The sequence below is a fragment of the Zootoca vivipara genome, chromosome 12 (genome assembly GCF_963506605.1).
Source record: "Zootoca vivipara chromosome 12, rZooViv1.1, whole genome shotgun sequence".
Classification (NCBI taxonomy): Eukaryota; Metazoa; Chordata; class Lepidosauria; order Squamata; family Lacertidae; genus Zootoca; species Zootoca vivipara.
This window is the reverse complement of record NC_083287.1, coordinates 13,905,757-14,020,821: the sequence shown is the minus strand read 5'-3', so window position 1 is coordinate 14,020,821 and position 115,065 is coordinate 13,905,757. Positions and strand designations below refer to the sequence as shown.

At 43.4% G+C, this 115,065-nt stretch overlaps 1 protein-coding gene and 1 pseudogene across 2 annotated transcripts; one reads left to right on the top strand and one right to left on the bottom strand.

The window, feature by feature from the left end:
- Positions 1-19,411: 19,411 nt before the first annotated feature.
- ZNRF2 (zinc and ring finger 2) lies at positions 19,412-80,006 on the bottom strand. Of its 2 annotated transcripts, none has more exons than XM_035128889.2 (5): positions 79,066-80,006; positions 51,189-51,284; positions 29,828-29,933; positions 29,216-29,298; positions 19,412-26,945 (listed from the first exon to the last, which is right to left on the bottom strand). In XM_035128889.2, the coding sequence occupies exons 1-4, from the start codon at positions 79,523-79,525 to the stop codon at positions 29,241-29,243; spliced, it is 720 nt and encodes a 239-aa protein (XP_034984780.1). In that variant the 5' UTR covers positions 79,526-80,006; the 3' UTR covers positions 19,412-26,945; positions 29,216-29,240. The 2 variants fall into 2 exon arrangements, with proteins under 2 accessions (XP_034984780.1, XP_034984779.1); XM_035128888.2 differs by having other exon boundaries at positions 29,220-29,298; positions 79,066-80,005.
- A 23,410-nt stretch (positions 80,007-103,416) lies between these two features.
- On the top strand, positions 103,417-113,939 carry LOC118092357 (RELT-like protein 1; annotated as a pseudogene).
- Positions 113,940-115,065: the final 1,126 nt, after the last annotated feature.

The window sequence follows — 115,065 nt, the reverse complement described above, 5'->3', positions numbered from 1 at the left end:
CTTGGTCGTATTACAAGTGGTGCAGCCATCCCATTGGGGGCCAAGCAAAAGAGCAACAGAGTTTGTGCAGAGGTGTTGAGGACTGGGCAGAGGAGAAATGGTGGAGACCACCTCCTCATCCTGACCCAGGGAGGAGGAAGAAGAGTATAGATTTACAGCAGAGGTTTGAGGGAGGTAGCAGCTCATTCATCTCTGGTCGGGACTTATATCTTCTTTCCATCTCTGGGTCAGTAGTGTCCGTGCTGCTGTCGTCGCATACATATGCAATCGTTTTTGCTCTTTTGATCTCTCTGCATCTAAAATTCCTTTAAAAGGCTTCCGATTTTTTCACAAAAGTTATTTTTTTCAACCCATAAATCATTTCCCAGAACACTTTTGTTATCTTGCATGTCCACCACATGTTCTGTGCGCTTGATGATTTCAGCCAGAGCCCAGCTATGTCAAAACCTGGTCTAGAGAAGAGCTAAAATCGATCTGGGGTTAAAATAACTTTTTAAATAGGGGCACTAAACTCTCGCCGGTCACTGGGGAGTGGAGAGCTTGAGCGACCTATTTTAAAATTCTGTGGTCATTTCACCAGCTCCGTCTAAACTCTGCTTCTTAGAAAATACAGCTGGACCCCTTTAATCGTCTCAAAGAGCCTGGCATCTTGGCACAACAACACGGGGGTGAATAGACCTTTTCCAGTGAAGGGAGCTTGGCAGCCTACAATGGGACCTTGTTCGCCAGAATTCAGGTCTCTGGAAATAAAAATAGGTTTACGTTCCAAGTTGAAATAGACGGGTACGTCACAAGGATCGGTAATTTGCTCAAAAGCACTTTCCACGGAGGTCAGCGACTCTGTTAATAAATTCACCTTTAAGGGGAAGCTGACCGATTTTGCTTCGGTTTCTAGCCATGCCAGACAATGCGCCGGATCGAGCCCAAGCTTGATGGCGTCGTTCAAAGGAACTTGCTGGCGGGTTTAGCTGCTGCTGCTTCGTTCCAGATTGTGTGGGCTGAAGTGGGCAGCAAAGGCATGCCACCATAAGGCGGCATACCTGCCAAGTTGCTGTCGGAGAAATAAGGGACCGGGCGGAAGTAGCAGACCGGAAGTAGCGCTGTCGCCATTTTGGAACTGGGCGGAGCATGCTCAGAAGTGACTTTTGATGCTGCTTTGCCCAGTTCCAAAATGGCCGCCGCGCCAGAAGTCACACCGCAGCCATTTTGGAACTGGGCAGAGCAGCATCAAAAGTCGCTTCTGAGCATGCTCCGCCCAGTTCCAAAATAGCCACCGCACCAGAATAAACCGGGGAAAAACAAAAGAAATCCATTTTTTCCAGCTGGAAAAACTGGGATTTCCCGGGGAATACGGGAGACTTGGCAGCTATGTAAGGCGGCTCTCAAAATGCTTGTCCAAAGCAGCAGGGCTTTGAAGCAACATCATCAAAATGGGAGACTTCTTTGGAGTTTACCGCTCAACTAGGGATGGCGAGTAAGGAATCTGGACGCAAATCTTGTCATTACTAGCAGTTATGTTTCTATCTCACTCTTCGTCCCCAAATAGCCCAGGGAGGCAAGCAACAAAGAAGCAAAGCGCTACAATTAAAAACACAGTCATAGCTTGGAAGCCAAACCGAATCTGTTCCGGAAGTCCGTTTGACTTCCAAAACGTTTGGCAACTAAGGCGAGGCTTCCGATTGGCTGCAGGAGCTTCCTGCAGCCAATCAGATGCCGCGCCAGACGTTTGGCTTCCGAAGAATGTTTGCAAACTAGAACAGTCGCTTCCAGGTTTGCAGCGTTCGGGAGCCAAAACATTAGACTCCCGAGACGTTTGGCTTCCAAGGCAAAAGCATTCACCGCTAGGGCCAGCCAAAGTCATTTTGCCACCCGAGGCAGATCCCTAAATGGCTTTCCCCTCCCTGCCAGGTAAGAAGGGGTGAAAGAAAACCTACGTTGGGAACAAGCAGGGGAAGAAGGATCTACATTGGGATCTGCTGCCACAGTGGACTTTGCAGCCTGAGGCAGTTACCTCATATTGCCTCATAGGTGGGGCGGCCCTGTTCACCACATACGTACTCTGAAGAGTCAGAAATATCCATATTACTAGAACAGGCTTGGGGAAGCTCTAACTCATGGGCCAAATTTGGCCCAGGATAGGTCCCAGTTTGGCCCAAGCGGCGATTTCCCCGTACACCTGATGTGGTTTCTGATGTCAGGTGTCAGGCAGGTGGAGACTGTTAAAACCAGGAATGGGGGGGCACTTAAATGACTCCCCAAAAATCCCAAGTCCCCACCACAGCCTTTAACTAAGGCCAGGCACCATACATACACAACAGCAAAGAGGCTCAGAACAGCAGTCTATAAAATTGTAGCAATAAGTGGGTACCCTGCATCGTACTGTTTCCTCCGACTATCCAGTATAGAATCAAATAATCACAAAAATTCAACTGTTTGATCGGTTTCCTTGGTTCCAACGGCTAATGACTCCTCTGGAAGAGGGGAATCCAAGGCTCCGCCTGCCTCCAAAATCCCTTAAGCATAAGGTCACATACTCCTTGCCCCTCCACAAGGATCTTGGAGGATTCACCCAAAAGACAACACATACGCAGCCTCCTCTGGCAATATCCGCCCTCACCCCTCCCTTCAGGTGGGTGGGGTTTGCAACACCGCGTGGGGCTTACCTGGCTGGTGCCACCCACCTGAGCGTTTTGGCCTATGACCTGCCACCTGGCCAGGTAGGACGAAGGACACCTGGCCGGAGGGGGCGGGGTAGGGCCAAAGAAAGGAGCCAGAGCACATTGGAGAAGCCTCTTTGTTCTTTCTTCCTTCTGGAGGGAATTTCCACCTCCAACTGTGCCAGACAGCCGACTATCTTCTATACAATGGATTTTCCTCCCAAACTGGATTGACTCAGGATCTAATCAAAGAACAGTTATCAGCTTCATAATGACTGAAACTTCTCTTTGTCCTGTGGAATGTAACAGGGAGGGGGTGAGAAGAGGCCAGGAGCAGCTGGCCAGATACTCAAATTTCTACCTCTGGACCCCTCCTTTTTGTGATGTATCAATGACATGTCATAGGTAAAGGTAAAGGGACCCCTGACCATTAGGTCCATTATTGGCCGAGGGAGCCGGTGTATAGCTTCCAGGTCATGTGGCCAGCATGACAAAGCCGCTTCTGGCAAACCAGAGCAGCACATGGAAACACCGTTTACCTTCCCGCTGTGGCGGTTCCTATTTATCTACTTGCATTTTGACGTGCTTTCGAATTGCTAGGTTGGCAGGAGCTGGGACCAAGCAATGGGAACTCACCCCGTCACAGGGAGTTGAACCGCCAACCTTCTGATCAGCAAGCCCTAGGCTCAGTGGTTTAACCACAGCACCACCTGGGTCCCTCCATCAATGACATATTAGTGACATATTAGTGATGTATCTTTAGGGGTGTACCTTGGTGGTGGGATGCTAATAAAAGGGGAAGACCCCCTTTGTTCGGGGTCTCCATCTTGCTTCACCTTGTTGCAGGTGGGGTCCTATCGCGACAGTATTTTTCATTAATAAAGACCAAGCCTACTGGCTGCTGTTTTGCTCCGGTATTCTTGGCTGGAGTCTTGTTTTGTCCAAGGGAGCCCTCAGATTTTCCGTTAACAGTACGCTTCAGGTTAAGTACAGACTTCTGGAACCAACTGTGTACTTAAACCAAGGTACCACTGTACAGTCTTTTGAAGCTGCCCACCCTGTAGCCAGAGACCACCCCCAAAAACATCATACATACATCACAGAAGGAGGTGGGCTACAGCAGAAATACATCACAGAGGGTGGGCTACAGCACAAATCCTGTCTGGAGGGATAGTGATAATGGTCACTTGATTGCTTCCCCTGGCCATTCTTTTGTGATGGTAAATACTTTAATTCCTGAATCCAGTTCGCAGGCTCACCCGGCCTAAAGGTAAAGGTAAAGGGACCCCTGACCATTAGGTCCAGTCGTGACCGACTCTGGGGTTGCGCGCTCATCTCGCATTATTGGCCGAGGGAGCCGGCGTATAGCTTCCAGGTCATGTGGCCAGCATGACAAAGCCGCTTCTGGCAAACCAGAGCAGCACACGGAAACGCCGTTTACCTTCCCGCTGTAGCGGTTCCTATTTATCTACTTGCATTTTGATGTGCTTTCGAACTGCTAGGTTGGCAGGAGATGGGACCGAGCAACGGGAGCTCACCCCGTCACAGGGATTCGAACCGCTGACCTTCTGATCAGCAAGCCCTAGGCTCAGTGGTTTAACCACAGCGCCACCTGGGTCCACACAAAGATGCCCCAAAGACAGGTAAGCAAAAGGCAATGGAGTGGCTTTCCCATTTCCTTCCACCTTGCGGAGAAACATTTGAGGTCAATTTGGGAAAGTCAAAATGGCTTCAGGATTGCTCTCCTGTACTCTTTCAGACACATGGTTTATATACTTATGTATGTTTTTGCCTTGTGAATTGATGAACATTTAATTTATATATTTGAGACCCTAAATTCTTATAACACATAAAATCACAAAATCACAAAATAAAAAAATTCCTTCCAGCAGCACCTTAAAGACCAACTAAGTTTTTTATTTTGGTATGAGCTTTCGTGTACAAGCACACTTCTTCAGATACATAAAATCACAGAAGGAGGAGGTCTACAGCAGAAATCCTGTTTGCTAGGACACCTGATAATGGTCACTGACTGCATTACCTGGGCAGTCTGGACCGTTCTTTTGTGATGGTCCCTGAAGCCTGCTCACAGGCTCACCCTATTAATACACGAAGATGCCCTTAAGACAGGATTTGCAAGCAAAAAGGCAATGGGAAGGCTTTCCCCATTTGCCTCCCTTACTGCAGAGGAATATTTGAGGCCACTTCAGGATTGCTCTCCCATACCATGTCAGGCACATGGTTCATATATTTAGATATGTGTGCATTTATGAATATTATATATTTGAGACTGTTCTAAGCAAAAATCTGCTCTTATTCCCTTATGGGGTACACAAGAGCCTTATTGGGTTCTCCATCGGTCGGAGAATATATAACAGAGGCCAACCAGAGAGGTTTGAGAAGCAAAGCCTTTATTTGCTGTTGCAACAGGGTCCTTCCCCTCACGCAGGAGAACAAGGAAGGAACCCAGAACAAAAGAGAACCTCCACTTTTATCAGTTTCCCCATCACCAAGAAACGCCCCCAATACATCATTCCTACATCACAGCTATGTAATCAATACCTCACAAAAAAGGAGGGTTCAAGGTAGAAATCTGAGCACTTTTGACACCTCTCCTAGTCCTCCTATCACCCCTCCCAGGTGTGAATTCCTAAACACAAAGAGAAATTAACATTTTCATAAGAGTTGATCACTGTCTTTTGTTCAGAGGAGTCTTCCATTGTGAATGAGATACCATTGACAGCGAATTATGGCTCCCAAGTTGCTAGTCATGTGGAAATGTGCGCATATGCTGATCCTTAAGCCTTCCTTAAGGCAGGGTTGAGTCCAAGCGGGAGGGGTGCGGGTCTCTGGAGTGGAGCAGAGGCGAAGAAGGTGGTGTTGAGAGGGATTCTGGGTAACTGCAGCTGTCAGGTTCGGTCACCCCTCTCTGTTCATTAGTAATGGTGTCCTGCAACCCCCCCAAATATGATTTTATAACAAGACCTTGGAATTCTTATAACACAGATCACAGCTTCCTAAGAACATTTTGCAAGGGAGAAGGGGCTTTGTTACTCCCTGGGCATATATTTTGAGCAAGGATTTTCCTGAAGCTTTAACAGAGTTAAACCCCAGAGGGCTGTGTTTTGATCAAAGTTAATTGGCTCGCCAGCAACCATTTGCTGAATCAGAGATGGAAAAATAGAATGGGGCATGAAGGCAGCAGGGGTTAAGACAAATGGAAGATGACCCAAGGATTGCTAGTGAGTTAGTCTCTCTGACAGTCAGTAAAAGCTGAGGAGGAGGGGCTGTTTGGAGAGATTCCCCAAGCAAGACCCCCACCCCACCCCCCACGACCGCAAGTAGCATCCTTCCTTAGAAACAAAGACGGCGTGAGATGAATACGACTCTGAAAGAGGCATGCAGGGGATTTGAAGAAAAACTATCACATCCTGCAATGCGGCCGTGTTCTCTGCAAAGAAACACTGTGGTTGGGGTTTTAAACAAGGTGGACAATTTTGAAATCACGTCGTAATCAAAGAACTGTCTGTACTATAGTCATGTGAAGTTAATGGATTTGTTCCCAGTCCCATCAAGAAACTTCTTTAGTTGAATTGCAGCTCAGATCTAAATACCAACCCACCAGCGACACCATTAAAGAAAAACCACGAGTACAGCAGAGAATTAAATCTAAACAAGACACCGAAAAAAGCCCAGCATAAAATATTTATTCAGTGGAAGCATTTTTTTTTATAAAAAAATAACCCTGTTTCTTAACTGGAAAAAAATAAATCCAGAGCAGCTTACAAGACAAGTCCCTGCTTATATAGTCAGGGGTACTGTGTAAAAAAAAAAAACAGCTCAAAAGGAAAGAGGATTGTGGGGGGAGGAGGAAAGACATGAACTCAGGCAGTACCAGTAGTTCTTAATTACAGGGTGCTTGTAAAGATCTGCTGGAATGGAAAGAGTGAAAGGGGAGGAAGAGCTAAAAGTTGCTGGCCTCTCCACTGAGCTGATGAAAAGACTCAGCCATATTCCTTCCTTCCTTCCTTCCTTCCTTCCTTCCTTCCTTCCTTCCTTCCTTCCTTCCTCTTCTTTCTTTCTTTCTTTCTTTCTTTCTTTCTTTCTTTCTTTCTTTCTTTCTTTCTTTCTTTCTTTCTTTCTTTCTTTCTTTCTTTCTTTCTTTCTTTCTTTCTTTCCCTCTCTCCCCATCCTTCTGCTGATGGGATTGTTGATGCTTGATGACCATGTTCAAAATACGAAAAATGCAAAAGAAGCCTCACCGAAACAATAACTTCCAAAGGCCTGGGCAAATAAAAATAAGCGCTGGTGGGGCATCCCTTTAAAGCAACAGTGGGGAACCTGAAGCATTTCTGATGTAGTTGGCCTCAAACTCCCAGCAGCCTCAGCTAGCAGTGTTTTTGGGCAGGCATGATGGGGCTTTTGGTCCAACACTAACTATCTACGGTAGTGCAGTGTTTCTCAACCAGTGTGCCTCCAGATGTTTTGGGACTACAACTCCCATCATTCCTGACCACTGGTCTTGCTAGCTAGGGATGATGGCAGTTGTAGTCCCAAAACATCTGGAGGCACACTGGTTGAGAAACACTGATCTAGTGCTCCACATGCTCCCCACTCTTACAGAGCTTGGGACCCGGGTAACTGGAGAAGCACCTGCTTCCAACCTGTCGTTTTGTCATGGGTGGGAAACCACAGCTCAGGGGGCCACATACAGGCCTCGGTCTGGCCCTCAGGACTCTCCACAAACCAACGGCCTCACCAACCCTGCTTCGCGCCCTCCCCAAGTTTTTTTGGCCTGGTTGGAATGAGTCCTTGAAGCCAGAGAATGCCTCTTGCTTGGATGAAAGATAGCAAGGGGTGTGAGAAACTATCCTACAACACGAGAGCTTTCCAAACAGTGTGTCGCGACACGTTAGTGTGTCGGCTGCGGTGTGTAGGTGTGTTGCGAAATGATGCATGTCTAAAAAGTGTGTTAATGGCACAAAAAGTTTGCAAAGCTCTGTACTACACAAGCGGCAGGGATTGCTCTGCCCTCCTTTGCTTCTGATTCCGCCCTCAGAAGGGAATGTGGGCCAAAAAGGTTCTCTATCCATGTCTTTTCCCCATCTATAGAGGCCTTCCTCTGGCTCTCACACACACCACCGAGCCTCTTGGGCTTACCAATTGGAAGGTCAGTGGTTCGAATCCCTAAGAGGGTGGTGAGATTCCATTGCTCTGTCCCACCCAGCTCCTGCCAACCTAGCAGTTTGAAAGCACGCCAGTGCAAGTAGATAAATAGGTACCGCTGCGGCGGGAAAGTAAACAGCGTTTCCATGCACTCTAGTTTCCATCACAGTGTTCCGTTGAGCCATAAGCAGTCCAGTCATGACCTGGAAAGCTGTCTGTGGACAAATGCCTGCTCCCTCGGCCTGAAAGCGAGATGAGCTCCGCAACCCCATAGTCGCCTTTGACTGGACTTAACTGTCCAGGGGGTCCTTTACTCTTTACCTTCTGAGCTAAGAAAGATGGTGACTGGGGACAGGGCCTTCTTGGTGACGGGACCCTCCCTACCCACATAACGTTTTCTCCAGGAAGGCTTGCTTCTTTCTGGTGACTGGCAAAGACTGGGCTGCCTTAGGGAAGTCTTGAAAGCCTTGTTTGCAGAGCTCCCAGAGAATGAAAGTCACTCCTCCATGATGTGCTGGCTTGCCACTGACTGTGGAGTTTCCACACCACCAGCAGCATCGGCACTAGAGAGGAAGCTTTTTGTGCAACTCAGGAAGACCCATGTGGCAAATGGCATCAAACGTTACAGGTGGAGGACAGGAACACGGCATCCTCCGGGGATACGAAGGCGCTTCCCTGTTCCAAATGAAAGCTTTATCCTGTCTTCTTTCTCATATACCCGAATGCGTTTGGCTACCTGAATGCAATTTACACACAGTAAATAATTTAAGCCAGCAAAGAGCTACACACGCTTGATAGCTTAGGGCAAGTAAGAATTGCTTGTAAGCAAGGGAAGCCTTTTTTCCCAATGAGAAGAGAGCTGGTGATTTCATTTTCCTTGCCCACCAACGTGCTAGCAGTGCAGTTTGTGCCCTCGTTTGTACCAGGGCAAAGGAACGATCTGTATCTTCACAGGCAAAAAATGTATTCATGCCTCGACTCTGCAGCCTAGCACATCCAAGGTCTATTCATTAAATGCAACGTTCTGCTGTGCACCAGATTCCTCAAGCGTACCAGGAACTCATCTTGCAGCATCCCTGTAGAAAAAAAGGCCCATCTTCTCCTGCATTACTCATTTAAGAGGCAATGATGAAGTACTACTTTGAGAACCTATTGCTAGAGGGCTCCATCTACTAGCTGTCGGAGGATAGCTGCCTGCACGGGGAGATTTCTGTGCTTTGCCCTGACAATATTTACACTTGAGCTTCTTCCAGCCTTGAACCTGGCAGACGAAGCTGCAGGCTAGGTGACAAGTTCCGGACCTCGCTGATAGCTTGCCGCAAGGTCCTTAGACGCAGACAGCAAGATCTATTGAACCGTTGCTGTTTGAAGGTCCAACAGAAAGAAACACAAAGAAGTGATAAGGTGCGGCACAGAAGTCCAAATTGGTGGATTAGTCATTCGAAGCATGTCTGCAGCGCAGACTAAGCAAGAAAGCTGTGTGGTGAAAGGTTAAGGAATCCTGCCCAATGGGACGTGCCTTTTAAACTATTTGTCAGCCCTAAAAGGTAAAGGGACCCCTGACCATTAGGTCCAGTCGTGACCGACTCTGGGGTTGCAGTGCTCATCTCGCATTATTGGCCGAGGGAGCCAGCGTACAGCTTCCGGGTCATGTGGCCAGCATGACAAAGCCACTTCTGGTGAACCAGAGCAGCGCACGGAAACGCCGTTTACGCTGTAGCGGTACCTATTTATCTACTTGCACTTTGAGGTGCTTTCGAACTGCTAGGTTGGCAGGAGCTGGGACCCCATCGCAGGGATTCGAACCGCCGACCTTCTGATCGGCAAGCCCTAGGCTCTGTGATTTAACCCACAGTGCCACCTGCGGCCCATTTGTCAGCCTAGTCGGCAGTAAAGTATAATTCTTCTCAGCTTGGAACACACCGAGTTCAAAACACTTTCAGAGAAATCTCTAAAGATGGATATGTATTTGGTATTGTTATAACTCTGTATTTGTAAAATCAAATAAAAATTATTTCAAAAGAGAGAGAAAGGAGTAAACCCTAGGCAAATCCGGAGTGGAGTCCCTAAGATGGTTGGATGGTGCCTTGTACGCCTCCTTCCTGCAGCCAAACTAGGGCTAAACATCTTGGTCTATTTTCCTTTGGAAAGAACACAAAGGGGTGGAGGCTGGCCAGCTCAGGACCTCCATGCACACTGCCCAGGCTTGTGCCCAAGGAGGTCACTTCATTGCTGCTAATGTAGCAGTTTGACTTCACCCCCGCAGGTGCACTCCATTGTCTCTCAAGGCAGATGGATGTCAATAAACCGTATTGGACTTCCTCTCAATTGAGGGATGGGGAACCTGTGGTACTTCAGATATTCTTGGGACTCCCAACTCCCAGCCAGCCAGCATGGTCAATGCTGAGAAAAGTCAGGAGTTTGATCCCAACAACAGACGTGGGTTAACAGGTGTACTAAACCTTGGTTTAGTGTTACATGTAAACCTGGCCAGTGTGCTAGATCAGAAGGTCGGCGGTTCGAATCCCTGTGACAGGGTGAGCTCCCGTTGCTTGGTCCCAGCTCCTGCCAACCTAGCAGTTCGAAAGCACGTCAAAATGCAAGTAGATAAATAGGAACCGCTACAGCGGGAAGGTAAACAGCGTTTCCATGTGCTGCTCTGGTTTGCCAGAAGCGGCTTTGTCATGCTGGCCACATGACCTGGAAGCTGTACGCCGGCTCCCTCGGCCAATAATGCGAGATGAGCGCGCAACCCCAGAGTTGGTCACGACTGGACCTAATGGTCAGGGGTCCCTTTACCTTTACCTTACTACTACTACTACTAATAATAATAGCCCCCCCCCATTCCCTGGTTCCTCACAACAACCCTCTGTGACATAATAGGCCAGGGGTCTCCAAACTAAGGCCCAGGGGCCGGATGCGGCCCAATCACCTTCTAAATCAGGCCCGCGGATGGTCTGGGAATCAACATGTTTTTACGTGAGTAGAATGTGTCCTTTTATTTAAAATGCACCTCTGGGTTATTTGTGGGGCCTGCCTGGTGTTTTTACATGAGTAGAATGTGTGCTTTCATTAAAAATGCATCTCTGGGTTATTTGTGGGGCACAGGAATTCGTTCATTTTTATTTTTTTTCAAAATATAGTCTGGCCCCCCCACAAGGTCTGAGGGACAGTGGACAGGCCCCCTCCTGAAAAAGTTTGCTGACCCCTGTAATAGGCTGAGAAAGTATGACTGGGCCAAGGTCCCTCTGTGAACTTCATGTCTGAGATCAGGATTTGAACTTTGATCTCCTGGTCCTAGTCTAACATTAACTACTGCAACATGCTGACTGTGTACCATGTTTGGAGACCATGTCCAGGGAATCTAGCCAAATGCAAAACCTGAGCCTTAGAAACTCCCTGTATTTTACTGCTTGCCAACCTTGGGTCTCCGAATGTTGTTGGACTCCAACTCCCATCGTTCCCATCCAGCTTAGCCCAAAGGCCAGGGATGATGGGAGTTGTAGTTCAGCAACACCCGGGAACCCAAGGTTGAAGAACATTGTTTTGATGGCTTGTTTCAGTTCCTAGTTTTAGTTCCTAGTTAAAACGACAATGCATACATTTGGATGTCTGTAATACAGTCAAGAGCGATTTGCTTAATACATTCACTTGAAACAACAAACGCTAGTACAATTGTGGCAACTTCCCTCACCCAAACAGTATGAAAAAAGCAAGCAGACCAAAAATGGCACATGCCATTTCAGTTGATAGAAAACCCTTTAAAAAGCCAGCAAAATTTTTTTTTCTTCTTCAACCTGCAATAGTAGATATATAGATATAACAGAAGTGTAAATTTTAACAGGATTTTGGACGACCTACACTCTTAACACAGAAGACTGACAAGAGCACGTTCCCTTCTTCAGTTCTACTATTGATCTTCCAAGCCTGGCTTACACCTGAGTAAACTGTATCTAGGAGTAACCGGACATTTTACAGATATTTTTACTTGCTTGCTTTAAAAAAAGTATTAACACATTTTTAGATATTTATTTATTTCAGGTCCAGGATAGTTTACAAACTTGGTATCAAATCTCTCTGGATAAATATGTCATAAATTCTGGTTTAAACCCCTCCTTAAGCCCTCGGCAGGAGTCACAATTAGATTAAAGCAAGCACATGGGGGGGGGGGGGAGAGAGAGCACCAGGGATGAGCATGTTAGCTCCCGCCCCCTTGCCTGCCACCTTATGAATGGCAGAGATCTAAAGAGGGGAGCATTACTGGAGGTTCCCTGCGTGCTTTATTGCATTGATTTTTTACCCATTTCTAAAATGTGTGCATAGATGAGGGGAAGTGGAGAGTCTCCATGGTTTTTGCTGGCTCCCCACTTCAGACCTTCCACAGGAATTGTGATAGCTGAGCTGATGCACTCATTTTCACTGCCCTCGCCTCTTGTGTGTTTACTTTAACCCAATTTAATGCTTTAAAAGGACTTTAGCCTAATCACGATCACTCTGAAGGGGACACATTTGGCAGTATCTAGGGACCAGGCTGATGGTGCCAAAGCTTCCCGGCCTTTTGGCTAAGATCAAGTGTGCGTAAAGGGTCCTTTGCAAACTTAGTACGGCATGTTCCAAGTAACACTTTAAAAAAAATTAGATGTTTTTGCTTTTACAGTTGTACCTTGGATCTCGAACGCCTTGGCTTCCAAACAAATTGGCCCCCGGACGATCGAAACCCGGAAGTGAGTGTTCTGGTTTTCGAATGTTCTTTTGGAAGCTGAAAGTCTGACGGGGCTTCCACGGCTTCCGACTGGCTTCCTGCAGCCAATCAGAAGCCGCACTTTGGTTTTGGAACGTTCTGCATGTCTAATAGACTTCGGATTCCATTCGACTTCCAAGATACGACTGTACAATCAACGTGAAAAATGCACATAGCCAATAGGACACAATGGGGTTCGTCTGTAATTCAATTTCTGTGGACAGGTAGTGGGCATTCTCTGATAGATGCAGAACAAAGAGACATTTGGTCTTTCAATATGGAATTGCTCTCTGTGTCTCTTATTAAAACAAATATTCTGATGTCTGAAAAAGCATGCTTCTCGGTTCCTGTTTTCTTTATGCCAAATATTTAATTGATTAAATACTGACTGCCTATCCCTGGCGTTTAAAATAATAAAAGCAGCTTCACTTTAACCTTTATATATATATATAAAAAAGATCTTTCTGGGCCCAGCATCAATGCCTGGCTCAAGATAAAGGTTTGTATATTCACGTGCCAATGAAAAGACAACCCGGTTCCAGCAGGAGACTATTGCATGATTGCATTCTTTGCTCAGTTCTCTCTGAGATCATATTCCCTTGGCTCAGGATATTCTGGCCTTTTTGTTTATAGAGGCTGTCCTATATACAACAGGCTCGCTCTTTAAAAAAAAAAAAAGGTCATAATAATGCGCTCCACTGCAGTGCAGTTTGAGAACAGCTTTGCTGGGCAGATTAGGTATTCTCTCTCAAGGATGATACGTTATCTACCCTGTCTGCTGCTCTGCTTTGTGCCGAAGTCAAAATCCATTTGCAAAATACAACATCCTCTTCTTGGATTGCAGCCCACCGCTCATCTGCACACGGATCAATGTTTGGATCTTGGCCTGTTTCTTCTGAGGGAGCTAGGTTTTTTGTTCTTTTGGCCTGGCATATAATGGATCCAGGTGTGATAGCACAATTTATGAATCTGAATCAACGCAGAGTAGCCCGAGCGATTGTAGATGCCGAGGAAAAGTGGCACCAGGAGGAAAGAATATCCTTAAATGCTTCATATTGAACTTCAAATCCATCCATACCCGGTAAATCAGATTTTTCGCAGAATCCTACAGTGTGGTAAAAGGTAAAGGTAAAGGTAAAGTAGTAGTAGTAGTAGTAGTAGTAGTTTATATACCGCCCTACACCCAGAGGTTTCAGCGTGGTTCACTGAAAAAGATCACAACATATGTAACCCGAATAAAGAGAACAACCCAATAACCCCCCCCCCTGAAAAAGAGCCACATTTTAAAAGGGCATAGAATGTCAATCAGATCAACCAAAGGCCTGATTAAAAAGGAACGTTTTTGCCTTGCACCTGAAGGTATATAATGAAGGCACCAGGCCAACTTCCCTGGGGAGAGCATTCCACAGACAGGGAGCCACTGCAGAAAAGGCCCATTCTCGTGTTGCCACCTTCCAGACCTCTCATGGAGGCACACGAAGAAGGGCCTCAGAAGATGATCTCAGGGTCCGGGTAGGTTCATATGGAAAGAGGCGGTCCTTGAGGTATTGCGGTCCTGAGCCATTTAAGGCTTTATAGATCAAAATCACGCATGACACCTTGAGCTCCTTGGAGGAAAAGTATAAAAAATGCCCCACATTTCCTCTGATCTGATGCCCTCTCAATCTTTTTAAGAGCTTGCACTACTAGCTCCTCCTTCACCCCCAATCCAGTATGCCGAACAAGTCCATAGAGCAGTTTTCTGGAGAAAGCATTCAACAACAAAATAGAGCTACCAAGTTAATGCAGAGCTACCCAAGTCAGCAGATCCCATATTCCGTTTGCTGGTGAGGAGAGCCCTCTGCAAACCTCACCATCAAACCACAGGTAACATTGCCTGCTACAGATCCTCAAAGTGCTGATAGCTGTGTGATAGAGCTCCTATCACACAAGCAGTGAGGCGATGTGGCTTCTGAAATTCTGCCTTGGCAGGAAACGTCAAGACCCACATAACAATCATTTATCACACTTGTAAGTTGCGTGCTCTTGCTGGGAAACGGAGCAGTGGCGATAGTTGATGGAGGGAGGGAGAGGAGTCATTCTGAAACATCTGTTAAAGAAATTCAGCTAGCATAGCCTAAAACGGGAGCATTTTGCTCCAGGGTGGGCAGGAAGGCAGAGATACAACTGTAATTGGGATTGGCTAGGGGAGGGAGAAAAGGGCTTCAGAAAGAACCAGTCACATACAGTGGTACCTTGGTTCTCAAACTTAATCCGATCCGGAAGTCCGTTCCAAAACCAAAGCATTCCAAAACCAAGGCACACTTTCCCATAGAAAGCAATGCAAAATGGATTAATCCGTTCCAGACTTTTAAAGACAACCCCTAAAACAGCAATTTAACATGAATTTTACTATCTAGCGAGACCATTGTTCCATAGAATGGAAGCAATAAAGAATCTACTGCAGTCACACAATCAATAAATCAGTAGCTGAACTGGGTTCCACACGGTCACACAAACAAAAGAGCTGCAAAAACAAAAAAGCAAAACAAATAGCAAAAACAGACAGAAGCATGGCGCTCAAATCGGAAGTGTAACACTCAAAATGGAAGTGTGGCACCCAAATTGGAAGCATAACACTCAAAACGGAGCACGTTCGGCTTCCAAAAAAAAGTTTGCAAACCAGAACACTTGCGTCCGGGTTTGCAGTATTCGGGTTCCAAGTTGTTTTGAGTACCAAGACATTTGAGAACCAAGGTACCACTGTACACACACACACAGGTCACAGGAAGAAAGACCCTGTGCTTTGATCCAAAGTCTGAAATATCAAGGCATCTCTTGCAAATCAACAGTTCTAGCTAGTTTAAAGTTCCAGTCTCCTAGAGAGGCACAGGAGGTGGTGTGGCCAAGACAAAAGGCAGGGCACCCCTAAGACAAAAGGCAGGGCATAGCCTTGTGAAGGAAAGGGATCAAGCCACTTTGCTCCTCACTCAAAACTGAAACACAACTACACTTTTACCCATTATTTAGTAACCAACAAAGGGATTAGGACAGATTCAAAACCACTTGCTCAAAGCTAATCATTCTTCAACATGCTCCTCACCACCCAACCGTTGTAAGTAGCTGGGCAATTAAGGAGTTGCAGAACTGTGGGTTGCGTATAATCTCCCTATGGGGGCCAAGCGGTAAAAATCAGTCTAGCCCAGGTGGATTGTGAATACAAAGATTCTAAAGGGTCCTTACCAGTTTTAGTACATGAAAATGATATGTTTACACCTTGCCTTATAGGCAATGATCTCGCTTTTAGACAGCATTTAGCTCAGCAGCAAAAAGAGCTGTCACCTGACCCTGAAGGGTTAACCTTTTGGTGAACTGTCTAGCCAATGTGTTGAGGAGCCTGTCATTGGAAATGTAAATCAGTTTGATGAAGTTTGAGTCAGCAGAAACTTCCTTGGCAAAGTCTGGTGAGAATATCATGACTTCTTCATGGTAGAAATTCTACCTGGAGGGAGTTTGTTCCTGGAGATAAAGTGTTGATTCTGCGTGGAGTTAAACTGCACAACAGGTTGGTCAGGATAGTTAAGCTGCACAGCCAAAGCATGCACATGATACCCTTCAAACAATTCGCATGGTTCTTCTTTGGCGATCACTCGTAGCCAGATTGTCTTCCATAAACATGGTTTAAAAGTAAGTCCGGAAGTGACTGTGGAGGCCAATTCTGGATTCACAGGTCCTTCCACAGTGGGGACATAGGTTTCCGGGCGGGAGCTGATCATAGTGAAGGATTGCCAAGCGTGCCTTCCTCTCAGCATGTTTCTCCCTTGCGTCCTGAGTTTGAGTGTCTTCAAAGTCCAAAACACCTTTGGTAAAGGCTGTTCTCCAATTGGAGCGCTCGCAGGCCAGTGTTTCCCAGTTGTAAATGTTTATACTACATTTTTTTTTAGATTTGCCTTGAGAGAGTCTTTAAACCTCTTTTGTTGACCACCAGCATTACGCTTACCATGTTTAAGTTCGGAATAGAGTAGTTGCTTTGGAAGACGATCATCAGGCATCCGCACAACATGACCAGTCCAACGAAGTTGATGTTGAAGAATCATCGCTTCGACACTGGTGATCTTTGCTTCTTCCAGTACACCGGCATTAGTTCGCCTGTCTTCCCAGGTGATGTGTAAAGCGCCTGACCACCTCTCCAGGTCCCACCCAAATCACAAAAAGCAGGCAGGGCTATTCCGAGGGTGCAACCCAGGTTGATTCCCACTCCAAAGCACTGGGTACGGACAGCAAAGGGTAGAAAATCTTTGGGGATTTGACACATCTGTGTTTGTTCAGGAGTGCTTTCGCTTTTGCTGAACGGCAATTTGCAAGCTGTTTGAAGTTTTGGGTTTGCATGCCATAGTTTGCTTGAGGGCAGGCAGGAGGGGTGGGCAAGTTGCACTGAAAAAAAGGTATGATGTTGACACAAGATTCTCCCATACCCCATCAGGCCTAGAAGGATAGCTTGTTGATCTTCCCCCCCTCCTAGTGCTTGATAGAGAAGGCAGGAAAGTCTCCGGCTGACTGCACCCCGAGCGATCTCATTCATCTGTCCCTGGTTTCCCGTTCTATGCAGATTAAGTCCCGCCAACAGGCCACGTTCTATCCCTGGGATTAGGAATGTAATATCTAAGCAAGTCTACAGGCACGTACACTACATTAGCTCAAGACCAATGAAGCACAACCCTCGTAATTTGAAGGCAGAGCCAATACAGAGCGGGGAGAGAGATGGTGCGGAGCCCACAGTTGCTCATTTAAATTCCACACATGAACTTCGGCACCTACTAGACTGGAATAATTTCCTTTTGCAAAGTCGGAACGTGGCTACGCCTGACTACCAAGGGTGCCCACAGTTGATTTTCACTGCACTCATAGTCAACGGGGAACCACAGCCAATGGCAATATAAGACACCCCCTTAGGCCCTATACAAATTCGATCAACAAACAAACAAACAAACAAACAAACAAACAAACATACATACATACAATGTTGGCTGCCAGCGGAAGCTAGTAGTTTCAAAAGGTTTCACAGTAGTCATAGGCTAAGAAGTAACTTCTTCTTTTGAGGTTATAAGGCTGAATTCAATGCATGCAACATTAGAACTGTGGTAGTTAGAGCGTGGAGCCAATAATGCATTTTCCATCCTTGTGTGGGACAAATGCATCCCTTCCAACTCTACAATCTTATGATTCTATGTTGTTGCAATAGGTTCCTCCCCTGCTTCTGCATTGTCTAAAAACTGTGGTGAGGTTCTGGCATTTTTAGCAAGGAGGGGAATTTAAAGATCAGAAGTCAGCCGGTCGAGCAAACGAAAGGCTTTGTTTTATCTAAATGCAATTAAAAACTTTTTCTAATTATGCTAAGTGGCCTTGCTACAGTTTTCATTATTACCTTTCTTCAAGCGGTGCCGAGACTGAACATTTGCAGGCTTGCAATTTAACAAACGGACAAGGAGTGAATTTGAACGAGTTGGCCCTGTTCATACAGAACGCTCTTCAATGATTTTTTTTTTCTGCTAGGACTCTTGTTTGGACAGACAACAGGGGAGAGAGCAGAGGAACGGAGGAGGCAGATGAACTGGAGATTGTGTAAACATTCATCACTAATCCCCAGCCAGCTCCTAGCTCCACCCATCCAGCTCCAATCGGATTTGGTTCTTGTGTGATCACATTGCCTCCTTAACAACAGAGCCTGGTGCAGCAAGTTATGGTCAGGAAACTTCGAAGGTGTCTAGAAAAACTGCTGAGCAAGGTTTGCAGAGCCTTTAATTTATTAGAACAGATTCAAAATTTAGAACATAGAATTGAGAGTTCGAAGGGACCGTGAAGGTCTTCTGGTCCAAACTCCCTTCTACCAAGTTGGACCAGGTTGCTCAGCACCTGTTCTAACTGCTCTTCATGTTCTTTCCCAGCGGTTCATAAATTTCTCTCTCTCTCTCTCTCTCTCTCTCTCTCTCTCTCTCTCTCTCTCTCTCTCTCTCTCATATATTTAAATCAGACACTAGGAAGTGAATCTGAGGCCTTAATCCAGGATTAGGCTGCAATCTTAAAAACACAATGATGCCTACTGATTTAATAAACATGCATAGGATTACACTGCTAAAACATCTGCTCTACTACTGAGCTATGATGATGATGATAATGTTAATGACAGTACTGATATTATTTATACCCCGCCTATCGGGCTGGGTTTCCCCAGCCACTCTGAACACCTGGAACCCACAGCAGAAGTGGAGAATAGTTACAGGGAAACGAATCTCTCCATATGAACCTACCCGGATCCTGAGATCATCTTCTGAGGTCCTTTTGTGTGTTCCTCCTCCACAAGAGATCCCAAGGGTAGCAGCACCAGAATGGGCCTTTTCTACAGTGGCTCCGTTTGTGAAATGCTCTCCCCCGGGAGGTTTGTCTGCCACTTTCATTATACATCTCTAGGCGCCAGGCAAAAATGTTCCTCTTCAACATGGCCTTTGGCTGATGTGAGATCCAATGCCCTTTAAAAATGTTTTGGGCAGGGGAGGGATTAATTTTTATTATGCATTTTGTGTTTTTATATTGTGCTTTTATGTTGTGAGCTGCCCTGAGACCTGTCGGTATAGTGAGGTATACAAATTTAATAAATAATCATACAGTAATAGTAATTACAACTAAGCCATTGCCCCATAGCAGCTGGTGAATAGGGACGAGAATTAATTGGGGCGCAGCTGAAGATACACCCCACTTTTCCTTCATTACATGTTTTTCTAACAGCAAAAATCCAGAAACACAATAGAAAATCAGAGAGTTCAGTTTCCTGTTTTAAAAAGCCCAGAAGACACCCAGCCATAATGGAAAGTGTGCTTCAATTTTTTTTAATTAACTTTTTGTTTTACATTATTTTACACAAATGGAATGTTAAAACATACAACCTAGATCAGTTAAAAAGGGGGGGGGGGAATCAATGATCATTTAGTGGCAGACCAAGTACATGATGAACCTTTTAAAACATCCTCATTTCCCCAACCGTACAGCTCAATTAAAAAAGTTTGAAACGTGTTACATTAGACATCACTAATTGCATTCTGGTTTATTAGCAGGGTAAGGAAGGAAGACTTCTTGCCCACTGCCACTACCAAACGTTAAGATGTGTCCTGCTCACAGTTCCATCTACGTCTTGTGGAAATGAGTTAGTCCAAACAGCTGATTCATAGCGTGAATCTAATGGTTTGAAGAGCACTTCCGGTTCGTCGCGGCGGTGAGAAGGACGCAGGGACTTCGCGTGCCGAGGTCCCTGGCTTCTCGGAGGGGGGGGGAAGTCCGCAGAGCGAGCGGACTCCCCGTAAAAGCATCGGATCGAGAGTTCCGATGACTCAGGCGTCCAGCGGCTGCTCCGTTTGGCGGATCCCCCGCCGCCCGAGAGCTCAATAGAGCGATCGTGAGCCGGTGGGGTTGAACCGCGGGAGCCATTTTGGGCCACATCTTACCTCCGGAAAGCGAAGCTCCGAGTCCTGACCCGGCAAGCGGCGGATTCTTCCGATTAGATACTAAAGATTCCTAAAGAAGTAAGTGGAACTTTGATCGGGATCCTAAATTTGCTGATTGGAAAATAGGAGAGACTTAAAGAAACGGAAGCCGGTCTCTTCCTAATGGGAAACTGGGAGGCGTTTGGGAAAAAAAAAAAATCCAAAGCTGAAAAACGAAAGAATTTGAAACTGTGGTCCTGAGAGGGAAAAAAGACTTTTTGGAACCATCTCAGCCCCCGAGTCCGGCACCCCTTGAGGTACAGCGGCTTTAAGGGGAAGAGTGTTTTGACAGCTGTCAAAAGCTGTCAAACTGTCAAAAGACCGGGTGGATGGATTGCATTGCTGTGAACAGGAAAAATTGTTGGTAAAAGTGAAAGAACTATTTAAATTGGAAGTAAGAATGGATTTGGGACTGAGTTAAGAATCAAGAAAAAGAACAGCCAAAATGGAGTCGATCGTCTGAGAGAGGAATTTTCCAGTACCCATTGTTCCCTACCCCCTGTTTATCTGCGGTTACGAGAGGTATGAAAACAAAGCTGTCTCGAGCCTTCCAGGAGACTGTACTGAACTACTTGCTGTCATGGGAAGATTTCTACAAGGAATGGCATCATCCCAACTTACCACCAGTTGAGATTGAAGTCCAAGTCCAGGACTTAGAGGATAATTTAAATCTAAATTTGGAGACTGCTGATTCTGAAACTGTGTGTGAGGAGAAACAACTGGAAGAGGACTTGGACTGTGACAAATTTGTTTGGGATGAAGCAAAATATGACTTCCAAAAGGAAGAAAAACAACCAGAACAAGAAGATGAGAGACTAAGGGACTTAAAGTTTAATGGATTTGAAGCTCCTGGAGGGGTTAAAATGTGGAGTGGGGTGTTTGAGGGATGGGAAGGACAGGGGCAGGGGGGGGCAAAGGCCTGGAGATGGACTTGGGAAAGAATGGGTGTGGGGTAAAAACTTTAGTTAAAAGGTATTGTTTTGGTTTCTGAAAGACGGTCTTCGAAATCTTGGCATGACAATGGAAATGCTGAACCAATTGGGGGGAAAAGACTTAGGGAGAAGAGATGGAATGTAAAAAAGAAAGGGAAAAAAGTGTTATGTTTCCTTAAGGGAGTATAAGAATGGCTTGGAAAGAATTTTTAAGTTACTGTAAATTATTGCAGGTTAAGTGAGGTGTTTAGGCAGAAAGCTGCCTGCCCCCCTCTCCTTACTCTGAGGCACTCAGTGGCAGGGGGTGCCCAGAGGGGTGAGGAGGAAATGGAACCTTGGAAGTGCTGTATCCTGCAGGCACCTCTTGTGGCAGGAGGGGACCTGTGGGAGGGCAGCATGAAAAAGGAGGAGGATTGAGTTAATATTACAAGATTAAGATTTGAAGCTGAGTTGGAAAATTCGCCACAAGTAATTAGAATTTGCAAGGAAAACCATGAGGAAGACAACCGAGGGAGTCGCAATTAAGATGTCAAAATAATAAGAACTGGGAAGTTTGAACTCTTCCCAATTTTCTTTTTGTTTTTGTTTTGTTCTTTTTTCCTTTCTTTCTTTCTCTTTTTTCTTCTTCTAGGTTTATTAATATGATTATGAAAGAGTTGGGGGATGCAGATCCCCATAACTCCTTCCTACCTGTTCTCTCAGTGGCAGGGGGGGGATATGGAGGGAGGAGGGAGGGGGGAAGCAGAACTCAACTCACAATTGGACCCCTTTGTTTCCTAAAGCACACGGGCCCTACTGGTGGCAGAAGTGGACCGGTGGGTGGAGGGAAAATGAAGGGACAGTGTTATACTATATGTCTTGTTTGTGTATTTCTTGTTTGAAAAATTAATAAAAATCTCTTTAAAAAAAAAAAATGAAGAGCACACACTCTGGTCAGTACAGATAGTTCTGAATCGTTGCTTCCAACTTAGGTAAAGGTAAAGGGACCCCTGACCATTAGGTCCAGTCGTGACCGACTCTGGGGTTGCGCGCTCATCTCGCATTATTGGCTGAGGGAGCCGGCGTATAGCTTCCAGGTCATGTGGTCAGCATGACAAAGCCGCTTCTGGCAAACCAGAGCAGCACATGGAAACGCCGTTTACCTTCCCGCTGTAGCGGTTCCTATTTATCTACTTTCATTTTGACGTGCTTTCGAACTGCTAGGTTGGCAGGAGATGGGACCGAGCAACGGGAGCTCACCCCGTCACAGGGATTCGAACCGCCGACCTTCTGATCAGCGAGCCCTAGGCTCAGTGGTTTAACCACAGCGCCACCTGGGTCCCTGCTTCCAACTTAACTATGCTCAAATGTGCCTTCTAACTGCTTAGTTCCCCCCTCGCCATTCTTCAAATTATTCTTGCATCTTCTCAAAGCTGGGGAGATGGTGGGAGGTGCAATCTTGCTTCATACACCAAAATAAAATATTTTCAGTCCCTGTTTGATGAGTGCACCCCTTATCCTGGTGGTTTGCATGCTATGCTTCAGAAAATACTGGGAAGTCTGTTAGATGTTCTACAATGAGAAGATAAGGGCAGAGAAGTTTTCTGTTCAGACACTATTACCACCCACTATAAATCCTGGCCTACCATGAAGTTCTGGGTGTGTTAGAGGACATTCCCACAGTTTGTCAGAAGGTGTGGCGAGGCCTGATGAGACTGGCCAGTACCTCATGTGAACTGTCTTAGTACACTCTTCCAGAATTCTTTCCAAGGCACAGTGGCTCCTTGGTGGCAAAGGAGGGGGGAAGGGGGGGAGAAAACAGAAAAAGGATTCCCTGAAGGTTTTTGGTTTGAAACCACAGACCATATAATTTGTGAAGGAGCCAACTTTTGCAGCTTGCATGAACAATACTTTGCCACTGACAACACTTAAAAGAGAAAAAGTGCAAATGTTTTGCCTAACGAAAAGGATTCAATGAGGATTCATTCTGCATCTCTTTCAAATGCCGCCGTGTGTAGGAACAAGGGCAAGCAGTTTGCTAGTTGATTGATGCCTTCTGACTGATAAATCCAAAGAATCTGGATAAATGAAAAATTCAGTATTGGGTATCTTTTGAGATGTTTAAGGGAAGTGCAAAGTAACCAACTACTTCATTTAAAAAGCCTCGACTTATTAGAAGGCCATCTTTTTTAAAAAAATTCCCTTTCCCCCCTATCACACTCCAGAACCAAAAATAGCCTCAAAAATGAGCAACAGTACCCTTAACCCTCTGCACCTCTGCTAAACGCTTGTTCGAGTAGATCTAGCATTTACCTCCATCAATCAGTCAACTAATATTGTAGTCAACAAATCTGGCAATTCATGTTTGCAGGCTGGAATGCAAGGCAAAATCTTTGCTGAAGCAACATCTGAAACATTTAAACAAATGCCACATATATAAAGAACTAGACTGACAGCAAGCAAAGTCTGCACATCATTGATGCCACTTCTTTCAAACAGATAGGGAGTCTTGCCTATTGGCAACTCAGAGACTCAAAAAAGTAGTACCAAAAGCAAGACAATTTTCCAAATAAATCCTGGACACACGAGCAGCTTTGAGTCTTTAGCACTGCTTTGCATCACTTTTACAGTTTCCACCACTGTGGCACGAAACATACCAATGTACTCTAGAGAATGCCTTCCAGCAGCCCGAGAATTTTCCAACAGCAGCAACTTTACATTGTTCTGCTTCTGAACTGCAACCACAAATTTGGCCTCCTGACTGAGTTAATTTAGAACAATGCACTTCTGTCTTTTCAATATATCCAGCAGAACTCAGAGCAGACACCGTACTTAAGAAAAGAACCTGGCTGGCTGCACTTTGGAGCTTTTCAGTTTCATTGCACAGGGCTGGATCAGAAGCCAGAGCCATCTAAAGAAAGCTACTCCTACTGGACACAAGGAAGTGGTTGGGCCAAAATGATTGAAAAAGCTCCTCCTCTGGCGAGATCTGTATAATGGAGTGCTAATTGAGGTCAACAAAAGAGTTTGCTCAAATAAAAGAGGCAGGGCAGAATAAGGCTCAAGACTGCAGTGTGCAATGACTTAGAAGGAGGAAGTAAGGAGGAAAGAGATTTGAAGCTTAAAGTCTAAGACAAGGAAGTATAAATAGCAAGTTATGCTATCAAGAAGATCAGCACTGAGATTAGCTCATTGGCAATGCAGAGTGGGGACTTTCCATACCAGCATGTCTGCTTGACAAAGCAAAATCGTATCTGGAAAATCCCACTCTGGCTCAAAACCAGGCAAGGGAACAAATGACAGTAAAATACAGGTTTCTTCCTTTTCTTTTCTTTAGTGTACTGGAGTAAAACAAGCAATATAAACATATATTTCTGCAACCACCTGCTTTTTCTTTGTAAGGAATGGAATAAAAGCTTTTGAGGTCTCAAAGGAAAAAAGGTACTTCAATTAATAGACATGTGAAGAAACCCAATTGAAAAGTGCCCAGTCTGAAATATTCACATTCCAGGGCCATTTACAAATTACATGGAATCAAACTCCAGGTTGCTCAAGAGTCACAGCCAATCCTGGCTCCCTGATCTATGAATAGGTACAGTGGTACCTCGGGTTACAGACGCTTCAGGTTACAAATGCTTCAGGTTACAGACTCCGCTAACTCAGAAATAGTACCTTGGGTTAAGAACTTTGCTTGAAGATGAGAACAGAATTTGTGCTCTGGCGGAGCGGCGGCAGCAGGAGCCCCAATTAGCTAAAGTGGTATCTCAGGTTAAGAACAGTTTCAGGTTAAGAACGGACCTCCGGAACGAATTAAGTTCTTAACCAGAGGTTCCACTGTACATTGATTAACTCTTCCTCCTAAGAGCTCCTGTATACCAGTGTTACATGTACATTTAAAAATGTAAAGTACCAACAGGACACTGGGAAAGGTGGAGAATGAAAAGTTAGTGCAGAAAATCAGAAGTACATTTACATTTAAATTACTGCCTTGCTTATATTGTCCCAACCTCAGCATCTGGTACCAGCAGTGATGATCCCTGGAAAAAAATCATTGAATCCCAACAGCTGCAGCAGAAAAATCTGATTTAAGTTCAAAAGGAGGGAAAGTCCCTGAATGGTACAATACAGTGCTGTTACATGAGATGGATACATAATTTAGAGCCAATGAATGCAAGTCTTTACTGTCAGAAGGTAAAAAGAACTTGAGATACCAGAAAGGAGTAACAGGCTGCCTACAGGCTAATAAAACTCCATTCCACGCTCTTTTCTCTCTATCCAAAATCCTAAAGCTACAAGAAACCACCATATTGCTTCCTTTCATTTGACAGAAGTAGGTATTGGGTGGCAAGGACAGGTTGGCCTTGAAGGTGCAAAGTGGGGTGAGGGAGACATTTGCAGGGCAGACATAGAAGTGGGCTACTTAACCCTTCTCCATTTGCCACTTTTTTGGGGGGGGGGGTATTAACAGAAGCTTCATTTAATTCTTAAGAACGAAATAATGTGAAATACATCTTGTTTCTTGCTATATAAACATGTGAAAAGTGTCAATCACCTTTATTCAACGCTTTTGTTACAAACTTTACAAGGTACTATTAACAGCTTCCAAAATGGGTCCCTTTTTTGTGGAAACAGATATATTATTAACAGCTCACAATTTTACTTAGTGAGCTTCTTCCTTGCCCTATCCCATACCCCTCATTTTTCAATTTATGGTAAGCCACAGTAGTGTAAAGTTCTATTGGTTCAAGAAATAGAGGTGGTTCCTTCCAACCTATGCTCACAGTTATGTATGTTTAAACCCATTTATATCAATGGGATGAAGGATGAGCAACTGCGTACAGAATTATAGCTACTGTCAAAAGCCTGGCTAACAGCACTGAACATGAACTACTATGATCTGCCACTGAGACAACCTTGAATAATAATTAAAAAAACCACACAAAAGTCAATCCAGGTCCCATCCCCATGAAATGCCTCACTTTGTCTGCCTTTCTGACTACTCAGCTAGAGAGAAACAGGCTGGAGATTAAAGTAGTACAAGAAAATAACTACCTGAAACATGTTTAAAAAATACCCGTTAAATTACCTTAACTGGCAGCACTTGAGAGATGGTAATTCTTATTTCCCTATAATTTTTTAAAAAAATATTGCATAGCTGCTAAATTATGCTCTCTCTTTTCTTTTTTTTAGTTTTGCTGCTGCATTGATATCCACAAGCAGTAAAGGTGAATTTTAGTATAAATTAGAAATGAACACAGTACAGTATGCGGATTTCAATTAACTCTATAGCCTGATCAACGACGTCAATTAATGATCTCCCTTGATTACATTTTGCTCTTTGGGCTGCACACTGGCAAAGCTTTACTTAAAAAACAAAACAAAAACCTAAGTCAAGGAATGTTGCATTCTTTCACAGAAAAAATGTGAACAGCATAAAGGGTGCAAAATTTCATGAGGAAGTTCACACTGCTTAACTGTATGTACTTCATAGATTGTCTTTACCCCCAATCCCAAGCTCATGGTACACAGTGGGAGTGGGGCGGATTCCAACTCCAAAATGGCATTTTCCTTGTACAATGTCCCAGAGTCTTGATCCGGAGCACACAGCTTCCATTGAAGAAAGATTGTGAGAACAAACTGCTTCTGTAGACAGTTTTCTTTAAAAAAAATTAAAATTAAAATGAAAGTTAGCAACTTTGGCCTGTAGATACAAAATGTTGTCCATAAAGTCTGTGGGAAAAGGACTTTTCCAGGATGTGCAGCATTTTCAAGAATCCCTGTGTCTCCTTTAGGCTGAGTGTCTGTGCACTGAGCTTCCAGCTTCGCATCATTTGTCCCGTGTCATGTTCCATCTCCCTCTTAACTTTCTGGTACAAAGTAAACAGAAGTCTGGGCTCACATCGGCATCTGAAGATGGAACGCCAAATCCTTTACATGTGATGATCAGTGTGAGAGACTAGAAAGAAATTCACAGAGAAGGAAGTTAACTTTCTTGGAAGTGGAGTGTGTTCTATAAACAGCAGTTTTGGGGGGCGGGGGGAGAAAGTATGAGTCTCTCTGGACACCACTTAAAAATAAATTGCCCTTGTGCGTATAAATAGCCATAAGCACCAGCTGATACCGAGAAAACTATTCACTTGTATTTATCCTGTAACAGTGTTGTATTGGGGATTTTGAGAAGGAATCCTTTCCTCTTGGCATTTCCCATAATTTACCACCAAGATGTGGTACCCCCGTTCTACATACAGAGCAACAGGAAGCCAAACCCTTCTGCGTTTCACGTGATGGCGGGAGGAAGGAAAAATAAGAGGGAAGCAGCCATGCAAATTCTTCCCACTATTGCCCACGATTTTCTCAGAGCCCATATGATGTCTCTGGGCTTGGCCAAAAAGTAGTGAGCTCCATAACTCATTTGGGCATGAAAACTTCTTCTTTTGTTCTTGGACTACCTAAGCAGGAGAGGGCAGGAGAGAAACCTGCTCTGCAAGTAATGACCAAGCCGAATTCTGCCCAAATGAGTTGGTGCAAATTTAGCAAATTTGTCCCTCCGGCTGGTCCAGCAGCTGCCATGTTAGTGCTATATGTGAGCCCAGACTTGTAGTTTGTCTTGATCCAAGCAAACACAAGGTGTAACCAGTTAGCTCTCAGCTTACCGTTCATGGTTTGTTTGGACCAAGACCAACTACAAGCCTGGGCTTGCACATATAGCTAAGCCAAACCATGGTTCACCTTCTGGAAGTACAGCAGCAGCAGGACTGGCTGAAGAGCAAAGAGGCTGTGATTTTCTAAACATGCACCTGCATGCTTGCTTGTTCATGCCAAGCCATAGTTTGGCTTAGCATTATGTGTGAATTGAGCCACAATTGCCGCCGCCACCTTTTGTCACAATGCACTAGTACTTCAATACGGTATTAACTTGTTAACAACAGAAATGGCTTGAGGCACAGGGAGTATTTTTAAGTAGCGGTACCCATGATTCAGCGCCATAACTCCTCCCCTCTCCCAACACATCTGTATTGTGGTTTCTAAGATGACTGAAGAATGCAGAAATAGTAGATGAAACCTGGTAAATAGTATAAAAGGGGGGGGGGGAGAAAGGAAAAAGAAAGGGCCTTCTTTGATCAAGGCTTTGATGATTAACAATCAAGGAGTAACACTATGGGCACAGTGAGACTTTTCACTTTGCATTTCCATTAAACAGACATTCATTGTGGGACACACACAAAAAATTCTGAAAAATTAATCATGCTTCAAGAGCAATTTTTGATACAGCATGTGAGGGCTGCTGTTCAGGGTGCGTGTGGAGAGGAAAGCCTTCCTGGTACCTGCGAGTTATTTGTATTGTGCACCAACTCAAATAACTTGACACAAATGCCAGCAGGCATTTAAAAACAAGAAGTTTAGAAAGCATTGCTGCCCCTTCTACCCTGCTCTAACAGAGTTGTGGTTTTCATGTTTTTTTAAAAAATGCCTGAAATATGACACACAATATTTTTTCCTTGTCGGGAGAAAGTCATTAAAAAGATGTTACTGAATAGTAACATGTCTAGTTCCAGCAAGTCAGAACTGAAAATGCTAAGAGACAAATATTTAAAGAGCATCTCAAATGGCACCGATTGCTGGTCTACAAAGGGCATGCCATTGGTGAATGCCTAGTGAAAACAGCCTACCACTGTCAATACTAAGCATTAGGCACCAAGATGCTAAGTGCTACATCTGGGAACACACAGGGTAAGAACTGGTGTCTGAATGGTGCAGATAATGCCTTTATAAAGTGTTTGCCATAGCAGGGCCGCCTTTTATTTATATGCCACTTCAGGCAGCAAAATGTCTTGGGCCACCACTGCTGCCCAGAATGGTAAGATGGCTCAGGCAGAATTGGATAAAGTAGTAACAAAGGTGGTTTATCGAGTTGAGGCAGGAATTTCTTGACACAAAAATCCCCATGGCAAGAATAGGAAGCAGGTGGTTCAGGCTGCAAGGATTCAGCATTCATCCCCATCATCAGTGACAGGATCAGTGACAGTGGCATGTACAAGAATCAAATACATTTAACAACTGTGTCCAATCCCAGAAGTTATTGTGCCAATGTACCATTAGGAAAAGTAGCTGGAGCAAAAGGTTATTGGAGCACTAGAACTCACGTTGTGCTACAGCAAGATATTGAAAGCTACTCAGCTTTATATATTGGTCTTTGGGGACAGCAACCTATATGACAGTAGTTACCTACACAAAACAGGAAACTCTGACGTTAATCTGAGGGATGCTCAGGACAAGATCTGTTTACTTCAAACCATTCGTCTATGCATCTGTGAGAGAGAGCGAGAGAGAGAGAATTATTTTGCTTATTAGTCAGCTCCACGGAAACAGCAGAAATGGCTTTTCCATCAGTTAACACACTTGCAATTGATTAATCAATTAAAAAGCTATACAGTATACTGGAAAACCTCAATAAAGGCATCTTTTTGAGGGTCCTTGCATACTGTGAAGTAAGATTTCAAAAGAAAAACAATTAACAGGAGAAGTAAATATGCTGAGAGGATAAGCTCCAGAAATTCCACCTTGTCAAATCTCATTTTTAACAGTTTTTAAATGCAAACCTTTTAAAATAATTTCAGTGAATTAATGGTTAAGTGGAACAAATTCCCCTCGGAGGTTGTGGACTCTCCTTCCTTGGAGGTTTCTAAGCAGAGGTTGGATGGCCACCTGCCATGGATACTTTAGTTGAGTTTCTTGCATTGCAGGAGGTTGAACTAGATGACCCTTTGGGTCCCTGTCAACTCCACAATTCTATGATTCCAAGTCACAGCTGCTGAATTCTGTTTCGCATGTACTTACCCTTTATGATATATGCATAGACAAGGCAATCGTGCTATTGTATCCCCTTGCTGCAGCTCTTCCAGGCATATTGCACACTCCCCAGCATCTTTACTCAGCACATCCTCTACAGACACAGACAAAACACAACAGAGACAAAAAAAATCATTCCCAGTATTGACAATATCCTTTAAAGAAATGGCAAGAAAGATGAGATCTATCACATTTAACATTCAATGAAGTTAACATTCACAAAATCAAATCATACTGTGGTTTGATTTCGTCTAATGAAATACTGTTGTGAAACAAGCTATTGGAATATAGGGCTAACGATTACAATACCTCACATGTTTGTGCAGGTAGAAAACAACAAGAAAGACCTGCATCAAAGCTTTCCAGCCAGCCAGGGAGCCATGCCCTCTTCCAGTAAACTCCAATGCATCCCATGCCCTCCCAGTTTTCCACCCTCAAACAGTTAGACACTAGACCACTAAGCATGCTTGGTCCTCACAGGCTCTTTTGGGGTTTCCCACCTATTAGGGATTTCTTCCAAAGCTTTTGTGTGTGTGTGTGTGTGTGTGTGTTGCTTGGGGGTTTCTCCCCAAGCCTACCAACCTTCATGTTCTAAATTGATGGTACCCATTTGGCTACTAAGGATCCACACTTGGAAAATGAGGTATTTATGATGGTATAAAACAGGCATCCTCAAACTTCGGCCCTCCAGATGTTTTGGACTACAATTCCCATCATCCCTGACCACTGGTCCTGTTAGCTAGGGATCATGGGAGTTGTAGGCCAAAACATCTGGAGGGCTGCAGTTTGGGGGTGCCTGGTATAAAATATATTTGAACTCAGATATAGACAGAAAATAATATAAACACTCTCTCAGCCTTCCCCATAATTCAGATATCAATATTTATAGTATATACCTCCTTACAGAACAGAGACCTTTATCACCTGAAGCCTGAACATGGAAAAGATGCACCTCTGACATACTAGAGTCTATACATCCCTACTGCTGAAGTGGTGATCATAAAAGGCAATTAAACATTAACACAACACTAGATACACTCATTTGCTTCCAGATTGCAAGTTGTGCAATATGGTTTCCAGATGACATAGGGTTGGACAAAACCTGAGGCAGAATTTCTGCAAAATAAGCCCATGTGCTTGATTTCTGTAGCTTTACCTCACCAGATTTCGCTCAAACTGGCAGAGGTTTGCCAGAGCCAACCACTACTCCTGCACTGAACCTGGAAAGCAGTGTTCCACAGGCACCACCTGCCAGGCTTTCGAAGCAGCTGATGAATGTGAAAGAGGTTTAAATTCTGCACAGCATTGCCAATTTTGGATTAAGTTGTGCTGAGTGCCTATTCGGGTATGTTGCACCAAGAAACTGTCTCTTACAAGAAGTGGATTGGCCTTGCCTTCTGCCTTTGCAAGCTAGGGGTGGATAAATCTATGCCTGCTATATCAAAATAACAAGGATATTCCAGAACCAGTGTGACCCTCCCTTTCCCCTTGCGATCCATGTCCATTTCCACTTGATTAGAAGTTCAAAATCAGCTCCAGAATTTGGAGGCATCTCACTTTGTGGAGTGAAAATGAGTTCTGATGGTGTAAAAACAAAGGCATGTGACAACACACCATAATTTAATTTCAAAGTACTGTAGGTTATTGTCACGGGGGGGGGGGGGGTTTACTGGCTACTCCAGAGTAACGACACCTCAGACCTCCGTGTCTTTTGGATTTTTATTGTGCATATTATTTACAGTGCAGCAGAGCCTCATATCATCACGTCTAGCTACTGTCTCCAGATTCACCCAATGCCTGCTTCCGGGATCTTTGCCAGCATAACAGTCTTGGAGCTCCACCTCTCCTTTCCCTGCACTTGCGTGATGCAAACCTCCTGAGTTCTGGTAGGAACTTGAAGGGACGCCCCTTGGCTTGCCCTCCGCTGGAGTCGTCCTAACTCTCTTTCCCCTCCCTGCCTGCTGTCCTTGGCAGCAGGACTGACTCTCTGATGCTGTCAGAGCCCCGGCGCCCTCTGCTTCCCAGCTTCTCTCTGTCTTCTTCTATCTCAGTGGAGCCCCCCTCCTTCCAGACACCTTGCTGTAAGGGAGGTGGTCGGCTTCTGCCCGACCCCTCCGTTACAGTTATGAATGGTGGCGCACAGATACCTTAAATGGTTTTCTTCCCTGAAAGATTTTCACTGCTCCACTGAAGAAGCAGAAACTGGAAGTTTACAACTTCTCAACTAGTGGAAGAGTAAGTTTTTAAGATATTAACTGAATAACTTTTTGAGCATGCTCTCTATTTGCCCAGACAAAAACAGCCAAGAAGGGGATCCTCCCACCCAAACTGAGCATTTTCTCAGTAATTTACTACTAGTAGTGGATACAATGATCCCCCAAACGGGGATATTTTTGTAGGTGAGAAAGCTGTAATACCAATGTGACAACAATTCTGTGATGAATCCTTCGAATTAATGTCAACATTTACTATAAACTGATCTCTCAGTGTTGAGATACAACTCTAAAAGAAAAATCAGAATTGCTAAATCTCTCCACAGAACTAGGGCTTGAAACAAATTCTTATGTATTATACCATGCATAAAATTCCTGTGAAATCTTTATGAAATACTTTTCAGGCAATTTCAGTATGCTACATGAAAGGTAACAGATCTTTCTGTTTCCACAGTATGAAGTATTTGCAGAAGCTGGTCAAGTTAAAATGTCCTCAGTTTATAAGAAACAATTTCTACCTACACTGGCATGGTTTTATGAACCTTCTGTTTCTAGTCAATAATTAAAACATGGACTACATTCACATGTATTTACAATTTAGCACTATGTCAACATAGCTGAATGGGCCCAAACCAAGTACTGGGCTTACATGCTCCATTCTGTACTCCTCTTCCCAAATGGCTAAGAAAATGATTTTGGCAGCATTTCATTTTAGTTGGTAGGATCCTGGTTTAAACATACACTTTGGTAAGTTTTATAATATGCCAACTTGAAACCAAGTTAGCTTATTAGAATACAGTCGCACCTTGTTTTTTGAACAGCTTAGTACTCGACCGTTTTGGCTCCCGAACGTCGCAAACACTGAAGTGACTGTTCCGGTTTGCGAACTATTTTTGTAAGCCAAACGTTCGACGGTGCTTCCGTGGCTTCTGATTGGCTGCAGGAGCTTCCTGCAGTCAATCAGGAGCTGTGCTTTGGTTTCCAAATGTTTTGGAAGTTGAACGGACTTCCGGAACGGATTCCGTTCGACTTCCAAGGTACAACTGTAATTAGATTCTTTGTTTGAATACACAGTAAGGCTGGGCTTAATTAAAGCATAGCTATACTCTGCCAAAGTAACCCAGGCCCTATAGGAGAAGGAGCACACAACCCTGACAGTTCACTTGTGCTTGCCCGAGCTCATCTAACACTAAAGCAGGGGTAAGGAACCACCAGACAGCAGGCAAAATTTGGCCTACATCCCAAATTAGCCAACTAAGCTGTTTTCCTAAACCACGCCTATCATGCTCATGGGTACAGATGTGGCTGGAATGTCTGCGCAATCTAACTTCCCATGGGGAAACTTGATTGTGCAGCCGATACCTGCAGAAAGCAGCTTTTCTGGCCCTTTGCTCAACTCTTGGGAAACACAGCGCTTGCGATGTGCTTTGCACAGCATTTCCCAAGCACCCAACAGCCAGTTGTTTGGCTATTGGCCTGGCAAAGTTGGTCTGCGAGGATGGAGACATAAAAATCTGGTCCACCGGGTCAAAAAGGTTCCCCACCCCCTTAATCTAAAATTACTGCGATCCAGCCTGTTGGCAGGGCATGAACTCCAAGCTTTTGTGGGATACTTAAAAACCAAGGGAAACCTGATTGGCTTGGACAGCGAGGCCTAAGTGTCTTATGCCTACACTATGAAGAAGCTCACTTTGTTTTACCAATTGATTCACTTGGCACTTTAATGGCATCTTCTCTAAATATATTCTGTCCAATCCCCAATCACCTCTGAGCCTCACCCCTGGCAGGCTTTGAGCTTGCACAATCCACTGTTCTGAAGGCATAATTTTTAGAAGCAACTTTAAAATTCAAGTCTTGTTTCAGATCAAATTGATGTAAGCGCCTAATGCATTTACAGACTTTCCCACAAAGAGCCATTTCCACAAGTCTACTTTACTGTCTCCACGGCGGCCAGATAAGCTAAGACTCACATACCACAAGGCTCTCCTCAGTCCACTTCTGCATAGCAAATGTTGTCACCATAACGCTGACGTACAGAGAAACTATATCTGAAGCAACTGCTTGGAGTGAATCAATGCCAGGATTCTGAGCACAAACCCAACCATCCCTGGTTTATCACCAGTGTGGCATGATAAATGCAAAGAGAACATGACACACAGAGAGAACGAAGTCATACATGAACCTTGGAGCAAACCGATTTGTACTGCTGTGGAGGTTTCCGTAACTGCCATGATATCACTACCTGCTGCCACAAGGCAATCCAAACTGTGCAGACAGCACTTAGTCACACTCTTGCTTATAGCAAGATCTATGATAAAGAAATAGAAACCCCAGAGTTCTCTCCTACATCTGTCCTGGCCTTGCTCAAACCAACTTCAGGTTCAGCTGCTTACTGTGGAGGCTAGTTAGGCATAACTTATTATATGCTTTGATATTTAGTAGTTGGGTATGTAAAGATTTTATAGGAGATAGCTACTTAAAGGCCAATCAATTACCGGTAAATGCTGCTTGTGCGTCAGTGACATTGTAGACATTTATATCAAGTCTGGAATCAGTAGCTTTCATGCACCCAAAATGCAAAATAAAAAGCTCTTCTTAGTAAACGTCTATACTAATGTAGGTCAAGGCAGCATGAGTAAAGCAGACAGCAAAACAAAAGCCTGTTATCTGCAATACATATTGGTTTTAATGAAAGCATCCAACAGGATTCCATGCTCTGCTTCAGCTTCATAACAGAAATATTTGCCATTCAGATGAAGCATCCAAAACAATTCATCTGTTTCAGTGGAAATGGGGGTGGAAAGGGGGGAGGGAAGGAGACAGACAAGCACTACAACTTGACTGATGAAAGATCAGGCATGTTACCTGAATACTTTTTTGTTCTTGAACCCTCAATGATAGCAGACCATCACAAAAGCAGCACACAATGTGCACTCCCCTAGAAAAATCAAGAGTGATAATAGATTTTATTTTAGTAATAGTACAGAAGCTGCTGAGAATAAAATGCTATTCCTTGGCCAGTGACAGTTGCCTTAAGTTGTAGAGACACTTCTAATTTCCATAACATGTAGATTTTTTTAGTCCTTGACATTTTGATCCCCCCTCCAAACTTCATCTCCTTTGTGCTTATTTTACAAGCCAGGGCAAGTAGCAATGGACTCAAGTGCTTAAGTCCTCAAAGCAGAACTCTATTGCATGCAAAGAACAGAAAGACGCTTAATAAAGTGTGTTTAAAATTAGTGAGAAAGCTTGGCTTTTTTTTTTTTTGTTAATTACGTACTGCAGTCACTGATACTGGTAAATTAAGCAAAGATCTTATATGCCAAGTTGATTTCATACAAATATAATTTGACAATGATCAAACCAATCTTAAAATCTGATACATTAGTAAAATGTAAAACAATGCAGGTGGCCTAGCCTAATGAAAGTTATAACATACGGAAGAATATAATAAGAGCCTGCTGAAACAGGAAAATGGCCCTTCCAGTCCAGCAGCCTGTTCTCAGAGTGCCAAAGTGATACCTATCGGAAGCCGACAAGCAGGACCCAAACAAAAGAACGCTCTCTCCTCCTGAAATTTCCAACAACGGGAATTCAGCAGCATTCTGTCTCCAACCAAGCTATGGCAAGAAGCTCTGGATGTTTTGATTTTACTCCTAACGAAGGACAAGCTTCAGACCTGTCTGTAACTTTATTTTACACATTTAGCAAGACTTCAATATGGCTGTTAACAATGCATTTTCTTCCTGGTAAGTCACGGGATTGTGATGAGTTAATGCGATCATGCTTGCCTCAACCTCTCTTTGTTGGCATGTGTACCTGTAGAACCCTACCTCCCAAGTGAGTTATTTATTCTTGCCTTTCAATTGAATGACCCTAAGTTAGGATCTTATGTTTTCATTTGAGGGACCTCTATAAGCATCCAAGAAGACATTGGCAGCAAACACATGGAGAGCAGAGTAGGGTGGACTCCAGGAGATGGCCAATGCTTCATGTAACCATTTTTCTAAGGATGTTTACCCATTCTGAGTGCTTACATAGAGCAAGAAGCACGATGAAGACGGGAATACCAATATAAAAGACATATGACTGCCCTGAAAGTTTTAGACCTCAACAAATAAAGCACTAAATCACTTCACAAAAGAAAAATGGTTTGTGTACATGAAGACCAAAATTCAACCCTTAGCATCTCCAATTAAGGGTCCAGGCAGGTCTGAATAATGTATCTACCTTAGACCTTGGAGGGCCAGCCAGGTTAGACAGTACTGAGCTGCACACATCATTGGGCTGATTCAGGGCAAAATAGTTCTAGCACCTTATAGACAAACCAGGGTACTTGCAGAACAAGTTTTTGTAGTTTGAAATAACCCCTCTTCACTGTCATTTGGTAGGCAGATGTCCTCAGATGTCATAGCTGTCTTCACTGTGAGAGTTACACCAAAGTTTGGCTTAGTATGTCATCTGAGCCCAGGCTAGTGGTTTGTCATGAGCTGTAGCCAAGATTTGTTCTTGGTTTACAACTTGTGGCTTGCCTAGAGCAAGACAAATCACGTGCCTGGCTTCAGACAATGCACTAAACCAAACTGTGGCTTGGTTCAGAGCAGCGAGACCAGAGGAAGAGCAAAGCAGCTGCGAGCTACAATCTCCTCTCTGGGAGCCTGCACCAAGTCATGGTTTGATTTAGCGTTGCACGGAAACAGAGTCAATATACATCTGTGAGGGGAAGTAGCTACGAAGGCAGAGGCTAAGGCAGCACCCACATTCAGAGTCCTAACCACTAAGATACCGACACCGGGGTGTTCTGAATCTCCTAGAGAAAAGATTTTGGGGGTGTTTACAGGAAACCAAAAGCACTGAAAACATGCACAAGGGATCCATGCTAGCTAGTCCAGTTCTACCCCAATGTCCATGACATCCATGTCCCTCATAGCCACGTGTGGGGCTCCTTGATATAAGGGGGAATAATGAGCAACTGCAGTAGTGGAAGATAGTGGCATGTGTGTGTGATATTCAGTAGGTTTCCAACAAATGGGGGTACATGGGGGGGGGCTCTCCTGGGTCTGGACTTTGCTTCATCTGTTGCAGAATATGGGTGGCTTGTGGGGGCAAACTGCTGCCAGGACATAAAACCTGGGTTGTAGGATTTTCACCGACTGCCACTCTGCTAATGGATCAAATTCAAGGCATTGCCACTATAAGATCCTTTACAACTCAGGACCAGGTTACTTGAGAGACAACCTCATGCCATATATACTAAGTGGGTCGCTGCTGACTTCAGGAGAGCTTCTCCTTCAAGTTCCAAAGATATCAGAAGCCCACTCCACAGTAACCTGGAACAGGCTACACCAGGTTTGTAGAGCGGTATTCCTGTCGCATTATATGACAAACGCACACTGTACTTTCTGGAAGCTATTGAATATATTTTTGTTCAAGGAAGCTTTGCAGGAGGATGGAAAGCTCTCTGCCTGCTTAGGATTTGCTTATTGTATTTTGTATATCACCTTGAGGTATGTGTGAGGAAGGTGATTAAATAAAACGAAAGCAGTAGCACCAGAGTGCCCATTGAACTGGTCCAGGCTCACATTGACTAATGGAAAGGAGACACTTGTGAAATTCTACTAAGAATTCAACTTACCGTCATTGTGAGCCTGAACCAGTTTATCAGCATGTAATTTCCTAGACACTACCGTGGAAAAACATTATAGACATAAGCACCCTCTGTTGGAAACCTACTGACAACTATATATATCTACATGTTTTTGTGTAGAACTGCCTCTGTTCTGACTCACAAGTAAAGGATTTACACCAGGTGTTTCAGTCTACAATACCCATCCAGTGAAATAAAAGTTCCACAGAGTTGAAGCCAGAAATAAAGCTGCTACAGGGCAGACTTAGAAGAGGAAAAGGAATGCCACTTGTCACCCAAGTAAAATGCAAGGTGCCACAAAAAAGTTGTTAACAGTGGTACCTCGAGTTGCAAACACCTCAGGTTACAAACTCCGCTAACCTGGAAGAGTTACCTCGAGTTGAGAACTTTGCCCCAGGATGAGAACGGAAATCGTGTGCCGGCGGCGCAGCAGCCACAAGAGGCCCCATTAGTGAAAGCACGCCTCTAGTTAAGAACAGTTTCAGATTAAGAACGGACCTCTGGAATGAATTAAGTTCGTAACTAGAGGTACCACTGTAGTTTAAAAAATTCACAAAGGAGCCTCCCTTTGAAGTTGTTTTGTTGAAAATGGGTACCAATAGGAATAGCTGTAATCCTGCAAGTTCTGAGGTATTTGAATGTAGACTTGCTATGGTAAAAACCTGCATAGCCACCTCCATTAGGAGACCACTCCCGTTGAGTTGCATGTGTACACAACTGTTCAGGCACCTCTTCCATTGTTATTGTGGATGCTAGGTTCTATATTCCATTATATCTCTCAGCCTAACATTTTGTACATAATTCCTCAACAGGATGCAACCAGGGCCATTAGATAAGCATTTCAAAGGTAAGATTAACACATTAGCTTAAACCCCTGTAAGTAAGATGATACTGTTATGCAAATTATGGAAACACTGGGTGTTTCTAGTGTTCAAAATGTAAACCATCAACACTGTATGAAATAAGCTTCAATGTTAAACAATGTCACAATTTTGCGTCTTGGCGCAGCAAGCACTTTTCAATCAAAAATCCTTCTCAATAGTTCAGAAATTCCTACGTGAATTTTAACATAATCAAACCAGCAACACATACACACCACTTCCTGCAATAAAAATTTATTTAAAAAATAAAAACAAAAACAGGTATAATAACACTACTATATTTTCATCTGAAATAGAAAAGATCATTCCTGTATGTGTAACTCTGTTACAGAGTCGCAACCCTGGAAAAGACTGAGGCAGGCATAAATTGCAACCCTATCTGGTGTCTAAGCTGTTACAGAAAATGCTGAAGTCAAGAATTTCCTTCGCTACTGACTTATACCACATCACCTTTCAAACAAAATCTACATTGTGGGAGATCAATTACAGCTTTAGGATTTTTTTTTATTTTTATTTTTAAAAAACCAAAACACTTTAGTTAACAGTATACCAAAAACTCACAGATAGACCCTTTGAAAGCAACAGACTTAAACCTATTGCTTTCAATAGGTCTGCTCCAATTATGACTAATGCTGATTAAAGCTGTAATCTGATACACACTTAACTGGGAGTAAGCCCCATTAAGCAGATTTCTGAACAGACATACATAGGGCTGCAATGTAAGGTATAACAACTGCAAACCTACAAAATACAGTCATAAGGACAGAGAAACCCTGAAAAAGAAAAGTGCTTTTATTGATTCAAAGAGCTACATCAATAAAATAATTGTGGTCTCTTGTGAGATGCTTATATAGTCAATGAAATAAAATTACTCCATAAACATAGTGAAAGATAAGGCTTAGGGTTTGCCCTCAGGTACAGTTCCTAGCAGTCATAAGACTGCAGCAGTTGCAGACACAATTTATGACATCCTCGGAATGACCTTTAAAGTCAGAAAACTGGTTAAGTGTAGGACATTCCAGGTAGTTCTTATCCAGCAGAATCACGAGGTACAGAAAACAATCCTTGTGCATTTTCTCATAAGAAAATGTACCCATACTGTATTGTAAATCTACACGTGCAAAAGCTCTACACCCTTTCCCCTCAAGGGCTTATTATTTGCTTAATGTGTGGGATTCTATCTAGGGTTAGTAAACCAAAAGCTTTACTGGTACCAACCAAAACCACAATGTACTTGTGCAAGCTTGTGGTTTTCCAGTTAATTCTAATACAACTGTTTTACTATTCCTGCGTGGAATAGTCTTAACAGACCAGACCAGCTCCCCTGGCTTTTATTGTGTAGATGTAGAAACATCTCCAACGCAGATGGCTAAATATCCATTTCAGGCCAGAACAACAACAAATTTGTTAGATATTTTGCACCAGGAAAGCATTAGAAGATTATTACAACATTGCACAGAAATTATCCATAAATCACACAGATGGCATATGATTTATCCTATACAAGCTTCTTCGGTCTTGCAATGCTGTTTTACAGATTCGGGAAGTCAACACCAAGGCTAGCAATTTGGCCATCCTTGGTCTCATGCATTTAAAAAGATCCTTTGTATACCTATGAACAATCTAGAAATAAGAAGAATTATTTCTTAGAATAAAGTCAACAGATCAAATCCCATTTTGATTTTATTGCTTTACTCCCTGCATGTTGTCTCTTACAATTATCTTAAAATTTCACTTTGGAACAGTCCACAGAAGTTTACAAAGTGGGTGTCTTAAGTGTCCAAATGGCCCCCAGTGTATGCTGCATATTTTTTCCCTAAAAGGTAAAGGTACCCCTGACCGTTAGGGTCCAGTCGAGGATGACTCTGGGGTTAGGGTGCTCATCTCGCTCTATAGGCCGAGGGAGCTGGCGTTTGGGTCATGCTTCCGGGTCATGTGGCCAGCATGACTAAGCTGCTTCTGGTGAACCAGAGCAGCGCACAGAAAGGGATTCAAACTGCCAACCTTCTGATCGGCAAGCCCTAGGCTCTGTGGTTTAGACCACAGCTCCACCCGTGGCCCCCCTTTCCCCCCAAATTCCTCTCAAAAGAAAAGAAAGATGCCCCTTCAGTCTTTAGGTATCTAAAAATTGCTGGCAGTAATAGTAAACACACCTTCTCCTAAAAAATTTTTTTAATGCTGATATTTGTGCGAATACACAAATAACCAAAGTCAACTTTCAAGTCACCTATGCAGCTGCATTATTTGCCATAAACACTCATACCCTTGCTAATGAGAAGTCTTTTCCTGGGGGTTTTTCCATATTCCATTCCATATTGCATTCTGCTTATTCCTCTATTTTATCTTCAGATTCCTAGCACTTTTGCCTAAACTTAACTACACCAACCCCATTGCTTTTCAGATCTGTGTAACCTTTAGCTGCATTTGTCCCTACAATGGCTGGCACCTAGATAATGCTTTCCCAAATACTCCAGTGGTATTCAACTTTGAGTAGACCCAGTGAAATTAATGAACACAATGCCCATTAATTTCAGTGGGTTTACTCTGAATAAAACATACAGTGGTGCCTCGCCAGACGAACGCCCTGTAAGATGAATTTTTCGCTTAACAAACTGATTTTCGAGTGGATGTTGCCTCGCTAGACGAATTCGTTTTGTGAAAAATTCATCTAGCGAATCGTGGTTTCCCATAGGAATGCATTGAAATTCAATTAATGCATTCCTATGGGCAAAAAAGAAAAGAAAAGAAATTTCAATGCATTCCTATGGGATTCGCTAGATGAATTTTTCGTTATAAGAATTGACCCGTGGAATGAATTAAATTCGTCTAGCGAGGCACCACTGTAGTTGAATAAAGGTAAAGGTAAAGGGGCCCCTGACCACCAGGTCCAGTCCTGTCCGACTCTAGGGTTGTGGCACTCATCTCGCTCTATAGGCCGAGGGAGCCAGCATTTGTCCGCAGACAGCTTCCGGGTCATGTGGCCAGCATGACAAAGCTGCTTCTGGCGAACCAGAGCAGCACACAGAAACGCTGTTTACCTTCCCGCCGGAGCGGTCCCTATTTATCTACTTGCACTTTTGATGTGCTTTCGAACTGCTAGGTGGGCAGGAGCTGGGATATCACCCTATAAAGGTGCAATTTTAAAAACTGGTTACATGATTATGGTGAAACCAAATTTAAGAGTTATTACACTGCAAGACAGAAACTAGGGTTAGCAAACAGTGGAAGAAGCAAGTGTCATTGGAATGCAGGGCAGCAAGGTCAGGGGTCACTCACCCAAATAATAAATATGCAGTATTGCCCAATTACATATTTGTAATACTGTACTTTAGTCTGCATGATGGCTGAAGTCTGCCTTAGAGTCTAGAGATTAGATACAGTTATATGAAAACAGAAACACAAAAATCTCAAAGAATGGATCTTGTGAGAGGCAGAACTGCAAGAAGATAATCAACTGGAGAATGAGGAGAAAGGAAAACCAAACTAAACCTAATGGCTCTGATAAAAAACTCAAGTACAGTCAAAGCAGAAAATAATGGGTCAGAGTCTGCAGCCAACTTAAATCAGTTGCTTTTACCCATGTGACAGCTTTAGAAGGGATAGAAGTATCGACATTCACCTTGTTAAATTAATCTTGTATTTGGATCCACTTCTTTCTCTCAGCATATTTTAAGAGCATGTGGAATGCACGATTGCATGTGTACATTTTAGACCATTCTAACCTAAGGTTTGCATCTGGCATGAAAACAAAGCACCCCAAAGCTCCTAATTGCAGCAGAACCCCACCATGCTCCATCTTACAAAATATAAATTTATAAAATGCAAAATGCAGAGTTTCATTTGGGTTGTTTATAGCATGTGTAATACCTTTCCAAGGACTCAACTAGTTGCAAGACAGCAGATGCAGCACCCGAGGAAAACTCCTAGGCACCTAGTTGCTCAGATTCCTAGAAGTGTTGTGCTAGTGCCAATTAGTTCAGAATGTTTGTTCTGTCTTCAGAAAGCTTTGCCTCTAAATGTATATTGGCTCCAAAATATGGATGCTGCTGCCTAAGCATTTAAAACATTTCTCCAGCACCAAGGATCCAGAATTGCAACTGTTATTTTGCTTGATTTGTGTGTGCATGAGCTGCTGTTCATAATGAGCCCTGTTGTTCACAATGCCCATCAAAATAGGTTGTTATAAGAAATTAAGATCTCATATATATAAATTAAATGTACACGGCAAACACGTACATAAATATATACGCATGTCTGAAACAGTACAGGAAGACAGTCCTCAATCCATTTTGACTCTCTCAAACTGACCAAATGTTTCTCTGCGAGGAGGGAGGAAATGAAATAACCTCCCCATTGTCTCTGTGCTCACAAATCCTGCCTTAAGGGCACATTTAAGGTGTGAATGGGGTGAGCCTGTGACCTGGCTCGGGAATTAAGTATTTATCATTACAAAAGAATGGCCAGGCTGCCTGGTGACCATTGACAGGTTTTCTGCCAAACAAGATTTTGCTGGAGACCATGTCTTTCTGTGATGTGTTACAGGTAGGTAGCCATGTTGGCCTGACGTAGTCGAAACAAAATAAAAAAAATCCTTCCAGCAGCACCTTAAAGACCAACCAAGTTTTTACTTTGGTATGAGCTTTCGTGTGCATGCACACTTCTTCAGATACACTGATGTATGTATGATGTTTCTGGGGGTGGTCTTGAGTTTGAGGGTGGGCAATTTCAAAAGTCTATATAAGGGCTGGCACACCTTTGTTCTGGGTCCTCTTCTTCTCTCCTGCGTGTTGCACCCTGTTGCAACAGTTTTTTAATAAAGATCAGGCTTACTGGAGAATGAGGAGAAAGGAAAACCAAAGTAAACCTAATGGCTCTGATAAAAAACTGCTTTGATAAAACTGCTTTATCTCTGATAAACAAGCTGCTTTGCTTCTCAATATTCTCTGGTTGGCCTCTGTTATTTTCTCTTACCGATAGAGAACCCACTTAAGGACTCTATACAGGCTCTTGGATACCCCATAAGGGAAAAAGGGCAGATTTTGTTAACAACAGTTCCAAGAGTCAAAGGATAAAGTACAACATTTTGTGATTCCTGCACTGCCAACATTTGGTGTATGCACGTTTGTAGGAGTCCAAAGCACAGTGCTTAGGTTTTTATATCCTTGAATCCTTGCTTGTGAGTGAATTAACATTCCAAATGGAACAAGACAGCAAGCTGCCCTAGAGCATTCTCTTTTCAGTTTTGTGCTGTTTTCTGTCATGCTGTATAGATCATGCTCAAGAACATTTACTACACTAAGGCAAGAGACCACCACAACAGAGCTGCTTGAGATATGGCTTAGACAGAGACGGAAACAGCTTTCAGCAAGGCACAAAAAGGTAACTATCTGCTCCAGAGTTCAGAAGGTACTTTCTCATCTGTTGAAACCATTTCAAAATCCTAGATAATAGAAATCATCTGGCCAACTCTCTACTTTTTAGGGCAATCATTAGTTAGTAGGACCCAGGTTCTATGTGGAAAACATCATCCAAACCAACACAATATGATGTGCATTACACAAACCTTCCCAGGAGCCTATGTAGTCTTCTGGGAGCTCTAACCCTTTGTGGGTCATCACTGCAGGGTACAACATCAGCATGTCATCTACTATGTATTTTGGAAAGTGGTTTGTCTGCCTGTTCATTCTCCTGTCAATTCAGACACATCTTTAGATAGCATCACCAACTAAGAACAAGGGTTCCCAAGGTGGGGCTGGAAAATTTTATAGATACTTGGATGCTGGTCCCCAGTATTTTTTGCTTTCCAAAAATTCCTGGGCATCACTGGGCACTCCCCACTATCAGGAAATAAAATTAAATATAGGCCTGAAGGAGGAAGGAATGCCTCCGAATGAAATACTACTACTGTACATGTGTGTCGCACCCTCCTCAGGACTCTGTATGGTACAATTCTACAATGTGGTAGAGTGCGCAAAGCAGCTTCCTGCAAATCTCAGCCTTTTCCTTTTCCTTTTAATAAAAAGTTTCTAGAACTTTATAAAATGTTGCGAAGTGTGCCAGCTAAAATCTCATAATGAAGAAAACTGGCCGAGGAGGACTCAGTGGCTGGGCTGCAGTGCGGTTAGCCCCTCTTTTGATTTGCAACAGTAGAAACAATTATGTAAATCAAGAAAAACTATGCACACTTGCTCAAATTCTATTATCAGGGTCATGGAGCTCAGCATTTCTGAGCACTGACTTAAAAAAAAATGCACAGAGTATAACCACAATGTCTTTTAAAGAAAATCAGAGCAACTATACACCAGTGTCTTGAACAGAGTAGAAATGAAATGCTATTCCTGCCCTCTATTCCATCTCTTCAGTACCCGAGTGTATCACTAATAGTTTTAACTTGCTCAGCACCGGGCTGTAGTTAAAAGGCCATTACCTTAGAAGCCAGAAATAGAACAAGGTAGGCATATCAGAAGGGTAATATGCAAGTAGAAAACTCTTGAGAACTGCACAAGCTATACAGATAGTTGTTGTTGTTTAGTCGTTTAGTCGTGTCCGACTCTTCGTGACCCCATGGACCATAGCACGCCAGGCACTCCTGTCTTGCACTGCCTCCCGCAGTTTGGTCAAACTCATGTTCGTAGCTTCGAGAACACTGTCCAACCATCTTGTCCTCTGTCGTCCCCTTCTCCTAGTGCCCTCAATCTTTCCCAACATCAGGGTCTTTTCCAAGGATTCTTCTCTTCTCATGAGGTGGCCAAAGTATTGGAGCCTCAGCTTCACGATCTGTCCTTCCAGGGAGCACTCAGGGCTGATTTCCTTAAGAATGGATAGGTTTGATCTTCTAGCAGTCCATGGGACTCTCAAGAGTCTCCTCCAGCACCATAATTCAAAAGCATCAATTCTTCGACGATCAGCCTTCTTTATGGTCCAGCTCTCACTTCCATACATCACTACTGGGAAAACCATAGCTTTAACTATACGGACCTTTGTCGGCAAAGTGATGTCTCTGCTTTTTAAGATGCTGTCTAGGTTTGTCATTGCTTTTCTCCCAAGAAGCAGGCGTCTTTTAATTTCGTGACTGCTGTCACCATCTGCAGTGATCAAGGAGCCCAAGAAAGTAAAATCTCTCACTGCCTCCATTTCTTCCCCTTCTATTTGCCAGGAGGTGATGGGACCAGTGGCCATGATCTTGGTTTTTTTGATGTTGAGCTTCAGACCATATTTTGCGCTCTCCTCTTTCACCCTCATTAAAAGGTTCTTTAATTCCTCCTCGCTTTCTGCCATCAAGGTTGTGTCATCTGCATATCTGAGGTTGTTGATATTTCTTCCGGCAATCTTAATTCCGGCTTGGGATTCATCTAGTCCAGCCTTTCGCATGATGAATTCTGCATATAAGTTAAATAAGCAGGGAGACAATATACAACCTTGTCGTACTCCTTTCCCAATTTTGAACCAATCAGTTGTTCCATATCCAGTTCTAACTGTAGCTTCTTGTCCCACATAGAGATTTCTCAGGAGACAGATGAGGTGATCAGGCACTCCCATTTCTTTAAGAACTTGCCATAGTTTGCTGTGGTCGACACAGTCAAAGGCTTTTGCATAGTCAATGAAGCAGAAGTAGACGTTTTTCTGGAACTCTCTAGCTTTCTCCATAATCCAGCGCATGTTTGCTATTTGGTCTCTGGTTCCTCTGCCCTTTCGAAATCCAGCTTGCACTTCTGGGAGTTCTCGGTCCACATACTGCCTAAGCCTGCCTTGTAGAATTTTAAGCATAACCTTGCTAGCGTGTGAAATGAGCGCAATTGTGCGGTAGTTAGAGCATTCTTTGGCACTGCCCTTCTTTGGAATTGGGATGTAGACTGATCTTTTCCAATCCTCTGGCCATTGCTGAGTTTTCCAAACTTGCTGGCATATTGGGTGTAGCACCTTAACAGCATCATCTTTTAAAATTTTAAATAGTTCAGCTGGAATATCATCACTTCCACTGGCCTTGTTATTAGCAATGCTTTCTAAGGCCCATTTGACTTCACTCTCCAAGATGTCTGGCTCAAGGTCAGCAACCACACTACCTGGGGTGTATGAGACCTCCATATCTTTCTGGTATAATTCCTCTGTGTATTCTTGCCACCTCTTCTTGATGTCTTCTGCTTCTGTTAGGTCCTTACCACTTTTGTCCTTGATTATGGTAATCTTTGTACGAAATGTTCCTTTCATATCACCAATTTTCTTGAACAGATCTCTGGTTTTCCCCATTCTATTGTTTTCCTCTATTTCTTTGCATTGCTCATTTAAGAAGACCCTCTTGTCTCTCCTTGCTGTTTTTTGGAAATCTGCATTCAGTTTCCTGTATCTTTCCCTATCTCCCTTGCATTTTGCTTGCCTCCTCTCCTCCGCTATTTGTAAGGCCTCGTTGGACAGCCATTTTGCTTTCTTGCATTTCCTTTTCCTTGGGATGGTTTTCATTGCTGCCTCCTGTATAATGTTACGAGCCTCCATCCATAGTTCTTCAGGCACTCTGTCCACCAAATCTAAATCCTTAAACCTGTTCCTCACTTCCACTGTGTATTCATAAGGGATTTGATTCAGATTGTATCTTACTGGCCCAGTGGTTTTTCCTACTTTCTTCAGTTTAAGCTGGAATTTTGCTATAAGAAGCTGATGATCTGAGTTACAATCAGCTCCAGGTCTTGTTTTTGCTGACTGTATAGAGCTTCTCCATCTTTGGCTGCAGAGAATATAATCAATCTGATTTCGATGCTGCCCATTTGGTGATATCCATGTGTAGAGTCGTCTCTTGTGTTGTTGGAAGAGAGTGTTTGTGATGACCAGCTTGTTCTCTTGACAGAACTCTATTAGCCTTTGCCCTGCTTCATTTTGAACTCCAAGGCCAAACTTGCCAGTTGTTCCTTTTATCTCTTGATTCCCTACTTTAGCATTCCAATCCCCTGTAATGAGAAGAACATCCTTCTTTGGTGTCATTTCTAGAAGTTGTTGTAGGTCTTCATAGAATTGGTCAATTTCACTTTCTTCAGCACCAGTAGTTGGTGCATAAACTTGGATTACTGTGATGTTAAAAGGTCTGCCTTGGATTCGTATCGAGATCATTCTGTCATTTTTGAGATTGCATCCCATTACAGCTTTTGCCACTCTTTTGTTGACTATGAGGGCCACTCCATTTCTGCTACAGGATTCTTGCCCACAGTAGTAGATATGATAGTCACCCGAACTGAATTCGCCCATTCCCTTCCATTTTAGTTCACTGATGCCCAGGATGTCGATATTTATTCTTGTCATCTCATTTTTGACCACATCCAGCTTACCTCTATTCATGGTTCTTACATTCCAGGTTCCTATGCAATATTTTTCTTTACAGCATCGGACTTTCCTTTCGCTTCCAGGCATATCCGCAACTGAGCGTCCTTTCGGCTTTGGCCCAGCCGCTTCATCAGCTCTGAATCTACTTGTACTTATCCTCCGCTCTTCCTCAGTAGCATGTTGGACGCCTTCCGACCTGAGGGGCTCATCTTCCAGCGTCATAACTTTTATATGCCTGTTGTCTTTGTCCATGGAGTTTTCTTGGCAGGGATACTGGAGTGGCTTGCCAGTTCCTTCTCCAGGTGGATCACGTTTAGTCAAAACTCTCCACTATGACCTGTCCATCTTGGGTGGCCCTGCATGGCATAGCTCATAGCTTCTCTGAGTTATTCAAGCCCCTTCGCCACGACAAGGCATTGATCCATGATAATGATACAGATAGTACTAGCATACTTTCATGAGCTACACACAGTATAATAAGCAAGCAAGGAGGGGGGGGCATTCTCCAAATAGGGAACCTTGTTACTGGTATCATTATTTGACATCTGAATTGCCACTTTAAGGGGCAGTGATCAGCTGCCTGTTCATAGAACACAGTGTATCATGAAGCCATTGTTTTTGATGTTGAGTGGAAGCTGGGCTACAGTCTTTCCGCATTGCTAAGTAAGGGTCATTTTCAGGGTCATATTTTTTGTGAGGAGCAAGAAGAAAGAAAGAAGAGAAGCAGTCTGAAACCAAAGTTTCAGCACAATATATATTGTAGCAAGTGTCATGCTTCAGGCTCTCAGATTGGGGGAATATGGAGGACCAGGTAAAAACTTGGTTACTGTGCAGCTACTCAGTAACCCAGTTGTTCAAATCATCCTGCAGGGTGGTGAAGATACACGAAGCACTCTCCTACTTTCTCAGATTTCTGATCAGGTATGTTGGTGCAATAATGAGGTGTTATGAGGTGGTTACATGCAACAATTGACCAATATAGTCTTGGCTTATGAGCCAGCCTGGGTGTGTGTATGGTTGCCCACAAATCTTTCTCCATCCCATCTCCTCCAGCATGCGCAGAGAACTTGGGGAAGAGACAGGATTCCTCTCATTTGCAGTGTGGCACAAAAAAATGGAAATAAAAGAGCATTATGGATTCGTGCCATTTTTTAACATTCTCCATCCCTCAGTGCTAATGAGATTTGATAGCACTGCTTCTCTGCTTGAAGCATTCAACATTGGAAAGATTTATTATGAATCCACACATGTATTTGTGGATTCCTGGCTATATGCACAACAAGGTAAGTCACAATCTTCCTTGGAAAAGACTGCTTTGTCCATCTTCCCTTGCAATCAACAGCAGCAGAGGTGGATGACTTGTTTCTAATATGGCTTTATACTTCATATGGGGCAACAATGAGGCTAAGTAGATATGGCTAGTGTTCTGGATGATCTGCTAGCACCAACAGGTTTGATCTGTCTTCTAAGAATATCATACTAAACACTATTGTGGTTGTATAGTAGCTTTACAAACTTCCTTACTGTAATAGCTTTACATTTCTAATCTGTTTAAAAATCCACGTTACACAATGGCTTATTTAATATCTAACCATCTAAAAAGATCAGCACAACACTTCTCAAAGAGTCAAATAGGACAAGGCTCTCTCTAGACCAAATGCCTTCACCAATGGAATAATAATTTAAAAACCCTGTAAAATAGCATGATTTACATACTGGGCAAGACAGCAATACTGTAGCATACTGTAGTTGTAAAAGGCTTCTGCAAACACCACTCATAGTGGAAAACACGGAAATTTAATAGTTGTGGGAGAGAATGAATTGCACCGATTGACCAGCATGTTAGGAAACTATCAAATATACCGTAAGTAAAAACCTTTCTGTACATTACAACAGAAAGTATCCCAAAATTATGCTGCAATATGTTGTTGCAGGTTTATACTTTGTAATATTTCAAGAGAACCAAATAAAATAAACAAACATATAAATACTTAACTAAAGCACAACATTTTGTGTGGTCTGAGAACTTCAGATGTTATAAAAAGTAACCATTTGTCACTAACGCATGTTCTATGCAACAAAAATATTCCTGTATCTACAGTATACCCCTCAAGCCTACACACTTCTCCACATTGTAGTTTTAAGAAAATATATGAACCTCATGTCTGACCACAGAAAGTAAAAAGTACATACAATAGGACTCACTGGATCACACAAAATGCTAAACCATAGTTTGACATTATATGGATGAGACACACTGAACCCAAGCAAGCATTGGGCTCACATAGCCCCCCTTCCATGCAACCACAAGAAAGACTTCTGTAGTGCTTACTTTTATTTCCAAATATTCTCGACTTGGCATTATGTGAACAAGGAATCCTAGTTTAAAGCAATGGTTAATTCCTAAACAAACCAAATTCAAACCATGGGTGATGCGATTTACATTGCTTGGCAACTACTATTTGTATTAAACCAGGATTCCTACTTTGCAAATAACATTAGGAAGAGATTCTTTTAAATTGAAAGTAAACTCAGTAGAAGTTCTTCTTCTTCTGGCCACACAGAAGAAAGAGGGCAAAAGGAGAGGGGTGTATGTGAACCCAATGTTTTGCTCAGTATTGCTCAGGCTCACCTGTAGAGCTAAAATATGATTTGTTAATTATATTATTTCTGTACTCTTACGAGAAGTTAAGTAAGTGTGCATCTGGATACTGTAAAAGAATCTGGGAACAAAACAGAAAGAACCACCAACTCCTGGTTTACTAGCTTAAATCTGCTGTTTGTGACCTGCAAATGTATATGCTCTTCAATGACCTACTATATTGACTCAACTTTTTGTTTTAGCCTTGATGGTCCATTATTGCCAGGATTTCTGAAATAACCAATTTCCATTTTCAGTACTCTACTCCAGAGGAAGGAGATATTTCAGTGCCCCATTCAGACAATACCAAAAAGTCAGGAAACTAGAAAAGACTCACTTGTATGACTGAAATACCAAGATTGTATGTCCAAGCCATAATTGTATCCCAACTAGTTTCCCAACTAGAATGATTATGGTTCTTCAAGAATGAAATGAAAGCAAAAACATTTTAAGAGAGGCATCAAGGGCAGACTAAAAATGAAATGGATGAAATAATTAACAGAATGGGTTGGCGGAATTGTGAGGTATTTATCAGTGTCAAGTAAGCATTAGTAAATAGTTCTTTGTATTTGCTGGATTAAATAATTGTATCAACTTAGTTCATAGCTGATCTTAATTCAGTTATGTACTACAAGCAGTAATTAGCTTACTTTCTTACCATTGTAGGTTATCCTTGGTTTTGTCAAACACATCACAAGATGTAAATCCATTTCATCTGAAGAGACAAACTTGGAACAAACAGGGCACTTGAATCCTAAAGTAAAAAAGAAAAAAGGAGAGAGAAATATTGAGAAGTGTGACAACTTTTGTATAGTTCCATCTTTTCATGATATGTAAATCAAAATATTTCTTTGGTTTATGAAAATGTCATTATGCACAGGTATTAAAGGACAACATTGCTTTTAGAGGACAGGTGCTTTGCGCTTAACACAAGTAAATGGTGCAGGCATACTTTATTCTTTGCAAATTCATTTTGATACAAACTGGGAAAAGAGAGTGTGTGGAAGCAGTTCAGTTCTGAGCTAGACTAAGTTGGCTGTCAGTTCAAAATAAATTGCACTGCACTAACAATGAGAAACACAGAGTGTCAACAAGGACATTCTCAGTTCAGAGGAAATGCCACACATATGGACAAGAGAAGAGAACTGTATTTCTTAACCCTGATATTTCTTAACTCAATAGGGAGAATTAAATAAAATTTTCACCTTGTGAAATCTGGTAGTGGCCTACGACAAGAGATGGCAACCTAGCTAATATTTACTTCCAATATGAGAGAGAATGAGTCAAGATACAAGTACAGGAATACCTCCGTGAATGTCAGCCTTGTCTAGCGTCCATTCTGGCAAACGTCCGCGGCAAACCCAGAAGTACTGGAAGGGGTTACCTCTGGGTTTGCCACTCATGCATGCGCAGAAGCGTGCTTCGCGCACCTGTGCAAACACAGCACTTTGCCCTGCATCCTTTTTGACTAGCGGCTGGAGCTCCGGAACGCATCCCGGGCACAAAACAAGGCACGGCTGTAAAGGTGGACTATATAATTGCAGATTCACATTGCCCAAGGCAGGGGCAAAACTAGGCTTTATTTCACATGGGTCAAAACCCCAGTTTGGTACCGCCCCCCATGCACATTTGTGCACACGCACACACGCACACATGTTGGGAGCATCAATGGCCCTTGTCTAGCGGCTTCACCCAGGGTAAAAAACCCAGCTAAACACCCCATAGCTATGACTCTGCCCAAGGAACCAGTTCATCACAATGCAGTCTCTGAAAACCCTTGTTGTGACATTACCCTACATATGTAGGAAAATCTCTATCCCTGTCACATACTAGCAACCCCATAATTAGGACTAGGAAGGATTAAATTAGTTTTGCGTGAAACCAGGTCAGAGAGGCTAGACATCTGCATGACCACAATCGCAAAGTGAATTGTGGTGTCTGATTTCCAGTACAGCATCTGTTGTATACTTCTCTTCTGAGAATCTTAGCTTTGTTTAAGAACAATATCAGCAAGTAATAAGCCCTTCTGGCTTTATAAAATGAATATGAGACAGAGTGTTCCATTTTTTACATTAAAAATGCACAAATTAAAACTTGTCAGATGTCCAATAAGTGCTAACTAATGAAGATTTAAATATTTCTATATGCTTAAGACTTTCTGTCCACCAGATTAGGCTGTTTTGAATGTTACACAAAAGTTCAAGAAAAGTCTGACAACCCCAATACTGGAATAGATGGAGTTCACCATTGCTCCCCCTCTCCTGTTTAATCAGAAATACTAACTTGGAGATCCACAGAAAACACGTTTGCCATAGAAATAGAAAAGAAGTTAAATATTATGATCCTGCATTATATATATATATATATATATATATATATATATATATATGTGTGTGTGTGTGTGTGTGTGTGTGTGTGTGTGTGTGTGTGTGTGGCAATGTTACTGTATGTCTAGATACCATGGGAAACCCCATTATCAAACAAAATGGAATAAACCATATTTAAAAACCAAACAAACAATCGTGATTTTACATTTACATTTTGTTAGCATTAAAAGGACCAGGGAATATTGTAGGTGAGTACAAGCTTCTGTCTGGAAGTCAGCATGTTTGCATAGTCATGGTAAACTACAGTTTGAATAATCAGGCAATCAAGGCAAAACTTCAGTTTTTAGTCACTGCATGAGGTCAAGGAAACTACAAAGTATAAACCAGGATGATAGACAGTAAAATACTACTCCGAAATTAATTTTGTTTTGGGCAACATGCTATTGAACTCTAAACAAATTCACATTTTGTGAAGAAAAAAAGAGGAAACAAGCATTTTATTTTACACAAAAACGTGCAAGATGACAGGGCGTAATGTTTTGGCTACTTCAGTTTCTGCTTCACATGAACTAGAAACCAGTAACCTTTAAAAGAAAACCATCATCACAGGGCAAATTTGACCACTGCAGCGACCTGACCTCCCCTTGGGAGCATGTTAAATCAAAACTAGCAGGAATCAATCTGCAGCCTCATAATAATGTAGCCAGGAACAAGGAAGGAGATTGGGGATAATAAAAGGCTGCAGAGAAAACTACGCACTCCACAGTGACACTTGAGTTATTGCCCCATAATCACTTTAAAGAAAATTAGGCTAAGTTGGAGCCTACCTAGTGAAGACTAACAAAATTGGGTTCGATTTGGCTCCATCTTCCTGCTGATAGGCAAGCCAACTGTCTCCGCTTATGTCAGAGATGGGCAACATGCAGCCCTTCAGATGTTGCTTGACTACAACTCCCATCATTCCTGACCTTTGGTCCTGCTGCCTGGGGCTCAAGGGAGTTTGACAGCCTCTGAAGGGCCACATGTTCCTCCAACCTTGGCTGAAGGGTACATTTATGGACATTCTTGCAATAGCTTTTTGATCTACTTGTGTTGTAGTTCAGATATGATAATACAATGATATAAGTTCTGTATTGTGTAGGGGTGTGTGTGTGATGTGTGAAAAATGGCAGAGAATGACCCCTGAGTATCTCCTGAACCCAGCTCCTTGATAGCCAGGGAATCTGTTTTGAATTGATGTCTAGTTTAGCTTATGAAAATAACTGCCACAGCTTTGTCCAATGTAATGAAGAGGGGAAGTGTCTTATTCATTTGAAAAAACCAAGCAGGAACATAAGATACATGAGGCAGGAAGGTGTACATTGGCAAAGACTTCTGAATTCCTAATCTGAAAACTGGTAGAAAATAAGGCAACATTTCCTTCAAGTGAACAGCCCTCTTGCCTAACCAACAAATCCAGAAGGCCTCCTGTCAAAAGAGGAACATCACTTGACCAGTATACTTATTCTATACTAGTAACAGGAACAGAACCAGAATGAGAACATAGCAGTATACAAATAAAACTCAAAGTGGGAAGTAGTATTACATGCTGACAACTGTAGGCTGAAAATGTGCCAGGCCCAGAGAGGAACTTGCAACCCTTTTGCTACTCCCTGGTCCTATCATCATCACCATCATCAGTTAAATTTCTATACAACCCATCACCCAAGGATCACATTGTAGCTTACAATATAAAACCACAAAAACACTATCATAATACAGTAATAAACAAAAACAATAACTTGTGCACACACAGCTTAAAAGCCCAGATAGTCAAAGGCCTGAGAGAAGAGGAATGTTTTTGCCTGGCACCTAAAGATACATAATGAAGGCGCCAGGCGAGCCTCCTTGGAGAGAGCATTCCACAACAGGGAGCCACCACAGAAAAGGCCCGTGCTCATGCTTCCACCCTCTGGACCTCTCTTAGTTAGAGAAGGCATATGAAGAAGGGCCTCAGGTGATGATTGCAGGGTCTGAGTTCATTTGGGGAGAGGCAGCGCATCTTGGCAGCGAAGCCAAAAACAGACCCTGGGCACAGATTGTGGTTAGGAAGAGAGTTCAACTGCAATCCTGGGTTTGGATAACACACTGAGCCAAACCTGCCATACCACACTGAGCTAAAGGGTCGAGGGAGGAGGAAAGTGGGCACATTCTTCCTCCTGGAGCCAGTACTATGGCTTAGCATTACATGTGAATGTAGCCATCCTGTATCTTCAACAAAACATAAGCCTTCTAGGTAAAGTTCCACAGGTGATTTAGATAATTTAGTTTTCATTCAAAAATAGGTTTAAACCCTCACAGAGAAAAAAAGAAGAAGAGTATATAGAGCAGTGCATCCTGCTCATTCAAAAACCAGAAGACAGTTAAAATGAGATCAGGCATGTGCGCGCATACAGAAACAGACCCATTAGCTGCTTCAAAAACTCAGCTTCAAATTTCACCCCTTGGTTTTCAAAGGTTCATTTGGTTCAGAACATACCTGATGAGAGCAGAGTGTCACAGCTAGTTTTGAAGGGCTCACAAATGAGGAACATATTGCAGCATTTTATTTTTATTTAACAAAATATGTATACTGCTTAACTGTAAATAAAACCTCCAAGTGGTTTATTAAGGTGGTTCTTCCTATTTACACAACTAAAAACTTGCAAGCATGGCACTAAGCCACTAAACCATACTGTGGCTTAGCATTATATGGAAACCTGACACAGCAACTTGACTAAAGTTTGCTTATTGCCAACAAACCATTTTCTGGAGCCACCGTTTGCTGTTTTACAAGCCAAGTTAACACCGCATTCTTCCTAAATTGTTAGTTGCCTACTCAAGTCATAATGGCATCTGGCAAGCAAATGAACTTTGGAGGGAAAAGTCATCTGTGGAACAACTCATGGTTAACTTGTGGTTTGTTAAACTATAGCTTGAACAAACCATGGTTTTGCATTATATAAGTACAGGCCTTCTCAACAGTTGGTCTACATCTTGTTTCCAGATCATTCTAATAACCTCCATCTGCTCTCTTCACCCAGAAGCTGGTTAAGTGGCAACACAAAAAAGAATGTAGTAAGTTTAATGGCTATGATCAGGCATTCAGTAGGTTTATGTTAATATTCTTATTTCATTATTATTTATGAAATTTATATACCACCCTTCGTCACAAGATCTCAGGGTGGGTCATAGAATAAAATACAAGATGTTGAGTTTAATTGAGAAAGTAAATCCATTTGTGCAATTTCAAACACAAGTAACTGCAGCCTTCACCACATAACCTGCCACCAGTATTCACAATAAAATGGACAATAAACCACTTCTTTCAGTTGGATGCTAAAGGAGAAAAGCATACAAACACAATTTACACATGGAGATGCTTGAGACTTCAGGGATTAATTACTATTTTTATCTCTCTTTGCTTGCCAAGAATTTTCTATCAATAGCCTAGACTGGCTTCTTTTGCACTGGATATAGGGTAAAGAAAGATCAGTTAGGATGCACTATTACTGGCTTTGCTATCCCACAGGGACAACACACTGGTTGTGAACTCTGTTTGGAAACCCTCAGCACCCTACAAGTACACTGTAGTTTAAAAAGTACTTTGAAAACTGTGACTGAGAATAAAGCAGGACATCCCCTTTCACTATGAAAAGCTTGACACAAATAGCACAGCCTTCCATTTCTGCCACGGCTTCAGCTACAGTTTGCATAATTTAAGCTGCTCACAATACTGTTTGATATATATATGCTAAACTGCAGTTAATCAAAAATGGAAGCAAAAACTTCCAATTTCTTCTCCTAATGGACACCAAGAGGAACTGAAGGAGGAGAGGGGATGGGGGAGCATGCAAGCCCAAGGCTCAGTGCCGCTTGTTCCCTTCACAATAAACCATGGTCTACCATGAAGTCCAAACACTGACTTCAGTGTCCTGATTATTCTTACTTCCAACAATTTCCAACAATTTCTTCAACTGGTAATAGCATCTACCTGAGAAAGCACTTTGTCCATCGGATACAAAGTTTTCACTGCAGTCAGTGAGGGTCTAATGTCCTCACTAGGCAAAACTTTGTAAAATCTGATTTAATTGAAATACTTACCAGTAGCTAATGGTTCCTGGAGGAACACAGCAGCAATAAAGAAAGAAAGGAAAACCTTATCAATGACAAAAAAGTCAGAATGTAATACAGAGATATGTGATGGAAATTTCCTTTAGATAAATGCAAAGCTCAGGTTCTGATGCAACTTTTTTTGCTTTAGGCCTAGTACAGAAATACAGTAGTGCTAGCTCCTGCAGATTTGTGTTTGTGAGTTAGAAATCATGCTTAGGAACATGCACTTCCTCCCCTTGTCCAATTCAACCATAGTTTAATCTTACACCTGCACCGAAGCTAATAATGGTTAATAGCATCCAGACTCGCTTAACAAAAATGTGAAACTACTGTTTAGTGGGTTTGCAAATTCTGGTTTAGAAGGGAATGTGCTGAATTTTGACTATGACTATTCATAAAATATATCAAGGCAGCTTACAACATAAAATACAAAAAAATCAATGAACATATTAAAAACATTAATGAAAAAGCAACAGAAAAAATCATATTGTCAAAACCTGTCGAAAAAGGATCTGCGACACTACAGGATTGGTTCCTAATGAAGGCCAACTAAACTTCAAGGTCATGGAGGGCCCCCAGAAGATCTCCATGACTGAGGTGGAATACAAGAGATCAGGTGGTACTTTTTAGGCCTAAGTTGTTCAGGGCTTTGTGAATTCACAAAAGAGCCTTGAAATTGGTCCGATAGCAAATTGGCAACCAGTGCAGTTCTCCCAGCAGTAGAGTAACATGTTGTCTGTAATTTGCTCCCGTGAGGAGCCTGGCTAATGCATTCTGTACTAGTTGCAGTCTATGGACCAGAAAAAAGGGAAATCCCACAAAAAGTGTGATACAGTAATCCAGCCTCTCCTGACTCAGATGAAATGGATAAGTAGAGTTGGGTCTCATCAGCGTACTGCTGAACCTGGCTCCAAAGCGCCTCATGACTGCTCCCAATGGCTTCATACAGATGTTGAATAGCATTGGGAACAAAATAGTGCTCTGCGACATCTCACAGCGCAAACATCAAGCGACGAAAGAACAGTATCCCAATGCTACACTTTGTTCATGACCCTTCAGCTAGCAAAGGAACCAACGCAGCACCGTGAAACCAATATCCATCCCACAGAGACAGTCCAAAAGGAGCAGGATTGCACTCCCACTGTCCTTCTCTCTATAAAGGTCATCCATCAGAGTGACCGAAGCAGATTTGATCCCAGACCCAGACTGGCATGGATGCAGACAGGCAGTCTCATCCAGGTATGTCTGCAGTTGTTCTGCCACAACTCTTTCAATCCCTTCCTCAGGAAGGCTGTACGTACAGTATTTGCAACTGGGTGATAGTTGTTACAATCCCTTGGTTCCAGGGTTGGTTTTTTCAATAGTTGCCAAGCTAGTGCCAAATGTATTGCTCTGCTTTCTTTTGGACTGGGGGGCATCCTGTCGTCTGGGCAGCCCCAGACCTCCATACACACTGTCAAGGCTTGCAGCCCAAAGGGATCACTTCAGTGCTGTTAACACAGCAAAAATAATGTGAGACACATCAGTTATAAGTTATGGGTCTCTGCAGTCACAGCAGCACTGTGATTCTCCAGAGTTTTGACTTCCCACCTCACCCCAGAGACACGATGCATAGTCTCTCGAGACAGATGCCAACAACAACTATAGGGTAGGTTAAGCAAGAACTTTAATTAACCTTAATTTTAAAGCCGAATCAAAACACAATAGTTCATAGCAATTATTTGTAAATCAAACCAATATTATTTAATTACCCAAAGGTCCATATTGGTATCTAAAATAGATATGTTATCTACTTTAATGTGAGGTATCTAAAAGCCAGTCTAACCATAAAGCCACAGCTGTCATGCAGGGGGGGGGGAGACTAGTTCTCAAACAAAAAACAGATGGTCCATCAGCATGCTGACTAGAAACAAGAGCAGAAACAGAGTATCAGGGCAATGCTGATGTCTCTAAAGAAAGAACCTTGAGGAAGAAAAAAAGATGGGGTTACCCGAGAAAAAGCCATCTACACAAGGTAAGATGCACACCCATCCATTTGCACTGCTCAGTCAACAGAGCGCCAACTTGCACTCTCTATCTGGTGAGTAAAGGCAGAACAGCTGTATCATGCATTACCAGGATGGCATGGAAGCTTCTCCCCCACTGTCTGGTCCCACACCAAATGGCTCATCTTACAGATACTGTAATCAGATCTCACATTACTCGAGCCTATTAGGAAACAGCTCCCTAACAAATTGGCCTAACAGTGCTTTTCCACCAGTTTCCTCCCATTCCACCCAGAAAGCAGCCCCTTCGTAGTATTTTTCTTTTCCTTTTTTGGCCCCTGCTTAAATCGAAGACATGTATAAGTTTTATGTGTTTTATTTCTTTTCAGTTACTATTGATTTTAATCATCTTTTGAATATCTATTGATGATTTTAATGTTTTATTTTATATTTTGTGTAAATCACTTGAAGGTTCTCTTACAACCAAGCACTACATAGATTTTTTAAAAAAAGTTGTAACAAACAACAGTAAAACTGACAATTAAGAATCAAGCATCTCCACTGACAGCAGTTGTTTTTGTACCAAGTTTGATTGCTAAAAGGAAAGAGGAAACGGGACTGTCAGAGCCCGCAGCAAGTTTTAGCTAACACAACAAAGCAAAAACATAAGCTGGTTAAAGTTGGTAAAAGTATTTATTTATCAGAGGGGCTCCCTATTTGTCTGCTGCAGCAAACAAAAGATTTGTCTGATGAAATTGACCCGTCTATGAATGCTTACACCGCGGGGGGGGGGGGTTGTTAGTTTTAAGGTACCACAAAACTCTGTTGAAAGTTATTCAGAAATAAAAGAGAACCAAGGCCACTTGAAAATGTATTTAGCGTTTTACCTTTATTTCTTAAGAAATGTTATCCCACTTCACTTCAGTACTACATGCAGTAGAACAGTCTGGCTGCACAGGGCTGGCCTAAAACATTTGGTTGCCTGAGGCAAAGAACAAGAAGCTGCCCCTTCCATTCCATGGACAGAAGCTGACTAGGCTGGCAGCTGAATCTTGATTCAACACTGGCAGTGGGACAGCATCCTTCAGTGCACCCAAGGGAAGCAGGCTAGCTTAGAATGTGCATGACAAGCTTGTGGCACACATAGTTCTGATCTTTAACAGAAGCGAATAACCAAGGAGTTCAGGTGATCAGCCCTGTGTTTTTGTGTACACTGGTGATTGCCTCACTATGACTAATGGTAAGGCTGGCCCTTAGGCTAGCACGTTTCATTTTTTTTTCAGTGGTACCTCTAGTTACGAACTTAATTCATTCCAGAGGTCTTAACCTGAAACTGTTCTTAACTAGAGGCATGCTTTTGCTAATGGGGCCTCTTGCTGCCACTGCGCCACCGGCACATGATTTCCGTTTTCATCCTGGGGCAAAGTTCTCAACTTGAGGCAACTCTTCCAGGTTAGCAGAGTTTGTAACCTGAAGCGTTTGTAACCTGTGGCGTTTGTAACTCGAAGTACCACTGTATCAGCAAAGGTACGAAGCAGCTACAAAATGCAGCACTTGACCTCTTTACATTCACTATTTCGTTATGTGCATTGGTGCAGAATATGTAAAGCACAACACAGAGTAAAGGAGTTTTGAATGAAGCAAGGGCAAAATGCAAATAAGGCCTCCTTCATCTTGTGGTTGTCGCTGAGCTAAAGGCAAATACTAAGCAGGAAAACAGCATCAGGTACCCGATGAAAATGCAATCTTCAATATCAATAGTTTGAGACCATATTTATTCGGGGGGGGGGAGCAGACAACATGTACAATATAAGGGTCAATTTATTTTCTCATACAAGTGCTTAAGTAGTGTCAACACAACTACTTTAAAAATGTTGAAGAACTGGCTCCTGTGGGAAATTAGAATTTTAATCTACTTCAGGTCAAAAGACGAAATAGATAACATAAATTATTTTGTGGTATTTTAACCTGCTCAACTCCTCAACCATTTGTGGGAGCTTACCCCCTTAATTTACAATGTGACAGTTTCTTATTTGCTTATTTAACTAATTTATGAATCTGATTTCATAACTCAAAGAAGCATGAGAAAAAAATTAACAGACAAATGTTTAACGCTGCTTTTGCAATATTATAACTGTCCTTATACAGTTTCTGCATTTTTGGAATATAAATGGCCCATAGGATGACCTCTGATGTTTGGTAGGATTTTTTTGTATGCTGTGATCATTGCAGATTCTATTGGACTTCTTTGTATAGCTATATCCCTGTATTGAAAGGAGTTAACTCTTCATTAACTCTGACTTTAGCATCAAATGCATCTGACTGGGTTTTCTAGAGGTCTATCTTACCAACACCTCATTAATAGCGTGATTTCCCCAAACACAGAAGAATTAGCCATGAGAAACATAACATCAGTAAAATAAAAAAATTCCTTCAGTAGCACCTTAAAGACCAACTAAGTTTTTATTTTGGTATGAGCTTTCGTGTGCATGCACACTTCTGAAGAATCTGAAGAAGTGTGCATGCACACGAAAGCTCATACCAAAATAAAAACTTAGTTGGTCTTTAAGGTGCTACTGAAGGAATTTTTTTATTTTACTTCGATCCAGACCAACACGGCTACCTACCTGTAACCATAACATCAGTAGTTATCCCAATCAGCTGAAAAGTATACTAGGAATAACTTGGTTCAGAACCCATTAAATGCATTTCAGAATACTGTACTGTACTTTCTAGGGCTTGGAAGCTCACTACAGAAAAGCAAAGGGCAGGCAAACCACTTTCAAGGGACTAGAAAATCACAAAGACCTCTGAGGAAAACACCCAGAGTCTGGCTTTCACCAAAGGCCCATTTTGAACAATACATTTTGTACCTTGTTGACACACAAACTTACTGCAGCTTGTTATGAAGGACAAGCACATGTAAACCTCAGTGATAAAATCTTATGCTTGGCATCCAAGGGGTTTCAGAATCAATCCTTAACATTAACAACTAAAAGATCTTAAATAGTTCTTAAATGAATAGGAAACCTCTGTCAGAGATCCTATGTATGAAACTGTTCTGTTCAAAATACTCATGAGTGACAACTGAGACATTCCAGCTCCTACTTGCAAATGTTTTGAAGAACTATCCCATCCATAACAGACCCTATATGCTTGCATTTTGTTCCTTGGTACCTGGTTGCAAAAAGCAGCAAACGTATTTCATTGAAACCGAAAAGAAGACATCTGTGTTGGTGAAGCATATAGTATAGCAATTGCTTTAGGTGCAGTGACAAAACATTTTCTTGGCTTTGATTTCAGTGCCAAGTAGGCTATATATATTGACAGATATATTCTCTCTCTCTCCCCACCCCCCACCCCGTGTGTGTGTGTGTGTGCGCGCGTGTGTGTTTGTATTCTGCATATATATTCCAGCATTTTCCTATTAAAGTGTAAGACAACCGGTAAAGCTCCATGTCACAACTTTTTTGGGAGGAGAAGGGACATTAAGTGGGGCACCTCTCCACCTCTTAAAGTATTCCATTTGATTTTGTTGAATGTTCTGTCTGCCTGGTAAAGTGACCAGTTTAACTAATGCAAGCAAGTGGAGCTAGCAACCTGACCATGAAATAACTAGAGTCCTTTGGAGTCTTTCCAATGGGAAATTATCTCTGTTCTGTGAACCGCCCTAAGACCTTCCAGTATAGGACGGTATATTAAATCTAACAACAAACAACAACAACAACAACCACACTGCCGCCACCACCACCCCACCTTGCTAGATCACCTGCTTCCAAGCAGCTAAAAGCATCTTGCATCCAATCAGAAGCTTTGGTTTCTGAATGTTCTGGAAGTCAAACGGACTTTCGGAATGGATTCCGTTTGACTTCCAAGGTACGACCTGGTCATGAAGTCTCAAAGCCACCTCTCATCACATAGAATGAAACAATCAGCTTCTGGAACACACATCCCATGCCAGTCTCCATCAGTGCCCGCAGCTATAGACCTTCTGGCCAATAACTAGCATACATATTTCAATCAACCACAAGTATCTGAAATGCAGGAACAGAGCAGCTGCTTTATCTAGTCATTCCCAAACATAGGTGGGACCTGCACAGCAGTATTATTGGAAAAGCACCAATGCAAATACGTACTGAGGCCAGTAGTATAAAAAACCGATGCACTCCTTGCGAAACAAAGTGAAAGGCTTACAGGTTAAGGATGTGCTTTATTGACTGCTTTCCACCTTCTGTTTATGCTCTACAGATCAGTAAACCCCACTGGACTTTGAACGCATGAACTTCAGTGGTGAGAGAGAGAGAGAGAGAGAAGAGAAAGAGTGACTCAGCGCTGTCCCTTGAGTTGTGTCAGGGTTCACTTTTTCTTCCAGTGCTGCATTTTGCATGAGAAATATTTTGTGCTGCAAAATTTTTGCCTAAAAGAATTCTTAGTGAAATGTAATTTCAGTGGTATAAAGCTATTTGTTACTCCCTTGTCAACATACGGAGGTATGAAATGAAAAGGGCAGGGCAATTGTAGGGTTAGAAGAGGGCTTCTGCAGAAAAAAAGATTTTGAAACAATGCCCCTCAATTTAAAAAAAAAAATGACAGGCCAGAACGTTGCATATGTGCAATTTCTCCATGCCACTCGGGTATATATGTTTTAACAACAAGATGATTACCCCGCTAGAGTGCACTATAAGAAAATGTATTCAGTACAAGACCTACAGAAGTGAACAAACTGATGAAGAGCAAAACTGTTAAGGGGCAGCTACCGGTATATAAAAAGGGACCCAGGTGGCGCTGTGGTTAAACCACTGAGCCTAGGGCTTGCTGATCAGAAGGTCGGCGGTTCGAATCCCTGTGACGGGGTGAGCTCCTGTTGCTTGGTCCCAGCTCCTGCCAACCTAGCAGTTCGAAAGCACGTCAAAATGCAAGTAGATAAATAGGAACCGCTACAGCGGGAAGGTAAACGGTGTTTCCATGTGTTGCTCTGGTTCGCCAGAAGCGGCTTTGTCATGCTGGCCACATGACCTGGAAGCTATACGCCGGCTCCCTCGGCCAATAATGCGAGATGAGCGCGCAACCCCAGAGTCGGTCACGACTGGACCTAATGGTCAGGGGTCCCTTTACCTTTACCGGTATATAAATGCAGTATAATAATTTTATTTTTTTAATTATGTCTGCATTTCTCCCTGTAAGGTTTTGTATAGATAAGATTGAGAGTGCTTTAAATAGGCAGGGATTGCAAAGGGCAAACCTCACCATTCTGAATCAAGCCAAGTCAGCCTTCTAAAGCAGTAATTTTAATTAGAGAGGATTTTACTCATGAAGCTTGGAAAACAGAACATGAATGGAGATCACCTCCAGGTTTTTTAAGTGTGCAGAATAAGAAATTCAGCAAGGTTACACAACTTCCTCCATAAACATAAGCAAATTGAAGTTACCAGTATTTTATTTTTATTTCATAGAACAGTAGCCTTTCAGAAACGCTTCAGCATTATTGTAGTCTCTGTAGGTGTAAACATAAGGAACTTCCAAGTACTGTAGTCAATTATTCTGCTTTGCTATTCGGTTTTATGCCAAAAAAAAGTGGTGACTTTTTTTAGATTGCATCTGACCATCTGCACCAATTGCCAGGCTTTCAAATGCATTTAAGATGCTTTCGAGGACAATCCCAATAAGCGATTCAGTCATAGCTTCAATAAGATGTAAATAGCAGTCCAGCACCATTGTTTCATGGCTGGGATTCTATGCCATCTAGACATACAGTCCCTGCATGTGATACCACTCTGTTTGACAGCTTTCATTCTTCCTGCCATGACAGACAGAAATGTATGTCGATAGCTTGCATGCACCACTCCCAATGCTTCAACTTCCTCCCTTTCCAAGTTGCACAAATTAAACTTTCAGTTTTCTTTTGATTTGGTTCTATGGACTTAAGTATTCTGGAATGACAATGCATCCTTCTACTGCTGATTGGAACTGGACTCAGATGTTTCACAGCATTCTCTTGAAATAAGGCAGTTCTGTTATACACCTCCCTTGGTTTTGATGTGATGAGAACACAGCACCAGGTGCACAATTCAAAAGAAAAGGCTAATGATAGCGATAATCAGAACTTTTAATAATCTAGCTGGTATTGTGGTTGCCATGAAATAGATAGCACAGAAGCTCTAACACAAATCTTGGGTGTTCAGTATCTTGACTGACACAACCAAAGCAAATGGTAGAGGAAGGAAATGTTTTGTGACACTGGAGGGAAGGGTGGGCTGAAGGTTGCAAAGAAGTTATGTCTGCTCTTGTTCACAGTAGGAAAAATATTTAACTCTCCACCAAAATGAAACATCCTAAAGGAAGAAATTTATTCTCCTTTTCATTTTAGTCATTAGCAGAAGCAATTACTTCAATACTTCTGTGGTACTGCCCTTCAGCAGATGTTAATAAGCAGTTCTTCTCTTAATGCTGACAAACCCTCGTATCAGAGCACACATCTTAATTCTTTACTCTCTTGCACATGTAACATTCTTATTTTGTTGTTTTTTTAAAAAAAAGTTTTCTTATAATGGATCATTTTACACATTATCCAGGCATAAAGGGAACTAATCAGAAATCACATTGACAATGTCACAGAACCAAATCTTTATTACTGTATTTCATTTTTTTACTCATTTCCCATGGCATTCAGCAGCAATTTGCAGGGCAGTATAACATATTCAGAACAGATTGAACTAGAAATAGCACATACATAAAATCAATTCAAATCCAAGAGAGATGCCAACTGGGGTATTTTTTACACTTTCTTGAAAGAGGAATGTATTTAGCAGGCACCAAAGAGACAACAGAGAGGACACCTGACTGATATGCAATGGGAAGCAGGTGTCCCCACATTAAAGCCTGATTCAGACATTGTGCAGAATGGACCTCTTGATAAGGTTGATATCTGAAGGATACCCTCTCCTGCAGAACACAGTGATAGGTTGGGTATGTAGGGGATGAAATAATATTTTAGATATTCTGGTACCAGGCTGTACAGGGCTTTGTACACCAATGCTGCCACCTTGAATAGCCTGGTAGCTAAATGACAGCCAGTGCAATTCTTTCAGCAGTAGCGTAATATGATGGTGATATTCCACTCCAGTGAGCAGTCAAGCCATCACATTTTGCAATAACTGCAGCTTCTGGGTCAGCCTCAAGGGCAGTCCTCAAATTGTCTTGAAAACAAATAACAGCAGGATCCCACAGGATCTAGAATTCCACTGCCTGGATCAGAAGTAAGCAGACCCCGAAAAATACCAAAACAAAAAAACAAAACTCCACTGGATGACTAGCTGAGGATGCAAAGGAGGCAGAAAAGTGGGTGTTCTTCACCATATTCACTGTTATGCAGTAGGCACGGCTATGTGTTCTCACTCATGTTCAGTCAGTTTTGCAGCACATCTTCTACGTCCTGCACTCTATACTTGTCATCCAGTTTGTTTCATTACCATTAGGTCTCCAGTAACCCAAGATGCAGAATGCGTTCCACAATCCTTATCCTCTGCCACATTCCATGCATAAACATACAGCCAGGAAGTGTCCACAGTGACTTCCTCATAATATAGCTGCAAGGGTGCTTAGAAGACTTGCAAGTTGAACCTGCAGACCAACCACCCCATCGTGGGGGCCCCCAGATGTTGTTGGACTATGTATCTCCCATAATCCTTAACCACTGGACCATGCTCAATGGAGTTGACAGGAGCTTCAGTCCAACAACATCTGGAGAGCACTGGGGTTATATCCGGGAGTCCACAAAGGCAAAATCATGCAAAGTCAGAAGGAACCCAGGAATCGCCCCAGTCATTTGAGAGCTCACAATGTCTTGGATGGCCCCATGAGGGCCTTGTGCAACCACTTGAGAGCCCCATAGGCAAGGTGCATGGCTTAAAAAGCTGTTTCCATTAATGAAAACCCTTCAGATGGCCCCACAATATCTTGTGAGAGCCTCCAGAGCCCGATAAGCTAAGGTCTCCCTTCCCTTTACTATTTATTTATTTGTGATTCATCTAAAGCTGTGATGAATAAGAAAAAGAAGCTGTGATGAATAAGAAAAAGAAGTATAAGTTGCAGACCTACTGTACTCTGAAGAACCAGTTAAAGAGGTTGTAACCAGAAAGTATGCACGTAATGTTCTGCCTTATCCACACAGAGGAATTCAAACATTTTGAAATATAGCACCATAACACACTGTTTATAGTTACAGGTGGGTAGCCATGTTAGTCTGGTATAGTCAAAATATAGTGAGAGGGTGGGGAGGGGCCGGACTGTTTATGGCTGCATTTGGTCTTTCAGGAAGAATTTACGACTGTAAATTCGTATGAGCTTAACCAAGTTAAAACAGTACAACGCATCATCAGAGATCTACAAACTCTCCTAGACAATGACAGTTCTCTTTCTCAAACTCTGGGAGGAAGACCTTGCATTGCCTACAGACAGCCACCCAATCTTAAACAACTCCTCACCCACAATAATACAACCACCAGACTTAACATGGACACTGGTACCAGAGCCTGCAATAAACCCAGATGCCAACTTTGCTGCCACATACACTCGGGCAACACCATTACTGGCCCCAACAACATCAAACATACCATCTCAGGACTATTTAATTGCTCATCTTCTAACATTGTGTATGCCATCAAATGCCAGCAATGCCCTTCAGCTCTCTATATTGGACAAACAGGCCAGACCCTACGCCAAAGGATAAATGGACATAAATCCGACATCAGGAATTACAAGACAGAGAAACCAGTAGGAGAACACTGCATTCTCCCAGGACATTCTATACAAGATCTCAAAGTAGTTGTCTTATTACAAAAGAATTTCAGAAATAGATTGGAAAGAGAAGTTGCTGAACTGCAATTTATCACCAAACTGAAAACAATGGAGAAACCTGGTCCAAATAAAGACATTGGATTATTATCTCATGATACATGATAAAGCTATCTTTAACCATCTCACCCCTTGCTTTCCCTGTGAGACCAATCGTAAACAGTCGTAAATTCTTCCTGTAAGACCAAATGCAGCCATAAACAGTCTGGCCCCTCCCCACCCTCTCACTATATGTGGGGATCTGGTGACTTCTGTTTCAGTGTATCTGAAGAAGTGTGCATGCACACTATTTATGATATTTACTTCAGTTCCCGATGAAGGTAGATACCAGAATGGGAGAGGAGAATCTGTGTGCAGGACTCCCTTCTGCCAGGACATAGCAAAAATGTTGGGTTCCAAAATTAGACACTCCTTACTACAGAGTGACAGCCAGCAACATGGCTGCTAGTAAGAGACCAAAGCCAACTCTATCACCCTGTCTCCAACATCCATAGAGTTTTGCTACAACCCAGTAGGATAGATAGTTTGCCTTATTGCCCTTTTCCAGCATGGAGATCAGTATGTATGGAGAAAGTAGATATGAAAGAAGCAGAAACACAAAATGAGCATTGGCAGTCTATCAGCCATAGCAGGTGACAAAGAAAAATGGATACCATTAGTTCCTGGCACCTAAACTACACCTATCCTTCTTTCTTACTACAGTGGTACCTCAGGTTGTGGACCCGATCCGCTCCGGGTGCCGTTTGCACCCCGAAAAGTTTGCAACCCGAGCGGTGCTTTTGTGCATGCACGAAAGCGCAATAGAGCACTTCTGTGCATGTACGCGCTGCGAAACCCGGAAGTAAACACTTCTGGGTCTGCCACGTTCGTAACACGAGGTATGACTGTAGTCTAAGAAGAGTGCATACCAGGACAGACAGTTGTATGAGAACAGTGCTTTTAATTGATACTTCTTTACCGGTGTGAGAACAAAAGCCCAGAAGGATCAATATTAAAATACAAGGGTTTAACACAGGCATCCCCAAACTGCGGCCTTCCAGATGTTTTGGTCTACAACTCCCATGATCCCTAGCTAACAGGACCAGTGGTCAGGGATGATGGGAATTGTAGTCCAAAACATCTGGAGGGCCGAAGTTTGGGGATGCCTAGTTTAACAACTCAGTGAAGGATAAAAGTGGTCCCTGCAAAAGCATCTTAAAGCTTAGAGAAATTGATGAGAGACTGATGAGAGAAATTCAGAGAGACTGATGTTAATGACAGTTATAATCATAATAACTACTGTTTTGAGGACCCTATAAAACAAAATGTACGTAAGGCGTTAAAGAAGTTCAGCTCCTATCCTTCCAAAGTCTATTTAACCCTGAACTATTCAAGACTTAATAGGTATCCGGGCTGCATATGGAACAAAGAAGAGAACCACTCCCAAGCAAGTCCATTTCTAAGATGACAGGAGAGATGAAGCATTCAAATATGGTGCAATAGTTTCTATCTGACACAAGAGGAACCCAGGATCAAAGCTCCCACACCCCAGAGTACTTTCTAGTACATTTCCTGTCTTTTCCAGAAATACTGGTTTCAGCAGCAGTGTTTCAATTTAGGTTACAAATCAGGTTTACTTTAGCCTTTCTCAAACTTCTTTGTACAGTATGTGCTTAAGTAAATGGCCCAAACGTTTACTAATTTAAGGAAAGCTTCTGACAAACCAGTGTGAGGTCTTACAGGTTCTAGGAGCCCATAGAAACCTAAGCATGCCCATATTAATATTTTCATTACATCATTTTTTACTAGAAACATATTTTCTTGTGCAAAGACAATAATCTAGTATTTGATGGTTTGGGAGTACAGTTTCCCGAAGCAACTCAATTAATTGTCTGCAACAGAAGCTTCCATAGAAGGAAAAAAATAACTTTAAAGTACAGTATTGTAAAAACAGTGAATCAGAACTGCACAGCATATTGAGCATATGCTGAAACCAGCGACAGGCAAAACATGAAGCACTTTGGACATAAATTAGGCTAAATGCTCTTCCATGAACTACAGTTTTGTGGGAATTATTCTAATTTATGTCAAGTGAGATAAAAAATGTATTTGAAAGGAATTTAGCTTGGGTCTTCAACCATGTCTTAAGGAGTAACATTAAATAGGAAATGAACAATGGTTTTAAACTTAAACATCATGGCCTTCATGTTTCCAGTCCCACTCCACCCTATAGACAATGTTTTTAAAGCATAAAATATTCACAAAATATAAATTCACTCATTAGGATTAATGTAATTGTGCCTTTAAACAGTCAGTTCAATTGCCAAAATAACATTATTACATAGTTAAAAACCAAGGTTCTGTCTCTTTCCTTTCTACCACACATAGTCTTATCTATTTGAATTCCTAACACATCTGCTTATCTATTTAAATAATTTAATTTCAGCTCCACTCCTTTTCTTCATTGGTCTATCTTGAGTTCTCAGAACAATATCCTGGAACATTTCAACTTTAAAAGATTGCAGGATTTTTCTTGAACGTCTAGCTGAGAATTTGTGTCTGCTACATAAGCAAGTACACTGGTGTGAAAACTCGCAAGGAGGCACACAAAACCTCTTCCTCAAACAACTTATTTCCAAACTTTAAACTGTGTATGCACATGGAAAGTTCTTATTTGTTGAAGGATATTTCTTGTTTTTGCAAATGGGGGTCCATCGAGGTAATGGTCAGGCAGAGAGAAGACACAAGATAGCCAGTCCAGCCACAGCGCACTAGGATGACTTTCATTCAAACAATTAATTTGCAAGATGGGTGAGGTGAAAAGCAGGCAGGAAATTCTGAGATAAACTAGCTGTTTATCACAAGGTCTCCCCTTCCCCACTCCATTGGCATGACTTGACCAAAAGGGTAGAAAGGAAGCCTAAAATTTGGGTATAAGGGAAGTGGCACTCCAAGCTCCAACAAGGACATTCATTCATGGTTCACAGGGATCAAACAGGCACACATAAAGAAAGACAGGTATATGCTTCCTCCCTAGATCTCCATTTCTTAAATTAGTGGACACCACAACTGAAAATGTGCTTTTTATGCTCAAGGGCAAGCTTAAGACAATTTCTCAGTACTGTATTAGATATACTTAAAGGCGAAAGATATGAGGTTTTTGCATTTCCCCAAAGCCACCACTCTAATTTAGACTCTAGGCCAACACAGAAGGTAATACCGGTACCTACACATACATGAACCCAACCACCTTTATAGCAACCACTGGGGCAGAATCTAACTTCTCCATGACTTTTTCCACACTCATAGATAGGCACCTGTATTTCTTCTGAATGGGATGAAAGCAGTTCACTTCTAACTTCTCAAAATATCTGCACTGCCAAGTAACTCAAATCCCATTAGTTAAAATGTAAAAATATTTTAGGAGTGCTTCTGTCTCCACCTCCTGGGATTTTTAGTTTTTGAAATAAGAAGTTTTAGCATGCATGGGTATTTTTTTAAGGGGGAAGAGAAGAACAGGAAATTTGATGAAAGGAGAAAAGTGTTATCTTAACAGATCTTTTAACACATAATGGTCTGCCAAAACCACTTAGAATGAGAGCCAGGATAGTCAATATGACAAAATCCATCTGGAGCTCTTTCTACAGTAGCACTCTTGATGTATGAAATCAAGACTCTGTTTTAATAAAAGAAAAACATTAACTCATTTTGTTTTAAAAAACTTATTAAATTTATATTGTTCCTTTCCTCCAAGGTGCTCTGGGCAGCATATATATTGCCCCCTATTTCATCCAACAGCTCTGCAATGTATATTCTTGCTTATAAGACTAATTTTTAACCCAGCAAAATCTTCTCAAAAGTCGGGGGTTGTCTTATATGCCGGGTCGCATTTCTTATACGGTGAGTATATCCAAAACTCTACATTCTGTCATACTGCCATACTGTCCTTTATAGGAACAGGGAGGAGGTGAAGAAGACATCACACTCTCCCCCAAGTCAACAAGAATAATTCCTTGCTTAGTGCAAGCATGTCTATTTTGCCTTTTTAAATTCAATTTAAAAAGGTGAGGGGGAAGCACCACACTTCCCACAATGCTTTGGATCACTGCTATAATTTGAATAAAATCTTGTTTTATTCCTCCAAGTCTTCCATCCATATCTTCTCATAAACTTAAAACTCAAATCATTTGGAGACTTGAAATAGTCACATTTTAAAATAATGCTTAGAACATGCAGAGACAGAAATAAAATAAAGTTAAAAGAATAATTGTATATATATATTTTTAAAAAACTATATATATATATATATATATATATATATATATATTGAAAATAATTGTAGATTAACTCTCATTACAGAAGTAGCTTCTCATATCATAGTTTCAATTACATATAGGCTTAAATATTGGTTATTAAATCTTTTTCTTATACAGTAATTACAGAAAGTAAACCACAAATTAACTTCAGTCAAACTCAACATTAACTGCAGAAACAATTAATTCAGCACCAACCCCTATAAGCAACTTAAGTTAGCTGTCTAATTAGCAAACCTTTTACTTAATGCTGCAATGCAAATGAAAGTCCAAGTGGCATAATGCCTTTTTATATATAAAAGTAAGAACACTTAATTTAAGACTCCAGCTTGCAAAAACAGTATGTACTAGAAGTATGTTCATAGTATGCAAGGCAACTGGTGGGAGCCCCAAATAGTCAAGCTTGAGAGATGTTAAAAGCAGCCCTCCAACTCACTCACCACCAAGACAAATTTTATTAACATATGAATTACTGCAAGCTCATGTGTAAAAAAGCATGCATTACAATACTGTAAAATCCTGTGATTAAAATTACAACACTGCTTATTTACATTGTAGTGCAAAGGTAATGTAGGGAATAACACAAAAATAAGAAAAACTCAATGGGCAATATCAAGAACTGTGCTTACCTGCTTACAACTTATCTCCATGCAAACACCACTTTTTGGTCTTTCTGGCCCAAATCCAAATGGGGAAGGTGCGAGTGCCTGAGACCAGCAAAGATGTTCCACATTGTCCTCGTCCTGTATCACTTATGGATCATTAGAGCTTGTCAGTGTAAGGCCCCAATATCTCCACATATTTTGCCCACCACAATGGACACAGTGAGCAGGGTCCACTTACTGCATTTATGGTAGCAAGGAGCCCCCAATCCATACTTTCTTGTCCTACCCCAACATAAACATAGGGTGGGGATGGGAGCCCTTACATTGCAGAAAGGCAATGTAAGGCAATGATCCCTCTACTTCCTTCTCCCACCACTTGGAAAAGCAAGCCTGGAGACCTGAAACTTTGTGCTGCCTTTCTGCCTTCATTCTGCTCGTGGTAAATAAATGGCAAGGAATGCATCTCAGAGAGATACAGTGCCACAGTCACCATCCCTGCAGTTATGTATATGCTAAAAACCGGGAAAGAATCATGAACATGTCCAGCAGCTCCAACAAGCCAGGAAGTCTCTACCTTGTGTACTACAGTCTAACCACTGCACCACACTGCCACACTCCACAAATAAAAGAATAGGCATTGCACATAGCATCCACTAGATGACTCCATTTGGAAACCCTGAAGTCTGGTGGGGGGAATCATTTCAGAATTAATCTCAGCATGCACTGTAACTTTGCCAGCAGTTTCTGCCATAGGTTTAATGAAGCAGGAAAAGCTTAATAACCTGACCAAACCAATGAAAAAGTGCACTTCCCTCAGTGCCCTGAATGTCAGCAGTTTTCACCAAAATTGGAAAGAAATGATATGCCTGTTTGAAAATTGGAGTAAACAGTAAGTTGTCAGTGTGCAGCACTTTTAAACTTTCTGTACCTCTGGAAATTTTTATTGGATCTGTTTTAACCTTGGCACATTTGTACACTTCACCAGGTATTCCCTATATTTCAAGTTTCAAGTTATTACATCAAGATGTCATTTTTATGAGCAATAGAATTTTGAGGCTTATGATGACAGAACCTTAACTAAAAGAGCACTCTTGTGCCCTCTGACTTACTGAAAGTACAAACTGTTTTTATCATATTGGTCCCAAAGAATAAGAGATATAAGGTGCTACTTTATTTTACAAACTGATGGAAATTATTCCATAGGTTAATACTCCCATTCAGAACAAATGTAAAATGCATTATTCCCATTAGGATTCTTTCTCATCTCCTTTACACAAGGGTACAAAAGTTTTAAAAAGGTACTGTTTAATTAGAATAAAAAGTTAAAATCCTACAATTTTTCAGAATGAGAAGAGCTCAATTAAAACTTTTTGGGGAAAGTTGCAGTTTTATCCTGTCTGAATACTTTTTTTGTGACATGGAGTGGGGTGGAGTGAAAACTATTTCCAGTCCTTTACTTTTCTGTGGAAATTTTTCTGACTCTTATATTCAATAGCAACAATAAAGAGATGCCAACTGCAAATAAATTTTAGGGAAGCTTAGCAGTTTCAAACTCTGTCACTTCTGTTGATTAAATACAAGTAAAACAAGCATGCCAAATTAGATCATTCTTTGGGGTGTTAGAAAAATTTCCAATTCTATTTCTTCCAAAAGCCCTGTATAACTTCAATTGTTTGCTTTCTTAAAGGAAGGCTTAAAGGCCTATTTCATTCTTATTCCCTTCCTGGGGATAGGCACCAGATTCATTAAAATGCTACTGTTTCCACAAAAAGGAAGTGCTTTTCAGAGTGCTCATATGGGTGCAGTAACATCTAAATTGCAAGATGTGAAGTTCCATAAAAAGCATGAGCTTTTGGTACTTGCACAATTATACTCATACAGTATTCACAATACCTGTGAATATGTAGGAAAGCACTACAACTTCCCTTGATACAAGATACTGTACTGCTGATTCTAAGTACCGGTAGTCAGAAGCAGTGCCCCCCCCCTCCATTCCCAGCTCAAATTTAAAAACAAACATCCATACACTCATCCCTCGAAATGGGGAATCCTCCATGGCAAAGCTGCTCCACACATATTGAGGAAAACCATAGAACTTTTATTCAATGCAGAAAATAATAATCTGACAGAAACACTCTAATATGAGTTACACACGTATCACTTTATTATAGAACTGTTTGTATAAAACTGCTCCTTTGAACATAGGCTTACAGTTAAGATCCTAAACATGTTGCTTCAGAAGCCCCATTGAGTTCAATGAGACATATACATTGAATTCTATTCCTAAGTATCAGATTGGAGCCTTCATGTACCACCACAGTTGCAAGTGGAATTCTAAATTGCTTGTCTTCATACAGCCAGGCAGCCAACGTAAGAATCTATCTATTGAATAACTATGTCACATGTATGTAGTCAGCAGATGTTGAAAAGGCTTTTCATCTGATGAACAATCCTATTCTACTTATCAAAAGCTTTAAAATAAGGATATCTCCATTAACAAGATATCCTAAGAAGCAGTTATTTACACATCTTTAGAGCAGTTCGGGTGGCACTGTGGATAACCATTAGGTCCAGTCATGACCGACTCTGGGGTTGTGCTGCTCATCTCGCATTATTGGCTGAGGGAGCCGGCGTACAGCTTCCAGGTCATGTGGCCAGCATGACAAAGCCATTTCTGGCGAACCAGAGCAGCGCATGGAAACGCCGTTCACCTTCCCGCTGTAGTGGTACCTATTTATCTACAGTACTTGCACTTTGCCGTGCTTTTGAACTGCTAGGTTGGCAGGAGCTGGGACCGAGCAATGGGAGCTCACCCCGTTGCGGGGATTCGAACTGCCGACCTGCTGATCGGCAAGCCCTAGGCTCTGTGGTTTAACCCACAGCTCCACCCGCGTCCCAGCCTACATATACAGACTACCCAATTTTGGTGGGTTAAGTATTATATTATATTATAATAAATTTTCTGGTTATGTACCGTGTTTCTCGAAAAATAAGACACTGTCTTATATTTATTTTTCCTCAAAAAACCACATTATGGCTTATTTTCAGGGGATGTCTTATTTTTTTCCTCCTCCTGCCGTGGCCGGCATTGCTGCTGTGCCTATCACTATGTCTTATTTTCAGGGTATGGCTTATATTCCTTGAATACTTAAAAATCCTGCCACAGCTTATTTTATGGCTACGTCTTATTTTTGGAGAAACAGGGTATTTTCTCTTTCTAAAAAAAAGAAAGCATTCTGGACATTAAGATGTTGATCAGGGGTATTTCCTAAAACATAGCTGCAACACTGACCCAGCCAGTTGCACCTAGGAGCCCCACAGTTTTGAAAAGGATGTCTCATGAATTTTACATCATCCTATTTGCTCACAAGATGAAACAAGCACCTTGCTGCTTCTCCTATGCAATCCTACACAAGACTGCTATCATACAGACTTCTCACAGACTCAACACACAATCATGGTTTTAGAGACCTCACACAGACCCCCCCACCCACCCTCTGACTATACATAAGGGTCTGGTGACTTCTGTTTCAGTGTATCTGAAGAAGTGTGCATGCACACGAAAGCTCATACCTATGACAAACTTAGTTGGTCTCTAAGGTGCTACTGGAAGGATTTTTTATTTTTATTTTGACCATTAAAAGCGAGAGAGACAACCACATAGAGATTCACCGGTTCAACATGTTACCCACCCCCAGACTAGGTGAATTGTTATAAAGATAGGGCTGCAACAAAATGTAATATTTCTGCATGAATTCAGAACCAAAATTTGCCCTGTTCTTATTAATGCCATATTAATTATAACAAGCTGCCTTGTAGATTTTAAAAACCAATTATTTTAAGCTGAATTCCTATTGAACTCAATTGGATTTCAATCAAAGTATATATGCACATAAGATTTTGTTGTAAAATGGCACAATTAGTTTTTATCTTTCACTATCTTCAAGTTTATCCACTTTTCAATAGTTTACACTTCCATATCATTACACTATAGAATTAGATCTGTGTACAACTTTTACTAGAACTGCTCTTACCCTATCTGAATATTTTTGCCTATGGACAGAAACTTTGTTTCAAAGCTGCTGCAACTCCAATAAAACCTTTTTTTTAAAAAAATGTAAATACCAAATTCATTAACATAAAATCAGAAACAAACTGCTTCTATTCTTGAATCAGCATCTAAATAGAAACTTTGGTCAGATTTAAATACACTGCATGGATGTGCAAATACATTATCCAATTAAGTCCTAATTATATAAATGGTTGGCAGGAAAATTTATAGAACTACTAACAGCTATTAAAGTTGCAGGCCAAATAAATACTTGCGATATTGTATAGTGCTGAAAGTTAGTTTTTCCAGTTCCTTTTTCAAGGGCATTTTAAAATCCAAGCCAGCAAAGCAGAACACACTGGTCAGAGAGCAAAATAATTTTCCTAATCTGCTGAACTTAAGAGAAAACTTCTCAGTAGTTACTTCCAAAGAAGAGGGAAGCAGCAAATATATTTGAGATACAACCCCTGCCCAGCTGCAACCCTTGTAACGCTGTGTTATATGTGAAGCATATAACACAGAAAATAGTCAATGAAACAGTGAAAAACTTTGCAGTATTCTTCAGACGAAGTTAGCAAGCAAAATCCATGCAAAGCACCCAGCCATTAGGTGAGAACACAAACAACCCTCCACACATCTGCTGAGAAGTAAATTCCATGGACCTTGCTCCCCACTGTATGCGTAGGATTACAGTCTTAAACTGCAATCTTACACACACCTACTGGGGGGGGGGGGAGTCTCTCTCAACTCAGTGAAACTTCAGAGCAGACATGCATAGAGCTGTGCTGCTGTTAAGTCTGTAAACCTGGCCAAACTTAACAGGAAGCAAACCCTATTGGCTTCTGTGGGTTTTATTCCTAACCACAGACTGAACCAGCAGCAGCCTTATCCCCCACAATAGAAACCTTGCTACTGCTTGTCAAGTGGACTTACAACTCCTCTGTATACATTTACATGATAAAGAGGAGACAGAGGAGACCACTTTCCAGTACTTAAAGGGCTGTCACATGGAAGATGGGAGTAAGCTTGTTTTTGTCTGCTTAGGAGGCAGAATCCAACCAAGGGGTTCACAGGTTAGAAGAAAGGAGATTCTATCTGTCACGGATGCTTTGGATGAGAATCCTGCATTGCAGGTGGTTGGACTAGATGACCCTTACAACTCTACAATCCTATGACAGTTACATTTACATCCCACCTTTTCTCCCAAGAGCTCAAGGTGGCTCTCCCGCTCTCCATTTCCTCCTCACAACAACCCTGCGTGGCAGGTCAGGTGGTGAGTCAGTGGCTAGCCCAAGGTCACCCAGTGAGCTTCATGGCTGAGCAAGGATTTCAACCTGGGTGTCTATGGTTCAGCATTGTATCCACTACAACACACATGTGGGTAGGGTGGCTCTACCACCAGTAGTGTTTAGAGAGAAGATGTACAGTCAAAACAGCAAGCACAAAGTCAGAGGAAGCCCTAACTACTAGTCATCAAACTAGCAGTCCGTCCCGCCTCAAAAATCAAGCACATTTGGGCATGGGTGGGTGAGAAATGTCGCTCTAGAATCTTGGTTCCCAACATGGGGCACACGCCCCATAGGGGAGCGATTTGATTTTTAAGGGGGCAATTCGAGAATGAGTTATTAACAGTGAATGGCCGTTTAGGCTTCCTCCATGTGAATAGGCGTTCACTTTTTGAATAATAAGAATTATATGTTGGGGGGGGGTGTCAGTATTTTAGAGATGCTTGGGTGGGGCATAGCCAAAAAAAAAAGGTTGGGAACCACTGTTCTAAACTAAGCACTAGCTCAGTTGGTTAGAGCATGGTGCTGAGAATACCAAGCTTGCAAGCATTTGGGGGGGGCAAGGGGCAGCTGCTCCCCCAAATCAAGAAAAAATCCTTAATTAACTGAGGTTCTGGCACTCCTAACAAAGGTCTCCCCCCCCCCAACAAAAATCCTGGCTACATCCATGGTTGCAGGTTCGATCCCGGTAAGGGGCAAGCTGCATATTCCTGCACTGGACTAGTTGATCCTCAGGGTCCATTCCAACTCTACGATCCTGTCAGCTCTCATTTTGTAAGAATCGTAAGAGTCGGAAGGGACCTCGGGGCCATCCAGCCCAACCCCCTTTGAAATGCAAGCGTCTCTGTGGCCGGCGTGGGGCTGGAACCCGCGACCCTGATCTCCTTCAGAGCCTCGCGCTCTACCGACCCCGGCCGCCGCGGCTCCCCTCCGCTCTCCGCGCTCCTCTCTTTCACGCATCCACCCATTCACACGTGTGTCATTCCTCCGCGTTCTCTTTACCTCCGAACAGGTGAGGCGAGAGGTGGGCGGGCAGCGAGCCGATGACGAGCCGGGGCCCGCCGCCGCTGCCGTGTCCTCCTCCAGCACCGCCGCCTCCTCCTCCTCCGGCCGCGGCCCGTTCCCTGCCCCCTTCCTCGGGGGTGCTGCTGACCGAGTCCTGCGAGCCGTAGAGGCCGCTGCTGTTGGGGATGTTGAAGGCAGAATGAGCCGCGCGAGCCCCGGACGCGCCCGGCCCTCCCAGAGACCTGCTCCGGGGCGCCGGGGCCGCCGCTCCGCTGGCCGAGCCGCCGGGCCCCGCGTGGTGCTGCCCTCCCGGGGCCAGGTGCGTGTACCTCGCCGCGCCGCCTGCCGGCCGCCCGTTCACACCGCCGCCGCCGCCGCTACTGGAAGGCAAGTCCCCTCCGGAGTAAGCCCGGGTCCGGCCATTGGCGGCGGCCGGGCCGCTCTGCTTGGCGCCCATCTCCCCCTTTTCCTCGCCGCCGCCGCCGCCGCAGTCTGGCTGTGGTTCCTCTCAGGCTCGGCTGCTTCCCTGTGCGGGTCCCGCCGCCAACGGGGCGGGGTAGGCGAAAGCGCGCCGCCCTCGCTCCTTTCCCCGGACCCGGCAGCTGAGGGAGAAGAGCCGCGGCTTTCAGCGGGCGGGCTCGGCGCTGAGGCGGCGGTGCCTCCGCCGCGGTGAGTCCCTCAGAAGAACGACGACGGGCGAGGGAGAAGAGGACGGGAAAGCTAGTACCGCTCTGCGAGGGGACGCAGCCGCTGCCCAAGCGCTCCTCGGCCCCGCCGCTCCGGCCATCGTCTTTGCCGCGGTGGTCGTGGCGTGAGGAAAGCAGCGGCGGCCCGTCGCCCGCCTCAGAGGCCGCTCGCGCGCTCGCTCAAGTGTGAGGCGAGGGGGGCGGCACCTCTGCGCAGCCGCGCCTCCCTCGCTCGCTTGCCCGGCCGCCGCCGCCGCGCCGCCATCATGGGAAGGGGGGGGGAGGGGAGGCTCGAGGGCCGCCGCCTCCCGCTCCGCCTCCTGTCTCCGTTCAGCGCCGGGAGGTGACAGGCGCCGCCCGCTTCTGAGGGGCCGCGAGGCGGCTGGGCCCGCTGGTTGGCCTGTCGGAGCTGAGGAGGACGTCCCTTTCCCGACGTGCGTTTTCCCGCCACAGAGGTGTGCTCAAATTCCTTATTATTATTATTATTATTATTATTATTATTATTATTATTATACCGCCCTACACCCGCTGGTTCACAGGATAAAATCTCAACACAAACACACAAAACACATAATCGAAATAAAAACAAAAACCACTCAGTAACTCCCAATAAAGGGGGGGGGGAGAGAGGGAGAGAGGTGCTTAGCATCTAGGTAGGAGCCAACTCCTAGGGGCCGAGGTCCCTTTGCTCCATAGCTGCCAAGTTATCCCTTTTTTAAAGGGATTTTCCCTTATGCTGAATAGGCTTCCTCGCGAGAAAAGGGAAAACTTGGCAGCTATGCTTTGCTCCCCGCTCCCAATTTAAGGGGGCTGCCCCACCAAGTTGATGGGCATTGTCATTCTAATTGTGAGTGTGTTCCTTCTCATGAAGGGCGGGGCTTATCTGCCTGCCCCCCCACCCATTATTTTATTCAAGTTGGCACCCCTGGAATATATACATAAGAGCCAACTCCTAGGGGGCTGAGGTCCCTTTGCTCCCCTCACAATAAAATATATGAGGGCCCTCCCCCAGGTTGATGGACACTGTCACTCAAATTGTGGGTGTGTTCCCTGTCATGTGATCAATTATGCAGGATGGGCAGGGCTTACCTGTCCCCCCCCTCTAATATTTGATTAAAATTGGCACCCCTGGCATACATACATACATACATACATACATACATACATACATACTGTACATCATTTTATTTGTATGCCGCCTTTCTGTAATTCAGCCCATGCTCATGGAGACTTGCGGGGGGGGGGGGGAATCACATAAATACAAACATAACCAAAAGTAGTTGCAAGCAATAAAGGAAACATCAAAAAGCACACAACCAAATTGAAACATACCGTACATCAAAAAGTGCACGGCCAAACTGAACAATTTCCACGTAATTTATAATAAGAGCTGAAATAAAGTTACAAAAGATCAATATCAATAGCAACCATAACGGCAGGCCAAGAGTCTGTTCGCTTTTTTTGTGGCTGGAGTCAGTCAAGGCCCTGCCCTCCCAGGCCAGGTGGGACAAAAGCCTGCAGGGCAGGGAGCAGATCTTCCAGGGCTCACAGCCAAAGTATCTGCCTTTCAGGCAACTGTTAAAGATAGAGAAAGTGGGGTGGGGGAGAAGGCGAAAACTCTTAAACAGCAGGTTTACATACTGGTAATTAAGTATTTACTGGTATGAAGAGGGGGGGGGTTGTGGTTACATTGCAGAGCTCGGGTTGGCCCGCAGGGTGACCTTGGGCTGGTTTGTTTTATCTTCGCCAAAACCACTGAACAGGTTTGAGCTGTTGGGTGAAGGGTGGGCTGAGCATGTGACAAACCGTTGCCGGGTGTGATAGGTACACACTGCTGCTGCATTTCTTAAAGTGAAGAGGGCTGCAGTTCAAGCCTGCTTGGAGTCTCACTCACTCTGGAAACCCTAATTATGTTTCTGAACATAATTGGATCAGACTGTGTCTATCACGGCTATGTCTATCAGGTCTATGTCTCGCCTCACAGTGGACAACCAGGTGCCTATGAGGAAGTCCACAAGGAGGGCATGAGTACAATAGCCACTACCCCACTCATGATCCCCAGCCACTTCCTCAAAGGCATCCTGGGACATGTATTTCTTTTTGGCCAGCAATGGATGTTCTGGAATCGTCAAACATATTTGGTCAGACAAGTGCACTCTGTGCATGCTCATGCCATTTATTTCTGACGCTCCTACTTCCTACTCATGACATACAGTCGAACCTTGGTTGTTGAACTTAATCCGTTCCGGGAGTCCATTCGACTCCCGGAACAGTTCGAAAACTAAGTCGCGGCTTCTGATTGGCTGCAGGAGCTTCCTGTACTCAATCAGAAGCCGCATTGGGCATTCGGCTTCCGGAAAACATTCGCAAGCCAGAACACGCACTTATGGGTTTGTGGCGTTCGGGAGCCAAAACGTCCGAGTACCAAGGCGTTCGACAACCAAGGTACGACTTTACCTGGGAGTGATCCCCGGGGAATTCAGTGGTTCTTTCCTCTGTGTAATGTATGGTTGTGGCATTAAACTACACTGGAAATTGTGACAACAGGGACCTCGTCTGCACCAAACTAAGACGCACCAATAATGGGTTAGTTATTAAGTATTAATAAAACTGTTCAAGTGTTCACTCTTTCTTTGCAAAGGAGAAGGCTAGAGAGATAGCCGCACAACCTTTGAACGGTTGAAGGCCACACAACTTTTCTCCCAACATACAAGCAATTCTGAACTAAGATGCTTCTCAGTTTTGATGGGTGCTAAGTATCTGTGCAACTGTGGTGCTTAAGTGTCCACAATGTCTTTGCAAGGGAAGAGGATGGGTAGGAGACCATAACAACTTGGCCATGTCTCCCTAAGCTCACTGGGCGTGGTCACATCCCAACAGCCTCACCAGGTCTGTTGATGGCTGTAAAAGAGCAAGCACACTGAGTATCGGTACAGCATGCAGCAAAAATTGTGCAGCATTGACACAAACTGGCCTTACTTGCAATGGGGTGGTGGTGGTGTTAATTTAAGACAATTAATTTAAGAGAAACTGAAAGACTTTCCAGTGTACTGAATCCCAAAAACCAATCTAGCACTATCCCTGTGATATACCGTTAAGCAAGAAGTTTTGCGCTAGCAAGACTCCCATTCTATGCATGCTTACCTGGAAACAGGAAACCCAGTGAACCTAAGCTAATATCTATAGGATTGCACTGTTTGTGGGTTCAGATTTTGTTCATTCACTAGGAAATCCTAGCTTCAGCTGCTGCAACTCTTTTGTAGCTTCTTTTGCTTACATTTTTGTACAGTACTGTATATATGCTGACTGTATACATGCTGAACGACACTGTACAAAATTTGTCTTCGAGTGAGACGTCTCAAAAGCATGGCAAAGAAATGATCTGCAAAGTTATCCTAGTGGGAGAATGACATTTCAGTTTTAAAGCTTGATAATGGGTGTTTGAGTCATGGTGGAAGTTATTGCATAAGTTAATTAAAAATTAAAGGCTGCACAGCACTTTCATATTAGCTAGCTGTATAGCAAAACCCAAATGACATCCCCTGAAATGGAAACTTCAGCAAGATGAAGGGGGTAGAGCTGCCTTTTTACACAAGTCTGGTTTTAAAAGAAATTGTGTGAGCATCTTTCATGCAGTGTTTAGACGAATATAAAAACTTTATCAGAGACCTCTGAGAGTAATTGAGTAAGTCATTATCTATGTTCCTATGGCAATGTGAACAAACTGTATTTCTGAAAATATGTCCCATCGCAAAAGAAAGAACGGCCATTGCATTCTGCATACAGTATATGGTCCTTGGTTATAGTAATGACCATGATTTTGGTTTCCATTTCACGAAAGAGGTACCGACTTGCCTGCAATGTTCGTTTGAGTTTGCCATCTGCAACACTAAATCAAATACTTGCCACGCCCTTTAGTATCTTCTGGTACAAAGTAGAAGGCCCAAGCTGTGAGCCAGGTTACTGCTTTGTCACAATTAGAACTATTTTTATTGGGGTAAAGTCACAAATTCTTCTAAAATGTAGGTGTAAGCTATTTTCCATTCACTACTTCTTCCTTCGTCCTTGAGCATGTATTCATGATTTACTTGTAAAATTAACAGTTCTTTGAAAAATCTTTTTTTATTCTTTGACTCTCCGAATTTCCTGGGGAAGGAGGTAAATTATATTCTGTCAAAACAAAAGGCAGCAGAACATGATGCTTCATCAGGATAACCCACAAATCCACCCAAGACACTCTGTGTGTTCTTAAAGCGCTTCATTCTCAATAAAATTGGTAGAACTAAGCTGCTTTAAGTCTAATTGAATTTATCACATGCTAGAAAAGAAGGCGTTTACTTGATCATTAAGGCCTGATCCTATACTAAGGATCCACCAGCTGGGGTGCCATGGGAATCAGTGGAAGCCTCACCATACCCCAGATGTGACTGCAGAATTAGACCACTGGCAGAGTGGTTTAACTGGTGAAGATACTGCGATGGAAAGGGGGAGACATGGCAGTCATGGGCAGGACATGGGTGGCAAAGAGGAGAGACACACATGCCAGATCCAATTCCCCTTCAATCCATAGCCAATAGAAGGTGTAGCTTTACACCAGACCCAGATCTGGCATTAGAAAAGGTTCCTCCAAGAATTCGGACCTCCTGGACCTGGAAGGCCAAGGGCTGCCATTTGGATGGCATTTTTATTTAATGAAAGATAAGATAAGTAACAGGAATATCTTTATGTTTAATTTAATTAGAAAATCCCTATACTCAGTATGGCAAAAGTACAAAAGATATTTCGAACCTAAGACCCCTTGGTGGGTCTCACCATTAGAATTAGTCGCAGTCAGAAGAACAAATATGGAAAATACCTGGCCCACTTATAGAGAAATTTTGGAAGAAAGAGAAGGAATATTGAAGTTGAAAGATTATTCGGAAATAAAAAACTATCTGACCTCATGGTTACAATATTTTCAAATAAATCAAAGATTACAATTAGATAAAAAAATAGGATTCGAACCTAAAACATCAAAATTGGAAGAGATTCTATTGGTCAACCAAGATAAATATATTAAAAATTTGTACCAAATTATGTTACAATGGAAGACAGAAAAGGAGATGACTAAAGATTACATGATAAAGTGGGGCCAAGATTTGGGAAAACCAATCCCAATACAAAAATGGGAAAATCTCTGGAAACGCGACTTAAATTTTACACCAAATTATGATTTGAAAGAAAACATTCTAAAAATGCTAAACAGATGGCACCTGACGCCACTAAAACTATCAAAAATTTATCCGGGGGTCAGTAATCTATGCTGGAGGTGTAAAAAGGAAATTGGCTCATATATCCATATATGGTGGAATTGCAACATAATTAAGGGATTTTGGGAAATGTTATACAAAGAATTAAAAAAAATACTGAAATATCCCATCAAGAAAAATCCGGAAATGTTCCTCTTGGGAATGCTACCGGAGGATGTCAAATCTGAAGATAGGTGTATAATAAGTTATGCAGTAGCAGCCGCTAGGCTTCTAGTCGCAAAAAATTGGAAAACCTCGGCAATTCCCAGCAGAGAGGACTGGCAAATCAAGGTATTACAATATTGTAGATTAGCGATAAGATATGAAGAACTCAAGGGAACGGATTCAGAGGCAATCATAAAAATATGGAAACCATTTACCAACTATATAAAAGATAAAGTGGAGAACCCAAACCTGATCTCAGATCTTTAAAGGGTTCTATCATAGGTATAAACATAACTGTAAATTGTAAAGGGTTTATATTTATATGTTATTGATAATTTCGTGTAACATGATTGGTAGTGTGTAATATCCTATATGGTTTTTCAGGGAGGAGCCCGGTACAGGTTGGGAAGTCATGAGGGAGGAGGGCCAGGGAGGGGGGGGAGTCGGGAGGGGTGGGGAGGGGAAAAGAATAACCACAAGACAACATATTGTTGATGTACATTGTTTTTTTTTAATTGTTTGTATACTTTTGAAACCAATAAAGCTTTAAAAATTTAAAAAAAGAAAAAAGAAAAGGTTCCTCCAATGGATGCAATAATAATAATAATAATAACTACCACCCCCCCTCATCAGTGACCACCCCACCCATGTCATCACAACAGAACGAAGTACCGTGTTGGCCTGAATATGCTGGTAAGCCTCACTTTTTTTAAAAAAGTGTAGCTTAAATTCGCGACCTTACAAAAATGGGCTTTTACCATATCGCTGCTGAAACAGACATGCATACGGTAAAACGGAACGGGTGTGAGTGCCTGTGGAATTTTAAGGGAGCAGCTTATATTCGGGTATTGTCTCCCAAAGGTGCAGCTTATATTCGGGTGTAGCTTATATTCGAGCTAATACGGTATATGGTGTAACTCAGCAGCACAGCACACCACACAACCACCAGTATATAAACTCTGTGTAGAAAGACCATAACTCAGATGATAGGGCACATGACTTGGGGCTTTATCTCCCTTGCCTTGTGTTGAACACCGTTAGAGCTCAGACAGGGAAACTCTGCTGATGGGGAATCATGGAGAAAGAGCACTTTGCACACAAATGAGCATTTTGCACAAAGCAGCCTGCTACCAGAACACAAACTAGGCAGGATGTTTTTAATTTCTTTTTTCTCTTGGTTTTAATGTATTGGGTATGTCTGTGTGTGTCTGTTTTTCTTATGTATATATACCCTGCCCATCTGACTGGGTTGCCCCAGCTACTCTGGGCTGCTTCTAACATATATAAAAAACCATCATAAAACATTAAAACATTAAAAAAAAACTTCCCTATACAACCAGGGCTGTCTTCAGATGTCTTCTAAAGAGCCAGACACTGGAAAGACCTGTCAGGAGTCAGCATGGACAAATGGTATCAAATAGTATGGGAAACAGCCCTATAAGAAAAGACAAGAAGCGAATAGTAAGAGAACCCACACAAGTGACGCTGACACAAAACCCCATACATACACTGAGTAGAAGAATGGTTACAGGTAGGTAGCCGTGTTGGTCTGGGTCGAAGTAAAATAAAAAAATTCCTTCAGTAGCACCTTAAAGACCAACTAAGTTTTTATTTTGATATGAGCTTTCGTGTGCATGCACACTTCTTCAGATACACTGAAATAGAAGTCCCCAGACGCTTATGTGGAGAAGGGGTGGGGAGGGGGTGGTGGAAGTGGGTGATTGACTGATAGCTGTTGATGACTGAAAACGACTGTAAATGGTTTTGCATGAAAAAGCAAGGGTTGAGATGGCTGAAGATCGCTTTATCATGTATAATGAGATAAGAATCCTATGTCTCTGTTCAAACCAGGTCCCTCCATGGTTTTGAGCTTGGTGATAAGTTGTAATTCAGCAACTTCTCTTTCCAGTCTATTTCTGAAATTCTTTTGTAGTAAGACAGCTACTTTGAGATCTTGTATAGAATGTCCTGGGAGATTGAAGTGTTCTCCTACTGGTTTCTCTGTCTTCTGGTTCCTGATGTCAGATTTATGTCCATTTATCCTTTGAGTAGAAGAATAGAAGCATTGCCACCCCACCCCACTCACCATTCCCCTCTTTCCCCTTCTTTCCCCTTCTTTTCTTCCTAACTTCACACACACACACACACACACACACACACACACACACACTGTCTTCTAAAGGTTGTACAGTGGTACCTCGGTTTATGAACACAATTGGTTCCGGAAGTCTGTTCATAAACTGAAGCATTCATAAACTGAAGTGAACTTTCCCATTGAAAGTAATGGAAAGTGAATTAATCCGTTCCAGAAGGGTCCGCGGCGTTCCTAAACCGAAAATTCATAAACCGAGGTGTTCATAAACCGAGGTTCCACTGTATAGTTTCTTATATCCTTGGTTGGGGGAGTCGCATAACTCTATACCCTCCAACATTTCTCCAATGAAAATAGGGATGTCCTAAGAAAAAGCGGGACATTCCAGGAGCAAATAACAAACTGGGATGGTTTATTTAAACCTGGGACTGTCCCTGGAAAATAGGGACACTTGGAGGGTGTGCACTATCTGCTACTGGCAATACGAGTGCATTGTAGATTCCAGCACCAAAGGTTGTTTTAAAAGTTCTAAAATTAAATGAAATAATTTAAAGGAACAATAAATATATAATTTGTTATATAATAAATATAACTAGTTGCTTATTGAAAACTACCAAGCATTATTGTCAAATGTTATTCTGCCTCGTATCAGAATCCAAAGGAAGGGTCCTTGTTCCAAGAGTTTTGAACATATGTTTAGCCAATTTGTTCATGTCTCTGCCGTTGACAAGCTCTTCTGCAACCGTATCATTAAGAGCTGTAGAATGCTGTCCATGTGGCTCTTTGAGCATAGCAGCTTGTGGAATATTACATTTTTGTATAAAAAAACAGCAATCCAGTTATTGGGTAATAGCAGTCTGACAAGTAAAATAATAGATCAAAACTGCAATAGCTCTTAATACATTCAGCATTAAGTGCTGTGCCCTGAAAACTGACAAGGCCACACTCCCGACTTTTCCTACTACACCCACCTTTTTCTGCAAAGAGATCAAGGTGGGGTACACAATTCTCGCACTCTCCATTTTACAGTATATTCACAACAATCCTTTGAGGTACGTTCATCTGAGAGACAGTGATTGGACCAAAGTCACCCTTCATGACCGAGTGGGGTTTTGAACCCTGGTCTCTCAGGTTCTTGTTCAGCATTACAACCACTGCACCTTCACTGGCTCTCTGACTAGTAAGGTCCCACTTGAGACCAAGCGCAAAGAGAAGGCGATGCAATTGATAAATGCTCTTTGATTCAGTGCAGAAAATGAATGTGGTTGGGAGTAGTCAAATGCACATAAACCGATGCAGGTAGCTCCTCACTGCAGTATATCAAAGGGCAACTTTGCAGCATGGGCCAAAATGTTTAATAATAATAATAATATTTATACCCCGCCCAACACATAAAAACATCATATAACACCAAACATTAAAAACTGCCTTCAGATGTCTTCTAAAAGTTTTACTGCATAGTCCTTGACACCTGATAGGAGGCCATTCCACAGGGAGGGTGCCACTACCAAAAAGACCCTCTGCCTGGTTCCCTGTAACTTTGCTTCTTGCAGCGAGGGAACCGCCAGAAGGCCCTCAGAGGTGGACCTCAGTGTCCGGGCTGAACAATGGGGGTGGAGATGCTCCTTCAGATATACTGGGCTGAGACCGTTCAGAGCTTTAAAGGTCAGCACCAACACTTTGAATTGTGCTCGGAAACGTACTGAGAGCCAGTGTAGATCCTTTAGGACCGATGTTATATGGTCCCGGCGGCCGCTCCCAGTCACCAGTCTAACTGGCGCATTCTGGATTAGTTCCCCTTCTATAAGAAGTGCAGTGATCTAAGCATAGCTGCCAAGTTATCCCTTTTTTACAGGGATTTTCCCTTATGCTGAATAGGCTTCCTCGCGAGAAAAGTGAAAACTTGGCAGCTATGGATCTAAGACAGACCTTTTGGGGGCAGGTTCCAGTGAAAGAGAAATAAAAGGGGGGGGTAGAACCATGGCGATTAATTCAGCACAGGCCACAGCAGCAATGTGCCTTCCTGAGGATCTCAGCTTTGGTTGTGTAAAATGCCTAACCTTCACCACTGCTGAGTAAGGTTTTAGAAATGTGCTGTTTGATAATGGGAACATTGAGCGCTATTTCCAGCACCCAGGGACAAGACGGTTGTGCCTTTTCTATTCACTTCCTGCAACAGCCCCCACTCCAAATATGGAGAACGAAAGAGTAAAAGCAAGAAAGGAATGTGAGCAAAACATTTATCCTCCCTTCCCTCCCCCTATGCCCAAGGGATCAAGGTGGGTTTACAATGCAAGCTTATCTTATTTGTTTTTACAGCAATCCGGTGAGGTGGGTTTATGTTAATAATTTGCCCCAGGCCATCTGGTGAGCTTTCTAGTTGTCAGCACAGACATAGCCAAAACTTTAAGGCAAGCTATGAGACCAAAGACACTGCTTGAGAGACACAGAAAAAAGGGAAGTGAGATATTTGACTGCACCGCTTTTTGCTATTTACTTACGCATTATACAATATTACACTTCTTAGCCTTTTTGTTTTTCAAAAAATGAAACTCAAATCAACATCCAAGCAACAGACAAACTGAACCACTAGATGAGCTTTATGGTTAAACAGAATTCTCTGCAAAGCAGCATCTCAAGATACCGTAGCTCATTCACAATCTGAGCATATTGACTTATTATGTTGTTGTTTAGTCGTTTAGTCGTGTCCGACTCTTCGTGACCCCATGGACCATAGCACGCCAGGCACTCCTGTCTTGCACTGCCTCCCGCAGTTTGGTCAAACTCATGTTCGTAGCTTCAAGAACACTGTCCAACCATCTTGTCCTCTGTCGTCCCCTTCTCCTAGTGCCCTCAATCTTTCCCAACATCAGGGTCTTTTCCAAGGATTCTTCTCTTCTCATGAGGTGGCCAAAGTATTGGAGCCTCAGCTTCACGATCTGTCCTTCCAGGGAGCACTCAGGGCTGATTTCCTTAAGAATGGATAGGTTTGATCTTCTAGCAGTCCATGGGACTCTCAAGAGTCTCCTCCAGCACCATAATTCACCTGGAGAAGGAACTGGCAAGCCACTCCAGTGTCCCTGCCAAGAAAACTCCATGGACAAAGATTGACTTATTATAGCTGAACCTTTAAGGCTCAATGCAGAAGTATTGCCAGTGAGAGTCAAATAATAATAGAATCGTAGAGTTGAAAGGGTCCACAAGGGTTGTCTAGTCCAACCCCTTCCAATGCAGGAATCTTTTGCCCATGGAAAGCTCCAAAATGGGGCAAGGAGGGGGGAAAACCTGCCTGGTATCCACTAGAACCAGAGCCAGCCCCAGTGCCGTTACTTGACAGGATCAGGCCTGATCACTGTGCCAGCTCAAAACCGGTGCAGCACAGACTGGGGTTTGCTTGCCTTCCATCCTGGCCAGAGCTGTGTATCTGGAAGTGGCTATGCCAGTTCGTGCCACACCAGGGTTAGGATTGCTCTGCAAGTCATGATCTTGTATGAATATTAATTCCTTTTAAATCAATGGAACATTCTTTCCCATCACGTCTTTATGCACGCACCAGTCATTTTAGGGACTCTGGAGGTTCACAGAATGGGGCTATCCTGCCTCCCCATTCCCACTGAAGTCCCTCCCAATCTCTTCCTAGAGGTTGGGGGTCCCTTGGGAAATGGTGTGAGGTATATTGCAGAGGGCTGCAGATGAAGTAGGGGGTTAGCAGAAATCTAATCCACCCCCAAGGTATATGAAAAGGGGATCCATTTAGGATTTATATTATTTTTATTTGCAATTGCGAAAGTCTGTAATATGTGTTTGAGGAAACTTTCATTAAAATACATGCATATTATTCTCTCCAATGTGGGTTGTGATGTCCTAGGAGAGAAAAGTGTTTGGAATGGATTAGGTATAGGGGTAACTAGTACAGTGGAACCTCGGTTTATGAACACCTCGGTTTACGAATTTTCGGTTTACGAACGCCACGGACCCATCTGGAACGGATTAATTCACTTTCCATTACTTTCAATGGGAAAGTTCGCTTCAGTTTATGAACGCTTCAGTTTATGAACAGACTTCCGGAACCAATTACACCCATGCTTCAGGTTAAATACGCTTCAGGTTGAGTACTCCACAGACCCGTCTGGAACGGATTAATCCACTTTCCATTACTTTCAATGGGAAAGTTCACTTCTGTTTATGAACCTTCAGTTTAAGTACTCCGCGGACCATCTGGAATGGATTAATTCACTTTCCATTACTTTCAATGGAAAAGTTCGCTTCAGTTTATGAACGCTTTAGTTTATGAACAGACCTCAGAAACCAATTGTGTTCATAAACCGAGGTACCACTGTATAGTAAATAAAGGGTGCTTGCTGGAAGAGAGAGAAAGAGAGAGAGAGATTGCTGCAGCAGATCACCTAGACCAGTCTAGTGTTCGAACAAATACAGAAAATGGTTTTTTTCCCCTTGAGAAAGGGGAGCAATAAATTAGTCCACACTGACACCTAGTGATAATAGCTTTGGTGACTTAGTCATTCAGATTTGAGAAAGAATAGCTGGTAAATTACCTTCCCATCCATCATTGGCGAGAAAGGCAATAGCTGGGTTAATTCAGCTGTGTTCTCATTTACTCATTGACATAGAGGGAAGGTGGGGAAAGCAGAGCCACTGAGTTATTGTCCCTATAGCCCTTCTTTTTAAAATTGGATTTTTATTATATATAGTACTGTACTATATTTGCATATACAAGATTTAATATTACAATATTTGTGACCGTATGCAGAATTACAAAATAAATCATAGTACATTGACTTACTGTGTAACATCTACTGAAATTTGTACTTTGGTCCTCTAACAATTAATTAAGAGGCAACCAGTTTTCTACGTTTGCCTCCTCTTTGTCCCTTCTTTCTGTCTCACATAGCTTTTTAATTTAGACATAACAGCATAATCCAATTGTTTCCCATTATTTTGTGGTAAGAACCTTGTTTATGAGCCAATTCTTTGAAAATGTTTTTCTGGCCACAATAACCATATATTCTACACATTTTTGTACCAGCAACTTACGTATTTTGTGCAAATAAATAAGAGCATTAAAACGAAAAAAATATTTTAGATTGCTGCTGAAGAACCTCTATGTACTGTTTCCTCCTCCCCTCCCAACCTGCAGTGTGGAAGCAAAACAGGTAGAGAATGCTACAGCAGCAGCTTTCTGTTTAACTGTATGCTGTGCTGTTCAGAAATACAACCAGAATTCAGTGATCAAGCTCAATCATATGAGAAAGAGAAAGTCAATCTGTTATTTTAGTGCCAGTTTCATATAAGATAGGTTAAGCTCATTAAGACAGAGTCACTCACAGGTAAAGTGCATAAAAATGTAGCTTGGCGACGATAATACACTGGGCTAGATCCAGACCCTCCAAGTGCCCCTATTTTCCAGGGACAGTCCCAGATTTACAAAAGCCATCCCAGTTTTTGATTTGATCCCAGAATGTCCCGCTTTCCCTTAGGACGTCCCTATTTTCATTGGAGAAATGTCGGACAGTATGGAGTTATATGACCCCCGAGCCACCTGAAGATGGTCCTGTATAGGGAATGTTAAATATTTTATTATGTTTTTAATATATGTTGGAAGCTGCCCAGAGTGGTTGGGGCAACCCAGTCAGATGGGTGGTGTATAATAATAATAATAATAATAATAATAATAATAATAATAATAGATCTCTATTTTCATTGGAGAAATGTTGGAGGGTATGTGGATCTCAAGGAAGTTAGTCATGCTTTCGCTGTCTCATTGAACACAGTTAGATGTAACTTAATTGTGACTGATTTGACCCATTCTATACACTGGGGCTGCGGGGTGACAATGGCTTCCAGCAAGATCTCGACAGAAGCCGCTGCAGCTTAACCCTGGTAAGCGAGGCAGGAGGTGGCAATGGGGGAATGCAGCACCTTCCTGTCTCACCTCAGGCAGCAAACTGGGACAGGCCAGCCCTGCATGCTGGAATTTTACATCCATGAGCCTATTCCTCCATACCCTCTTCCCTGGTGCAGTTGTGAAGGGGAGAGCAGAAAAACCTGCTTCCATTTTAAACTAACTCCAGTTTCTTCTTCATTTTCTGCACAGGGAACAGTGGTTTGTTTAGATGTTAAAGCACGGTTTGTTCAAACAAGCTAGGATTCTAAACCATGGCTTGTTCTTGGCTTGTTTGAACAAACCATAGTTTAAATTAGCCACCATTTGTCCTGCTGCAGACAATGTTCAGCAAAGCAATCTCCTTGGAGCTGCACCAGAAGAAAAGAGAGGAGATGAAGCACATAAACCTAAGGCTCCTCTGGACTAGCTTTCAGACAGGCTGTGAGTTCCAGAGGAAAATTAGTCACCTCACACTCAGTTGTGTGAATGGGTTCCGTTCCGTTAATTCCAGTGCTGATTCCATCTTAGATTACGCAATTGACTGTAGCCCCAGAGGTTAAAATGGTGGGTGTCTGTTTCTAAAAGCAGAGTATCCCTTGCCCTTTTTCAAACTCTGAAATAACGCATTTGCAGAACAGAAGCCCTGGTGCTATGTATAGGCTTTGCTTCACAAGCTGAGATCTTCTAGTCTTGCAGAAAGGAAGCTCTTAAAAGGCTGGGGGTGGGGTGGGGGGAATGTAACAAAAATCAAAAGTATTGAAGACCCTTTTTCTGATCTGAAAAGTCAGTTGCCCTTATTTAATCAGCTGAATAAACAATGAATGACCCCCTTTCCATGGGGTGCTGGGAGTGAACCTGGAACATGTATCCCAGGGAAGAACAGCATAGATTTAGGCAGCAGTTTGTAGGCTCCATTGCCCTTCCCTCAGCACAGCAACGCTCTTCCTTTCCCAAGGGGATTCCCCCCTCTTCTTCACAGGAGCCTCCTCCCTGCACACCCTCCAAATCCGCCTTTGCCAGACCATTGGGGAAGGTCACCGTGTTCTTCCTCTTACCTCACCATGGCTGACAACCCCTGGCTGAAATTCTCCCGGCAGAAAAGTTGGTCGATGATGGCCACCTCTACTTGCTCTCCAGTGGTGCCGAGAAGGAGGTGCAGAACTTCCTTAGCCCCTCTGTAACCAAAGCAGGGCCAGTTTTAGCAGGTGGGTCATTGCCACCCACTCAAATTCCTTCCTCGTCCTTGCTCCCTAGCAGCAGCCTGAAGGAGAGCCTCCCTTGGAAAACCAAGCTGGGCTGAAAACCCCCCGAGGTTGAAGGGAAAAGGACTGCATTGGTGCCTTTGCAACATACTACTCACCCGAGGAATTCCTGGTCGTAGTGGAAGTTGACCACCATCCCCAGGAGAGCGATCAGCAGCTGTGGGAAGTTCTGGCGCACAGCTGCCTTGTATACCTCCATCCTGATGATGGCATGCAAAAGGCTGGTGAGATGTTGCTGGAAGAGAGAGAGAGAGGTGTAAGTCACTTTCCCTGCTTTTCTGCAGAATACAGAAACCCCTCAAAAAAGAAGAACACAAAGAAGAATCCCTGGGAAGAAAGAAGCCAGAACGCAGGTGGATTGTCCTTACCACTTGGGTGGCAGATTCTGCCAAGGGGCTTTGATAAAGCTGCTCGGCCATGAGATGGAGCAGTTGTTCTTGGTCGGCCGATGCCAAAACCTCCTTCCATACTCTCTCGCAGTCTCTGTGAATGCAACAAGAGCAATGGTCAGATTCAAGTCTTCTGCTTGCTGCCTGCCACACAGAGAGGAAATGGCAGCAAGGGCTTTCTGAGCAAGCCCTGCACCTTGCCAACCTTTCCCTTAGCCCAGTAGAACCTGGAGGGCTCCATACCTGAAGGGAAACTGGAGGAGGTATGCAACCACTTTCGCCAGGTGTTGGTGTGGCATGATGGACAAAGCAAAGGCGGCCATGTTTCTGCCCTGCACTGTAGGCCCCTGGGTGATCTTATAGAAGGCCTCCAGCAGCACCTCCACCTGTCAGAGAAAAGGAGAGGGTTGCTGGGAGAGTACAAGGAAGCGGGGCTGTCTGCAGGCGGATCCCTCCATCCCTCATAGAAAGAGGGGCCCTTGACCTGGGCCACCAAAGCCATCTTCCTTCGAAGGTACCACTCAGGGTCCTTGGGAGTTTTGGACCCAGTCAGCTCCAGGGAACCAGTTGCCCTATTCATTGTGGGCTAAGAGAAGAAGCTTGCCAGTCTGCTCCCAGGAGGAGGAAGAGGAGGATTCCCCATTGCTGGACCCATGTTTCTCAGGACACTTGGCTGAGGTTCTTGTCCTGACGTTGCCAGGCCCCTCTCAACAAACATGTGTCCTGGGCCCCCAATGGCATGAGGTTGCCTCTCCTACAGCAAAGTGGAGAATCTTCTTCTCTCCTACCTTTGCAGACACCTTACCTCCACTTTTGTGCCGCCAAACTGCTTGATGAACTCTTGCAGCAAGTGGGAGATGTCCAAGGGGTTGAAGCTGCTCTCGACAACCAGGTCGCTGGCCAGGAAGCACATGGCCTCCAAGAGCTGCTCCGCAGGAAGATAGGCGCCAAAGACCTGAAGCAAGAGAGGAAGGTCAGAGATGCCCACAGGGCAGGGCTGGGGAGCAGAAAGCCCAGGTGCTGTCTCTGCGGAATGCAGAACATGTGGCTTGAGAGACCGCTGTGCCTTGTGTGACAGCGACTTACCCTGGCAAGAGAGTAACAATTATTCAGGAACAATTCAGGAACCGGTCCTCCGGTGGATTGGAGGACCTTCTGAGCTCTGATGATGAGCGTTTGGTTCCACGACGTTTGTGCCAGTGTCCCTGCAAAGGAAAGCCAAAGGGTTAGTTCGGGTCTTGCTCACCCCACCCCATGCTGGAACGCATTCGTTCCAGTCTTACCTTCTTTGCGCCGCAGGATGGGCAGAAGATGGCAGAGGGCCTCTGCTGCCCACTGCCTGCACTCCGGGTCTGGATCCAAGGCACACAAACAGGAAATAGCCACCAGTTGGCCAAGGGAGGATGCAGGAAGCGCTACCGATGGCTGAGAAGAGACCCAGAGAAGTGACTGATAAGAGAAGCAACCCACTACCATTTTTCCTATAACATTTTTATTAAATCTTCAGAACATTCCAAAACATTTCTTTTTGACTTCCCATCCCTCTTTTCCTGATGTTTGCTTTTTACTTCTTTTTACTCACTAGGATTTGCTCTGCTATGGCCCAGCTCTGTTCTCAACATTGTTTATGTGCTGGGATGCCTGATTGTCCCTTGGACACCTTGCAGGGTGGGCCTAGAAGGGGCAGCCTGAAGGCCTTGACAGCCCTGCATGGTTGCAATGCTTCCCTTCAGTAACTCACATATTCCTGGATCTTCTGCAGGAGGGCGGAAAGATCTCGGAGCGCCTTCCTTCGGATCTTCCCATTCTTCATCCTGGTGACGACATCCGTAAGTCTGGCCTTCAGCTGGTCCTTCCTGAAGCCGTCGGGAGGAGGATCAGCCGCACCCGGAGAATCTGTGGTTGAGATGCTGAGGGGAGAGAGGAGTAGCACTTTTGTAAAAAGGTTTTATTGCCTTCCATCCTTCAAAGACCCCAAGCACCGCCACCATAGAAATGGACCGGGGTGTGTGGGGGCCTTTAGAAAGCAATAGATTACTGGGGGGCAGGGGCGGTTCATATAGCATTACCTTGCATAAAGATGCTCCCCATCTTCCAGGCTGATTACTGATATTTGATCCTCGTCAAAATCAATTCCCTGTCCATGAGAATAGAGAAACAGGAACATCAGAATGTGAAAAATGGATCAGAGCCATTCATATAGGTGATGTTACCTATATTAGGAGAAAAGGATATCTTCGAGGGGTGGAGGAAAGACCTGAGTAATTTTATATGGTTGGGTAAGAAACCAAGAATCCAATATAAATTACTTACAGACATTAAGGAAAGAGGGGGTTGGGGGGGTCCCGGATTTGAGACTTTACTACGCATCTTCATGTTTGTGTTGGCTCAAAGATTGGTTAATATTAGAGGATGAAGAATTATTAGAGGTGGAAGGATTTAGAAATATAGGGGCGTGGCACACATATCTGTTAGAAGTAGAGAAAGGAAAACATAAGAAATTTGGCAACCATGTGATCAAGAAGTCAATATTTAAAATCTGGCAAGAATTTAAAAATCTAATGGAGCCAAAGATACCCTGGTGGGCTTCTCCCTTCGAGATGACGGCATTAGGGGGGAAATGGGGAAAAGAAAAATGGCTGACATATCAAGGTATTCTGGTGAATGAAAATGGGCAATGGAAGTTAAAATCATATGAGGAAACTAAATTATATTGTAACAGTTGGCTGCAATATTTGCAGGTACAAAGTCTTTTCAAAGAACATAAAAAAATAGGATTTGTAAATGGGAAGTCAAAATTGCAAGAATTATTAATCAAAAATAAAGAGAAACCATTATCAAACTTATATAAATTTCTCCTAGAGTGGGAATTGAAAATCATGAAAGGTAAAGTAGAGCTACAAACAATAAATGAAAGCAACGCAAATTAAAAATGAATTAAAAAAATAAGCGATGTGAAGTGACTGGGAAGTTAATTTTACTTTTTAATAGATTTGTACATTGGAAACAATTGTATACCAAGACCTACACAAATGTTGTAACTTTTATGGTGTTGTATTTTATTGAATTTAAATAAAGATTGTTTTTTTTAAAAAAAAAATTAAGGATCAGAGCCATTCATGTTTTTGTGCTGATCAGGAAAGCGCAGACGAGGTAGGTTGGGAAACAAACTGAAAATCTCTGTCCTCCGTTTCCTTAGAGACCTTGTTCATCCATCAATTCATTTAGAGGATTTGTACCCCTCTCTTAAGCCATAAAGGCTCCAAGAGAGCCTTCCATGAAATCAAATGCAAGAAACTCCCTAATGGCAGACTTCTGTTGTAATAAACAGTCTGACAAACAGAAATACAACACACAAGGAAAGGGGGCAAGGAGGGCAGAGGAAAAGACAACTCACAAACTCAGGCCCCAGTGTCTAGAATGCTGTTGTCATCTCTCCCACTGAGGCAGCCTGATAAAATGGCTGCCTCCAGATGACAGTTGGGGGAGAGGAGGCCTGAGGGAGCTGGCCTGTCTCAGCAGAGGCCATGGCGCTGTTTCCCATCCGTCCTTCCTCCAGGAGCAGAGCTCCGCCAGGCCTCCTGTCTCTCCCTCGCCTGCACCTGGGAGCAGCCCTTCCCTGCGATGGGCTCTGTGGACAGGTGGGCAGCAGGGCTCCTTGCCTCAGCTCTGCAGAAAAACCAGCTCCATTTGGCACCCCCTTCCCCTCCACTGGGCCAGCCGCTCACTCTCTCTTTTCTTCGTCTGTTTTTCCCTTTCCCTGCAAACTATAGTACAAAGATAACACCCAGCATGTAGAAATAGAAATGAAGCCTCTCCCAGATTCACATGTCCGAAGGAATCCTCTGTTCAAAATAATATTCAATCGACTGCAATATAGGACACTGAATTTTCCTTTTCGGCATGCGTTCTCACCTTTCAAAAATCTCAACCCTTTCTTTGACTTTCTATAGCTCTTTGCCAAACTTGGTGATACCATTAATCTAGGTTCCAGAGTTAAGTCCCCTGGCCATGGCAACCTCCACTTACCTCCAGGTTTCTTTGAGACGCCATCTTCTAATGTAGTGACTGAGCGAAGGTCACTACAGGCCACCTCTGCAAACCTCGAGATGCTGAGGATGCAGGAAGCTCTGTTCAAACGGTCACAAGTTCCGCTGCTAGGCAACGGCAGTTGGGAATGTGGAATTCCTGGCCTCAGTGCCAAGGTTCTAGGAGAGTCCGTGTGGCCTAGTGGTTAGAGCCATACAACGTGAGGGTGATATATATGTTCTTTGAAATGTACAGTTCAATATGTTCTTTTTCTGTTATTTGTCTCCTGCTTTGCAGACTCTCTTTTTTTTGAAAATAAGTTTTTATTCATTTTTCATAAAGATATTAACAGTCATTCATATTACAAATAATTCAACCTATTTGACTTCCTTCCAACCCATAAGTGGTAAATTCTGTCAATCCTAATTCGTATTTTCTATTTACAACAGACTCATCACACTGTAGAGGTTATGTTGCTACCCCTAACGCTCTCATACCCATGTAATTTCCTTTAGCATACTCTATAAATTTACTCCATTCAGCTTGGAACTTCACATCATCCGAATCACGTACTCTGTGTGTTAATTTGGCTAATACCATAAATTCTAGAACCTTCGATTGCCACTCGATTATAGATGGTATTTCATTTGTTTTCCATTTCTGGGCGATGAGAATCCTAGCTGCCACTGTGGCGTACATAAAAAATCTTAAATCGGATTTTGGGATTTCATTGTCGACTAAATCCAACAGAAAAGCCTCAGGCTTCTTCGGAAAGGTAAGTTTCAAAAAAAAATTGAGTTCGTTATAAACCAAATCCCAAAATTGTTTTATCCTATCACACCCCCACCACATGTGGAAAAATTCCCCCACCGATGTTCTGCATTTCCAGCACCATTTGTTCTGGTTCCTGTACATCTTAGATAATTTTGCTGGCGTTAAATACCAGCGATATACAAGTTTCATAACATTCTCCTTTAATACAGTACAGGCTGTAAAATTTATATTTTGTTTCCACAGTTTTGACCACATATCCCACAGTTTTGACTCTCTTGTTGTCTCCCAAAGCAGCTGACCTCAATTTAAAAGAAGGTGAGACAAGTCCTGTCCTCAGGTTTGGAAAGTCCAAAGACAAGACACCCAATGGAAGGGATGTGGAGGAACAAGGCAGAGGAAGAGCCCCTTTCCCAAGGCCCAAGAAGAGGCAAGTCCTGTCCTGCTGGGGCCAAGCTGCCCTTCCCCACCCCCAGCTCTTCTTGGACAGAGACACAACAACTGTCCCTGTAGGCCTTCATGCCCAACTTCAAGGGGGCTGTGGGGCTCAAGCCCCTCTCAGATTCCCCTGGGGGGGGGGCTTATCTGGCCCCACAGGCAGCAGCAGGCAGTGCCTTGCAAATGCTCCCCACCTGCTGAATTTCTGCCTGCCAGAATAATCACAAGTGTGGAAACCAATCCAAAATAGAAGGAAGGAAGGAAGGAAGGGGGAAGAGATAACAAGAAATTCTGCATCTCTTCCTCACGGAGCTTTGCCTCCAACATACTAACGGGGTTCGCATAACCCCTCATACCCCTGAGAGCTCCAATATCAGAAATTTATGGTGCTTTAATGCCCAGGGAAGAAGACATCAAGAAGAGGTGGCAAGAATACACAGAAGAATTATACCAGAAAGATATGGAGGTCTCGTACACCCCAGGTAGTGTGGTTGCTGACCTTGAGCCAGACATCTTGGAGAGTGAAGTCAAATGGGCCTTAGAAAGCACTGCTAATAACAAGGCCAGTGGAAGTGATGATATTCCAGCTGAACTATTTAAAATTTTAAAAGATGATGCTGTTAAGGTGCTACACCCAATATGCCAGCAAGTTTGGAAAACTCAGCAATGGCCAGAGGATTGGAGAAGATCAGTCTACATCCCAATTCCAAAGAAGGGCAGTGCCAAAGAATGCTCCAACTACCGCACAATTGCGCTCATTTCACACACTAGCAAGGTTATGCTTAAAATTCTACAAGGCAGGCTTAGGCAGTATGTGGACCGAGAACTCCCAGAAGTGCAAGCTGGATTTCGAAAGGGCAGAGGAACCAGAGACCAAATAGCAAACATGCGCTGGATTATGGAGAAAGCTAGAGAGTTCCAGAAAAATGTCTACTTCTGCTTCATTGACTATGCAAAAGCCTTTGACTGTGTCGACCACAGCAAACTTTGGCAAGTTCTTAAAGAAATGGGAGTGCCTGATCACCTCATCTGTCTCCTGAGAAATCTCTATGTGGGACAAGAAGCTACAGTTAGAACTGGATATGGAACAACTGATTGGTTCAAAATTGGGAAAGGAGTACGACAAGGTTGTATATTGTCTCCCTGCTTATTTAACTTATATGCAGAATTCATCATGCGAAAGGCTGGACTAGATGAATCCCAAGCCGGAATTAAGATTGCCGGAAGAAATATCAACAACCTCAGATATGCAGATGACACAACCTTGATGGCAGAAAGCGAGGAGGAATTAAAGAACCTTTTAATGAGGGTGAAAGAGGAGAGCGCAAAATATGGTCTGAAGCTCAACATCAAAAAAACCAAGATCATGGCCACTGGTCCCATCACCTCCTGGCAAATAGAAGGGGAAGAAATGGAGGCAGTGAGAGATTTTACTTTCTTGGGCTCCTTGATCACTGCAGATGGTGACAGCAGTCACGAAATTAAAAGACGCCTGCTTCTTGGGAGAAAAGCAATGACAAACCTAGACAGCATCTTAAAAAGCAGAGACATCACCTTGCCAACAAAGGTCCGTATAGTTAAAGCTATGGTTTTCCCAGTAGTGATGTATGGAAGTGAGAGCTGGACCATAAAGAAGGCTGATCGCCGAAGAATTGATGCTTTTGAATTATGGTGCTGGAGGAGACTCTTGAGAGTCCCATGGACTGCAAGAAGATCAAACCTATCCATTCTTAAGGAAATCAGCCCTGAGTGCTCACTGGAAGGACAGATCGTGAAGCTGAGGCTCCAATACTTTGGCCACCTCATGAGAAGAGAAGAATCCTTGGAAAAGACCCTGATGTTGGGAAAGATTGAGGGCACTAGGAGAAGGGGACGACAGAGGACAAGATGGTTGGACAGTGTTCTCAAAGCTACGAACATGAGTTTGACCAAACTGCGGGAGGCAGTGCAAGACAGGAGTGCCTGGCGTGCTATGGTCCATGGGGTCACGAAGAGTCGGACACGACTAAACGACTAAACAACAACAACAAAAATGCCCAGGGAATAGCAAGTGGTGGTAATGATTTCTTAAATTTGTATGCCACCCTTTATGACGGCCATTTCAAGGACAGAACCCTCAAGGTCCGAAGGCCTCCTTTGCAGCCTCCCCGCCATCCATTCTAGAGGTGGAAAAGAGCCCAGAGACCCTTTAGGACCCCAGCGAGAGGCCGAGGGAGACGGAGCTTTGCAAGCAGAGGCTGCTGCTCCAGGAAAGGTCTGACTGCTTCTCTGGGAGCCATTGGCAGCAGCTCTGTCCACCCAGAAGAGCCTGCTGGCTGATGAGCGCTATTGGCTAGCCTGGAGCGTCAATCAGCCAGCTAGGGAGGGCGGACTCATTTGGCGAGGTGCCTAGCCAGGTAGGCTGCGCAAGAGAAGCAGGTTAGGGTGAGGGGAAAAACTTTTACATTTTATTTCTCATGACTTCAAGAACGTGACCAAAGGCGTCCCAAAGGGAGCAGGGGAGTTTGTGTGCCCGAAAGGGAACCAATCCGTCTTTGGAAGGCCAGGTGGCCACCCCAGTTGGGGCTTTGCTCCTGGATGAGGCCCATATGGCTCCCAGGACTGTCCTGATGGTCAGGGAGCCTCTCTCAGCCGGCTCCGTCCAGCCAGGCCTTGGGCAGCCCCTGATTCCCAAGGAGGACCTCCAGGCTCTCTGGCCTTCTTCCAGGAGAGGCTGGTTCTCCATCCTCGGCCACCTGGGCCTTGGGACCTCGGCTGGATGGAGACACCCAGGACTTGGCAGAGCCTCCCTCCGTCTCTGCACAGCTTCTTCTTTTGGCGTAGACTCTCCAAGTGTCCCTCTTTCCCAGGTACAGTCCTGGATTTACAGAAGCCGTCTCGGTTCCTGATTTGACCCCAGAATGTCCCACTTTTCCTTAGGACTTCTCTATTTTCGTCAGAGAAATGTTGGAGGGTATGGAATTATGGGAGCCCTGAGCCAAGGAGTGATGTACCAGTAACTATACAGCCTTTACAAGACATCTGAAGGCAGCCCTGGATAGGGAAGTTGTTCAGTGTTTAATGTTTTATTATGTTTCTATATATGTTGAAAACAGCCCAGAGTGGCTGGGGCAACCCAGTCAGATGGGCGGAGTACTATAAAAATAGAGTAGTAGTAGTAGTAGTAGTAATAATAATAATAATAATAATAATAATAATAATATAGGATGCCCGTATTTCCAAAAGAGAAGTGTTGGAGGGTATGCAATCAGCCGAGATGGAAATACACACGGGGAAGTAGTGTTTGTGTGGGGGGGGGGAGGAGAAAGCGGCGTTAAGGCATATTTGGGTCCTTTCTAGGAGCACTGGCCCACCTTTGGTGGTGTGCAAATGTGGAGCCCTATGTTATAGAAAAACCCTGCTCCTTTTCCCTTATGGGGTATCCAAGAGCCCATATAGAGTCCTTAAGTGGGTTCCCTATGGGTAGGAGAAAATAACAGAGGCCATGCAGAGAATATTGAGAAGCAAAGCAGCTAGTAAGCCTGATCTTTATTCAGCTGTTGCAACAGGGTCCTCACTCACCACATGCAGGAGTCAGGAGGAACCCAGAAAAATGGTGTGCAAGCCCTTATATAGACTTTTGAAATTGCCCACCCTGTAGCTCAAGACTACCCCCCAAAGACTACCCCCCAAAGACTGTGTTGCTCACACTACCCTTGACCATCATTCAAGGCACCCCAGGTGCCACGGCACACCAGTTGAAAACCACTGCCCTCCCAAAAAACATCATACACACAGAAAGAGGCAGTCTTGTCTCCTGGCTTGTCTCTTGTCATGATACCTGACAATGCTTGCTGGTTGCCCTTTCCTGGCCACTCTGGGCTCTTCCCTTGAAATGGTAGATACCGGTACCTCAGTTCCTGAATCCATTGTCACAGATCTACCCTTATTTATGTGAGAGGTTCATAAGTTTTGAAGGCTTTGTAAGTGAAAAGAGCTATTGGGAAAGGTTTTTCCTCCCACTGCAGAGTAAACACCTGGGGTCATCAAGACAGTCGAGATGGCTTCGGAATTGCTCTGTGAACTCAAAGTGTCTTTTTTCAGGGAACATGTTATAATTTTTGAATGGTGAAGGATTGATCCCCCCCCCAGGGTGCATGTCAGCTATGTGTGCACCTTAAGATTTGTGTAACACTCATGCCAACTTCTGTTGCCCAGCGCCTGCAAGCCCCCTACTGTGACATCATAGAGTGCTTGCAGTTTTTCCATCCCCCCCCCCCAGCAACTGCTCATCAGGAGCAGAAGTGAGCAGCTTCTCTGAGTGAAGTGAAGGGCTGTTTCTCAGAAGAGGAAGCCCTGGGAGAGACTAGGGTTCAAATACCTCCTTACTCAGCTCTGAAGATCACTGGGTGACCTGGGGCCAGGTTGTGGGGATTAAATGAGAAGGCGAGAACTATGTACAGTATGTCATCTTGAGCTCCTTAGAGAAAAAGATGGGATATCAATTCAGATGCCCTCAGAAGGTGGTGGACTCTCCTGCTTTGGAGGGGTTTTTGTACAAAGAGGTTGGGTGGCCATTTGCAAGGTATTCTTTAATTGGATTTCCGTGTTGCAGGAGATTGTACTTGATGCCCCTTGGGGTTCTTTTCAAATCTACAATTCTATGATTTTTTTAAAATCTCATTTTATTGATTCAATTGGAAACGCTTTGAGACTACTCTGAGATGGCAGGTTGAATAAGCACCATAAATGAGAAAAGAGAGAGACACAGCGGTCTGTGATTGACCTCAGGCAGCTGGCAGAAGGACTCGGACATAGAGGCAGAGGGAACCCAGAGGTTTCAGGACGAAGTTGCTGTTAAGCACTGGATGCCGTGCCGACTGGAAAAGGTGAGTATCCGTCTGAAATTCCCAATTCTGTTTTAAGAGAGTGCCTGGTTTCTGCAATTGCATCGGATTCTGTTCTGTGGTCTGGTTTCTGGTGATTTCTGTGCCAAACTTGTCTTTGTGGTAACAGAGATCTCTGATATCTAGGGGTACCATGCTCTCCAATTCAAAATGGTCAGAAGAGACCAGGAGAGAGCCTCAGTCTGGAGAAGGTAGAAAGGTTTGAGTAAGAACAGCCTACACATTAGGGTGTAAGAAATGAACTTTTCAAGGTTGACCTAGGATTGAGAAGAAGAATGGAATCCTAGTTTTCATTTATGAGACTGGCCATTTCTAGAGTGCTTCACAAGGAAATGGAGCGGTCACCTTGAAAGGACATGGGATCCATTCCCATAAAGAGATTGTGGCAGGATGTGATGTGGAAAACCCAAAGCTTGGTTACAAGAGTGCATGGGAAAAAATGTCATCAGTGGCAAAACCCGCAGGATGAATAGTCAAGGACTATTCAAAAGTTGGGGGAAATTTAGGCTGTGAATTAGTGAAGGGACAGTTAAAAGAAGAAGGTCTGAGTCTTTGTGTGTTGTGGCAAAAGGGACAAAAGATCGTAAGAAAGTTTCTGGAAGGTGGTTGCAAGATGGTAAGAAGACAAAATCTGAGGTTATTAGATAGAAGAGTCAGCAAGAAGGAAAGTTTTTGAAAGAGTGGTGAAGTTCAGAGTAGAAGACCTACAGGAAATCCCAAGTGTGAAGAAGTTTTTTCAGCTTGCATTTCGTTGTGAGTTTGTCCCTTACCTCAAATTATTCCAAAACAGAAGGAATGGGTTAAAATGCCAAGTAATCTCTTTTGAACTATTTCAAACTTTGAAGTCTCTATCCCAGAAATTGGAAGCGGGAATGAACATTAACAAACTGATATCACCAGGTTGAGGAGCATTGACATTGCTATGTATGCTTGATTAACATCACCTGCATTGCAAAGAGGTTAGAGTGGATGACCTTTAGGGGTCCCCTCCAGCTTTGCAGATCCATGATTTCATGATGGCAGGCAGATTCAATCAGAGAGCCAGTGACCTGGAGGCTAGGTGTGAGAGGTTGTTTTTTTAAAAACTGAAAGAGCCAGTTGGGATTCTAACGCTCTCTACATGAGAAGCAATAAAGAAAGGAGAATAAAATGAACAATTAAATCATTCCACTGTACCAGAACCTAAGCTTGAAAGTGTGGATCCTATTGTTTGGACAGACGCAGGGGGTGGCTTCAACTGCTACAGTCACCCCTATCAGCATTAAGTCGGAATCTGGAGTGTTGCCAGACTGCAGGAGCCCTGCATTCTGAAGGTCTAAGTTAAGAACAGAAGCGGAACCTTTTAAATTGACAGTTACAGCTTGTGGAGGGCTAAGAGAAGTGTTGATCCTCGTCCTTCAATTCTCCCAACTTAGAGGTGTTGAAACCAAGTTAAAAAAGAGAAGCTATAAAGTCTCGAGGGAAAAGGCTCTGGTTTACCAGAAGCAAGTGGCATTTTTAGGGCATATTCTGAAGCAAGGAACTTGTTTGCCACCTTTGAGATGCCCAAGGTGAGTTCTCAAAGGTTCTGAGAGCATTCTTGGGACTTTGCTGGATTTGGCAAGAATTTGGATTCTTGGATTTGGATACCAGAAATAAGGGGAGAAGCAACACATTACAACACATTAACCCCAAACGGTTCCTGGATTGAATATGGACTATAGAAATGAGAAATGCCTTTGAAGACATCCCTAGCTGAACCACCATTGGCTTTGCCCAGTCCCCTTAAACCCTGCATACTGTATGTGAATGAAGTGAAGGCTGTGGGATCGGGCGTGTTGGTACAGAGAGGAGAACCGCATAGGAGGACAGTGGAGAATCTCAATTCTGTGGCCCAATGATGGCCAGCATGCCTTTGAGCAGCAGCATCAGGATTTGTCCTCCCTGCGCAGGAGGCTCAGAACATGACTTTGGGAGGTGATGTGGGCAAATGCCTTGTGCAGATGACTGGAATCCATGTGCAATTCATGCATGAAAGGAGAACTAGGATTGCGGTGGTCTCAGACCTCCATACATTGATTACCGGTATTTCTTCCACATAGGCTAAAGCCTCCATGAGTACGAATTGCAAATATATGCAAAGGCTCTGTCCCTGTGATTTTCTCCTCTATGCAGATGCACCAACATGTGTGTGGAAACTGAGGAGAAGACCAGCAGGCTCAATCCACTTTCTCCATACATACTTATTTTACACAGATTCAAATTGTCTGTATAAGGATAGCTTGTAATTCCTCTTTGTATTATTATTATTTTTTAGTCCTAGAAGCAGCAAGTCTGTAAATGAATGTAGCCTGGTGCTGTAATGTGATTACAGCTTTCCTGGATCTGTAAATGGAGCCAGAACAACTATTATGGATCAGCAGGAGGGCCAGCTTGGCCCCACGACCATGGGTGCCCGGGGCTGTGGGTGCCATGCAGCATGCATGGCCCTGGCACCAAGATTTGTGGGTGCCCAGCCCCTTCATGGGGAATTTTGTGGGTGCTCGGGCACCCAGGGCCCCAGGGAGTTGGCACCTGCGCAAATCAGTCAGGTCACATTTGCTAACTTGCCTGCCCGCCTGTGCAGTAAAGCAAGATTGTATATTGTCGCATTCTTTAAAAGCAACTGACAGTCTATGCTTTTGCTGTATCTCAACCATACCCTACTATAGCACAAGAATTTAAGCCTGTTTTCAAGACTTGACACTGTGAAACTGGTTCAGCTGGGGTAGGTACATGTAGTATCTTGTCCCGTCATAGTTAAAATCGCGTTCCATGCTTCACTGGTGTTGAACCACAAAGCTCTCCCTCAGGTGTAAACTGGCAAACCTAATTAGAACAGGGATTAGTTGCTCCAGTTTCTCTGCAAATCAGTAATGCTATCAAAACACACTATAAATCATTAGCTGCTATCTTTTACCAAATCAACTTGAAGCTCATATTACAGGGAAATCAGAGAGCTGACAAGCTGGGAGTAATTCTTGACCTGAAACTGAGGTCATGTAGTTCCTTGGGCCTAGATGAAGGACCGCTTCCCCATCCCTAGAACACTCAATGTTCTCCCACTCCAGCAGGTTGTTTGAGAATGATGCAAGCTGATAGTGGGGTAATCCAACCTTTTAGAATCAAGCCAGATCAAAACTTGCTTTCACTTCCCAACTGGAAGCAACTCTGTCCTTCTTTATTGGGTCCAAGTGTCCCAGGACCCTCTCTTCGCCCAGGGATGGCTCCTCAAGGACCGGCCGCGACGCCCGTCTACCCGGCTGCTTTCTTCCAAGCCACGTCCACCCAGGCGGGCAACCGCTCAGCTCCCGGGGAGCCCTCATACCTTGGCAAGCCATAGCGCAGATGATGTTGCAAATAAACCTGAAAGTGGATCGTCAAGAAATGTGCAGCTCCCAGAATATATTGCATATTTTCTGATTCATGTCTTCTTCCTCATGGGACTCCTGGGGGTTTTCATCTGCCATATGCTAAAGAAAAAAGGATATCGCTGTACAACAGAATCTGAGCAAGGGGAGGAGCAGCTTAGTGAAAAGGTAGAGCGGAATGATAATGGTGACACCGTGGGGAAAATAGTTAACTACATTATGAAAAACGAAGCTAATGCTGATGTTCTGAAGGCCATGGTGGCAGATAACTCTATATGATCCTGAAAGCCCTACTAGTCCGACTATGCCAGGCAGTCCCAACAAGTCCGGTGTCTCCTTCATCATCCGGAGGTCCTCAGTTGAAACACACTTGCTGTGGCCGCCACCTGCATACGGTTGGTGGAGCTGCCGGAACAGGTGACTGTAGCCGCTGAAATCAGAAGAGGTGGCACCTGTTCAGTCCAGCTAAAAAATCCAAAGAGGCAAGAAGAGGAAGTTACAGCGTTGTCTGTTGGAAGGTTTAGAGTCACAAAGGTGGAACACAAATCTGTAGGGAAGCTTTTAATATTTAATGCTGTATTGTTTTAATATTCGATTGGGAGCCGCCCAGAGTGGCTGGGGAGACTCAGCCAGATGGGCGGGGTATAAATAATAAATTATTATTATTATTATTATTATTATTATTATTATTATTATTAGGTAAGGGCCCAGTGAGACGACAAGTCAACGAATAATTCCCGCAGTGTTTACATGCCCTGTGTTTGCTCCTAGCTTTCCTGAGCAACAAGAAGTTCCGGGACAGCAGTATAAAGTTTAGTTTCTTTGGATGAAAGAGCACTTCGTTTACACCAACAGAAACCCCCTTTTCTACACAACCAGTCCTCTGACAGGCTACTGGAGCCTTCCTGCCTCCTTCCTAAAGCCTGCCGGGCTTTGAGAAGGTGGCAGGAGGGTTCTGGGACCTGTCGGCGCATCACACCTCCTTCCCTAAGCCAGGCAGAAGCTTTCTGGGCTTGGGGAAGGAGGTGCCAGGAGAACATTTAGGGGACTAGTGGACTAGTCCACTGACCACACGCCATTGGAGTGGACCATGTCTAACAACAGGAAAGGTAAAGGTAAAGTGACCCCTGACCGTTAAGTCCAGTTGTGTACAACTCTGGGGTTGCGGTGCTCATCTCGCTTTGCTGGCTGAGGGAGCCAGCGTTTGTCTGGCCAGCATGACTAAGCTGCTTCTGGCAAACCAGAACAGCACACGGAAACGCCATTTACCTTCCCACCAGAGCGGTAACTATTTATCTCCTTGTACTTTGACATGCTTTCGAACTGCTAGGTTGGCAGGAGCTGGGACCGAGCAACAGGAGCTCACCCCGTTGCGGGAATTCGAATCGCCGACCTTCTGACCGGCAAGCCCTAGGCTCTGTGGTTAGCCACAACGCCACAACAAGATGCTTTACTATTATTGCTATTGTTATTTGTTGTATTTCTTGCCCACCTTTCTATATAAGGTTGCAGGGTGGGTTATAGCGTATAAAAACATAATACAATAAAGTCAATAGAGCACAACCACCCTACTTATAATTGGCATCCTGAATGGTGGAGAAAAGGGCAAATGGCACTGAGGGCTTTGTCTTGTTCACAGTTACAGGTTGTTGTTTTTAAAGTGTGTTACAACGTAATGGTTTAAAATGATATCTCCCTTCGTTTATGTGAGACAGATATCACCAAGAAGGGATTCGTCTCCTCTTGAAGGCGTCCTTTGGCAGTTATCCAGAAGATAAGTCAATCAGAAGAGCTTTTCAGAGAGTTGCGTAGAGCTTCTTTCCCCACCTGACTTGTCTTTTGAGATCCGGGAGCCTTGCCAAGCTCTTGAAGATCTAATTGCTAACATGCATGGGGAAAGCGATGCTATTATTAGGAACCCTATGTATTGACCAGTTGTCAACAAATAGATGTGGCCAGACGTAAATGCAGCTGTGGCTGAAATGCTCCGTGGAAATGAACTGCAGAGAGTTTGAGAGATGATGCTGTGGTGAAAGGAGACCCCCCCCCCAAAGGCTGATTTCCCTCCTGAGAATCAATTTCCCCATCTAAAGCGCTATTTCTGCAACAGTCTTGTGAAAGCCTGAAGGAATCCTTTCCTAGTTTGCTGCCAGGAGCTGTAGAAATGAGAGACCCCGTGTGTGGTGGTGTGGTTAGAGTATTGGACCAGGACTGGGGAGACCCAGGTTCAAATCTTCACTCAGCCAGGAAGCTTACTGGGTTGCCTTGGGACTAGTCATGAATGCTCAGCCTAACCTACCTCTGATAGTTGTTGTGAGAATTTTTTTTGGGGGGGGGGTCCATGTATGCTGCCTTGAGCTCCTTGGAGGAAATGCCAATAGACAGATAGATAATTAAATTGGATGTTATTGAACCTTTCAAAGTGCATCATCCCAGCGCTGCTTCCAATTTGGACAAATGGCCATTTGGAAGATGGCATCTCCTGCCATCATAAACTTCACCTTCACTATTTAAAATCCTTTTCTCCCCTTCAGAGGGTGTTACTCCTCCTTTCCCCACAACAAAATGGGGCTATTATCACTGATGGATAGACAGCGATGGAGAAACACGATGTCTGAAGCGTTCCTGCCAGCAAAGCTCGACTGCGGGATCGCCCTCTCCTCCGTTTTGCAGCATCTCGGGGCTGTGTGCTTTTTTTTTGTTCAGGCTCATCCTCCGTCGTTAATCTGAAGAGGGAAAGAGCAATAGATGTGGGAACAGAGCACATATTCCCCAGAGCACTTTGTGAATCCTGGAAGCCCATAAACAGATGATGCACTGTAAAGGGATGTAAGAACTGGAAGTGGCAACAATGCAGAGCCAGAGGGCATTCACCAGACAGGTACAAACAGATAAGGAACACGCATGCAAATAGGCAGGCAGGAGTGCACGCCTAGTCTGCGGCACTTAGCTACATGACAATAATTTCCCCCTTATAATGTGCACTAGTACATCGCTACACAAACAAACAGGCCTGTGGATCATACCCTAATGAAAATACAGAAATGTCTGTTGGTTACAAGGAAATAGCTGATTTTCCATTCATTTATTTGAAGCCGCAGCTTTGTATTCTTGTTATATTAAAAAGTGCGCCTAGACATTCCGTTGTTGAGCCCATAACCTAGGTTCAAGGTGTCATTTGTCTCCTAGCTTTCATTTCTCAGTTTCTAACACTGCAATTGGAAGCATGGCTACCCTGCCTAGGGAGGCAGCCTGGCAGCAGAAGGGCAGCCCAGGCGGGTGTTTTTCAAGTCTTAGTGCCATTTAAAAATGGACAGTGCACCTGGTATATATGCTTTGGGGTTGACTATTCAGTTCTTTCCAAGTGAAGCCCTGGATAGGTTAGCTTGCTGAATAAAAGGGCTCTCTCCTGCACCAAAAAGTTTCTGTTTTGCAAATTACATTCCGTCCCCTTGCCTGTACATGCCTTTTCATGCTGAGGGAGGAAACTAGTTACTCTGTGGCTGGTTCTGGGTAGTATTTCCTCTTTCTCCTCAGCTAGACGCAGGGCCCCTGCTCTCCTCCCATGTGAGGAATGACGGCCACATTCTGAATTGTGAAGAAGTGCGGCTCAGAAACAGCAAGTTAAGTTACTCATACGCCACCCAAAGTATTCATGCATGCAGAGCTGCCATCACGATTTATTTGCATATTTATTCCTGCCTTTATTCTGCCCGTTTAATTCTCAGTATGGTACTAAATATTAGCTGTCGTTGGCGCTCTTTGGAACTGCAGCCATAAAGCAATCATCCCGACCGACTAAGGCGGCCAGCTACTAATTCTTGCGACAGAAAAGCTCTCCTGTGAACTGTCTGGCATACCAGTCGGGAAACCATCTGTTGAATTTGCACGTGCCCATTTTGAAATGAAGCGTGTCCTGTATTCCACACACACACACACACACACACACACACACACAGAGAGAGAGAGAGAGAGAGAGAGAGAGAGAGAGAGAGAGAGAGAGAGAGAAACACACATAAGATTTTCAAGTTGCATTTTCTACAGATCGGTTTCATTTCTTGTGAGACATTAGTGTTAAATACAGTGTTAGGTTAGGAAGAAAAGAAGGGAATGGTGAGTGTGGTGGGGGTCAGGTGGCAATGCTTCTATTCTTCTGCTTAGTGTATGTGTGGGGTTTTGTGTCAGCGTCACTTCTGTGGGTTCTCTTACTATTCGCATGTTGTCTTTCCTTGGTGGTGAGAGAGGTTGGGGGTGGCCTAAGGTGTGGTCGGTTGGCTGTAGTGAGATTTGTTTTTGTGTGTGAGTGGGGTGTGTGTGTGTGTACGTTTGGATCAGGTTAGCCCGATTGATTCGTATGCTGTTGGCGGATTCTTGTCGTTGTCTTGTCGGGCTGTGTATGTGACCAAGGGGAACCACACCGGGGTGAAGGCGCCTTCTTCTATCTGTCCCTGTGTCTGTCCATTTGAGTTTATTGGTTGGTTTTTCTAATAGGGCTGTTTCCCATACTATTTGGTGCCAGATAGCATTTGAGAGATTTCCCCCAGGCAATTGTTAAGCGGGACAGAGACGAAGCGACTTTCCCTGCGAATACATTAACGTTCATGCCTTCTTTGTGTAACATTCATAGCACATTCTTGGATCCGCTCGTTGCTGTTTCTATGACAACAGGGCATAATTTCTCCGCGGAAAGCAGGCGTCTGATATCCAAGCAGGCTTGCGCATATCGCTCGCTCCAAGCTGGATGAGAAACTGTTAGAAGAAAAGAAGATCTGTGGCATTTAGTTACCTGGCACCGTGCAAGTATCAAATTTGAACAGACTGATTATTTTCATCATGTGGGTGTTCTTGGGGGGGGGGCTTACCCCTCCAATATGCAAGTTAAGCATGGGGAAGCATGCAGGCATGCAGAGAAACAGCAGTTTCAGTCCCCTCCCCTTGCAAGCTGCTCCATTTCTCCTGTTAATAATTCCTGGATCCACAGAGAAGGCACTGTGCCCAGAGAAGCAGTGAGGCTGTGGAATAGCACGCTTCTCGCCATAGAGGAGTTGCTGAGTTTGGCAGACAGATAATAGCAAAGAGAGCACACAACAGTTTTAGTCCAGCAACAGATCACCGGGCAGCACTATGTTGGAGCTGATGGCAGATAAAAAGGCTACCCAGCTAGACCTAAAACACAGAAAACCTGGAATATTGTTTCAGCAACAGTCAGAAAACTATGGTGGAACAGCAGGGGAGCCATAAGGAAAATCATCTGTCAGTATCAGGTTGAAGTTATGGAAGCCCTGGGACATTTTAATCACAAATTAGAAGACTAGGAAACATTACTTTTATTGTATCTTCATTCCTTTGGCTTGTTCCCTACAAATTGGTGCAAGGACCAATTTTTTACTTTCGCAAGCCGTGTGCCGTGCAAACCTGGCTTCCTGCTTCAAGCACAATGGTATTCCACAGATAAAGTTATTTGTCTTTCAATAGATGATCACCATGCAACACGGATATACGGCAAGAGAATGCTTTTAACAGTGGTTTTCAGACCCCCTTCCACATCTTGGGGCAGGCATAGGCAGACGCAGCCCTCCAGATGTTTTGGGACTACAACTCCCATCATCCCTGACCACTGGTCCTGTTAGCTAGGGATGATGGGAGTTGTAGACTCCAAACCATCTGGAGGGCCAAGTTTGCCTGTGTCTGGCTTGGGGGCATGCTGTAGGGCACATACACTGTTTCTATGGCACATTAGTTAGATCATGGTCAGTGGACTGCTTTGCACATCACGCTAAAGCAAACCATGGCTTAGCATGAATGTGTGAGCATGTGGGCTCCTGGAGAGGAGATTACAGCCATTTTGCTCTTTCTCCATTGTTCTCCTATGACCAGGAAGATAAGCCATGGTTTGGTGTAATGTGTTATCTGTTTTGCCTATCCTGGAGAAACCATGAGCTATAAACCATAGGGCAAACCTTGGTTGCAGCACATGGTTAGTCTGGAAAAAGCTAAACCATGAGCCCAGGTTAGGGTGACATGCTGAGAGTCAAACCTTGGCTGAACTCTCTGCAGAGCAGCATAAAAAAATACCGAAAGGAGCAAAGCAGCTGGAATCTCCTCCCAGAATCTGCTTATTTGCCATGGCTTGGCTAAACATGATAGACAAACCACATTAGTATAAAAAGCAAGTGAAACTAAGCATGGCCTGTTGAAGGGAAAGATCAGTAGTGATGATTAACTGTCATTAAGGCAGGACTTGTGCTATAAGTGTACTTTTATTTTCCCAGGCCTTTCTCTAATTTAGCTTCTAACAGCCTAATCCTAGACATGTCTACTCACAAGTAAAGGTAAATAGGTAAAGGATCCCTGGACGGTTAAGTCCAGTGAAGGCAACTATGGGGTGCGACTCTCAGTTCGCTTTCAGGCCAAGGGAACCGGCGTTTGTCTGCTGACATCTTTCTGTGTCGTGGCCAGCATGACTAAACCGCTTATGGCGCAACGGGACACCATGACGGAAGCCAGAGCACACGGAAACGCTGTTTACCTTCCTGCCGCACTGGTACCTATTTATCTACTTGCACTAGCATGCTTTCAAACTGCTAGGTTGGCAGGAGCTGGGATAGAGCAACAGGAGCTCACTCCATTGCACGGATTGGAGCTGCCGACCTTCTGATTGGCAAGCCCAAGAGGTTCAGTGGTTTAGACCACCAGC

What these genes read in the sequence shown, in the direction of transcription:
- ZNRF2 (XM_035128889.2), bottom strand. Translation starts at nt 79,525, where the DNA reads ATGGGCGCCAAGCAGAGCGGCCCGGCCGCCGCCAATGGCCGGACCCGG. An exon ending in ACCAAGGATAACCTACAATG is followed by an intron (nt 29,934 to 51,188) that starts GTAAGAAAGTAA and finishes CTGTGTCTGTAG; the next exon opens with AGGATGTGCTGAGTAAAGAT. An exon ending in CTATGCATATATCATAAAGG is followed by an intron (nt 29,299 to 29,827) that starts GTAAGTACATGC and finishes TCTCTCTCACAG; the next exon opens with ATGCATAGACGAATGGTTTG.